The 144,179-nt window shown below is 45.8% G+C and overlaps 2 protein-coding genes and 1 long non-coding RNA gene across 3 annotated transcripts; 2 read left to right on the forward strand and 1 right to left on the reverse strand.

The window, feature by feature from the left end:
• The first annotated feature begins 1,316 nt into the window (after positions 1–1,316).
• On the forward strand, positions 1,317–18,148 carry LOC135392729 (uncharacterized). Its single transcript, XM_064623453.1, has 6 exons — positions 1,317–1,391; positions 1,566–1,607; positions 8,963–9,004; positions 10,841–10,861; positions 17,115–17,177; positions 17,885–18,148. The coding sequence occupies exons 2-6, from the start codon at positions 1,575–1,577 to the stop codon at positions 18,029–18,031; spliced, it is 306 nt and encodes a 101-aa protein (XP_064479523.1). The 5' UTR covers positions 1,317–1,391; positions 1,566–1,574; the 3' UTR covers positions 18,032–18,148.
• An 11,979-nt stretch (positions 18,149–30,127) lies between these two features.
• On the forward strand, positions 30,128–81,025 carry LOC135391117 (pyrokinin-1 receptor-like). Its single transcript, XM_064621216.1, has 2 exons — positions 30,128–31,053; positions 79,014–81,025. Exons 1-2 carry the CDS (start codon positions 30,246–30,248, stop codon positions 79,535–79,537), a joined length of 1,332 nt encoding a protein of 443 aa, XP_064477286.1. The 5' UTR covers positions 30,128–30,245; the 3' UTR covers positions 79,538–81,025.
• Positions 81,026–139,208: 58,183 nt separating this feature from the next.
• On the reverse strand, positions 139,209–140,885 carry LOC135392730 (uncharacterized). Its single transcript, XR_010422201.1, has 2 exons — positions 140,414–140,885; positions 139,209–139,462 (listed from the first exon to the last, which is right to left on the reverse strand). It is a non-coding gene; the product is annotated as an uncharacterized LOC135392730 (long non-coding RNA).
• Between the last annotated feature and the right edge of the window lie 3,294 nt (positions 140,886–144,179).

Below are 144,179 nucleotides of genomic sequence, written 5' to 3' on the forward strand. Positions count from 1 at the left end.
ACTCCTTCCTGCTGTCCTCTCTCAATCTGTCCACGTCTGTACGCCGGTCATAGCCACAGTTGCTTCGCGGTGCTAACACGAGACCTAAAAAAAAAACGCGAAGAAACATCGACGCGTTTGTGACCATGTTACTCAACCAACACGCTTTACATCTTCTCGCACTTCTGTAGAGAAGTGCTGCTACACTGCTACAAGTACTGCTACACTCTTAAAAATGAACTTCACCGCATAGCACGCTCCTAGCCAACCATCACCTCGAATGATATCGTTGTCTGCCCTGATTTGTTGAAAACGAGAGGCGTACGCCTTTTTTGTGACACTTATGCTGTTCATAATTGTCACAGAAAAGGCGTACGCCCCCCGTTTTCAACAAATCAGAGCAGATAACGATATCATTCGAGACGATGGTTGGCTAGGAACGTGCTATGCGGTGAAGTTCATTTATAAGAGTGTAGGGAAGTTGAACAGAGCTTTGAAGAGTACGTGATGAAACCGCTTAGAGTAAAACAAGTGGGTCCTCGAAGAGCGATGGGAGCGGTGGAATTCAGCTTCGCAGTCGCCTGGGGCCATAGGAGACACAAAGGGGCGAGAGGGACTGCCACTTGCGCCAGTGCCGTGGCGCATTTACCACCGTCGGTAGAACGCGGCCGGCACGGGTACCCCCACAAGTACGACTTTGAAGTCTGACCTAGAGCAGTTGCCCCGTCTGTTCGCGCACGAAAGCGCGTCACCGGGAGTCTATTCACCCTTTCACTGTTTAAAAACAGAAGTGAGAGGACACAACCGGAAGTTGTCTAGGGTTCCCGGCGTCAGCAGCTGCATGTGGCGCCAAGCACTGTCGCTCATTTCAGTTAAACCCTATCACTATTTGTAAACAGTGAAAGGGTGAATATAGCCAGCCCCATCTCAATGTTCGTCACCCTGCCGAGGAGACTTTCCCGCGAGCGCTGGTACGTATTTAACGGTATCACGTTATTTATCTTCAGCGTACTTTTGACACCACTCGTGACTACTTTGATCAATTTTTTTCTTTGTCGCAACAAATTGAACTCTCACATTCGCCAAGTGAACGTAACGGTTCTTTCTTTTTTGTCGTCTAATGTTTTAGATTTTTGAACACTAGCGAATGTTAGTATATCTGAAGCACTTTACGAAAACGATACGATAGAGGAAGCCGTGAAATCAAGGGCCAACAACGTGACGTCAGCCACTTCAGAGAAGTCCGGCGATTGGCTCATCATGTTTTGTGAACACATATCGCAAACACCACCTTCAGATCTGCTAAGACTACTGTCTTGATCTAACCGCAGATGTCCGTGGGCAGGAGGGCTCTGGTTGGCGTACTCTGGCTTCCTGTCTTTGGAGCGTTCTTGGTTGGAACCCTCAACCAGGTATTTCCAACGGGCTTCCTATATGCATTTGCTCTATGCCATCCTGCAGAAGTGCGCCGATAACGCAGTGTAATATATCTCATCTCCACATTTCTTTCTCAATCTCTTTTTTCTTTCTTTCTCAATCAATCAATCAATCAACTTGTCTGATCTCCTGAATTTCTTCCGGTTTAGAACGTGAGAATGTGCATGCTGTCTCAAGCTTCATCTCTTCAGGTAAGATGTTGTAGAAATATTGTGCTCGAGTGTCGCGATTTTTTGTTCAATAACTTCTTCCTTTCTCGTGTGTGTGTGTGTGTGTGTGGGGGGGGGGGGTGACGTGGGGATTCGAGCGGTCTGCCTGCCTAGTGGCTTAGTGGCCTGCCGTGTGGCTTAGAAGGTATGTACACGACCGTAGGCTCTAAGAGAAGACAAGACTAAATTGAGGAACAATACTATGTAGCTTCTATTTCCGAAGACAGCAGTTATTCCCCATTTTTGTCCTCTGACCAAGAAATTTACTCTCGAACACCCGGCTACCCACATATTGTCCATAAACGTCACATACATTTTCATGCATTGAGTCTGGAAAGAGACGGATGACTGTGGCAACGCATCTGCTCCACAAAAGAACTAAAATCGGAGTGTATTTGCATGGCGTTTATTCCCGCCGTGGTTTATTCCCATCAAGAGCTCCGACTGGAACGCCTTTCGGTTCACCCTTGAGTTGGCCTTCAGAGGCCAGCAGCTAGAGCATCTTCCTCCTTTGCTGAAGTCGTAACCGATGCGGTGACTCGCACCACAACGGCGCGCCGTGTCCCCATCGCCTTCTCAGCTATTGATGCAGAGTATGAACGGTTGCGTGCTATTCGTCGTCGGGCTGAACGGAAAGCTCGTCGTTCCGGTCTCCCGTGTCACATCGCTGAAGCACGACGCATTCAGAAGGCCATACAGAGACACCTGGCCACCCTTGCAAGAAACTGCTGGCGGCGCTTTGCGAGCTCTTTGTCTCCGCGGACGCCACTTTCCAGAATATGGAGCATACTCAGGGCACTCTCCACACCTGTTGCTCAACGGCGCCCTTTCCAAGCGCTCGCGCTAGCAACCTCACGCTCGGAAATCGGCGTTGCAAACGAATACTGTGCCCGTCTAACGACAGCTTCGATGTCGCAGGGATCGTCAGCTCGTTCCATTCCGGTCGTCCTGGAATCCTCGCAGGAGCAATGTCTGGATGTTCCGTTCTCCTTCGTGGAGTTGGAGGCTGCCCTAAGGAAATCACCCCCTCACACCTCTCCTGTGCCTGACTGTATTACGTACAAGGCCATCCAAAATCTACCCCTCCATGGCCGATACGCACTCCTTAGGCTCTAAAATAATTGTTGGCGGGATGGTGTTTTCCCAGCAGAATGGAAGAATGCAATGATAGTGCCGCTCCTGAAGCCAGGCAAGTCTCCACACGCCATTGATGTCTTCCGCCCAATTGCCCTCACCAGCTGTGTCGGGAAAATTATGGAACGGATGGTATACGCACGATTGAACTGGTATTTTGAGAGCACCCGATTCTTTCCTGAAGCTATGGCTGGTTTCCGGCAAGCGCGGTCCGCGATTGACAATGTCATCGATCTCGTCTCCTCCATCCAGCAAGCAAAGTCTGATGGGCTCCTAACGGCCGCTGTCTTTCTGGATGTAGCGAAAGCATACGACAGTGTTTTCCATAATGTTGTAGTCGCGTCGCTTCAAGAAGCTGGTGTGGGCGGCTGTACCCTTGCCTGGTTGCAAGCCTTCCTCTCTGACAGGTCTCTGTTCGTACGCACAGCAGATGGTGACAGTGCCAACTACTTTGTGCATCATGCAGTTCCACAGGGGAGCGTCCTCAGCCCGCTCCTGTTTAATGTCATCCTGGCACATCTCCCTTCTCTTCTGCCCAAGCACCCATGTCACGATTTATGCCGCTGACATTTGCATCTGTACCGCTGCAGCGCGCGGTGATGCCATTCAGCGTCGTCTGCAACATGCCTTAGACCTTCTTGTGGCGCATCTTGCTGACAGTGGGTTGTCTGTCTCGCCGGCTAAGACAGTAGCGATGGCATTCACGCGCAGCTCCTTCATCAAGTACCCCCTACTGCTAGCTGGCTCTAGACTGAACTACGTCTCGCATTATCGGTATCTAGGCATCATCATTGATAGGGGACTGACATGGTCGCGGCAGATCAACTCCCTTTCTGCTAGCGCCCGCGTCTACTGTAATGTGCTCCGGCACCTCTGTGGATCCACATGGGGCCCGTCCTGCGCTGACCTCCATCGTGTGCAGTGCTTCCCTGTTGCTTGGCTTGCTTGGTGTTATGCGCTATAGCCTGCCTGTCCTTTATGGGATCTCCAACACTCACGAGCGGGAGCTGCCAATATTCAAGCCAGAAGCCTCCGTCTCTGTTTGGGAGTGCCAAAGACAACGGAACCCTTGTCTGTTTTGGCGGAGGCACGCGAGCCGTCGATGCTTATTATTCGCGATAGTGTCGCCTTACACGCGTACACACGTTATCTTCCCCGCCATCCAGCCCATTACCTCTGTGACATTGCGCAACGTTATCCCGCATATGCATTCGGTCAAGCTATTTGCCCATTAAGAAGCAACATCCCCTCAACCTCCGCCCGGACCTCCTTTGCGCCACCCATGTGGACACTTCACTACCCCACTGTACAAGCGTCAATTCCGGGCCTTAGGAAAAAGAAGGTTGTGCCAACAGTTGTGGCCTGCCAACTGACCTTGTTCCACATCTACAGTCACCACCGGCATCGAACCCAAATATACACCGATGCTTCAGTTTCTCTAGTTGGGTTGTCTGCTGCTTTCTGCATCCCAGAAGATGGAGCTGAGCACGACTTCAAGCTCCCTCTTATGTCACCTGCTGAGGCCGAGGCATTCGGACTACTGGCCGCTTTGAGACATGTCTCCTCGTGTGCGCCCAGGGCCTGGTCGATCCTCACCGACAGTAAAGTGGCCCTGGAGGCGCTGGCCTCTTACTCTGCCGCAGTCATCAGTGACACCTACACCACGATCATCTCCCTGCACTCTGAACTTGTACCACTGGGACACGAAGTGGTGTTCCAATGGATTCCGAGCTGTGTCGGAATTTCAGGCAATGATCGTGCTGACGCTCTTGCTGGCAAGCCCACGACACTGAGCAACCAACTGTCTTTCCCCTTGCGTACTCTATGTGCCAGCTGAAAATCCGCCGCTTCAGTGCCAACCGCACATAGCTCTTTCAGCAAGAAGCTATACGAACCAATGCCTTCCTTAAATCCATTGACCCTTTAATGGCATATGCTGTGCCTGGCGGCATCCCGCGCATCGAGGAATCGTTGCTCCATCGGCTGCGGCTGAATGTGGCACGAACTCCTGTCCTCCTATTTAAGATGAATCAGCACCCATCACCTCTTTGCCCAACGTGCAACGTAAAAGCCGATGTGCCACACATCGTCATTGCCTGCCGGCGGTACGAAGATCACCGATCGAGTCTCCGGCGCCGCCTTGGTCATCTAGGCGACCGAGAGCTTTCCCTCGCGGTGCTACTTGGCCCTACCCAGCACGCTGAGGTCACGTCTGCACTGACAGGATTCCTTCGGGAATCTAAACTCCTGGGCATTCTCTGATGCGTCCTATGGCCAACGATTAGTGAAGGAGCTCTTTCCTCTGTTTTTTTTTCATAATTTTCTGTGTCCCAGCTGTTTGTGCCGCCTTTTGTTTGCTTGAAAGCTTTAGGGAATAGCAAGCACACACCGTGGCTAACCTTTCCCTTCTCTTTTTTTAAACTTTGCATTAAACATATCCCCCCCCCCCCGCCGTGGTGAAACACCCCATCTCATCGTCAACATCTATTATTGTTGATATTATTCCTCATGCAGCGAACTGTAAACCGGTACCCATTCAGTTATCGAACCAGTTCGCCGATTCATCATAAGTGCATTTGTTGTTGTTGTCGTTGAACCAGTTAATCTGACGTGAAAGCTACAGTATTGTAGTTGGCCGTTATAGAATACATGATACTGATGTTAGGGGGCGTTTCACCGTTCAAGATAACACAGTATGAAGGGAACGTGTACAGTTTACCTAGGAGGGTGTATTAGCCTTGGAACTGTGCAGTTTATGCTTATGAAGGTATGGAAAACAAGCAACATTTTCTCAAAATAATTTTCCGAACGAGCACTTTCTAGCCATTACTACTGGCATTATAATTAACTCTTTGCCTCAGCGTTTGAAAAATCTTTATAAATGAAAATATTGATTGAGTGACTGACTGACCGCACAATCAATCAATCAATCAATCAATCAATCAATCAATCAATCAATCAATCAATATATATATATATATATATATATATATATATATTGTTTCAAACGCTGAGGTACAAGAGTTAATAGTAATGACCATTAATGACCAGGTACTCTTTCAAAAAATTATTATCAGGAAATCTTGTTTGTTTTCCGTACTGGTCAGTTGCCAGTTGTCGGTTACCGAAATATTACATACCAGCTGCCGTGGATCACTTGTTCTTTTTTACTGTGAAACTTTAATGGCAGTTAAAAACGATAGCGAATGATAGCTGAACACACTGTAGAGGATGGTACACGTGAACAACAACAACATCAGATAAATAAGATGAGCGAGCAGGTTTCTGGGAAGACGTGAACACACACACACGCACATGCACACACACTTATGCGTGCTTGTAAAAGCACCACGCCGCGGAAAAAGTTATACCTACTCCCTAATTATTTATTATTTTCACTTTGTATGTGTTAGTTTAAACATAACCGTGCTCCTAACATTCGTTTCTCCTTTGCAGTCACGTCGTATTATTTATCATTTCAAATGAATACACACGCACAAACACACACACACACATAAATGGAATGATGATGTGGTGAGTCATTCTCCGCCGTTATGGCGGTACACTGCCCCATTGCGCTTGTGGATGGGATGAGAAAGTGATGATATATATATATATATATATTTATTTATTTCATCACACAAGTGATTAGGAGCAGAGGCTAAAAAGTCACAGGAGACTTGACAAGGCCTCTACCCCCTACAGCAGCACATTAAATAATCACAATGTATGCAACACTATGCACAATGGTAAACGAGTACAAAAATGTCACTCAGTCATCAATAATAGAGATCAGCTTCGAACCTTACTCATGATGATGGAAAGGTGTCCTATTAGAGTTCGTCCATTAATCCAGTGCTAGAGAGGAACTCAGCAACAACTCGTAGGCCTTGCATCAGATGTGAGGTGTCCGGCCATGGCCCGAGAATTTTGGCTAAGTCGAACTGGCGTTGATCGACGCGTTGGAGAGCAGATTCCATGAGGGCGCGCTCGCGCTCGTACTGTCCGCAGACCACGAGGACGTGATGGAGGACACCGCGCACACCACATCTGGAACAGAGGCTGGACGCGCCGACACCGAGGAGGTGTTTGAAAGCTGGTGTAAAAGCCACATTAAGTCTCGTGCGGTGGAATACTGTGGTAAAGGAACGCGGCATTCGGCGGGGGAGAGTAAGGGACAATGTGGGGTCAACGGAGTAAAGCAGAGAGTGGGTGGTGATGTCACGTTGCCATTGAGACTGCATCATGGGGCCAGTGAGGCTTGAGACGAGGTAACGGCGATCCCCCCCGAGACAACATGATGGGGACACGGCCGGTGTACTGGTGCGCGCCTGTGGCTGTTCGATCTGCGTCCTCGTTTCCGCTGATGCCCACATGGCTCGGGATCCACTGGAAGATGATAGAGTGGCCCTGTGCGCTTGCTTTCTTGTATACTTGTAGAATTTCAATGACCACAGGACTGAAGAAGCCGCGAAATGGATACAGTGCTCATGCGACATCGATATTTTCAATCGATACGCCAGTTCCGAATTGTATACACTGCAAAGGCATACAAAGCGGTACGATTGATCGATATGCAAAATCCACTCCAAACACGGAGTCTTAAGGGGTAAGTCTGTGTAATGTTGAGCTCAAACGTCGACTCGCTTCGTATACAATAAAGAGTTGAATATTTTTCTCACACCAATTCTCTTCTCTAAGATCGAAATGAATTCTTTATTTCTTTTTTCCAATCAGTCAACCAGACACTAAAAAAAAAAAAAAAAGTCTACATTTGCTATTACGAATATGTATAAGAAGTGGTTGCCTCTGTGACTATGTATGTAAGGGATCGTTGCACTGACTGCATCTTTAATGAGAACCGTTAGAAAGAGACAGAAATATGCAAAATGCATCACAAATGTAATACAAAATGTAAGAATAAACGTAATACAAATCTTGTTAAGTTTGAACGCACATATGAACCAGGGTCCTCTAATGACGTCGACATCATTAGAGACTGGCTGGTTGCAATTCCCTCAAACTCGTAATCGTACGACTGAAAAACTGGGGGTACTATTAGAGACTGTCGCCGACCCGCTTCGAATGATAGATGTACCATGTTGTCTGATATGCGGCAAAAACGACAAATGGAATGTGCTTGCACGTGTCGTATATCTGCAGACATGTACAAGATACCATAAAAATTTATTTGAAATACGATACTGAATACTAAATGGAGAACATACAGTGTTTGGAAAAGGAAGTAATTAAGCCAGAGTAGTAATATTTAACATACTTGTCTGGAACTGAAAATATTGGTCTGGAACCACTCATAAAATCTACTTCACGCAATCTCATGCAAAGTACTTGCTCGCCTCCTTACGTAATCGCCTGTCCAAAACCAAATGGACAGGCGACGTCTTGAATCACTCGCTCCTCGCGCGAATCGACTCCAACTGCATCTACTACCTTCTTCTTCTTCTTCATATGGGTTCCATAGAAGATGGTCCCGTCCCGTCAACGTCCCGTTCGCAGCAGCATTCCTTCATAAGAAAGGTGTCGTTGGATCGCCGGACTGCTCAACTTGCGGAACTGTGGAGAACACGGAGCACTTGCTGGTCACTTACCGACGCTTCGACTCTAGTCGGCAAACATTGAAGAACTCCCTTGCAAAACTTTACAACCGACCTTTTAGTGTTGAGAGGGTACTGGGGAGCTGGCCAAGGCACCACCACAAACCTTGCGATGTGTGCCCTGGCGAACTACCTCAAGGACTTCACCTTTATAGGAAATAATATTTTAAATCGTCAGTGCTTTCCATTCATTTATTTCTATTTCTATTCTATTCTATTCTATGGTCTGGAAATTCACTTTTATTTTTTCACTTTACTTTTCACTTTTTATTTAAGCACAGCTATTATTATTTTATACACCGACGTCAACGCAGAAGTCGACGTGCACATATGGCGAGAACAAATGCGCATCCACGCAACGTAATAGCCTGGCATAACATGTTTTCGTTCCTTAACTTTCCTCTATCAAGCATAAAAAAGTCACCTCACGAGAAGTCATGGTACTGTCTCTCGAGTAGTTTGCCGGTGACGTGGCGTCGTCTGCGTATGAATGCTGTGCCATAGCCATGGCTATGCCATCCCGAACGCGTCATTAGTTTAGATAGCGACTTTAGCGTCTGCTTACGTGCATGCATGTTTTCTTTTCAGAGTCAGTGCATCCTTTGTAATCAGCAAAAGTACAACGCTGCGGTAAGTCAATAGGGCACTGAACAATTCCTCAATGAGCGGAAGTCATCCCCATATCATCGTCATCATGTATTTCTCTCTCTCCTCCACTAACACCTCCACTTTTTTCTTTTTCAATCAATCAATGAACCAATCCTCCTCGCAGAATGAAAGATGTCGTTACTTTGACGCCAACAGATGGCAGCACTCTTCGTAGCATTATTGGTCCGCACATTCACCCATGATGACCATCATGGTCATCGTTCACTATCACATCAGGAAGAAAGATGTGATGTTTAATGAGTTTCTAAAAAATGAAGTATTCGGAAGGTTTCCCGGTTAACCCCGCGTGATCAGCTTCAGGCAAAGCATCAAACCGATTTTTTTTTCCAGTTCGGTTCAGGTTCGGGTCCAGGAGGACACACATTGGTTCCGAACCAGTTCATTGCACGAGGTATATGCCCTAAAATAAACGGTAGGAAAGTTCCGAAAGCTTTATTTCTCTTCGCACGTCCTAGCTGGCCCAAAGCTGTGACAAGAAGGCTTGTCCACAGGAAAACGAAACTATAGAGCACGGTTGTCCGACGTTGTCTCCAGCGATGCGGGCGTCCAGCTATGCATTTCCGCTTGTATTGGAGACACGGGTTGCAAAAAAAATGTCGCATGTACCGGTCACTTTTGGAACAGGTTGGGTAAGATGAAAAACGGGCAGTCTCGAACTCTCGATGCTTTGAAACCGGTTTTGAAACGGTAACCGAAATTTTCTAAATCGGTTCGGTTCCGGTTCAGCTCCAAGATGGCGACGGCCTTTTCGGTTCCGGTTCCGGCTCGGTTTGATGTTCTGGCTTCAGGTGCTCCGCCTATTATAATTACGTCGCCACTTCCGCCGGTCGTAATGTGGAAAAAGTCCTTACATGGTCACCAGCTTTGTATATGTGTTCTTTATTGCTTCGTTCTTCGAGTAATATCGGCAGCAATACATAGCTCGTATATTGCAACGTAATTAATTTCGGTTCACCCAAGCTTAGATTAAATTAGTCTAAGTACACCAAGTTACAAGTTACCATCGAAACTCTTTTCGAATCTTCATGCAGAGTAGCAGCTTCTAACATTTTGTGAACAACCTCTCTGCATAATCTTCTTTATGTATCCCCCATCCTCCACAAGCGCTCGACGCGGCGGATAAAGTGCTACGTGCTTAAATTTATACCTAGGACTTGGCACTCATTAACAGTTCGTTCTCTCTGCGATATCCGTTAACGATGTCTTTTTTTTTAATACGTATAATAATACGCTAGCGTCTTTGATTTGCACCAGGCTGAATGTTCGACCAATTATTAATCGAAACAGTCCTGTGAGGATGCAGTTTCGAAACCGATGTGACTTCACGGAAGATTCGGGACGCCCACCTTAATTACGCGCCTAATGGCACTGAATTGTAAGTCTATATCACGTTAGTGTAGTCTCTATCTTCCATGTAAATAGCCGTGACCGTAGCGCAAATTCGATATGAAGCGAACGTGGAAGCGGTGCCTCATTATAACGAATTAAGGAACGTACACTTTTTGAGACGTACATCAGGTTTCGTAAAAGTTCGTGGGGTCGCAACTGTGAACGCGTGACAGGGCGTTATTCGCGCGCTTGCATCACAATGGATCTTATATTTCTTGTGGCCTTCTTTGCTAACGGGCCGTGCAATATTGGATTGCGATAATTCGAACTCGTTACAGCCACGTTATAACGAATTTGTACTTCCTGCAGTCACTTTATAAGTGCATGATTCGCGACAGTTGATTTTCAGTATAAGGGACAGTTGGCATTTTCGTGCGTATGATCTTTCTTTTTCTTTTTTTTTTGCAGGTGAATGGCTGTACAAGACAAGTAAGTAGGAGCATACTGCTTTTAAGATTACGTACACGTACAAAATCAATGAATCAATCAATCAATCAATCAATCAATCAATCAATCAATCAATCAATCAATCAATCAATCAATCAATCAATCAATCAATCAATCAATCAATCAATCAATCAATCAATCAATCAATCAATCAATCAATCAATCAATCAATCAATCAATCAATCAATCAGAGTTTATTGTTAATCAAACGAAATACAAACAACGTACACAATCGACTACCAACAGTAGCAAACTCCTCAGTGACTTTATACACTCGAGAAAATACTTACCGAAGACCCCCTTCCGTCGCTGTATGAAGCATCTCAAGTCTTCAAGTGCGTTATCAGGGTAGGTCAAGACTGCGCATTCCCCCTTTCTCCGTTCGTGGGAAGTCGTGCGCTAATTGGTTAGGCTTCAAATGATGGGGAAACTAATTTGAGGTGGATCGTGTGCATTCCCACATGATAGCAGCATTGGTCACGAAAGGAGACCAAGCTAATGTTAAGGTAGGTGTTTGACGAGTTGCTCGATCACGTGGCCAGTCACGTGGTCTCTCTTCTGTTCACCTCCTCTCATGCGCAGAAACACACTGTCGTCGCGTATTACTTCCTGAAACGTGGAAGTTGAGCGATTTGCTCGGCATGCTACGTTCTTTTAGTTCGTTCAAAACTAGTCCAAAGAGTACTGTATACTTGAACCTTCAGTACATTCTACTGCTAGGGCCTAGTTGCCTCGGCACGTAAAGCCGGGAGCCATTCGAGGGTGTACTGCGTACACAAGGAAATTGTTTGCATTGACGCATTGTTTACGCTGCGCACGCATAAAACGCTAATCCACGTCCTGCGCATGCAGAGTGTTCACCCGCTATTTCCTTGCATACTCACAGCGATTGCGCACGCAGTACTAAAGCTCTCTCTAGAGATTTTTAGTTGTAGCGCACGCAAGAAAAATAGCGTGTACGAACTGCGCACGTGCTAAACCCAAAGCAACGTTTGGCTCATGCAAAGTGTGCATCCGCTATTTCCTCACGTGTGCAATCCTTCTGCGTAGGCAACGAAAGAGCAGGCGCACACTTCGCGTACGCCGAACGTTGCGTTGCCTTCAACGGGGGCGCAGTGTGAGCACGACACGAGAAAATTCTTGCGTACGCTACAACTACAACTATCTATTGTCAGCTTCCACGTGTTTAATTTGTTCTGAATGACTGATATGCCAGTAGCAGTTTCTGCTATATTAATCCGTTCCGAGCACTGCATGTATGGTAAACGAGACACTTCATACTCTCGTACCCGGCTGCACTCATCGCAACGTCCACAACTCGTTACATACGAATTACGCAACTGCAAGACACTCATTCACTGAAGCCACGTGCTGGACAAACCGTCATCCTGCAAACAATGGAACGATTCCACAATCTCGATTATATCCCGTACATGAACGGCCTTCCGGCTTCCTGCATGAAAGCTGAAAACGCGACCGCTATTACTGGACTGCGACAGTTACAAACACGTTTTCATGCGGTCCGTGAAAGAAAGGGGCAGATTTATGGATATTTCGATGAATGGGGAAGCTTTCCAACCGACGTGTATTTCCTGCGTTGCGTGAGCAAGTTAAGGCCATGTAATGCAAGATAAAAGATTGGCGCAGTTTTTGTCTTTTTATTGCGTTTTTGAGCATGGAGATGTATTGGCATCAAAGTGGAAGACCGACCACAGGGGCTGGCTCCGGACTGGCGGACTCGTCAGTATGGCGAGTTCTAGTGCATCGTTCGCAATCACCTCTGCGTACGTGAGGGATAGCGTTGGTGGTTCTGCGGACGCGCAAACCATAAAGAGAGCTTCGCGCAGTGCGCAGAACCACCACGCTATCCCTTACGTACGCAAAGGCGATAGCGCATACGATGCACTAAAACTCTCGAATGTCTATAGCTGCCGCTGATTAGAAAGCCAGCGCAATTTTTTTTTTAAGTTCTGTGTTAGCGCCGCGAAGCACCTGGGGCTAAAGACTGCTTTACAGTCCGACGCAAAGTTTCATCAGTCACCGCCGCGTTCCGCACCGCCCGTCAGAGTTCGTCACGCCACGCCTCCGTCGTCACTTGATCATAATCATAGTCCGAAGCGATAGAGCGAGGTGACGGAACGATATCACTTGATGCATTCTTACCACTTTATTTATCAACACGTCCCCCGCGCCTTCCAACTCTTCTTGCATTCGTCGATTGATGAGACGGAACATCGTTTGCTTAAACAGCGACATAGGATAATGACCGTACTGACAAAGCAGTTGAAGGGGGACACAGAGTGCACGGCTCTGAAGATCGCATTTTTTTTTTCTGCACTTGTTCTTTTTTCCTTTTAATCTCTGTCATCCACTCGGCGTGTTTCGTGCAGACTCTGATAATATTCGCGGCTTCGAACGACAAGCGCAGTGCAGTGTAGTCGAAGCTACCGCCGGCCGACGCCAGAAGTAGAGACGTGGTCTACTCGTTCGACGACGACTGGCGCAGTCGCGCGCCGCCGTCCCGTCACGTTTCGCTTCATACCGCAGAACTATATAAACTGAACGACGGCCGCTGGCGTCGCGCAGCGGTCCGTCGGGCGTCGTTCCGCCCCGTTCCGTCGGACTGTAACCCGACCTTTAGTCAGCGTAATAAGCGACAGATAAAAAAAAAAAAAAAAAAAAACTGCGCAAGTACTGACAGTTGAGTTTCAGGGTGAAAAGATACGTTCCTAAATAGCGACCACCATGCAATACAGGGCCGACAAAAAGAAAAGAAGAAATATTATCGACCTCAAAGGAAAGCCTCGCCTATGTCCAACACTGAATGAAACATTCTGTAACAGCTGTGTCGAGTGGACGCGATATCTCATTTCAGTGGGCCACAACTGTCTAGAAGGCCTTCTGCCTAGAAGGCCTCTGGCTGTTGGCAGGTACCGAACAAAAAATAAACTCACTTATCACTTATCACTTACAACTCCGACTGATTCCAGCGTGAAAAGCAGGAGGGGCTAATCCCCACTGGCGACTCCCGGTTCCTAAAACGTGGAACGGATGACTTCAGACCTACATTTATTTCTTCGACTGAGCTGGCTCTGTTGTGTACACTTACTAAGCCCCGTCCGGCAGAAATCTGCAGCGCAGATCGACTTGGAACGAAAAAACAATTGCCCCTGTGTGCGCTAGGGTGAGTTGGAGTTGGACGGACTAAAAATAATACGGAGAGGTTGAACTTGTGACTTCGCGAGGGTGACTTCGTTTTCCACATTTGCACTTTCCACATGCGTCATACGTAGGATACACTCACGTGCACTCAAACAACAACAAAAAGTAAGTTTAGTCCTTTTGTGAACTAAATACATTGCTACAACCTTTAGTCCTTTCAAGACTGAATGAATGAAAGTTTATATGCAAATCTTAAGGTTTATTTGCAGTGCTAGGAAGTAAATTTCTGGGTTAAAGGACTAAAGCGGGAAGTAATTGCAATCTGGGGGATTAGAAGCTATAATTAATACCCAAATTACTTCTTTTTTTCTTGGAGTGCATGCTTACAACCCTTTGTTTGGTACGGTGCTTGATTTCAAAAGAAAAGAACCCTGTATAAAGCACCTCTCAGCCCAGCTAAAAGGTACTTGCATACAAGGTATAATATGAAACTCGGATCCTGAAGTTGACTGAGAACGAGAGTAGCTCGTTGCAAAAAAGTAAGAAGACGTCCTTTGTAATGTGCAATAAATGTGTTACAATTTGACGTTCCTGTTTCGTATACTGCACCTGTGCCATCGAGAAGGGCGCAGTTCGTGTCAGAGCAAAAGAAGTGTGAATTCCCCAAACTTCATTCGGTAAGCGAATGTCATTTTCGTGTAATGACATTATGTATATTTCCCGTCTGGCAGCGGACGAAAAACATTCAGTTTCCCATGTGACAAGGGTATTACTTAGGCACGAAAACATCTCGGAACAAAAAAAGGCCGTCGCATTAAATATAAATTCAGTGGTGAGACGCACGCAACAGTATATGTGGGTTCGACCACCCAGGCCGTGATTGATTGGCCATTTGTCCTGTCGTCTGCGTTAACGAGAAATCGAGTGGCATCCAGGGGCTCCGCATCGGTGGTGCATCTTGTGTCAGTTCTTTTGTTCTTTTTGTCCACGTCTGTGGACAAATGTAGAGAGGCCAGCAGGAAGGAGTGGGGGATAGGGGGGTTTAGTCTGCGTCCCGGGCCGACTTTAGGGGGAACTGTGCCGACATACGTCTGGAAAGTCTTCCGGAAAACCCAGGGAAAACCTCAGACAGCACAGCCGGTGACGGTAATCGAACCCGTGTCACCTGCCAGTCTCGGCGGGTGTATACCTCGAAATAAAGTGATCGAAATCCCCGCTGCAAAATAAACTACTCGAAATCAACGTTATTTGACTATAAAATGCACAGTCGCGCACGGGTAACTGTCAACAGCGAACTTAGACTAACCTGGACAGAAAAATGCGAACACCAAACTTGGACTAACCTAATGATAAACTAACCAACGTGTTGTTCCGTATAGTAGCTGTCCCGCTAAGCCTAACGGCCGCTAAAACTTGGCTTTCGTTCGCTAAAACGACTTGGACAGACATCGAAAACCAGTGAATTTTGGGTGGTTAAATAGTGATACCGTGTTTTGAAACACGGCATATACCATCTTGCGAAGCAATATCGTGCATTCTCCTCGATTTTCCTTCTTTCAAGAACGGGAATTTCCAGATCGGGGATTTCGCAACCGGGAATATCGAGGTCCACCCGTCTATAGGCGTGGAAGGTGATAATCCTAACCACTATGCCGCTTGTATAGTGGTGGTGCTAATGAAAGAGCATGTCGTTGTCGACCTCACAGAGGCGGGCAACGTTACTATTGACGCTCCATGGGAATATGCGTTCTGGGCCGACTTCTAAGGGAACTGTGCCGGCATATGTCTGACAGCGTCCGAGGAAAACCCAGGAAAAACCACAGACGGCACAACCGGCACAGGACAGCCGGTACCGGGGTTCGAACGCGGGTACCTCCCACTCTCGTCTCGACGTGAAGTGGCCAGCACGCTAACCGCTCAGCCCCGCGAGCTGGTAACCACTATGCCACGTGAGCTATACGTTGTCCTCCATAACTATGTTGACGAATGGCAGGAGAGTATGCAGGGAACAACAATTGGCAGTATAGTTGAATTGGCAATTTACAACAATTGGCCTTGCTGCGATCAAGATCGCGGCTCTGATCCCGGCCGAGGACGGTTAGCAACATTGGGGAGTTTGGGCGGACTCACCTTACGTGTAAATATTCTCCCAATTAACAGATACATGACGGTGATGATTTGATGACAATAATGCTTAATGCGTCGCCGCAGGTGATTGAGGCGTATGCTACTGATCTCTAATACTACTAGTACAGATGCCAGTGGTGAATGGAGGAAAGCTGATACTTGCACGTGATAGACAACCGACAGGTACAGAAATATGCACAAGACGAAAACCTCAAACACAGCAAACCTTATTGGGCACTGTTCCGATTATTCCCCTAAAAACTGGCGGAATGGGGTAAAAATGGGAAGCACTATTACCACATTACCCCTAATGGTAATTTCAAGCTATGTTCTTAGCAGTCTATACAGTACCTGTCGCATTCAACAGGGAATTAACGAATGCTCGAAGCATGTAACAAACACTGAGCAAAGGTAGTCGTGGTGGCTTTCTTAGATCGCGTAGAAATCTTGAAATATGCTAAGGAAACTTTGATCTCGTACCGACGTCAACGGCAAACGGCTCAAGTAGGAAAAATGCCGATGGAATGACGACACAAAAAACCGCGGCATTCATCCATCAGGACAGAAGCGGTTCTTTAATGTCTCGGACTACTTTTGCGTGTATTGACGCTGTTGACAGATATGGTTATACGAGGAATTCGGATGAGTAATGTGCCTCTGTCTGTCCGGAAAGACCCTGAGGTACTCCACATTCTCTTTCCGTCTTATACTTTTGCCAAGAAGCTTTTAGCTCTACCCTGGCCCACCTGTTTTATAAATGGCCTTTCTAGAAACTGCTCTCCACCTTTTCTTTACGGTCTGGAATCGGTCTCCTTTGACTTTTGCGACTTGGACACCTGACAGGTGGCGCCACTTTATTTTCGAGAGTCTCAACGCTTTGGCTGGAGAAAGAAGCGTTATGTGTGGTCGGCTTTTGAAAGTGACTGGGGTGACACTTGCGTTTCAGAACTCACTTCCTTCAAACATCACGCAAGAAGAAGCGTTCTGCATCTTGGCTGCCTGCATCGATGTGAGTGTCTCAAAAAAATATACTGCACTGCATCCCATTGCACTAGTACACGGCAGGGTTGCTTTACTGGTGTGACACTGCATGCTATGCGCGGAAGCACGCAATGTCCTCAGCACTCTGCCAGCATATATGAGGCTTCGTGGTCTGTGTAAAGTGCTCCACCTGTTGCGCGCACACGGGACTGTAAAGTAGACATCTCCAATTTTTGCATTTTATAGCGCCCCTTTAATAGAAGTGCTCCGTCGTGACCCAAGCAGCATGGACTTTCAGACACTGTATGTTTCATTTGCTTAACTATATCAATATTAACCTGACACCAATACCTATTTCTTCACACTTACTCTGCTGACTTCCTTCTGCTGTTTCCACCCATTTTCCCCATTCTTATCACTTCACCTTACACGCTCACGTATATACTTCACAAATATTCACAAAGATTTACCTTCATCTTTTCCTTAGGCTGCAGTGATATCGCGGAACATAAAACACCATAAGCTGCTCCATACGCATGACAAACTGTCGCACTTGTCACTCCTTTTATATATATATATATCTTTCTTCCTGCGTTCTACCAATGTAGTATGTTTGACGTGACAGACGCTACACACTCCATTCTCTTCGTCTTTCCTGTCTTATAATATAACCGCGAACAATGGGTGCCACATTTGACTTATTCCTTGGCTTGGCTTGACTTACGGCGCTCCCAGAACCCCAGGCAAAGTCCGGTGGTGCTTGGAAAGAGGAAACGGAGTGGCGGACAAGAGGAAGCCAACGTGGTCGACGAGTACTTCACTAATGTCCTCTTCGAAGACTACGAGGATGACGTCGACGACCTTGGAAATGGAGACGTCTAGTGTTTGCTAGCAGAGGAATACGGGTTTATCCGTGTATGCCCACGAGCGACATCCCCAAGGAATATTCCAGTGGAAGAAAAAACTAACAAACAAAAACTGCTCGTGGGACGGTGGGGAGTGGCGGTCTACGTACATAGCAGACGACACTATCGGCCCTGTCGTCTGCTACGGAATATCTGAGTCGCGGGATGTTCCCCATGGTTAGAAGAGCACGAAAATGCATGAAGTTGAGTGCTCGCGTTTACGTGGCATCAGAAAGGTATGACAATATAGCAGAAGTTAGGCAGTTTGGTCCCTGCTGATCCGATGTTTATCCATGCTGATGCGACTACGAAAACAGGGACGGACGAACGACCTTGTTTCTGTCCGTCCGTCCCTGTTTTCGTCGTCGCATCAGCACGGAGGAAAGCTATGACGCTTTGCGCATCTTCCGCTGGAGCATTCTGTGGAATGTCGCTCGTGTGGGGGAATATGGGGTGTCGACATCATTTGATGGTTATGTGCAACACCCGCATACCTATGTTTATTTTTGTTTAGTCATCTCGATCGTGTGTAGTTTCACAAGAAAACATAGCTTGAGACATGTTCCTCAAACTTATAGAGGTACGGCGAGCTCCTGTGTGAGTGACTGTTAGAACAGTGACGATGTAATATTTCAACTTGGATGGCTCCTTTTTGTTTCGCGTTATGTACACTCTCTGAGTCCTATTTGCCCTGTTCGTCTGATGTGAAACATCAGCCAACTACCAGCGTCGTGCACGAAACTACTAGCTACTACTGCTACCTACTAACTACTAGCTAGCTAGCTAAACTACAAGACTACGTAGCAACAAATGATGCTACACCATCTATCTTTATGTGATCCATCACGTTGTACATGTAAGCAGTTCCGATACCATAACATCACGACATCTACCATGCCATCTCGACTGTTAATGTTCCTCATTTAATATTAACCACTTTTTTTTGTGCGCGCTGGTAACATGTCCATGTTTTTGACATCCTGTGACATCACTGTGACATCAATCAATAAAACTCAATACTACGTTTAGTCACGAGAGAAGCAGCATGAGTAGCTGGTCACAACACTGTTATTTTTACTTCAGTAAATGATAGAGTTATGCACAGCCGCGCATTATAGAAAGGGAATGAGAAAAAGAAGTGGAAGAAGAAAAGGAAAATGCAGCCTTCTTTGAAAAACGTGCATTCTAATCACGTCTAACGCCAACTCCAGCGCACTGCTATGAGGTGATCCCTTACAGAAAGAATAAAAATGACAAGCTATGAAGAATGTGGAGCTCCCTTTTGCTTTCATCGTCGTTGAAGACAGCGTAAACGACAGATTTCTCCCCGTCCGAAAGAGGCGCTCATCAGTCTTCAAAGCTGCACGAAGATCCGCACACAGCGTTGTACGCACTCCTGACGTCTTGGGGGTTACTTTTACCCATATATCCACTTTAAGTTTTCATGGGACGACGCAAAGAAAAAGAGCATTCGCTGGCTGTTTCGGAAGACAGAGTGAGCAGCAAGTGAAAAGGGTGATTTTAGCTGGTCTCGCTGTCCGTTGGCGAGAGGCACGGGTACGAGAACTACGAGTAGCTGATATACAGTGATGAACAGATAATATTCAGTGAATGAAAATGATTATTTTATACAGGGTGTTTGACGAAAAATAAACCAAAGTTTAAAAAAAATGGTTCATCGCACACCAAAAAGAGCGACTTCATAGTGTTACCAGTGGTGTGAGGATACTCAAGCTATTTTCTGTTTTGTAATTAATTAAGAGAAATTAATTAGTCAGCACCCCCAGCACCCATAGCGTGCGTCGTCTGCTAGCGTAGACACGGAAGTCGACCCATTTCCCATGATTCTTAGAAAGTACCGGTCACCTATTTGCGCGGTAGATATGCGTTAGCATTAGCTAACATCGTAGCGTAGTTTGGGAGTTTTAGAGCTGTTTCGCCTAGGATTCCAATTACCAATCCAACCCAAACTAACCCAACCCGGGTTGGGTTGGGTTGGGTTGGATTGGATTGGCCACATTGGGTTCGGTTGGGTTGGGTCGGGTTCCCGACCCAACCCAACCCGACGGAACCCAATGTCGAGGCCTCAGACAGAGACTCGTCGACGGTCAATTTTTTCCGACATGGGGGTTCTAATGCTAACGCATTAAAAATTGGGACTTGCTGGTCTACATTCATGGGTTTCTAGCTTCTGACAGATCATCAAGTGCTATCAAAATGAAAGCAGGGATGTCCAGTTGGTGTCATAAATCCAAATGCACCGCACGAGCATTGACATGCTATGACAAGGTTAAGCATGAGAGGTCAGTCCTGTTTCCGTAAGGAAATATCCAACACCTTTGATGCCAGACTGTAAATTATTTGACCGAAGTAATGCTCTTATTAATCTCAAAGAAGTTGCTGTGACCTTGCTGTAACATCGGCACAGGCTTTCATCATATTATGCTGGGTTGAAAAGCCCAACTTTCTTTCTAGCCCACCACAGTCGTGGTGTCAATTGTGGTCCTTTTCGCTCAAGTGTATTGGGATGGATTGAAGTTAAAAATGATATATTTAGAGATGCTATAGAAGACTTTCATTGAAATTCAATACCAGTGCAGACAACGCTTGCGAAGTGCGCGTTAGCTCCCTGCTTGCTTCTCACTCTTTAACAAAGAAAATAAAATAGAATAGAAGAAATGCACGTTTCAGTTTACCTACAAACAAGAGCATAGGTCTAACTTCTAAAGTATATACCGAAGAATGGTTACCTTCGGCCATCGGCAAAGAGTAATTACGAGTCCCGTCACAATGGGTTGCGGAAGCCTTCCCATTGCCTTTTTTTTTTTACAGTTCTAATATTTATTTTGTATCCTCCCATTCTTAATTGTATTGAGGACAAGGCTGTCTCTTTTGGGTATTAGAAACCTTTTTCCTTCTATACAAGTCGGGGGATGGGGGGGGGGGGGGTATATGTTTATTAAGAAAAAAAAAAAAAGAAAGGAAAGGTCTGGGTTCGACATATATTCCGGTTGATACCGATAATTACCAAGACGGAACACACTTTAGCCATTTCGGCACTGAGCAACTAATTTAACTGCAAATTTTATGCAAGGCTCGAACGCACGCCACTGCCTACGAAAATCAGTGCACCTGGTCACTTGAAGCTTCCAAAGAGTCCAGCATTGGCAAAGACGCTTTCAATTGCTCAGTCACACCGCCATTCAAAAGAATGGGAATATGGTAAGAGACGATACGAACGTCACAGGCAATGCTGGAACCTCCTCAAGGGACACAATGCTTTCACGTCGAGAATCCAATCAGCTTCTCACAGAAGCAGAAGTCAATTCTCGCTGGAACGGTGCAGGATGACGCCAGAGTAGTAGAGAGTTTTCCAATATAGTGCACCTTGCATGCATTGCTAAGGGGAGAATTGATTCTGCGTGAACGCAAATATAACTTCTCGCGTGGGGCAGTGTACCGCCATAACGGCGATGAATGACCCACCACATCATCATCCCATTTATGTGTGTGCGACTTCGTCTTCCGGCAGAAGGTTAACATTGCTTCATTGCTTCATAACAATGCTTCAGACAAGAGTTCATGTAAAGATACGTGTATTAGACGATGTTAGCTTATTAACAACAGCAGCAGCAATAAGTGAATGAATAGTGATAATGACATGGGATCGTTCCCCGTTGTTGTCGCAGGAGCCTACTCCACTTCAAAGAGGTTAATGTGAGAAGATGAATTAAAAGGGGAGCACAAAGAGAGATGACAGGTCTCAGATTTATAGTTCTCGGAGGAGACCGATAGCTTGAAGGAAGCCGAAGAGGGAGCGAAAATCCCGGCACTGATGCGCAGGAGTGCTCCATATGGGTCAAGGGCTTTGGACAAGCTGAATGGTCTGTTGTCCGTGAGCTCAAGTTCAAGCTAAAGAAGTTCAAAGTTCTCTGTTGAGGAGTGCGTACAGAAACACGAGTGATAGACGGAACTGGGAGGGTAATCCTTGGAAGCAAGGCCAGAGGCTGGGAAAAATTGCTCGTCGTAATGCTTCGTGATAAAGCTAGTCTGGTTTGAGCTGATTCGAGTATTTTATAGTGTCCGTCGAAATGAGGGCCCCAAGCAACGGAAGCGTACTCCAAAACTGGGTGTACCAGGGTCTTCTATGCTATAAAAGCTCAGTGTCTACACCAGACAATTTCAGACCATGTGCACGCGTTACGTAGCCAATCTTCTTGAAAGCTTGAGAGGCAAAAAGGAAAAAAACTTCCTGGGAATGGAACGGGACACACTTTAATTCAGAGGAAATGTGCCTGTGTGAGTCGTGGCGTGCGACGGGCTAAGGGGGGCATACCTCTCTCAATACGTGACCGCCAATGTGCTGCTCAGAATAGTGCACTTTGTAATCTTCGTGATTACGCCATCATGTCATAACGCCATCATTTCAAGAAGGCCATCATTCTACTTTTGCGTTATCATCGTCGTCACACTCTTCGACGTCATGTCATCCCTTGTGACAAAGAGAAAGATAGGACCAACGAGACGGAGAGGGAACTGGGAGATAAACCGGCAGCCATATTTGAAGCCACCCTAGATGGCGCCATGTTGACTTCACCTTGCCTCGTTTGCAAATGGCGGACATTAGGGACTCATGCGGTGAGCGTCCTTGCGCGCGTATTCTTCGAAATTCCGTGGCATTTATTGGAACCGTAATGCCGCCGCCAATTTAAGGAACAGGCTCTATAGCGTATTCAGCTGTAGTTGTTTTCGTACCCCATCTCATCGTCATCATTTATTGTTGTTGTTGTTGTCGTGTTTTCGTGCAGAAAAAAATTGCACCGGCTCGAGTGTGCATCTCCCACTGCCGCTTCAACCCAACGTGCGTCGCGCACTCGCGTTTCATTGGTCCTTCGGTTTGCTCTTCGTTCGTTTTTGCCCACGACCTACTAGATTATAACGACCACGTCACAATCAGAAAACCCTATGAGGAGCCTGTCCGCACGATCCGCCAGGGGCGCTACTGATCGGCACAACACGATTGGACGATGGAAATTTGAATTCTGAACGCGCAGAAGCGTGTGTACGACTACCGTAGCAGACGACAGCGATAGCCCCTATGGCCCCTATGAAAACGCGTAGAATGATGATGATAATCAACCTCAGAATGAAACATCTGTGGAACGTCCACCGCTTGTACAGAAATACTAAGGTAAGCTGAAGTACAAAGTATTGTAGAAGTTGAGGAAGCAATAACTGGGACGATCAGAAGCGCCACCGCTACCTTCCAAAAATGCGGCGCATAGAAGGGGTGCGCCTGACATGGTCGTTATAATCTAGTAGGTTGTGTTTTTGCCTTGAACGAAGCAGTGCGAGAGGTCTCCTTGAAGCTTCAAAGTTCAAGGGGGAAACGCCGGGCGGTTGCGCTCTCTATGTATCTCTATCTCGTTGGGTGGGACAAGCAAGATCGAAATAGGAAAGGGAAGATAAGCTAGATAACATTTTTGGGGAGGGTTTGTTACTCCACCCAATAGGTCACCGGTAATTTCGCGCGGAAATGACGTCAGTGTCCTCGCTTCCGTGTCAAGCGCCTCACAGATTCCCATAGGCGAGGTGCTTCGTGATCGCTGCGTGTTTAAAATTGGTTCCCAGTCGCTTCTGAAGCAGTATGGGTGGCTGTTGCGCTGTTGTGAGGGGCTGACTATTCCCTTCAGGACTACAATGCCAGGTATTGGCACAGCGACGGTAATGCTGCATACTTCTCCTACATATGAATGTATGGAATAATATAAAACCCACTGGCAACATAAAAAACGAATTTTTGACATTTTGATTCGAACACATGTTTTAATTTCAGCTGCAGCTGAAAATCGCTGCTTACACGCACGTGACGCACGCTTGAAGTTTGCTTGTTGCAGTCGTTATACTCAACGTTACATTACGTGCCTGCTTACCGTCGGTAAATTAGTTTATGTACACACACAGAAAAACACAGTCTATTAGTCAGGTTCTGACAGTCTCGCTTTACCGCGTTCCAAAGATGTTTCTAGAGCCAGGCACATCCACCATCCACCACCAGCACCGTCGTCTGCAGCGTCGCTCTGCGTCGTCTGCTAGCGTATAGACACAGAAGTGGACCCTTTTCCCCATGATTCTTAGTAAGTACCGATCACCTAATAGGTGATCGGTACATTGGTAAATGAGACCCAGAGCAAAGGCGGAAATCCCACATTGTCCAGGAAGGTCAGAAATTGATTTTAAGGCAGAGCATTCGTAGGCTTGGATTTGACTGGGTGGGCTCTGAAGTGGGGTAGGGTCCTGTGGCTACCACGGGGAAACATCCCATGTCATCGTCACTTGTCCTTCATTTATTGTTGTTGTCGTTGTTGGATTTGACTATGGATTTTTTTATTTGATTTTGGACTTGGATTGAATTTGGATTGACCAATTAATTTTGTCTTAATTATAGAGCGAGAGCCCTAGAAAAATATAGGAAGACAGTCTTTAGGATAAGTGAAGCACAGAAAGAAAAAAAAAAGAGGAAAAAGGGGCACCTCGTTTGAGGGAACTCTGTGCAGGTTCGACGGTACGTAACGTTACGTTACGTTTGAGACACACTTTCTTTGTTCCTTGCTTCAGACCTTGATCTCTTGCTGAGACAGAGACAATGCCACAGTTGTTTCGAAACTTTGTTGCTCGAAAAATGCGCACCACAAAGAAAGATTATATTATTAAAAAAGGTATATAAAAGTGGCGACCGCTATAAAACAGCGTTACAAAAAATATTTCAAACCAAAAATCCGGGGACTCCAGCGATGGAACAGTGAGAACATAGCTTCGCTCCCAGTTCCCGCCATGACAAATGACACGCTGTCAGCGCGAAAGTGCCAGAGAAATCTGACCGCGCTGCGGTTGAGAAAACTGTTGCTAGGTCCCCGAGAGGGCGGAAACTTCATACTTCTTGCTAACGTTCCATTGTTCCGTTATTTTCGACCTGAACAAAAAGGAAAAAAGAAAGGGAATTATGGACTCTAAAAAGCACATCGCGGAATTCGAGATGGTAGTTATCAGGGCTACCGCGAGAATAAAGATATCGCAAAAGACTTTGTCTGGCAACGCCTAGCTCCTCCAAAAAATCCAAATAAAAAAAAATCCTCCTGTACCGAGATTTCATCGAAGCCCACGAGGGAGCTCAACCAGCGATGTGTTTCCTTCAACCAAGTTGTCTGCAAACGTCTCAACGTGGCTGAGCATGTCCGCTGTTTGTTGATGCTGGTCGGAAAAGTACGTTTTGCTCTGTATGAAGCGCTGTCCTTTAACGAAATGTAGACATCACAGCGGCTTGCGAAAATTACATATTGTCTATTTTGCTGACAACGCAAATGTGCGCAAATGAAGCCAGATTTTAGGTCACCAGAAGCCAACGGGCGACGTTTCATGAGACCATGGTAAGATTGAAGAGGTCGTATCTGAGTCGTGCGTTCGTATCGTCCGTCTGTGTGGGAGGACCTCGATATTCCCGCTTGCGAAATCCCGATCTCGAAACAAGGAAAATCAAGGAGAATCAAGGAGAATGCTCGATTGCTTCGTAAGATGTTCTATGCAGTGTTTTAAAAACACAACATCACTATTTAACCGCACAAATTCACGGGTTTTCGATTTCTGTCCAAGTCGTTTTAGCGAACGAAAACCACATTTTAGCAGCCGTTTAGGCTTAGCAGGGCGGACACGATGGAGCAGTATGTTGGTTAGTTTATTATTAGGTTAGTCCAAGTTCAGTGTTTGCAATTTTACGTCGAGGTTAGTCTAAGTTTGCCATTGGCGCTGTTACCCGCGCGCGACTGCGCATTTTATAGTCAGATAACACTTACTTAGTGGTTTGTTTTGCAACGGGGATTTCGATCACTTTATTTCGAGGTACATCCGTCTGTGTGTCCAGGCTCAGACTTTTATATTAGGGAGTCCTATATTCTAGTTGGTTGTGTAGAGAGTAAAAAAACACACTCTCGCTCTTGTACGATCTGCGTCCACAAAGTTACCAAGTCATTCGTAACACTTAAAAACGAAAGTTACGGAAGAAATCACTGTGCAGATTGTCATTGATATGCGATAGCATTTAAGAGCTCATCGCTGGCATTCTCCGCCGATGGACAGTAGAGGACTGTGAAGTCTCAAGTAGCTCACGTACTTGGGCACCAGTATCTTGTCCATGCTCCTGACGAAGACACAATCTATAACACATCCCGTACGGGTTGTGGTCATTTATCGTCACAGACCAGTCGAAGCTTTCCTTCGTAAAGTCCGCGAACCAGTTGTTCTGGGGCGCCCTTAACGTCCATACTGAAGTCTCCCATGGCAAGCATGGGCACATTGTGTTCCTTCAATTTTTCTACGAAAGTGTTGCTTGCAGAGTAATTGAAGAGTTTAAGGAACTCCTTGAGCTTGCTTTTAGGAGATACCGGCGTAGTGTATACAACAACAACAACAAATAAGTTAATGATAATGAATGGGGAAATTCGCCACGTAAGGTGCGGCCCACTACCCCAATGCACAATGGGGCAGGATGAGATGTGTCCTGATGATGAGGTGATGAACGATGGTAAATAGGGTCGATAGTCAGTGGAGTCAGTAAGACATCAGAACGGTAGGCAAAACCACAGCGCACAAAAGAACACACACAGCACACAGGTACGCAGGCAGATCATAGGGTAGAGAGAGACCAGTGTCCCGGAGAAAAATCTGGAATACTCAAGAACTCCTTGAGCTTGCTTTTAGGAGATACCGGCGTAGTGTATACAACAACAACAACAAATAAGTTAATGATAATGAATGGGGAAATTCGCCACGTAAGGTGCGGCCCACTACCCCAATGCACAATGGGGCAGGATGAGATGTGTCCTGATGATGAGGTGATGAACGATGGTAAATAGGGTCGATAGTCAGTGGAGTCAGTAAGACATCAGAACGGTAGGCAAAACCACAGCGCACAAAAGAACACACACAGCACACAGGTACGCAGGCAGATCATAGGGTAGAGAGAGACCAGTGTCCCGGAGAAAAATCTGGAATACTCAAGAACTCCTTGAGCTTGCTTTTAGGAGATACCGGCGTAGTGTATACAACAACAACAACAAATAAGTTAATGATAATGAATGGGGAAATTCGCCACGTAAGGTGCGGCCCACTACCCCAATGCACAATGGGGCAGGATGAGATGTGTCCTGATGATGAGGTGATGAACGATGGTAAATAGGGTCGATAGTCAGTGGAGTCAGTAAGACATCAGAACGGTAGGCAAAACCACAGCGCACAAAAGAACACACACAGCACACAGGTACGCAGGCAGATCATAGGGTAGAGAGAGACCAGTGTCCCGGAGAAAAATCTGGAATACTCAAGAACTTGGCGATGGTCAATCTGGTTAGAGCAAGGGCCGAGAATGGTTGCCAATGTGAATGGTGCTGCCGTGATCGACTGCAGGCGACACTGTAGGAGGGGAGCTGCTCTTTGGGAGGTATACAGATGGCGTAGTGTATACAGCACGATGAGGGTTGAGGGCATCCATGTATAGTCCACTTGTGCACGCATAGGTGGGGTAACTTCGCTAATCTTACTGGCGGTTACCGTTGTACAGAGAGCATCCCAATGAAGGCTACTGAGGGATGTTCGTGTGTTTTCTGCGGTGGGTAGTCCACGACTACCCTATTCCCAGATCAGGAGGGTCTGCACAACCCTCCCCCTCCTGTACCACCACCACATTTCCCCCCTTTTTTTTCACCCTTCCCTCTACTCCCTTGCCTGGCTGCACTGAACCGCCGCCCACGTGCAGGCTAACCGCACCTCCCTCGAACATCATTCCCGCGTCTCTACAACGCATACGTCACCAACTTCGTCTGAAGCGGCTAGGGCGCGTTCTACTTTATTGTCTACTTTGAGTGTGACTGTCTTGGTTGCTAAGATGGTTTCGTCATTTCTCGAGTAGGCGGCGGCACTGGTGTTTCGGTCGTCTTCTCTCCTCGTAATGGAAACGCGTCACAAGCCTTCCAATGTCGCGGCAGGTTGGTCCAGGTCTCCGAGAGTGCGAGGACGTTGCAGTTGGCCAGTACCAGGTAAGTCGCTATGTCCGCAACATGTACATTGCGGTTCTGCGTGGTCCTCCATGCTTGTACGAGTTCTCCTTGGCCCACTGCACCATCTTTTCGGAAATATCGAAATTAGTAATAGTTCTTGTTAGTCTAGTGTGCGGCGCCCTTGTGTCGTAGATGAAGTTGGTGCTGTTGAGTTCTCTGTTGTCCTCTGTTCTCTGTTGTCCTCTGTCTGCTTTGTGCAATGCTGCTGTTGTGAATGGGCCAGTCCTTCAGCTTCGTTTTGTCTCTTCATTTGCTCTCTGCTTCGTGCTGTTGGCACTGCCGCATTTAAGGGCTTCGCCCCTTCGTAACTGCGAGGGAGATTTTCCACGTTTCGTCGCCACGTTTGTTATCGCCCTGGAACATTTCGGCGTTATCACAACACACGTGAAGCAGCAACCAATGGGTGCAGGTCTTACGCGGCGACATACCCTGCCTCAAGAAAACGCGGTGGGTTCGCTCATAAATGTTATCGCATTTAATCATGAAAGGGAAAGAGGCGATTGGTTTTTGTTGTGGAAGTTTGCACCAGACCCCCGCATGAACACGACGATGCTTTTTCGTCATTTTCGATCGAATACCCTCCGTTCCTTCAATGGAAGTTTCCCTTGAAACTACGTCGATGGTATTTTCGTTGTATGTCGGTCATCTCGGCAACTATTTCCTCGCTTTATGGGAACACATAATGGTATCGCATCAACCATTCTTCCGAAGTCTTATATCCGTTCTGCGAGGAGAAGCAGCGAAGCAGAAGAGAGAGAGAGAGAAAAAAACACAAATCAGGGAGACCTTGGGAAAAGCTGCGTTGTCTGCAGTTATGGAGCACAGATAAGAAACGATGGTAACAGATGCAGAAAGACAAGTAACTGGAGAACAAAGAGTTAAAGGCGATGCTCGCCTTGGTTAATGGCTAGGCAGTGATTGACGAATGCATTTTTCTTTCTTTGTCTTTGCTTTGCTTTGTGGGTGTATTCGTCATGAGAGGGTAAGGATTATTGATAGTCCTGTCAGACTTTTGTTCTCTTCTGGTGTTGGAACAGACGGCCCCGTATCTTCGGAAAGTTATGTTATCTGGAGAACATGGACGTTCACGGGTTGGTCAAGCATATCACGTGCCGCTGGTTTTGAACCATGCGTGTGGAGCGATAAGATTTGTGTGGCGCCTGTTCGGCTTGGCGCATATATAGTTATAGTTATGGTTTATCGACAGGAGAGTCTTCCTTTGATGCTATTAGGGGCTGGTGTGATTCAGCAAAGCGAGGGGGCAGCGAACCGTAAGAACCTTGATATCATTGCGAAAATGATATGGTTAGCTTCTCGTGTTCATTATAGTAGGTGCCGTGATCGGTGTAAGCAGAGACACCCTATGTAAGCCGTGATCCATGTTTGGGACACTTTGGAGAGGACAAGATGCGAGTTGGATAGAGAAAGGTGTAACCTAAAACACTCGTCAAAAGTGAGTAGTACAATGCCAGCAACTTTGTGGCACGGCACAAATTGCTGAGGTACAAAACTTTGTCGGTGAGGTACGGTACAAAAACTTTGTTCGTGCGAGGGACGTTAAATAAAGGGTACCTCGTGCTGAGATTTCAGTGATCTTTGTGAAAGGTGTATAGGTACAGGGCCCCACCCTTCCGTGCACATCACCTAATGGTCTACATGACCTGCTATATCGTCACCATTCCAGCATCATTTAACACCTCCGCCTCCTTCCTACCATCTTTCCACCCTCGACAACCACACCACACTTCTCCGATCACATCTACCCACACGCACACCTCATCCCAACAAAGTTGACACTTTCTTTTCGTCCCCTTTTCTTCTCTACGCTCCCCATTCTTCCCTCTTTCCTCTCGCTTTTACCCTCCCGATTCCCCTTCCCACGCACTCCGCTTCTTCGATTGGCTGTACCACCACTTCTCTCCCCCTGTCCATTCCCCAAACCGCCAAGGCGAGAGAGCGCTTCGGAAAAGTCACTGGCGCCTCGCACTCCGTCAGTAGCGGATCATGCTTAACTTGGTCAAAACTTTTGCAATGGCGCTAGGCTTACTATCAACCTGAGTTCCTGAACAACTGACTGCCACGATGGAACGCGAGAATGGATACAACTCTTCCGTGCCCCACCAGCACTTCTCCACCAATCACACGCCGCAGTATCTCCCGGATACCAGCGAACCTCTCACCACCGTGGTGACCATGACCATAGTGTACGCTCTGATTCTCGTCACGGGCGTTACCGGAAACGTGTGCACTTGTATCGTCATCGCGCGGAATCGCTACATGCATACCGCCACCAACTTTTACCTCTTTAGCCTAGCCATTTCCGACCTGTTACTTCTACTTCTTGGATTACCTCAAGAAACCTACCAACTCTGGAGGAAGTACCCGTACGTCTTCGGCGAAGCATTCTGCATCATCCGCGGCATGACGTCCGAGATGTCGACGAACGCTTCGATACTGACGATAACCGCGTTTACCGTTGAACGGTACGTGGCGATATGCCACCCTCTGAAAGCTCACACCATGTCGCAGCTACCGCGCGCCATTCGTTCCATAGTCGGAATATGGATCGTAGCGGGAACGTTTGCGCTACCGTTAGCGCTACAGTTCGGCATAGTGTACGAGGCCGGCGAGAACGGTGTGCCGATACCGGAGACGGCGGAGTGCATGTTGAAGCACCCCGTGGAGCACGCGTTTACGGTGTCGACGGTGTTGTTCTTTGTGTTGCCCATCAGTGTCATATCGGTGTTGTATGTGTTGATCGGCATTCAACTGAGGAGATCGTCGGCGCCGAGGGACAGGTCGCCGGAGATAAACGGTAGTGCGAGAGGGAATAAAGGGTCTTTGAGGTATACCGGTGGAGGATCTAAGCGTGCCGTGGTCAAAATGTTAGGTGAGTATTGATAATGCGATTGATAAGTAATGACTTTAGTTGATATTAGACGAATAGCTGCAGGGTGTATCGTTAAATATGAAACAGTCTTCAACATGTGAAGTTGGAGAGTAGATGATACGTATATGTACGAAATGCGAATGACAGAAATGAGTTTCTGATTGATTTATGTATTTATCGTAATTAGAGCTTGCATGTTGCTTAAAGAAATCATCTTGCGTGGTGGCACAGCGGGAAATTATTACAATAGGCATTGCGATCGTAGTTTAGAATCTGGTTATATACTTAAAAGTGTCATTTTTCGACGTGTTTCTTCTTAACTGTCCTCTGACATCCGTGAACTGTCTCTGTGGTGTGGTGTCGGACAGATTATTCCCGGCAAGGCATTACTCGAAAAGAAAACAAACCTTCCGTCGATTAACTGCATCGAATAATTGATTAGGTAACCGAATCTGATTGATGACGGGAGAGCATCGTGTGGTGCGGTGATACAAAGGATGACTTTGAAAGGAAAGCGTTTGACGAACAAAAGCTCGCTTTGTCTCTTTACTTTATCTGCCAAGGTCACTCTCGTCATAACTGAGCTGAGGATGATGATGGTGTTGACAGACGAAAACGCTATCTTGTCGATGCTTTTCAGCCTTCTGCTGAACACTGACAAGCAAGTGGTCTAAAAGGCAGTGGACTTTCCGCACGATTTTTACGCCTAATGCTTCATTCCGCCTCTCTAGGCTCCGTTTATGAAGGAAAAGCGTGGTACCTATGGCACGTTTCTGGAAGCAGTAGGACCGAGCTTTCTCTTAAGCTTAAAGAGCGGAACCAGCTGTTCTTAAAGGAACACTGTCATCTTTCCTTTCTCACCCGCAGTTTCAATGCTAGAGTACACACAGATACCACAAATTCCCTGTTCTCTAATTTAATATTTCACACAATGAATTCTGTTTTACGATGTTAAGCTGAAAGTTTCTGCACATTGTATGGGACAGTGAAAAACGAGGAATTCCGCACAACGTGCGTTGCTCGTTAAATTGCTACCAACACAGAGAATCGTTCAGAAAGGTTGCTTCTCCGCATGGTTAGTATTGATGCAGTGAAGTGACATTTAAAGGCAGCGCTTGGGACAGTTAATGATGGTCATGGCTCTATGTTGTGAGAAAACCATGACTATGAAATCACGGAACGGTGCCTCGCTCCCCATAGGTATGATTTAGAATTATGATGAACTCTGCGTGTTTGTCGAGATGCGTCTTATTTTATACTTTAAAAGTTGAAGAATGTAGAGGGTTGGGTCAAGGTCCACTTGGAAGAAGTAACAGCAAAAATATATAAAACACTGAAGCTTTAAAAGCGATAAAAACCCCCGTGCCGGGAAACAAATAAAAGGACGACACAACACACAGCACAGACTGACGAACAAACACCGAACCGAACAGCCCAATTTTTAACAATTTTCGATGCGTCTAATTTTCCTGCGGGTATTTGTTGGGGCATCCGCATAACCTTACGCTACTACATGCATACCCTTTCCCACTAACTACACTTGAGATATATTCCTTTAGAAGTCTACCCTCAATAGGCAAGATTACCTATTTTATGCAGTTCGGAATTTCGACCTCCCAGTAAAAAATAAAACAAAAATAAAAAGGAACATTAATGTAAGAGTGTAATAATGCAGTCGAGATCGCTCGTCACTCGCCTGAGATAGTACCATCGAAAGTAACATACGCGTTCATTTCAAGGTTTACGTCATCTAGATTCCTTTCTGCACGACGACGATAATAATGCGAACAATTGGCATGTAATTAATGAACTCTCTTAACACGGGAGGCAACATGCAACACATCAAATATGAAACGAGTTTCCCCGAATGACATTCCCCGGAGGCGTACGCCTCTTTGTGACACTTACGCACTTACGTTAACTGTCACAAAAAGGTGTACTCCCCGCACTTGCCACGAACCCGGAGTGACAAAGGTGTCACTCTGTGCAATAGGTGTGGCAGAGCTGTTTTTTTTAACAGCAAGTTGAGTCAAAATGCTTTAGATTGACCAATGAGTTCGCGACCAAGGATGTGCATATAAGTTCACATCGGAGTGCATTGTATTCGTGCCACGGATTCTTACCGTGAGGGTGTTTCGGTAACCATGTAAAGGGAATATCATAAAAACGCATCACGAAGGAAGCTGGAGGGGCAGTCTACCTCGCATCGGTCCTTGACGGAGAAATGAGCTCGGTCCAGCAATTGCATTTATTTCTTACGTGTAAATCTACTACAGTTACCATTACGCTTCGCATTTTTTTTTCCAGCTGCTACCATTCCACTAGGTAGCGTATTTTCGTGGTAGTTTGGGGTAAGTCCAAAATACGCTTCCTGATTCTCGCAAGAAAACTTGAGGCAAAAATGGGAAAAGTCCAGCATATAAGATAAGTATTTAAATGATAGGTGAATAAGATAAGTATTTAAAGAGATTAAAACATTCAAATAATTGATTTTACTACAAAACAAGCTTTCGGATGGAGTCCTGCCTTCTTTAGCTGCGATAAAGCAATCAAGGAATCCTCGCACCTGATGAAGGACAGACTCCGTCCGAAAGCTTGTTTTTTAGTAAAATAAAAATAAATCATTTGAATGTTTCAATCTCTTTAAATAGTTATCCCAAGAAAACTTCCTTTCTTTGGCACATTCCAGAGTTCGATACAGGAAATTAAATTTCGTCCAATTAAGGTTTCATAAAATTACTTCTAGTGCACGGCAACAATTCCCTACCCATAAGTGACGCTGAGCGCATATATTTTTTTTTTTCGTATCGTGCTTCGCTTATTACAGATTCTTGACGATGTTACTACAACACCCACCACGTATGATGCCCTCAAAAAGTGATTAGCAAGGACAACGTAAAAAGAAAAAAAAAGAAAGAAAGAAGAAACGCAAAAGCGTACGGACCACTCCACATTCACAGCGCACACAAGCTCTTCACAGTGTGCTATCAATTTCAGCCTGAGTGATGCATCAAAGAGAAGCAGTCGCGAGAACAGCCGACGCCACTTGGGCATTAATTCTCGGTGTCGTCTGCATTTACATAGATTGGCTAAGGAAGCGTGCAGGGACGTAATTGCCCAAACATCGCTGTGGCTCTCTGGGCGCTGTAGTTCCACGATTTCTAAACTAGTCCCAAGTCCGGGACACTTGCTTCCAACTAACTTGCCACTCCCGCGGAACTATACTGATTGATCGGCAAAGAGGCGGCAGATTAGAGGGAATGTCTAATTATGTACTCCGGGAAGCGTGCATTTTGAGCAGAGAGCTTATAGGAAAATACCAAGCTATAGAACAAGATCTTGAAGCCACGGTAGTATGCGTTGCATTAATTAATGTGAATGAATAATGTGTGCCATGCCACGATCTTCATGGCTTCTTCGATAGGTTGGAACCCGTAACCTTGGAATCGGTAAGCGGACATGCTAAAACCGAGTTTCAAAAAATTACAGGACGGTTACGACTCGTGTAACGCAAAATTCAGCGCAACTGTGCGTGTGGTGAAATGAGGCCGGTTTAAAGTGTGTAGACAAATTTTTCTAGGCGTGATGAGTATCGATTTGTGGTCGCTGAAATGGTTGGCGAGGTGAGTGGTGTCCTGTACGAGGGGGCTGTTCTGGAACACCAAGTCTTTGCATGAGCCATGGCTAGTTGCGGGTTGGCGGATGTCGGTGCACAGCTGAAGGTCCAGTTGTTCGGACATATCACCTAGGAAAATGGTGTTCTTGGCCAGTGAAACGTCCACGTTGAAGTCTCCTACGACGAGAAGCTTGTGCGTGCAGTAAGGCGCGAGTACGTACACGACAAAAATCGCGGATGCGTTCCGGCGCGGCGCAAAGCGAGAAGTAGCGCACAGCCACCACGAAACCTGTGGGAACCTGCACGGCACAAATTTCTCCGTCTCCGACGTCGTCTCCAAGAAGGGTGACTTCAAGTGGTGTATCCAGTACTCCGACACGCAGGTAAATGGCAACTCCGGCCGCTCGGTTGCCCTTGCCACTGCGAGACGCCCCGCAGCAGCACTTGAAGCCGTCAACTCGTATTGGTCTCTCCGTCTTCGTCCACGTCTCGGAAAGACACAGAAGTGATGTCTTACAGAGGACATAGTCGTGTGCAACGTCTTCTGCGTGGAGCTGTACGAAGCGTACATTTAGGGCTGCGAGTGTCAACGAGTGGGGCTCGTCTAGTTGTTCCACGCACTGCGTAGTGATGGTGCGTAGGCGGTGCTTTTGCAGTCTGCGAAATTCGTCCGCCAACGTTCTGTCGATATTCGCCTTTCCGTGGTAGAAGTCATTGCCAGTTCACTCAGCTATCTCACTTTCCATCGACAGTGGTCGTAAACTGGCTAGATTCTTCTCCTTACCCAAGCAGCACAATGTACTGAAAGTCGAGTGCAATAGGGGTGGCCTGTATGTGTCGTATCAGTTTTCTTTAGTTTCACAAGTCTGTTCAAGGCCTTCCACCTACCCGTCCACCCCTATTGCACCCGACTTTCAGTACATTGTGCTGCTTGGGTGAGCGCACATGCGATAAGAATTTTGGGCGGACATGCAAATGTTGACGACGCCGACGCGATCTCGAGAAAGTCTCCATGCACTGACGCTGTAAAAGCCGTTTCACCGAGCCTGGCAGCTTTTGAGGTATGCATGACACCCTAGATCTGAGATACGTGATCAGATCGTACTTAATTGGACCATTCTTTCGCTCTGGACGCGAAATTTTGGAGGTCAGGTTCATTGAGCGTTGTTCCGATAAAGTTCATCAAAGGTTGGTGAACTTGGCCCTGTCCGAGGTCGGCTCTGTATCTGGGGGGGTTTCCAGACTGGAGTCGAGTTGTAACGCCGTCCGTGTTAGTCCTTGTCTTCAGTGCCTATACCAAGACGCTCTCTACACATTCTGGCACTCCAGTGATACTTGAGATGATTTCGCGTGATATCGAAGTCGCATCGTACAGGCAAACAAAAGTACCTTATGGAAGCACCTGCGCTGGGTAGCGTTCCCTTCCCGTTAATAAAAGAAACATTTCCTCGCGATACGAAGCGCTCTTTGAGGCGCAAGCTCGGGTCACGTGATATGATAAAGGAATTATGGCGGCCCGTAGGGCTCTCAGCGTGAATCACTTCATATTATCCCCCGCTCTTGCACGCGTAGCTCATACTTAGCACCCAGGAAGGCGAAGCACGCACGCACACATAGAGATCCAGCAGATTGAGGGCTTCTTGTGGGTAATTAATAACCTTCGGTTGCGGTGTATGAAAGCGGGTCTTCATCTCTTCCTTTTCCCTCACCTCTGTGCGTCCTCGAAGAAATGCGAAAATAGTAATTTCGACAGAGGTTCCAGGCAGGATCCAGTGAATACTATGTTAAGGAGGCACTGGCGATTTAGAGAGAGAGAGTTTCATGTGGAAAGAGCAAAAGAAATACTACACAGGGTAGCGACCTATAAAAGTGGACCTGTTCCTATCATTATGTTGTCTAATGTCTGCAAGTTTTTTGTTTGTTTGTTAGCGCCGCGAAGCAACTGTGGCTATGAGCGGTGTACAGACGTGAATAGATGGAGAGAGGACAGCAGGGTGGTTAGCGTGCATCTTGGGCCGACTTCAGGGGGATCTGTGCCGACATTCGTCTAGAAAGTCTGCAAGAAAACCCGGGGAAAACTTCAGATAGTACAGCTGGTGGTAGGATTCGAACGCACCACCTCCCAGTCGTTGTCTACACGTAATGGGGTTCAGTACTGGTAAATTTCAGAGTGACTGAGCATAGCAATAAGGAGCTAAAATGTAAAATGTACGAATCCGGCAGCCAAAACAATCCAAATGGTGTTCTGCATGAGCAGGCGCTTCAATGTTTTGCGTCTATAGGAAGGACCGCCTCAACTGCTCTTCGCAATAACGCCCATTTTCATCGTTAATTGGTTGATTGGGAGATGTGAGACCCGACAAAGTTTTGGCTGCCGGATTTGTACATCTTGCATTAGTACCCTGTACTGGGTTGCTCAATCGTTTTGAAATTTACCAGTGTAGAATCACCTTCAGAGCTTTTTATGATGACAATACAATGCTCCAACAGCGTTCACTAATAGACATCTCACTGTTTACAAACAAATGACATCAGGTGGTATACTACAACAGCACCGCCAACTTGGTAGACTGGAACTGATATTAGAGTAAAGAATCAATAAGTAACAAGAAGGCCACACTAAGCTACGGTAGTCTCTACATTAATAATTTTGTGTCGTTTCTTAAATATTATTAGTCGTATGGCCTTATTCAGATACAGCTCGGATACACTTTGATAAGTCGTTGCCCTCTATCTATGTATGCATATAGAGGAGAAAGAGAGAGAGGGAGGTAGAAAAGGGACCTGCGTTTGAATGCAGTGACGTAACATATCAAAACACCAATCGCGAACGAGTATTACATACTGAAGCACTTCTTCTTTTAGTACCCCTGCAAGACTGGCACGTTTAATGCTCGCGTACATTTAAGGCGCTTGCACCATTCTCACACGGTGTTAAACATATTTCGGCACAGTTCCCTCAGAAGTCGGCCCAGGACGCACATTCCCCCCAGAGCGTTAGTCGTCACGTTGGCCACGTTTGTGAGGCCGACAACGGCGTGCCCTTTCACCAGCACCACCGCATAATTTGCTCAACATTTAAAACTTTAAAATGTTAAGGCCACAAACAAAAAGAGTAAGGTCATGTCCGATGGCATAGATAGTGCAAGAAAAAGTACCCGTACAAGTACAAGTACAAGAACTTCGAAGAGAAACGGAGATACAAAAGGAACGGAGTTTCCAAAATCCGTAACCTCCAAATTGCCTGTACTCCCAGTCCAGAAAAAGAACAGCCTCTGTTCAGAATACCGGCGGATGTCGCCCTGAGGATCTTCCCTTAACATCAACTCCCACGTTGGTTCTTTGTACTCGCAGTTCTGCGAGTCGAGGAGCAAGCACTAATAAGGGCACCTGCCAACTACACCCATGCACTCCAACTTTTCGTTTCTCGCGTCGTATGGGAATAGGCACGACAGGGCTAAGGACCACTTCCATTAGCGAGCATTCAACGCATGTAACATAGAGTCATACTAACGTAATGCGTATCAGACTATGCATCAGTGAATACGTTTCTTTTTCTTGTTTATGAAACCGTACAGGAACCGGAAATACATTTCTCCACGAATGGTCTTGACGTAGATGACGTTTCTGGTCGGTATGGCTGCTAGATAGGAAGGAGCAATGTCAGTAAATATAGTGGGGGGGGGGGGGGGTTGACTCTGCTAACCAACGAATAGGAAAAGGGAGATATTGGAGAGCTCGAGTGCTGGGAGCGCCCTCTTGCACAGGAAGCTGGCGCAGTTCCGTTTTCTCTTGCTACTATCACTATACGCTTCGCATATAACGAAGCGATAGTGTACAGTGGCAGAGACGGTTTGTCTCATGTGCATTATGCAGTCGCGTTCCAGGTTTTCCTTCGACATACCATCCGCCTGTCCACAGACACTATACCTTGTTCAAGCAAAACAGGGTGTTTAATTTTGTGCTTCACAGAATTTTTATAAACAAAAAGCTACGAGAACAGCACGGATGTCGTTTTTGCAATTGAGTTATATGGCCAGGCGGACATGATATCGAAGAAAGTACGCAACTACAAGATGACTAATTACCTAAAATTCATCAATTGTCTCTTTAATTAGGGTATTTCGGGCGCAAGCGAGATAGAAGAATCACAAACTTCCCTCGTTGAAGGTCATTCCACGATTAACAAATCCTGAAACACGCGCGTCAGTTAAAATATACATATCCGAATGTTTATATGCAAATGAGTCGAAACCGCGGCGACTGGGAACGCAGGGAGCACAGCGCTCGTTTCACGTCAGAGGGCCACGTGATTTGGAGCGATGGAGATGATTGGAGTAGGTGCCGATCTCCTGGTCAGATAAACCGCTTTCCGGTCTAGATAGGCCTCCGTCGGTGTAGATGAAGAGCTCATGAGGGGTGCTTAGTTGGGTTTCGGCTCATTTGCATACCGAAATTCAGTGATGGCGGCAACAACAATAGATGATGACGATGAGATGGGGAGTTTCACCGCGGTGGTGCGGTCCCCTACCCCATTGCAGGTGGAACATTATATGAACATGATGAAGGAAGGATGAAAATACGAGAACGAATTAAAGCGTCTGGAGCAATCCAGTGGACGACAGGAAATCCATGAACAGGTGAAGAACCCGACGATGGAGCACAGGATCTTCATAGGGGTCAATGAGTGCAGCTAAATTGAGCGGCCTCTTGCCGATACGGGCAAGCTCATCACACAGTATCCGCTTTGCGATCCGTAGAGTGCACATTCCATAAGAATGTGCTGGGTGGTCCCCACGAAACCGCAGACCTGTGGAACAGAGGCTTGTGTCACAGCATCTGATAATGCACTTTAGTTGTGGGGTTAAAGCCGCATTGAGGCGGAGTCTACGCAGGAGGGAGTTAAAATGGCGTTAAAATGGCGTATTATTGGCGTGATAAATGGGCAGGGAGAGAAAACGACAAATTTGGGTCTACCGAATACATGAGAGATTGAGCCGTGATGTCCCGGCGCCATTGCTACAGAGCAAATGATTGAAACCACGCAGTTGGTAGGGTCCTTCTGTGACCTCTCGACAGCACAATGGGCACGGCTCTCGGGGACTCATGGGCAGCCGTTGCTACTCTGTCAGCCTGCTTATTGCCTCTTAAACCGCAGTGACCAGGAATCCACTGCAGGGATATATGATGACCTTCGTCATGTACACGCTGAACTTGGTGGAGAATGTCAACTACGATGGAGGCTAGCTACCAGACTTGTACACGTTACTAAAAAAAAGTAATTGATTAGCGTTACCCTGTACGAAAAAGTAATTTTTTTACCGTTACAAATTACTCGCCAGAAAAAGTAATAAAGTAACGTCCAGAAAAGTAACGCGTTACTTTGCCAATTACTTTCGATATCTGAGGGAAAAAGTACAAACAGAATTGTCTGAACGCCGTCGTGTATAACCGCGAGCATTGCAAGCTGCAAGGCACCGAGAAATTGCATGAGTTAAAGCTCAAAGCTGACCGAAATTTTGCTTGAGGGAGGCACAGCAGGCATTTGAACAAGATTTTTGTTTTCTGACCTTTCTCTTCACCGTTCTCAACAAGCCAGATAGCTCGGCAACGGCGACAAGTCATTGCAAATCGTCGACATCGTTGTGACATCGACAGTATTCCCTACAAGACGGAGAGCAGCTCATGAACGTACAAGACTCGCAATAGGTTATCAAGGTCCAGAGTTCTGTATTCTTTGTGCATCTCGCATACTGAGAGAAGACAAAAGAGTTCCAACGGTGACTCCCACAAATGACTCATCCGGTTCATGGTAAAACCTACATTCCAACCTACTGTATGCAGGGCGTATTACGGAAAGATAGTCGACATGAGTAGGGAGAGGACTGTGCACTTAAAAATACATTGCACGTGCGGAACACTGTGGCAATTGACTTCCGGTAAGAAATTGTTTCAGAAAAATCCTAAATATAAGACGGCTGTCTTGGAATTTACAGAACGCAGTTGGTTTTGTCTTCCCGAACAATGTGGATTCTTTAGTCTGAGAGTAATCGATTACTTGGTAATTGATGACTGAAAATTGTAATTGAATTACTCAGAAAATTACTTGGCAAGAAAAAAAAAGTAATCGATTACGGTACAAATTACTCAAACAAATAATCGATTACTATAAATAACTTGTACGTATTTGGAGTATTGTATTTAAACTACTGTATTTTAAATACAATTTGCGGTATTTTGGTACTCTACTCGATACTTTTTGTTTTATGTATTTGTACTCTATTTAAAATACATTTTATGGTATTTTCTACTCAATACTCTGATTACCTGTTTTGGATCTCCCTCTCAAATTTTTCTGTGTCTCGTCTTTCCATTATCTTGCTTGTTAAGTGGAAATTTCCTGAGTCCCTCGGACTTGACCCGGACATTGGCCCTTTTTGCAAGTCTGCATTTAGAGATATTGCCCCGTGTCTACTAATCCTTGGCGAGAGAGGGTTCTATTATGTGTGCCCTGACGCGGTGAAGCCGAATTCTGACCTCGCCGAGCAGGGACCTGCTAGAAGTTTGCTTTGTTCTGGGTAAAGTATACTTAGTGGAGTTATGTGGTATCTCTTTGTCATCTTTTTGGGACTTGTGTTTAGATGACTCCTAGCGGCGGCTTGCGTAGTGCGGGGGTTTAGGTGACTCATGTCACATAGCGGCAGACTTGTGCCCGTTACTCGAAAAAAGTAATTGATTACCGTTACCGTTACTTGTACAGAAAAAGTAATTGATTACCGTTACCAATTACAGGACTTCAAATGTAATTGAGTAACGAGTAGAAAAGTAACGCGTTACTCCGGTCGTTACTGTTTCCTGTGTGGTCGTTACTGTTTCCTGTTTACTGTTACTGTGTCCGGTCGTTAACGTGTCCCTTGTTTGAGAGCAGCGAAGTTGAATACATTTACGTATCTGCGAGGCAAGCGCGTGCGAAGTGGCGCCTCTTTTGTGGACGGGACACGAAGAAAAGAAAACGGAGCCCTCGAGCGCGTTTGTGAGTGAAGGTGTTCCTCGATTTGCGTCGTACTCGTGCGATAGTGCTTGCTGGCGAGGAAGCTTGCTGGCGTGGTGAAGCAGCAACAGGCATTCGGATGGGACGCGATCGCACAAACCCAGTAAGAAAGTACTTCACGTATGACATCACAACAAACATGTCCGTCTGTATCATGCGCTTCAAGTAAAAGAGAATGTCTATTTGAACAGGCAGTCACCTACAGGAACCAAGAGCCACCGATTTCACATCTGCCTATTACCGTATTTTAACGCGTATTAGCCGCGGCTTATGCGCGATTTATTTTTTTCGCGGACGCTCTGCGGCTTATCCGTGGATGCGGCTTATCTGGTGACTATTTTTCCCTGGTGCTTTCCCCATACCCCGGGTTAAACGAAAGGGCCGACAGTGCCTCATGTTTTTCGGAACAGGACCGCCCTGCCAGTGCACGAACAATACCGAACAGGGGCGGGTCCACTCCACATTCGAGTGGACTAACCCGTCAATCCACGAAAAACACGCAACAAGGGCACAATCCGATCTTAGTAGAACACTAGAACTGACCTCCTTTGTTATACATCATGCCGACACCGGAATGTGGACAGGGCTTATGGCCTTCCCCACGGTCTCCTTTGTCGGCAGACCCACAGGAAGGGTTCAATACACCTGTCATCGGGATAAAACGTGGTCAGCTAAACGTCAGTTCTCATTTGACTATAGCAGCAGCATTCGTGGACACGGGCACGGCAGTTAGAGGTGAGGCATGGCTCCAACGCTGAGGCACAGCCACGACAGCGGCTTCAAACTAAAAGTCGTCGACTTCGCGCACAAGTGCGTGAACAGGGCAGCTGGCAGGGAGTACGGCGCTGACGAGCGTTGAGCGTCTCTGTTGATTTTGTATGTGCATCACTGGTTTAGCGCACAAAGCAGTCGCGTCGTATTACCCGCGGCTTATCTGCGAGTGCGGCTTATCTGCAAAAACATTTTCAAAATGTATCTAAAAACGAGTCCTGCGGCTTATCTGCGGTGCGGCTAATACGCGTGAAAATACGGTAATATCGAATACCACGTATGCGGACTAAACGGATTTACATTTTGCAACATTGATTTTTTTTTTCTGGGCATGAATATGCCCACCAGAAGCGGAACCGGTTAAAACCGGTATGAATCGTTATTTTTTTGCTCCGGAGCAGAACGGTACCGGACCGTTTATGATAGAACCGAAACGAAAACCGGAACGAAAAACGTTTCGGTTCGACACCCGGCCCACGAAGCCCCATGGTTGCCACACATTGCAGAGCTGCCCGCGAATCGGTGTAGACCTCCCAGACACGCGGAGGGACCTGGGATATCTGCTGCAGAAAGAGTAGAATGGCATATAGCTCCGCCGATATTGATGACGTACGATGTGAGAGACGATGTCCACGTGAGACTGCATCAGATGCACTCTAAGAAAAAAAGGAGTACTTTTACTCCTTTTGGGGACTAAATGCATTGCCACAAAAAATAGTCCCTTTCAGGAGCAAATGCACGGGAGTAAATGAATGTCACACAGTGGAGACCGCATTTCAGGCGCTGTTGTAAGAGTCCCAGGTACATAATTGGTGTGCATGCATGAAAATACTTTGAAGCAAACCGTCAACCGAGTGATATAAACTCTTGTGCCATACTAGGGCACAATTTGCGAAGAAAGAAGAGCTAACTGTTTCTTACTCTGTGTGGCTGAAAAGTTGCTACGTTGTCTGAGTTATACAGCCTTATGTCGTTCCGATTAACAAAGGGCACATATTTACGTAGACTGTTGCATTCAAGAGACCATTCTCGAAGTTTAGTGACAATTTGCAGTCCTGGGGAGTAAACGTCGGGACTAAATATCGGGTTAGGGGACTAAAATGGGGAGTAATTGCAGACTAGGGGAGTAGAAGCTGCAATTACTCCCCGTTTTACTCCTTTTTTTCTTAGAGTGTGGGATCAGCGATGGATATTTCACGGCACGCGCTCTTTTCTGGATTTTTAAGCTCCTTGCTGCGAAATGTAATTAGGGTCTAACTTTTTTGTGTGTTAAAACCGATTTCTCCCGAAGTTCGGATTACACCCGATTTATCCCCCAATTCCAATAACGTATCACGTTGTGTCACGTCTCACGTACACAAATTAGTTAGCAACTTGTACACATGTAAGATGTAAGTATTATTTGAGTTGATCAATACACTATTTGAAACACATTTCGGATGCTACAACATGCGGTGCCTGTCACTATAAATCGCGAGGGATGCTTGTGTGACCAATATATGAACTGCGGGCAGCTTGCTTGACAGAAAAAAAAAAGAAAAGAAAAGGAAAAGAAAAACGATAACACCCGAATATTAGCCGATTTCTCCCCGAATTACATATATAATGAAGAGCACTCGATGTTCCCCCCTGAATCCCGTAAAGACACTTAACCCGAAAATGTCAGACCCTATATAGATTGCGTCGACACGCTCACGGAACAAGTGTAGACAGCGTAGTGATAATCTGGTAGTGATTCCAAATCTGCTCTGCAGTAACTTACATCTCCGAGAACTTACAGCTGTATGGCCCCTGCAATCAGTGCCATCATTGCATAGAGACGCTACGGACGTTGGACACGACATAATCTTCCAGTGTATACCGGGACACTGCAACATAGCTGGGCATGGCACCGCCGATGCTGTGGCGCGTAGATCACACGAGAAACGTTCTGCTCGACCTACGTATACCTGTACTTCACTTTTTCTGAGGCTAGCGCATGCTGACCCTCGGTATCAACAACTCGGAGGCGAGGCTCGGTCATCCCCTCTGCAATGGGTTGTCCTACGGTAGGTTGTCCCTTACCCTACTGCCACTTATTATTCCGAGACCATTCACTACGCTGTTCCACTGGCATCGCCTGAATGTGTCCTACACCGTGATTTCACCAGAAATTCACTGCTGGGGGGGGGGGGGGGGGGTGCCGAGCTTTCAAGGGGAGTGGGAGGGGGTGCTTGGTGAAGGTTCCACTTACGGAATTTTTCATAGACACGGAAAGAATCGTGGCACAATGGTGACATATCTGCACAGCTTTCCCGTTTTATTTGTACATGTTATTACATTAGAACACAGTACAGTAGAATACAGATTCATTATGAACGGCATTTCAACAATAATATGCATAATCACACGACCGGCAAAGAAAAAAGCCTAGCACATTGTCTCACGAAGCTCAATGAACACCTAGCAACCAACCGTGAAAACCTTAGACGAAAAGAGCAGAATAATCGCTTGATTGAGTTGGGCGCAAATGGTTCTTGATGATCCACATTGAGTTTGCGTGCCCGCACGCATTTTTGCTCGTATATGCGCGGAATATATGCATTGAACAGTCACTTTCAAATGATTTTGGAGAAATGCATGGTACGATCATCCATGAATTCCGGATGATCATCCATGATCATCCGGCTGCATGAATGTGGTACAGCCAAAGTTTGACCGTACAGGATGTAATTCGCTGCGCCGGACTCACTACCAGAACGTGTTGGTGGCCGAGCTGGGTGGGGTTACCTGAGAAATTTCAGGGGGGGGGGGTTGCAAAAATGCAGGGGGGTGTACACTCCCCCCCCCCCTGAGGGGGGTGTAGGGAAATCCCTGGACTCCTACAGCAGTCGACTACTAGACTTTGGAAAGATGACTTCTCCAACTGGCCGAACGTGTGTGTCCGTTGAGGACACAGTCAATATCTTGCTACCCTATATGGACGATGTCATCAGGACAGCAAGCAGGAATAGCAAGCCGACCTTCGGTCAGGCTGACCTTTCCGAAAGAAACGTATACCCCCCCCTCCCCCCTCATCGGCATCGATGACATCTCCGGGCAACTTTGGCCCGACTGGACAGCCCTTTTGACGTGACGAAGATCCTGGCTCCTGGCCTGGGCCGATCGAATATTTACAAGACCTGCAAGCCTTTTGTCTTCTCTTGCAGGCATGAAGTGTGGAGGTACACACACGCACACATAAATGGAATTATGTGTTGTTATGGTTATGATGTGGTGGGTTATGATGTGGTGGGCTACCGGTTATGATGTGGTGGGATCATTCACCGCCACGGAGGTAACAACAACAACAACAATAGATGCTGATGATGAGATGGTAACGACGAGGAGGTAACCATGAATGTAACCACGGGGTTCCCATGTCAAGCACTTTTCCATATTATATTTACTTTCTTTCCTCTTTCGGTTGCGAGAACCGACGTCTGCCTGACCTCTTGATAAGCGCTGCACTCTCCATTTTGTTTTTTTCCCCACCAAATCAATAAAAAAACATCGAGCTTGGTCTAGTCTCTTGTACGTCGAGGTGAGCGCGGGTGCGGGTATACCCGCAATGCGTCCGTAGGTTAGTTTTAGCGTTTTAGGTTAGTTAAGCGTCCCTGGCGTCCGTAGGTTATTTTAGAGGCTGCGGGCAGTGTGGGTTTACCCGCACCACACGCACCCACTAAACTATTATCATTAACCTATTATCACCCGAACTTTCTAATTCATTGATTTTAAAAGAAAAAAAAAGGTGTTAGTCCCAAGCCACTCGGGACTGGTTGTTCCTGGCTACCGGCTAATTAATTTGGGCATTCCACGGTTTTCATTGAGAAAAACACCCACAAAAGTAAACTTTCTCGCATATTTCATGGTCCTTTGACCTTTCACCAGAGCACATTTGGCTTTTACTTAGATAGCTGACAAGTTCGGCATCGAATGTTAAGCGAAACAGCACGCCCTCGTGGAAATTCCTCTCGTTTCTTTCAAATCAACTCTATCCGGCAATACACCAGCTAGACATCTCATAATAACGCGGACAGAAACCCCGAGGCACGGTCTCCTTCACCAGCTAACGTGCGCCTTGTCCCTCTTTCATAATATCGCGATTATCAGATTAGACTACAGCTGATACGATATCAGTCATTTTCCCACGCAGACTCTAAAACGGAACTTCACTGCATGACACCCGTATAACTAACCGTCATTATGAATGATATCGTTCTGTTTGGGGATTCTTTTTCATAATCAATCAACCAAACAATCGTTTCGCAGTTTCCAGTGACGCCTGTGACGTCTGTGTGGCTGGATCTTCCGCTCCGATGCCAATACATGAGTGACGCTGACAATACAAAGCTTGGTGACAATACAAAGTGACGCTGCGGGTAAAGTGCGGGTTTACCGCACTGCGTTCGTGGGTAATGCGGTTGCGGTGGCACATCTGCGGGTAGCTCTCTTACTTGATGACAATACACGGGTGGGGTGCGGGTACGATTTTACTTAGCCGCACTCAGATCTACTTATACGTATTATCGTCCTCCTTCAATGATTTTGAGTCGGACGAAACCTATATACCTGCTTCTTTCCGAGGCTGAAAGATTCCCTGTCCCCATCAACGCCATCATCCGGCGGATTTCCCCCACCTTTTCGTTCCCCTTTTCGACATAAGGGCTGAACAAAAGCGTGATGAAAAGTGTGTTCTTCATGAAGCAGAATAAAACGCGAAACAAAAGACGCGAGAAACGAGAAGGATACAAAAGAAGGTTGTAAGACGGCGGATAATAAAAGGGTGTTCAGAATCACGGCGTGGCCCTTTGATTTGATGCGGCCTTCAATTTCCCCTGTTGCGGCGGCCTGGGTGACGTTTAGTGCTCCAACTTCCTCCAGCCGTTTCAGGTCGCAAAACGAGATTGGGTAGGAGGCAGTACGCTCTTGATCGAGATGCTCTAAGGGGTGCGAAGTGTCTTGCGTGTTGCTGGGACGGAAGGACTGCGGCTGTAAAGTCTCCTCTCGTGTCGGTACGTGTTGTGTTTCCAGGATGGGATGTGCCTCGGCAGGAAACCCGAACGTGACCTAAAAAATAAAATATGCTGTGAGAGCAACTGAAAGGATTGATAATGAGACACGAAAGGAAAAATAAATAAAATAAATAAGGTATACGTTGTTATCGTTATTATTATTATTATTTATTATCGTGGCTTCGTTAATCAAATGTTGCGTACGGTAGGCTGAGCACGTAGTGTGTAGATGTATGAGCATGTAGGTTTTCCAATCCAATTCACCCGATCCAATCCAATCCGATCCGATCCGATCCGAAAGAGCGCGTATCAGCGTAATATGGTCGAACAAGGAACATTAAACCGACTATGGCTTGCTCGCTAAGGAATTGAGACCTTTTCACATTATTGCGTGCTTCAAAGTCGCCGACATCAGTCATCTCAGCCGCCTCACTTGTCTCTAATGTTGTAATGTTGTCTCTACGCTTTTGCTCTCATATCATAGCTACGCTATTACTCTCATAATCCAATTCGTAGCGCACACACATTTGTCAACCCAATTTACAGACTCCACACACAGAATCGTGAGCTGTCCAACTTATTAGTGTATCTTATATCCTGTGTTTGTACCCCTTTTCACGAATGAAGCCTATACCCACCTCCTGGTGGCACTACACGCCAATAGTTCTTACGTATTACTACACGCCGAAAACACATCCATGACATAGAATGTGTTTTCGCCTTTTCGGTCACTAACGGCCCCTACATCCCGTTCTCATTGCCCGAGGAAGTTATTCAAGTCCATTGCTCGGAACCGCTCCTTCAAATACATCCTGAATTCTTTAGCTACAAGGAAGATCACAATGCGACTCCTCCATATCAGGTTTGCGTCCAGTGGACAGCACCCACTGTCTTCTGGGGCCCTTTGCGACTTCAGACATTAAGAAGCGTAAGGGTAACCATATCTCGTGGCCCCTAGGGGGCAGTCTCTCGACGCGTTGCTTGGCGGGTTGCAACAAAGTACTTTGAGTATTTCGCAGGAGGGACTGTTGTTTGAAATAAGATAATTTTTTACGTCGTTTTTAATTTTGGAGTCACTGAGCAAAGACACGTTCAGGCGCCGAAAACTGGAGCCAGAGCGAAAATTATTCAGGCCAGATATAGATAACAGGACACCAACATGATCCGCGAGATCTCCAGCAGGTCGCGTCACACAGCTGTATATGAAACCCGACAAGCCTGGCGAGACTTAAAATCTGCCCAAGCAGCACAATGTACTGAAAGTCGAGTGCAATGAGGGTGGACGGTATGTGTCTTATCAATGTTCCTTAGTTTCAAGAGTCTGTTCAAGGTCTTCTAGCTACCCGTCCACCCCTATTGCACTCGATTTTCAGTACATTGTGCTGCTTGGGTGTCCATTCGGCTGTGGCGGCCCAGTGAATCAACCCAGGTGAATTCATAAGCATTCTCGTTGACATGTGACCAAGCGTCAATAAAGCCAATGGAATTTACTAAGCGTTCAAGTTATTTATTTGCTTGCCTGCCGTGCTGTCGGTCTATCGTGCAGTTGAAGTCGCCCGCAAAGAGTAAATTTTGGTTACCATAAAAAAAAAAAAGGGTAAATTGTGCGAAAGAAATCGGAGCGCTCGCTGCGACGGGTAAGGGCGTAAAGATTAACAATGCGAAACCCGCTATTTCCGTACTCCAATTCCACCACCACAGCCCTATCTTCGGTGTCTGTGTCGAGCCATCGGACGGTACCCCGGAATGACGGGAACACTAAAATACCCGTACCTGCCCTATGTGGCGAGCCAGGACTGAAGAAAGCTCTGGGCCCATGTAATCCTCAAGAGACTTGATCGCGCGCCCAGGAATGCAACCAGTCTCTTGAAGAAGGAGAATGTCAACACCTGCCAACTTTGCCCATATCGACAACCTCCACCTGCTTGGCCTCCCTGCTAAACCCCCGGACGTTTAAGGTAGCAAGACTGAACAGAGACATTAAAAAGAAGGGAAATGAAGCGAACTTAACACTAGGACACATCGTCGATTTGAGACTCATCGTGCATCTGGGAGCTGCCGGAGGACACGCGCATACGTTTAGCGACAGAAGCGGAAAAATCCCTATCACCCGTATGCACTATATTAGGGTCCTCATCAATCACCAAGCGCTCGGAGTCTGAGGACGCAACACTGTCGTCCTCGACACCGATAGCTTCGGTAATCTGGGAGTTACACCCTGCCACTACACTGTCACCAACAACAGGACTCGCGTGCTCAACTGAAGCAGCATCTCTTGTATCAAGAGCACCGCCACTGACTACCACCAGCTGCAACACTTAACAGTACTGGTAACGGTGCTAACAGCAGTGACACCGACAACGGTGTGACCGGCATCCGCACCGTCACCACTAACTGCATCTCCACTAACATTATCACTGCCACCACTAACAGCGAGAGGCTCTTCCGCCACACTAACGGTATCGTGAGCAACTCCCGTTGGACATATACCAGCTCAGCCGTGGCAGATCGTCTATGAGCGCCTGCACGGGGGAGGAAGGGGTTGGTAGCACCCCCCCCCCCCACACACACACCAGAAACACGGGATGCCCATGTCGTAGCCGAACATTCGGATACAGCGTGATCCCCACCACAGCGCTTACACAGAGCATCGCACCTCTCATGCCCAAAATCACCACAGCCGAGCACACACCGGGATCGCGCAGTCGTTTTTGAAGTGGCCCTCTGCGCCACACCGCATACAAACTCGTTTTATACCTCCATAGTTGACGGTCAAACGCTTACCACGCACACTTATGAAGTTCGGAACTGGGGTCCGCATTTCCATAAGGGCGCGCAGGTTACCCGTTTCAATACCCACTAGCTCCTTCTGAGGGAACGTCTCGCGAACTACCTTGGTGACAGGACCGGTACTCAGTGAGAACGGACTTCATCGCCACATCAGGGATGCCGTCTGGAACCGAGATGACTGAAACTGTGACCAAGTTGGACTCCAGTGAGACCAACTCGGTCACGTTGTTCTTCGCGAGCCCAGGGACTTCAGCTTCTCAGCACCAGACCTGGACTTAACAATCAAGTCGCATGCTCCACCACCAATGTGACGCATGCTTTTCCCGATTTTCCTGACCTTCTTCACAATAGGAAGTAGAAAGCCCACCCGCGACACAGCCGAAGGCAGTGTCACGGTAGCGGAAAACGCTAAAGGCCTACTTGCCATAGAACTAGGTGGCGAAAAACGCCGAAAAACGGTGCGCCATACTCGCCTCACATAGTGAGGCAACCACACAAAGAAATCAGCACACAGAAAGACAAGAAGTCACTCACCAGTAAAATGGAACGAAGCTGAACCTGCCGATGCCGATTAGAAATCTTTCATTCCTTCCTTAGAAATCGAAAGCATCGCGCGCATCTTGGGTATTGTCAAAAAGCAGGAGAGAGCTACCTATAGAGGTAGTCGCATCGGTGTGTGTATTGTCATTCAAGCAGGCGAACTACCTATAGAGGTTGTATTGTTGAATCTATGAGATGAGCCACAGAAGATTCCTACGCCTTCTAACCATTTAACCATTTAGCCCGCTTGTTATCCATATATTGCCTATTCCTATCCTTGAGTCAACAATTGAGTCACGTTCTAAAACATTGCCCCTTTGCTACAATCCCACAAGCTAACTTTACGTTACAGTCCTACAAGCTAGATCCATCGAGGCGTATCCATGTTTGCGACACAATGTTTGTGAAAGACATCAAGGCGGTGACAACGAGGCTAACAGTATCTATGGTTAATCGTCGTTCATAGTTGACGGTGAGCCGGCAAGTGTCTCCGTCATGGTGACTATATACTGTCTGCCTAGACAACACACCCTGTTCCAGGATTCGAACATGCTATGTCAACAACAACAACAATGCGTTGCCCACCTCTGTGAGGCCGACAACGGCGAGCCCTTTCATCACCACCACCACCACCAACAACAACAACAACAACTTTATTTTGATCATGATGATTGGGATGTTTCATCGCCAGAGGCGATACTGTACCGCATTGCCTGTGGGAACTTGATAAAAATAGAATGATGAGCCTCACTGTGAGGACCGAAGTCGTACACCTCGCATCAGGGTTAACTTGAACGCCATTCTGGCCTGCGCTCCCTGGTGGTGCATTTTGGTAAACTATTTCCACGTTATGGAGGCGTTTTCTGCTAGGCGCTGGCAGGGTGGTTCTCTTCCCGCCTCGCAGGCTGGAGCGGTGTTCTAGTTCACTTTGACGCGAACCGTACGTTGTAAAACAACAACAACAAGAACAACAAAAAAGTTAGTAGTTCTTTTTGGACAGAGCCTACGTTGGTGGGCTGGATTTGACCATGGACCCGATAATTCCTTCTTGTGAGAGGGCGAGAGTCTAGTTATACTTTAGAGACACGCCAGCGGCACGCTCGTTGGTGGTAGACAAGGTCGTGCTGAAAACTGGGAGGTGGTGGGTTCGAATCCTACCACAGGCTGTATGTGCTGTCTGAGGTTTTCCCTGGGTTTTCCGAAGACTTTCCAGAGGAATGTCGTCACAGTTCCCCCTGAAGTCGGTACAGGACGCATAATAACACCCCTGCTCCCCACTCCTTCCTGTTGTCCTCTCTGCATCTGTCCACAGCTGTACGCCGCTCCTAGCCACAGTTGCTTCGCGGCTCTAACACAATTTTTTTTTTAAATTTAGAGACACTTTAAGAGTGGCCCTGAAAGGTTGGGAATGGAACCTGGGTCAGTCAGTGTTGTCGGCTATTCCTACCGAGTGATCTGTATCGTAAAGGGTGCTTTATAGAAACTACAGCCATTTAGTTGTCAGCGAGTCACTTCATTTAAGATACGCCTTGAATAATAGAGAGAGAGAGAGAAAAATGGAGACGTAGGGCCGCTCCGGTGAAGCCAGCTGCTCGGAGCAGCCTGAAGCAGTGTTCAAAGCTATTCGGAGCTCCGGATCTGTTCGGAGCTAGTTCGGCCTGGAGCAGCACGGAGCTATGTTCTGGAGCAGCCTGCTCCAGAACATTTAGTGGATGCTCAATCAGGACGCTAATCGCTCTCTTGAGGTATCGTGAGCCTTTAAAGGAGGCCGAGAACGTTTTTGAGAAAAGTTGAGCCTCCGATCGTGAGAAAGACGGCCGCATCACCTGTTGAATATTATGGAGTTTATTGGTTCGTAAGCACTCTACGTGAACCGGATACGACAAAAAAAAAGGTCGATCCATTGATGGATCTGACCTAAATGCGTTAGCATTAAAACTTGAAAACCCTTTTGGAACTCACCTCCACAACGCTACACAACTCTTCAACGACCCTTCCCAAACGCTACACAACGTTTCACACGACCCTACACAACGCTAGCACAAGACAGCATACGCAGGCAAACGAACCTTTCGGGCTTGCTCCTATTCAGCTTGGAGGCGCCGTTGGCTGCACCTGCCACTGCCGTCACGCCGGCGCCGCGTCGGGCGGGATATCCACGTGCCCTCTCCTCCTCTTTCCTCGAAGCGCCTCTCTCTGCTTTCGTGGCTACAGACACAACACGCTGCGATTCTTGCCCAACGAGGACTCTAGTGCTTACGCATTAAAATGATGTTGTTAAATCAGGAAACGTACTTGATCAAATCAGATCAATCAAGGCAACGCGATATGAACCACTTCACTGGAATAAAGTCAATGGGTTCTCACGTTTTCGGAACCGTTATCATGAACACCTTCGAATCGGTCTAACACAACTGACTAATGGTTCTCCAGTGGTCAATTCACATTGTGCATGTCGATATCAATGACTGCATCTGCAATTCAGTGCCGTCGGTGGTAGCCAAGGTCGTGCTGAAGACTGGGAGGGGGTGGGTTCGAATCCTACCACCGGCTGTGCTGTCTGAGGTTTTCCCTGGGTTTTCCGGCAGACTTTCCAGACGAATGCTGACACAGTTCCCCCTGAACTCGGCCCAGGACGCATACTAATCCCCTGTCTCCCACTCGTTCCTGCTGTCCTCTCTCCATCCAGCTGTACGCTGCTTATAGCCACAGTTGCTTCGCGGCGCTAACGCGAAATAAAAAAAAAAGCGTATCGTATCGTAGATTGCTCTCTTACCGCTGTAATTGCGCATTCATTGGTGGTGACTGACGGTCAAACTAAAATCTTTTTGTTGGTTACCTAGTAATTAGCAATCATTACATACGTCACTCAATTTTTATAATTTGTGTCTACTTGATCATATTTATAATTCAACTTTATCTTATATGTTGTATGTTATATCATGTATTTATATTTCATTTATCGTGCATTTAACTTATATGTTATATCATGTATGGTGTATGGATTCACTGGTCTACGGGTGTACTCTTTATGATCTAATGTACGCACCATGGAGGACCCTTTATACCATTGGTTCTCCCCTGGGTCCTCTACATGTATACAAATGTCCCTGTGCAGTTTAATTCCACGTGACAATGAAATTAACAATTCACAATAGTATCCACAATATAAGAAGTACATGAATGATGATGGGATGAGGTGTTTCAGCGCAACACTTGCGATACTATACCTCAGCGCACGTGGGTTAATATATGAGGGCGATGGCGATGAAAAAGATGAGACATACATACACACGCACGCACACACACGTTTAAAGAGGGCGTCGTAACTGTCGGTGTTAGCAGTTCATGCGGTTGGTCACATAATACACACGCGATATAGAATTCTATACGTACGGCACCCAAAAATTATGAATACTTTGGTAATTTAGTCTTGCAGAACAGTAATACCGCAAGTAATAAGTCGTACTTAGGAGAAGTCAGTACGCTACCAGATGCGGTTCACGCGTTCGTTTGGATGCCAGATGGATGTCCTATGGATGTTTGAGTTGTCTCGCGACGTAAGACCACGAATTATCAATTATCGTTTGGATGCTTTAATTAATGGATATTTTATGGCAGTCTGAAAATTGCTAGCCGAGATGCACAGGAGCGGTACGATCGCTATGAGAGCGCATTAGAGAAACTGATTTATTTTTCCCAAAAAAAGCTCGTTTCCATCGAGCGAAGTAACGACCGAACAGTGAAATTACGTAACGGCAACAGAAGGCATTCTACGAGCTCAGTTACGAAACGCAGGATCATGTCGAAAAACAAGGTGACGAGAATTAAAGCCTTCCTATGGCCCACTAACGTCGACAGCTGTTTAGGTCCGCAACGACTGGAGAGAGAGAGAGAGAGAGAGAGTGAGAGTGCGGGAGCCAGAGGTCGGCAGATGGCCCTATCAAGCTACCGCATTTAACTGCGTTTGGCAGAATGCCCAAGATGCAGCCCATTTTCATTTTATATATTGTATTTATATGCAATAAGGCAATCAATATTTATAGACTCATTTTGGCATTAGGTGTGCAGCACTGACATTACCAGATAATTGTGGTTGTTGCTGGGCTTTCTTTGTTTGTTTGCTTATCTGTTTTGTTTATCTTTATCGCAAATAAATACAGACCTATCTGGACTGCAAGGGCAACCGCTGTCGAACAGTCCATCGACAAGATGACACAACAGACATTATCACCAAAGGTCTTGTGAGGGAAAAGGAAAAGGCCTGAGGACTTTCCCCGCGTTTTTTGGACGTGTTTTCTCTTTTTAAAAACCATGAAGTGCTCGATGGTAGTAGTTAGTATGAATCATGGCTCTCAGAGCATGGGCAATGCTTCTAAAACTAGGTTAACAAAAAGTCGTGGTGCTTTTTTTTTTAATTTGTGCGTATTGATGCCCGTGTTCCACCTATTAAAATACTAAAACTACTAAAAATGCTAAAACAGTGTGATACGATGTCGGTTCACGCATGGTAGTGCCATGTCATGTCCTCGTTAGTACTAATCGAGACATTCCTGTACATGAGAAGCAAGTGACACCTCGAGACTTCTGTGGAGAAGTCCAAACGATGCCAAAAAATGAAACGGCACGACGTATGCGGCCTGCTACACAAATCTGCTCCAAAGACTGATTCTCGGAGGTTAGCATTTTCCCAGTACACAAATACTGGGAGAAGAACAAAAATCTCTACTACGTGCATACTGATAGATAGCTTGAAGCTTACCCCTTCTGGAAATTAGATTGCCGTTTCACATGTATCATTCTTCCATGTATGATTTTTGACATACACGAGGGGTGTTCAAGTCAAACCGGGACTTTCTGTCTCCTGAGTGTACAAATGGCTCGCGCCGCTTCTTTTTCGTCATTTTCACACGCGACAGGCCTACGCATTCACCAAGTGGTGGTCGAAAGTTTGTGCAAAACAGAAGACACGTGCTGGACAAGAGGGCCGACAACGACGTGAGCGCGCACATCGAACAGCGAATTGTCATGAAGTTTCTCGTGAATGAAGGCGCAAAGTCATCTGAAATTCACAGAATACTTCAGGCTCAGTATGGCCACGATACACTTAGCCGCAGCGAAGCGTTTGAGTGGTGCAAACGGTTCCGAGGCGGCCGTACATCAGTGCAGGACGATCCCGGCCGGGGCTGCTCAGAGCCCAGTGTCAGAGTTCCTGAGAACATCCAACTTGTGGAGTGCCTGATCCTCAAGGATCGACATATAACATGTCTAGAACTGGGTCGAAAGACGGACCTTTCTGTGGGAACGTTGAACAATGTCATTCATGAACACCTCCAGTTTCGGAATGTTAGTGCCCGTTGGGTCCCGAGGCAGCTCTCCGTGTTTGACCGACAGAGAAGACTGGAAATCTCCCAAGAGCTAAGGTACCGTTTCGACACTGAAGGATAGCCGTTCCTTGATTGGATCATCACGTGCAATGAAACGTGGGTGCACCATTTTACTCCTGAGTCTAAACGCGCATCAAAACAGAAGAAGCATCCGGACTCGCCAGCTCCCAAGAAGTTCCGAAGCACCCCGTCTGCGGGTAAGGTCATGGCCACGGTTTTCTGGGACGAGGCTGGCGTTGTTCATGTTGATTTTCTGGCCAGTGGTACCACCATCAATAGTGCATATTACTGCCAGGTTCTCAGGGATGTGCATAAGGCGCTGAAGCAAAAGGGGCCGGGCCCCATCACCAAAGGAGTCCTCGTCCTATACTGGACAATGCACGCCCGCATATCGCGCAGCTAACGACACGCACTTTATAGGAACTTGGCTGGGAGTTGCCGCCACATCCCCCTTACAGTCCAGACCTCGCCCCCAGCGATTTCCATCTCTTCGAGCCACTGAAGGCATTCCTTGGGGGCCGCCACTTCAGCTGCGACGACGAGGTCAAGAATGCGGTCCGATCATGGCTGCTACGCGCCAGTAAGGATTTCTACGCTGCTGGCATCCAAGCCCTCGTGAAACGCTGGGACAAGTGCATTAGTGCAGCTGGAGATTACGTTGAAAAATAAAACTAATTTCTCGCCTGTAAGTTCATATTACTTTTGCGAAAAATGAAAAGTCTCGGTTTGACTTGAACACCCCTCGTACAATCAATTTTTCGGTTACACGCCGTTTTAGTCTTGATGGTTTTATATTTGTTTGCTTGTTTCGAATTTTAATATTGTGAAGTGACTTTCCAGGATTTCTACATTGCCCAAGTGGGAAGTGGAGCAAATAATTTAGCGAATTCCCGCGATGAGCGATCTTTGCATCGATAGCATGATTGAGGTCCCTCACATGCCCTTGATCTTACTGGAACATAATTAAGGGCACCAGGGAAGGATACAAGTAGGCCTTTATGATCAGAAATTGATTATAATCAATTTCATCCAATCAACCAATTTCAGCCAATCAATTTCAATCAACCCAGGTTATCTATAGATACCCTTGCAACAATGATTCATTACGGATTATCACCCGATAACAAAATATAAGACGAATAAGCATACTGCGGTAACACATTATCTGGGAACCAGCTTTGAGAAATACAAGTGGTTTGCGCTTATTGAAGAAGGCTAACGTATATTCCGTTTGTGAACTTAGGGAACATACCTACACACCGAGAGCTCCACCATGTCGATTCTTTCATCGCATGAAAGACTTCCTTCTGACTGATTCTAATTGATTGATTGTGAGAAAAAAAATGGGGATGTTAGTCCCAAACTACTCGCATTTTCCTTTCTTCATTTTCATCAATAGCACCTGGATAGTTCTTAAGGCTTAAACGAAAAAAGAAAAGCCAGAAAACAAGGAAACACGCAATACAATAAATGCGAAGTTTCATCAGAAACATTGATAGGAGTTGCGGGCCTCACACTAGTGAAGCCTACTTTTCTGCATTTTATTTTTTCTTAAAATCAAATCAAATCAAATCAAATCAAATCAAATCAAATCAAATCAAATCAAATCAAATCAAATCAAATCAAATCAAATCAAATCAAATCAAATCAAATCAAATCAAATCAAATCAAATCAAATCAAATCAAATCAAATCAAATCAAATCAAATCAAATCAAATCAAATCAATCAATCAATCAATCAATTAACATTGATTTTTCTTCCTTTGTATTTTCTTATGCGCATCGTATTCTAACTTTTTGTACTCTTAGCGTGATATAAATATAGCGCCCCCTCTTTATTATCTTTAAGGAACGAAGCTGCCCACACATATTTGCACGTATAGCTACTTCCTGGTCTGCTTCTCCATCCTTCATGTGTACGTGTATATATTTCGGCACATTTTTTTTATGCGCCTTACTAAACTGCGCGCCATAAAATTTTTGGAAAGCCTATACGAACTGTCCGCCATTTTGGCCTGACCTCAAAAAACTGCTTCTCGCTACTGGTTATGCCCTCAAGAGTCGTTTCTCCCCGGTCGTATACGACCGGCCCGTGGAGGCTGCCAGGCTGTAATAAAATACCGTGGCAATAATAAAAATAATAATAATAATTGCAGTAAATAGGGCGACAACGACGCTGACGCGACGTCATAAACGCAGCGCGACGTTAATAAAAATGCCCCTGAAGTGGAAAGTAACGCGAGACTTCTATAGTGTTCATTCGTCTAACATGGGCAAAGGAAAGAGAAAAAGAAAGGAAAAAGAAACAGTAAAACCACATAAATATCGGTGGATATAACGCGGGGCTGTTGTACCCAAACTTGAATGGTCCCGGTTGCACTGTTGGCGACTGAAGCTCAGGCGTTACCGCTTCGAACCGGTTATGGTACAGATACTTATCACCAGAGCGCGGATCTTCAGGCAAATGCCTTTTTGTTGGGGGCAACGTCGAGATAGTGCCTTACAATGTTCTTTTTTTTTTTTATTCCGTGTCAGAGCGCGAAGCAACTGTAGCTATGAGCGGCGTACGGATGTGGACAGATGGAGAGAGGACAGCAGGAAGGAGTGGGGGACAGAGGAGTTCGTATGCGTCCTGGGCCGACTTCAGGAGGAACTGTGCCCACATTCGTCCGAAATGTCTTCGGAAAACCCAGGGAAAACCTCAGACAGCACAGCCGGTGGTAGGATTCGAACCCACGACCTTGGCTATTGCCAACGAGCGGGACACCTCAACCCGCTCGGCTATGCCGCTGGTGGGCCTTACAATGTTCTAATCCGGAATCAGGTCGAAAAGTTCGTTGCAAACGCATATCGTTCGTGCCCCGTTTTTTCCTGTTTCAACTTTTTGTGCCTGTCTCATCAATAAATGCCTAAACGGACACTTCTACTTTTTTTTTCAAAGCCAAAATTTCAAAAAAGGACCGACCAGGCCCTATCTTCTCTTCGAAGCCGCCTGACAGGATCGATGGAGTGGATAGCATTGTTTTGCCAACGCGTCCATGCTGTTCATTAACTCAACAGTGAAGAACGAACTGGTTGTGATATTCACGACAGCTTCTTACATGACTGCTGGGTCGCACCTTGCCGTCCTATTCCAACATGACTTACATGACTAACGTGATCATGTGGGGTAGTTGATACATATTAGCTACGAAAGACACGCACGACAGACTTCACCTCAGGGCATATATTGAGAAGTTACCCGTCAAAAAGAACTCGTTACGAGTTAAGTTACCGTGTGAAAAATGTAACTAAGTTAATAACAAAGTTCTACAGCCTGAAACGTAACTCGCAGTTACTGAGTGACTTATAAAAAAACGAAGGAGTCACTTCCAACTTACTCGCCTACTTAACAGTTTTATAGGAAGAAAACTGGGTGTTAAAAATGACTTCTGTGCTACTTTAAGGACACGCAGAGGAGGAGTGCGTCCCAGCGAGCTGAGGGAAGACCTATTCGAGTTCCGTACGTCCACGGGCTCGGGCACACAATTTTTATAAAACCTTGGAACAAGATATGGCGTACCAGTTGTATTTACAGCCCCGATAAAACTCGTCTCCCTCCTCTCGAAAGTGCACCAGGACTGTGCAAAGAAAGGGTGTGACGTTAACCACAAGAACAAATACGTTCACTGCAAGGAGGCTGTGGTTTACAACATTCCGCTATCCTGCAGCAGGACATATGTTGGACAGACTGGTATAGATGCATGAACGACAGCCTTCGCGAACACGCCGGCTTAGTGAAGATCACCACACCCGCTGGACGCTTGGGAATGCATTGTAAAACCTGTGGGTGCTCTCCAAGGTTTCAGAGCACTGCACTACTATAGATGCAATGTTAGCAAGACAAAGTACGCGTGAGATAGTCGAGGCCGGCATCATATCTAATCGTGGCAAGGACGTCTGCGTGAGTCAGCCTTCAATTGACTTATCGCCACAAGAGATTAGTTACGTGTGCGACACGAGCTGTTAGACCGCCCAAAAGATGATAACTAAGAAGCCAGATTTTTCTGCCACCTCCTCTTGCGTTTTCTTTCCCTTTTTGTCGTATTAAAATTGTGTCGGCTGTTAGTAATCAGATGTAGCGTGAAGTCTGTCGCCCTCGTCTCTGGCTGCGTTTCTTTTGGAGCTAATATGACCTACGTCGCATGCTTTGCGCACAGGCTTTACGAGATCAGAAATGATTAGACTATTTATACCTGCAGTGAAGGAGACCGGGTTTCCTCAAGTGCGGCGGAACATCCCACTACATCATGATCACTTATTTGTTGTTGTTTCCTCAAGTGCCCCTTAAAGAAGCCTGACATTGGTGTACCACTCCCAGACCGTTATTACCCAATGGGATATATGCATGGCTGGAAGCAGGACGGTTCTTTGTTTCGCTGCCCAACGTATCGCCAGTAGTTTCTCAATGTGGACGAGGCTGCTCTCGTTAGAAATGCCACAGGCGGCTTTCTCCAGAAAGACAGTGGAAGCTGATATCCGCTTTCTTAGCGCACGCTTCACTGAGTATGCTCTTGGATAGCATAAAGCAGCTGCAGCGACTAGACAACACTGTCTACGGCGTCTTCAAAGTGATGTAAAGCGTGATATGTCGAGCACTTGAGGTCGTCCCACAAACTATATGTGGTGCAGAAAGTGTGCAACGAGTAAACAACGTCCTGGAAAGAGATCATTTTTCGAGAAAATACGCGCCTTTCTGAGCCTTTCATACTGCTTTTTACGTGCAAAAAACACAGTTTTTAGTGCCTAAAAATCTGCTCTCTACTTATCACTAAAGACGCCACCACCATAATCACCGTGCACATGAACATCCCCATCATCACTTGATAGGAGCATGCATATTGATTGTGATGTGGAGTCGCAATGTAGGACCCGTCCTCTCCCTTTCCCTCTCGATTTCTCCTCTCTTTTTCTCGGCGCTAGAACATAACAAAACTCAAAATGTTTAATTTATTTTACTTTATCTCGTATTTATTTCGTTCAATTCGGTTTGTTTTGTTGGACATTCTATTTTTTGGATTCACGACAGCCAAATGCGGAGACACACGACGAATCATAGTCCGGCGCCTTCTCGCTTATCTGGGCTACCCAGAGCTTTCCCTCTCGGTCTACTTGGCCCTATTGAACATGCTGAGGTCACAACTGCGCTCCTACGGTTCCCTCTGGCCGCTGGGCTCCTGGGCATTTTGGGATGTCTCCCTGCAGTGCCCGCATGAACAGCGACTAGAGCAGTCTTCGTTTTTTTTAGGGAATAGCAAACCCCTCCTATGGCTAACCTTTCCCTTTTGGCTTTCTTTTTGTCATTAAACACCTCCCCCCCCACCTCAACGCGCTGTAATTTTCCATCTTTCATAATTTGTTTTCATAAAACAACGCAATTTTTTTACAGTCACGTTATTATCAGGGAATGATGCGACTGGTCTCTTGTGCGGTAGCAGTGATAACCACCACCACCACCATTTTTTATGCCAAGGTTAGAATACTGTACTCTTCATCGTTCTGTACGTAATCATGTGTTCCACTTTGAGTATATAGAACGCCATATATGCGATGCTATTTGTGTATAATTTTAGTAAATGACCCGCGTCACTTCTTTTAACTATACGCCTATATAGATAGGCAAACGAGCCGACACGAGCGCCACTTAGGGACAAACACAACACATAGAGCCTCCGGGAGCCTAAGGGACAAAAAGTCAACGAGTAATTCACGAAAAAGCCAATGAGAGCGAGCGCCACGGGTTGAACCCGAACCCTCCTTGTTACTGGTCAGGGATGCTATATCCTTACGCCACATAGGCTTTTCCCCCTTGCTTTGAAGCTTTATTTACATGCATTTACATATTATACATACTAATTTTTACATATATTCATTTACATGTATTTACATATTTTACATATTCATCTGTTAAACGGGAAACTGCACGCCACTATCTGCGTCTACGTGCCCATCATAACCGTCACACTCTGATTCGCAAGCTTCACGCTAGACGAAACGCGACGGTTCATGCTGCTGTGACGTCATTCAGACCTCATATCCCCAAATTCATAGTCGACCAGACGGCACCCAAAATGCCTCCATGGACGTTGCCATCGCCGCCTGTCACTGTCTCCATCCCCGGCCTCAAGAACAACAAAAAGAACTATCCTGATTTTATTCTTAGGCAACTTACCCTTGACTTCATCGAGGCTCAATACCGCAACAGTACCGCTGTATACACGGATGGATCGTCGACCAGGGACACTTCATCTTCAGCCTTTGCCATTCCATCAGAGTCTGTTACACGTGGGTGTCGTCTATCTCACCGTACCTCATCGACATCCGCTGAACTTTATGCTATCTTGTTGTTCTTGACATATGCGGAAGACTGTGAACCGCGGCACTGGGTAATTTACACAGACTCCAAAGCAGCTCTCCTGTGCATTAAAAACATGGGCATCTGCGGTTCCCTTGCCTCAGTGGTGATAGACATCCTGTGCGCCCTGAAGTCCCTACAAGATCGCTCCCACTACGTTGCCTTTCAGTGGGTTCCAGGGCATTGCGGAATAACTGGGAACCACGAGGCCGACGATGCCGCTGCTGCTGCACACCAACAACGACCTTCTATGCCTATTATACTCTCGAGAGGAGACAGAAGATCCCTCCTCAGGCATTTGTCCGATTCCTGGTCTACCCTACAGTGGCAACACGACATTCCGACTATGTCCTCTTTGGGAAATGTAGACCCAACGCTGTCATACCAGCTGCCTGCAAAGCTTCCTCGTCCTCTGAAGTCACTCATCCACAGGCTACGTCTGAATGTGGCCTTCACTCCGTCCTATCGATACCTGCTAGGCTTTGAGGCTAGCCCTATGTGCAACGAGCGTGGCGTACTTGCCAACGTTGAGTACATACTTCTCCGCTGCCGGACCTATGTCAACGAGAGGCGTACACTGCAGTCACAGCTTGCCACCCTTGGCTGCCGCCCCTTCAACTCGTCGACCATCCTCGGCCCTTGGGACACCGCGGCCGACTCCAGGGCGGCCTTACGTCACGTGGTTGACTTCTTTGAGGCGACAGGCCTAAAGGACTCATTATGACCCCAGCAGCGCCCTCGAACATTTCCACCATCACGATCACGTCCAGCGTCGTCATCGCCACTTCGATCATTCCCGTCATCTCTCATCGTCATCACTCATCTTTGTCACCACTCATATTAGACCCCTAGCTATGGGGTAGCGTTCCACTCCTAGAGTGGAAAACCTCCCCACTTCTTCATCACAATATATACGTTGTTGTTAAACGTAAAATATGTGATTACATCACATGGTCACTCATTGGCTTTGTCGTGAATCACTTGTTGACTACGTCTACATGTACGTCGTTGAACATGAAGCGGGAGGACACTAGGTTGGTTGGTTTTAAGGAAAGAATAAAATGGAGATTTTGGCCTCACTAATGTGAGGCCCGTCACTCCACATCACTTGGATGCAAACTCCTTGAATGATGATACCAATGAAGGTGAGCAGGAGGATGGCGATGGGGGAGGACACTACATGGAAATCCACATTCGTGCACGCATGCATCCACAAGTACGCTGTGACAGGATGTAGTGCAATGCGAACGACCCGCAGACTCGGAGAGCTCTGCTTGTGGACATAGTGGGGCAATTCACTGTGCAAAGAAACCTAGTAGGAAAAAAAAAAAAGTAGTTCGCGGCACTTTGGACGGGAACGCCGCCCGCCTTTAGTTCGTACACCATGGCTGTGTGAAGTGCGACGCCAGCTGCACAGCTACTAACAAGTACGCTTCAGGATGGCGGAGTTCGAAAGAGCTCGAGAGCTCTCTGTCGGTGTTTCTCGGCCAGCTAATGCTGAGGACGGTGCCCGGTTGAAGAACACTTTCCGTGTGTGTTTTTTCTTCAATTACCTTCGCTGAATCTCTGAACTTTCTACTTTTAGACTTTGTCGGTGTTGTTCCTCCCGTGGTTCGTTTTTCTTGAACTATACGCAGTGGAATGCAGTAAAAGTAAGCTGGGGAACGAATGAACAGCTACATTTCCTTGATTTTGAAGAGAAAGTGAAACATAGATAGAGAGAAGTGGGTAAGACGGGGCTATCTATATGTCTCTGTTTTATTATCTCCTCAAAACTCAATAAAACGTCGACGTTTATTCGTTTTACTTGCTTATCTTCGAAACAATCAGGTTCTGCTAAACGAAATTTTGCATATTACATCAACGCGGAACTCACAGTGGAATACAACTTCAATCCAAAAACCAGTCCACGGATCCGGCCTGTCACATTAGGGAATCGCATTGTTTGAAGTGAGCAGAAAGGAACTGAAAAAGAGAAAGAAACGAAGCAAGAGGTGGAAAAAGTAGAAACAATACACTGTTCTGATCGCATCTGTACCCCCGGAATACTCCAGCGGAAGATGCGAAAGACGTCATATCCTTCTGCTGCCACGTAACTACGATGCGTTCAACGTCTTTTCGTACACTGCTAACCATGGGGGATAAGATATTTCGTAGCAGACGACACGAAAAGACGGCGTCGTCTGCTAAGATTGCAGGACGCCACCCCCGATGCGCCGTGCGAAGTTTCAATATGAAAAGCGGCGGAACTTATGCCCCGGGCTCAATTTTATGCTTTTTCTTCTACTAGAATATTCCGCGGGGATGTCGCCCGTGTGAATACACGGTATGTGCGATAGAAGCGTGTTCCTGCTGGCGCCTAACCACTTTCGGTTCCAGTATATGCTTGTGTCAGATGAACGCATCCAGTGTGTTCCGTACTACGCCCTTAATATGGAGCGGCTTTATGTCTGTGATCGATCGCATAATACACGTGAGACACGGGAGGACATCGTATATGGCCGTCTCCTCGAGGACAAGAAGAAACGCCACTCTATCAAACCTGATACTCTCATCGAGCATTCTTGCGTGTAACTGAAGAGCGTTTTGCTTGGTCCGGATCATGAATCATGTTCTGACATGGCTGAGATTTTTTTTTTAACTTTATGCTCGTTGTTCTCTTTTTTGGGGTATCATTTTGCACGAAACAGTTGTCAGATACAGTGATATTGTAAACAGATCGGCCTTTCTCGAAGTGTGAAGAGAACGGATATGCTCGATAAAAGAAGACAGACGGGTTCTGTCGAACTTATTCTTCGAATCCTCATGAAATAAGTGTTGGGTATAGAATGAAAAATATGGCGATGTTAGTTTCGACGGGTCTAATCTGGATACTCCAACATCTGTAGACTAGGAAACTATACCGACTACAAAGCAAACATCAAAACACACACACACACAAAAGAAAGAAGAAAAAAACATGAGAAAATCCAGAGTAGAGGACAAATGGAACATTATTGAGGCCATGAAATAACAAAAAAGAAAGAAAAAGAAAGAAGAACAATGTATATACAGAGAGAGGTATACACAATTTGATAAAGATATTTTTCAGCAGTTCTCACAACACCAGTGAAATATTATGCTGCAGTATTAAAAATAAGGCCACGTCCTCAATGGTGCGGGCAAAATGAATATAAAGCAACGAAGTTTTCTATGTTCATTCTGCACCGGCTTTCACGTAGCAGTCCAAGAAATGTAGACTGCTGAATGAAATCTAGAAAATCAAGCTAAAAAAAGAAAAAAAGAACATAGAGAGGTTCATTGTTTTGTGTTGATTGTACCTGTAACATTAACTTAAAGAACCTCAAAAATTAAACCAACGCATGAGTTTTCCAGATATATTAATATCTTGGTGATCATTGCGACAATGGCGATCATTTACGCGCAACAGTTTATGGCGAGCGAACGCCTCACTAATAATAATAATAATAATAATAATAATAATAATAATAATAATAATAATAATAATAATAATAATAATAATAATAACAACTTTATTTTTGTTCAGGTGCCCCAAAACAACCACTAGGGCCTTCTTAAATGTTTAACACATTTACGATGATTTCGAATAGGAGCAGCATTGGATTGAAACACAATGTCATTAAAACTTACGCCGTATCCCCTTGCCAAGCTGGCTAATACTATGCCAGGTTAACACAGCTCCACCGTTTGGCGTAAAACTTTCTGTACGCACATATCACATCTAAACGGACGCTACAAAAATAGGCTTTAAAAACAAATGAGATGGCGGCACAGATCCATAATGAAAAACGACACCCTGATTTATTGATTAATCAGTTGATTGTTCGAAAAGGAAAAATATGGAGGTGTGGGTCACTCTTGTGCTTTCCTCTAGTGGCCTGTAAAGGATACTTTTCCTACTACACGAGTGCTTTAGGTAAAGACCACTTGCCGAGTACCGACACCAGCCGAAAGTCTGCAGAACTATAGTTACGTTAACAACGAGAATTTCAGTTTACTTTCCTTTTATTTTACTTTGTGGTTACATGTCTCTTCCTGGCGAAGTCCTTCGGCAACAGCTTCACAACTTAGATAAATTTAAGTAAACCGTACATCAACTGCAACCACGACGCGCTCCGCAGTTGCAAAGTATTGATGGTAATCGTATCATTAGCTTTGACAGAGCGAGTGGGGTCTCACTGTGCGTGAACAGGAGTCTCAGTCGCAGTTGGAAATACGCATGGGACCGTTAGCCTGAATACACGAACCAGTCATCCAATTAACGTGAATTCTCTACTCTAACGTATTCACCGGTCAAATGCGAAACCTATGTTACTGTCCGGGTGTCTTTTTTATCTGCGGAACAACGTGTTTGCGGTCAACACGGCACGGCCTCGTTCAGTGAGACGAGGGCAAACATTCACTTTCCCCACATTAACTGTTAACTTCATTATGTAAGAGTGAATCTCTTTCTTTCTGAACGAGGGCTTGGTACGTTGACTGCGGACATGTTGTTCCGTGTATAAATACCGTTTACACCATAATTTTTAGAAAAGAATATGTTTTTTTAAATAGATTCTTGAGGCACGTTAGGTGGACACTATTCATTTGTTCCACTCATGTGTTCTTCCGTCCTGTTCAATCCCCATGATGTTTTGTAAAATACTTTGTAAAGAAAACATCGAGACAGAAAATACGGTACCCGAAAGTTACACTTCTTCTTCCTTTGGCTCTAGAAAGAGCTACAACAAATTACATGTGAAGGATTTGCAGTGAGATACGTAACGGCCTTATCACCTAGTCTTTGCGACGTCGGCTTTCAATAAGTTGTACTGAGCTTGGACTTCATTAATGCAGGCAGAAAAATAAACGCACTGCAAACTTTTTGGAAGAGCGAAATCTCTGAACAATGTGCAAAAGAAAGAACAAAGTGGAGCCAGAAGACAAAAAGATCGAATCGAAGATTACGATAAGATAAGAATTTTCGTTTGTTATCCGCAACCTGCATTCGTCTTCGAAGAGCCCAATCAACGTTTAATCAACATATTTGACGACACCGACATACTAAGCTACAGTCTTCTTTTCCCTTTTTCGCTCTCTCTATTTTTTTTTTTTTTTCATATAACTCTGTTAGCGACATACACTGTTGTGATTGGACGTCGACCTCTTCGGCCAATGGGAAGACTTCGTCAACATGAGTGTGCCGCATAATTTCAGTTCATCAATGCTCCGTGCTAAGCGTATACTCCATCGAGGAATAAAAACGCAGAAAATACATAAGGGATTAAGTAAGGCAGGAGAGTAAAAGAGTCAAAATGGTGGTCGATTGTGCTAAGATTGAGGGCCATTGCGACAAAACGTCCTGTTTCGCAAAAGAAAGAAAAAATGTATTAACGAAGCAACGAGAAAGGGGGGGGATGAAGTTCCCTACGTGGTTATTCTCGTATCGATTGCTTTACTTTTTTTACGTTCTTTTTGTTTTGTTTTTAGTCAGTGGTGCCCTTCTCAAGCTGTCTTTTTCTTCTAAAAGGGGAAAACACGATAGACACGCTTGGCAGTACGGAACGCGGTTTAAGCAGGACGTGGTACGGGAAGAAGAAATATATATATATATATATAGGTATTGGATTGGAGAGACAATGAGATTTAACAGGCAAGAAAACTATCCGAAATAGCGAGACGTGTTGGCAAGCCGTTGATAGAGGCACAATTCCAATTCCGTATCTGTCAGAAACAACCGCCATCTCACGGTTGGCGACTGACACATATGTACCAGTATAGATATAAGAGAGCATATAGTAGGCCGTTGATGACGTCACCGTGAAGTCATCGTACCAATGGCAGCGTGCCTGGCTGGAAATCCTGCTTGTTAATTGGGTGCGGTATAGATACAGTTCTCCGAAGACCACGTTATTCACGTTCCACTAACGTTCTCTACATTTGCTTCGACGGTTATATGCGGCTTGTTGAAACACTCCGTTGTTGACTTGCGGTTAAATCTTTCTCTTTCGAGTTATTTTCAGGCATAGGCTAAAATATTATTGCACCGTGATCGCAGTTTTGTTTTCTTTTTTTCTTTCTATTTCTATTTCTATTCATGAAAATAAATGGGTATTCAATTGAAGCCATACTGTGCGTGACAAATGATTGACACCTATTTTGACGCGCAACGACTTTGTATAATATATATCAAAGAGTGATATTAAACGGTAGGAGCAACTTATTTATTTACACATGGTAACGAGACTTTCGTGCACGATACTGCTCTTCTTCAAGTTACAAAAATATGAGTATAATACAGTAATATATTATATAATATAGTATAATATATCTATAAGTTTAACTGGGTTGAGGTGTATTGGAGCTAGGTGGCTGCCCTAAGGGCGCCTGCAGCTCCAGTTCATACGCGTTAAAATATAATAATTGGCAGTGATGGAATTTAGAAGCGGTCTTTTATACCGCTGTCTTTTAAGAAAGCGCAGAGTGTTTTCAGTGCTTTGGATTGTTGTTGCTTTGTGGGCTATCTTCCGGCAATCTTGCAAAAGGAGAAATGTCTGTTGTCCAGTGCCGCTAAAGTCTGTTGGAGTTGTCTGGCTTGGCTATATGTCTGGCTTGGCTTGGCCAAATCTGGCTTGGCTATATTCTGGGCAGTGCATGATTATGTGGTGTGTATCCTCTGGGACTTTGCATCGCTTGCGAAGGTTTGAGTCGCAGAGCCTTAGCTGGTGCCTTGTAGTTCCTGTGCACAGCGCTCCAAGTCGTGTGCGATGTATGGCTGTTTTGACTGGTACATCCCCGGAAATTAATGCGCAGACAGAGCTGCAAAGGAAGCCGTTAGCAAAAGTAGGACATCTGCAATCCGTGTCATTTACAAGAGGACTGATAGAAATCGGTAAACGGAAACCAATCGCTGCAACCTCTAGACACAATATCAGTAAGTAAGTCAGGTTTTGTCTGACTGATAGTTTTGGGGCCCACCGTGTTTTTACCCGACCTCCTCGTGACTCTGAAGTAACTTCGTACCTTTTTCTACATTTTTGTCAATGTTTCAGCGACATATGAGAGATGTGATTCTCCTACGCGGAGTGGTGTCCACTTTGGTGGAGCCAACCTCTCCATTTTATCCCCCCATACACTTTCATCTTCATTTCGAGACAAGTCAACTCCTACAGGTCAACTACACTCTTAAAAATGAACTTCACCGCTTAGCACGCAACTAGCCAACCATCACCTCGAATGATATCGTTATCTGCCAGGATTTGTTGAAAACGGGAGCCGTACGCCTTTTCTGTGACACTTATGCTGTTCATAATTATCACAGAAAAGGCGTACGCCTCCCGTTTTCAACAAATCAGGGCAGATAGCCATATCATTCGAGGTGATGGTTGGCTAGGAGCGTGCTATGCGGTGTAGTTCATTTTTAAGAGTGTACGCCCACAAATCTAAAGACGTCTCTGATTGGCTTAGCCGGTCGCGTGACGCTTCCGAGTCAAATCGTAGTGCACCAATCGTAGCGCTTCAAACTGTTGCTAGTGCATTGATCATGTTGGGAAAACACTCTTTGAAGACGAAATTTTTATAGCACATTTTATATTCTTCAATCAGACACGTAAAATACTCACGTTAGCAAAACACGTGAACCTGCATGCTTCCTCGTCCGCCTGGCACCCACCGTCTTATCGCATGCACAACTGTCAATGGGCGAACCACATTCTCCGCTGGCGGATGTATACATCTGTGACTGTAGCGCTTATGTTGCCTCGGGGTATAGCACACGTGGCAGCCTGACTCAAGTGCGGCCAGCTTTGTATACCTGACATCAAATGGAACAGCGTAAAACTGTGCTGTTCAAAACAAGACGGTCTTCATCCTCCTCAACCGCGGAACAGACGGCAGTTTTTGGACGTCTGGCTTTCGTTATGTTTACAGCGAAGCCTCCGGGTAGCACTTAATAGTGACAACTTGAGCCTCTTATTACTGACAACTTGAGCCCTACGTGCTCATGACTTCACTCTCGATGTACGCTGCAGGCAGTCACGTTCTGTATTCGCTTTAAGTGCTTCACTAGGATAACTTGTGTTTCAACTTGCTCCCACGTAAAAAAAAAAAGAAAGAAAGAAGAAGAAGAAAAAGGAAAAAAATGAAAAACAGAAGGGGAAAAAGAAGAAGAGAACATTTGATTTAACAAGGCAAGTGTGAACATAACAGGAGCTGGCAAGCCAGCTGGTGTTGACTTGATGTTAACATTGCCTTGAGTTTTAGGGAAAACACAGGACGAGAAAAACACACGACAGACTCACGAAGTATGCGAGACTCACGTGAGTCTGTAGTGTGTTCTTCTCGTCCTGTGATTTTTTCCTCAAACTCAAAGTAATGTTAACATCAAGGAAAGTGTGTTTGTCTTCGCTGTGCGAAGTGTCGTATTCGCGTTTGCCTTTTTTTTTTTGGGGGGGGGGGGGGAATCCCTGTCACGCACCTAACGACACTGGAGGCGATCACGGCACTTCCCGTTTCGTGTGATTTAGGTGAAACAGCGACCTTCTGCCAATGATTATTAATATGGCGATACTAAATTCCACAGCGTGTCGTTTATCGGGAGTGTTTAAAATATCTTCCTGCATAAAACTAGCCATGCTGATGACACGGGACAACGATCGTGATACAAATAGCGCTCACGCAACTATAAATTCTATATAAAAAGAATATGCCAGCATCATTTTGTTTCGATACGTGAAATCGCACAAAAAAAAAAAGAAAAAGAAAAAAACGGCGCCACGAAGAGGCTACAAAAAAAAAAAAAAAACACTTTAAGCATTCTCCAGCCTTTCATGCTATAGCACGTGATACGCTGGAATGGCCCCTGTCTGGGCCATTCCAGCGAATCAGGCTTCTGTCGAAGCCATTCGGAACATTCAGTGTGAAAATATTGCGCGTGTTTTCATCCCATTTACCCTGATGTCCTAATGCGTTCTTTACGGTCATTAGACATTTTAAATGAGTTTGTAATGTGTTTCTCGTGTTCTTAAAGAAGCCCCAAAAACCAATCGAAGAAAGAAGACATACCCGAAGTATATGGGGGACCAGTGAGCGTAAAGTTAGATGGGCCCATTTGAATGTTTTGAATCAGATAAACGTAAAGTCGTAAATTTGATTGCTTGCGTTATCTTTGATTGCTTTCAATTGCGGTTCCTTTCCCCAGATATTCCATGCTTAACAGGCTAACTTCATATCGTATACGCGATAGCGCGAGTATATACAATGACCTGCCCAGTGAGGGGGGTCGAACTATCTATATAATGTATTTGGCGTGTCGATAAAACACCGTACCGTGTTGGTCACAGACAAAATGAAGTAAACCGTACGTTTATTATTATTTTTTTGGGTGTGCAGACAGCACGCATTCGCAGCCCAATATGCAACAACAACAACAACAACAACAAAATGACTGTCTTTGGGCTTTATGAGGTCATAGTTGGAATTAAATTTTTGGTAACGTGGGATACACCGTGGTTGGGAAGCCGAAGGGCGATACGACGACAATACTCTCGAACGAAGGCTAGACCCTGTTTCCATTTTTCAAGTACTTGAAGTCTGCGTGCAGATATTGCGTGTTTTGAATCCATTGGTCGTATTCTTATGTTTACTGTTACTGTTATCTAGCTACCTGTCTGTTATAACTTTGGATATATTTTTCAAACGAAACACCAAAAGGAGTTCGCTCTCGCCGTGTGTCACCGGCACGATGTCCATTCGCGAAGGTGTCCTTTGCAGCTGTAAAGAACCCGTAATGGAAAGGAATCCAAACGTGCCGGGGTATCAGGGGTACTAGTCGCGGTACCTTATCCCGTACAAAGCAACAAAAAGACAAAAAAAAACGAAACTACCAAATCTGTTGTTGTTGTTGTTGTTGAAATGACCAAACCACTCTCTTTCTGTCACAAATTTGTTGTTCGACATTTTAAAGTATTCCAGAATTTGCGCGTAGCATGTTTCGCTCATACGTTGCAATCCAACCGCCCGACTCCGACTCCGCAGATTCCTTTGCCAAGTAAGAATACACGACCTATTGGATGACATAAGACTTAATGGCGTTAAGTGTTATCGAAAGACGACAGGCTGGTAAAACAAATGGTCGCCGTACAAATGACTGATGATGGGGATGTCCGACAAATGTCCGAGGTATATAGACGGCTTTCGAACATCATTTTATCATCAATCATAAAGCGGGCGTTCGACGGCGTTATATCGGACAGGACGATCTGGCTGTCATTGTACCCTGGTATACTTCTGAGCGGTCTTATTTTGAGATAGCGCTACATGATATAGCACCGGAGGGATCAAAATAAAAGAAGTAAAATAAAGAACTGGGGTGAAGGGAGGAGAAATAAATGAACTGTGGCTTTGTCGGCTATACGAGTGGCGTAGTACTGAATTTTCAGATCGTCGTTCGTATCGGTCTAAATTTGTACCTGGGATTTCTTTCATTTTTGACAGAGGCGGGGAAAAATACGCTGTTCTATTACAGACAGGTAACCCTTTCTCGGCGAATGCCGAAGTTGCGAGTTAACGTGTTGCTGGGTCAACATTCGAGAGGGTACTGCGCTCATATTGAACACGGGGAATACTTTTAACCCTAAGAGAAGTGTGTTTCAACTATGCAATACCTAATTTCTTAGTTCCCGGTTAATTCGAAGCAAACATAACAGATGCAATGTTTGTGGGAGAGGGCCATTGGAATTGTAATTTGTAACGTGATCCTATTCATGGTAAAAGGATAGCTCGTGAGGTCGTCATCCTTGCAGCGTCTGTAATATGAATACACTCTAGCAATATTTTTTCAGCCGATCTCGTATAGGTGCAGGGCGGTCAGTTATGTCCGGCTGTGTCCACTCTTGCGTATTATCAGGTACACATCTATGGAATCCGGCCACTGCAGCCTGCCCCTAATGTATACATCAAAGTATCACGCTTTTCTCTTTTATACAATCTACTCAGAATTGCCTGACTTAAAACATACATTATCACATGTTCCGAGAGTGCTTTCGAACAAATGATGCGTGCGAGTCAAAACGGCCCAGAATGTTTGGAACAGAACACAATCTTCACCAAGTAACCATGTTAATACGCCTTATACACCTCGTGAAGTAAGCATTCTTTCTTTTTTTTTTTACTACAAAAGGGAGTTTGTCAGAATAGCCGTTGATGCCATTCCTTCGTGGTTCCCCCTATATACGTGTGCTTAAATAACCAAGCCCTATACGGAATTACTATGGGCATGTTCCGGGGCACAGTGGTATTGCAGGAAATGAGACAGCGGATGCTGCTGCTGTCGCTGCCCACGGTAATGATGGATGTAACTCGCACACCCGTACTGATGAGAACTTGTCCCAACGGCCGCTTGCTGCAGATAAATTGTCGCAGCATCGTCTATCTGTGGCAGCTGCAAATTACTCCCTTAGAGTCGTAGACCCCGCTAAGGAGTTTTCCGTCCCTGGTGGTGTCAGCAGGTCACGAGCATCTTTACTGCATTGGCTATATACGTCTAAATGTTGTTAAAATACTCCGCTTCAGATGTACAAGATTAGTGGAAAAAGTAACTCCCTGAATTGTCTCACCTGTAGAACGCTTGTGGACACTGAGCACGCGTCCTCTTCCACTGTCCTAGCCGCGAAGGACAACGGTCCTGTTTGTGTTTGTCCATATACAGGCAAGTTTACAGCAAGTCCTTTGAGTTTGCGAATGCTGCTTGGTCTCTGGGCCTATTCATCCTTACCGCGTTTGACCATCGAAGCTCTTGGACATTTTCTTACGGACACAGGACTAACCTTTCGTCTTCAACCGTATCACATCATGCAATGCTGGTGCGGTGGGTGAATCGCACCAAGTGGACACCGCTGTTTTCATTTCGATAGCACGTGGATCGTTTGCTATCAGCTAGCCATGAATGCAGAGTAGAAAGTTTTGTGTGACCAACTTCTCTGCGTGGCCTTTCTTACATCACCCCTCCAGCGCACGATTTCGATTGTGCTAGAAAGTATTGTCCTGTGGTTTCAGTCTCCGTTGACATCGTATTTTGTGCATCCAACAATACTTCCCAGGTCGCCGCCTATTAAGGTGTGCAGAGTGGTCGGTAAATATACACGCATAGCTCCACCACCATTACTTAGTACTTACGGCGCACAAAAAGTAACAAAATCAAAGGAGAACTGTCTAAGCAACGGTACTCATACAGGACAATAGACACACTGTTACCGGGCCACTCTTTTAACGTAACACGATTCTGCGAAGTTCGTATAGAATTACCATCGGTGTCGCGCCGAGTTAAGGACTGTTACGTAAGTCCATATCCACTTTCATGATCCGATTTCACCGACAACGGTCGTCGAAATCTCTGTATGTGTCCGGCTATAAGCTTAGCTAACTGGCAGTATACGATGAGTTGCCATATATGAGGGTTTCAGAGGAACTAGATTTCGACAAAAACATCGGATTCCCGGTCGAGCCATCTCCAATATCATGTTTTTGGTGCTTAGTAACTGCATGTTGCTGATATTGACTGACACATCTCTCTGGATCTGCTGGCGTTGAACGTCGAACGCTGAGCACTCTTGCGTGTTACATGTTTTAATAAGGTGTCGAGTAGGATGCCTCTTTACTAGCTCCCTCTGGCACAGAGGGAGCTACAGTATTCAGGCACCCTATAGTGTCGAGTTGTTTCTTCTTTCTTTTAGCGTTTTCAGCAGTAGAAGAAATATGGAGGTTCTACCCAGCACACTCTCTTCCGATCCATTCGTTTGAGAGCTCTCCATCCAAGCAATTTTTTTATTGCTGTAGGATGTGATACGATGTGAGATAGAGGAAGAAAAAATTGAGTTATTGCTGTGGGAACTTATATAGTTTAGCTTTACTTTCCAAGTAGACGCATACAGAGTCGCTCACTTAGAGGCAAAGAAAATACAGATTGTGTAATAAAATAAAATTACAAATGGCGGGTATATGCGAATCACATCAGAGTTGCTTCCTTTGAGACTGAGTGCGGGTCACTGAACTGGACATTCATTTTCTTGTTTCCGCTCTTTGCTCTCATCTTTTCCTCGTGCCCAGTGCTGCCCTCATAGCTCTTCCTTCCACGCTAACGCAATAAATCACGAGGCAAACGACTAAATCCGGCGCAAAATTGCCGCACGGTTACAAATCCGGGAACGAGATTAGCTCTTTTCTCGACAATCCGGGACGCGCAGTCGCAATTTCCGTCTTCCTTCGATAAAAAAAAGGGGGAAAATACGCAGAAAAGTATATTAAAAAAGTAATGCAAAGCAACAATTTGGAACGCTGGCGGGAGATATACTTGTACGGTGAAATGTCAAGCACCAGCATCACAGAACAAAGCGCTGTGCGTCAAACACTCGGTTAAAATTACGAGTGAATAGGGGGAACCGGCGCAGTGGTATAATACGACCAAAATGCAAATCCCCCCCCCCCCCCCACGTCGAGAAGCTCTCGGTAATCTCTACTGAATTATTCATGAGTAGGAATAGCCGGTGTGGTGTTTTCGAAGTCGCTGCCAGATGCGCTATACAAAGTGAAACATGCGGAGCCCCCTTGAAAAATACGCTTACAATTAAGACTGCAGTGACATTCTGGAGACGTGCCCAGTCGTATGTGCGAGGTGTTATCGGATCTTCTGTCACTGATATTCGCACAAAGAAATCCCGCTGCTTTGACTTTTTGTTTTGGATTTTCGGGATGAACTTCTTTACGTTTCACATCGGAGTTGTTTCTAAGTTACAGTGCGCGCCGGACACTCTTTGGATGTTGCCTGCATGTTGCCTGTTGTGTGTTGTTAGTGCAGAAACTGCGACGGGGGAGAATATGTAAAGGGGAACGCGCGAAGACGTTGGTTAGTACAGACGAGGTTTGACCACGTGGTATTTTTGAGTTGTCGTTTGTCTGACGGCGGACATCCGTATTACTCCGCCTTTAATGAGGTGCAGTAATAATGACAACAACTATTATTTTATGATGATGATGATGATTGTGGAGTTTCATCGCAAGGGGGCGATACCCTACCCCATTGCTGGGAATGTGGGAAATTTTCATAATGAGTCGCCTTACGGTGTCCGAAAAGATCAGAAGCTGAGCAATAATATATATTTTGGGTGTCCATTCTTTAATGTTGATGGTTCTTTCTATTAACCATAGATGAAGCTTGGAAAGAGCGACGCCCCTTTCACCGTTTAACTTTATTGGGAGGGGGGGGGGGGAGACATGTTCAGGAAGACGATGCTTCACTGCAAGTCGTATTGTAGTTGGGGCAGATTTGAATATGAGATACTTGACGAAGATGTGTTTGTTGCTTCTCCACTATATATATATATATAAATTTAGTGAAAAATAAATTTGTTTCTCAACGTGCTATCTATAGTAGATATGGAAAACTGGAAAACTCCTGTAATGATTATGCCAATGAAGAGGAGGAGAAGAAGGAGAAGGGGAGGGCGAAATAACATTGTCTTTGTGCTTTTTTCGTGCTGGGCAAAGTCAATCTCCTCTATAGCACTGCTGGGCTATACCTAGTACGGTTACCGGTCCCAATTCTTTTATTGGTGGAATTCAAGGAATGGGATGGGGTTGCCGAGCCAATTCTAGGAGTGGGAATTGACCGTACCTTTCCATTCCGAGGGACTGAACGGAATGGGATTATCACAAATCTTCATTCCTCGGAATGGAATTGGAATGGAATGGGTGATCCCATGCCGCAGCCCTGGGATATGTCGCGCAGTAGTTATCAGATTGGCACACACATGGGTGTGGTTAACGTTGGAACGAAAGCGTCCACTAGCGGAGATAGTGGCCTTACGAGGATTAATGCTGTGAAAGCTTCATTAGGTCCAGCGTAGAGGCAGCCGAAAGATAGGGATTATTAGAGCGATGACAGCGCTCGCAACGATGGCTTTCTTCTCTCTGTCTCTCTCTGTGTGTTTATTTCCACGCCCTTTTTCTTTTTTTTACATTCAGCTGCATAGCTCCTGTGCAAACAGGCGGGCGAAAAAAGGAACTGACAAAAAGAGAAGCGCTCGCTAACTACGTGGAAAGCGAGATATAGCATTCTTTTAGAAGGCCGAAACGAAATGTGTAAAAACTGCCGTCGCTTTCTGTGTAGCTTTGTCGAAAGGTTCATGGTTTAGTCAAATTTATGCACCATCAAACATTTTCATCAGTCTGCTATTATTCCGCTCTGTTTACTTGGGAATGAATGTAAAGAACCATTGCCGAGAGTTTTTTTCTTCTTCTTCTTTTTGCAAATGTAACTCGCTTCATAAACGTATGGTGGGTGGGTTTCCCTTTATTGCGGTTAAGGAGTACTACAGCGATGTTACGTAGTCATGTGCCACTGCGGGAAAAAAATAAAAAGCCTCTGTTCTCGTCTCTTTTACGAATCTATTTTTGTAAGAAAATAAGCCAAAGCCCCTTGTATTACCATTATGCTAAGACATGAGTGAGTTTTCTTCTTTTTCTGACAGCGCACATTCTTTGAGGACCTCGCGATAGTGTGGGATAAAACCACACGATCTTCAGATATGCATCAGTCAGTTAGGCATTGAATCTGAAGTATGGGAGCAAATAAAACCGAAACGGGAACGAAAAATAGGTCCGTTAGCCTTCCCTGGTTGCCATACTTCTCACTACACATAATTTGTGTTTCGTTACGTCGAAGAAACGTAGCACATAGTAGCAGCATGCAAGCTAGCTGGTGTAATTGCGACGATGGTATAGTACCTCCTTGAGTTTGAGGAACTTAGAACAAGGACGAAATGGACGAGGGAACAGCGTCCATCTTCCCTGTATTCACGGAGCGAAATCCTTACGGAATATTCCAATGGGAGAAAGCGCAAAAAGCTTCTCATGGTGCAGAAGTTCCGTCGCGTATTACGTTAAGCATTCGCACGGTGCCGGAATATCGGGATCGGCGTACTGCAAGCTTAGCAGACGACGCCATCAAGCCTTGTCGTCTGCTACGCGATATCTTAAGGCTGAACCGCAGGATATTCTCCACGGTTAGCAGTGCAAGAAAAGAGATGACCTTGAGCGCTCGCGCTCAGGTGGCAGCAGAAAGCGATGACGTTGTTGCCATCTTCTGTTGGAGTATTCTGGAGAATATCGATCGCGTGAATGAATACACGGTTCGTCCTTGTTTCTCAAACTGAAGGAGATGCTACTGCCGTCGCGAAGAAACGTATTTGGGAAGATTTGCTTTGCCTCTAAACAATCAGCTTTCAAGTACGCACATCTCTAACATGTTCCGATCTTCCACTGACTAACCCTCTGACGTCACTAACCCTGCTCTTCCTCTTTTCTCTCTTTCCTTCTCCATCAGTGGCTGTGGTGGTCTCCTTCTTCATCTGCTGGACCCCTTTCCATGCTCAACGCCTCATCGCTACCTACGCGGAGCAGACCGCAACCATGCAGCTCATCTTCACCATTCTCACCTACATTTCTGGTGTCACCTACTACCTAAGTGCAACCATGAATCCCATCCTTTACCAAGTGATGTCCGTCAAGTTTCGCCAAGCGTTCGCGGACACCTTCGGTCACTGTTGGGTCGGCGCCAGCAGGCGCCAAAAGGCAACCCTGGACATCACGTTTACGAGCTTTTACAATCACCACAATTCTTCGTCACTGTGTTCGTCCTCTTCGAGAATGAATCGGAGGAAGAGCATCAGCACGCAGAACTTGGCACAGCCCAAGTTAGACGCTGAAGGGAACGGCAAAAGGGCCAGCTTTCGATGCAGACGGCTCTCTGCATCCTGCACGGACATTTGTATAGAAGGACTTGCGAATGAGCAGCCGCATCAAGAGCAGAACTTGTGTTCAGTGAATCCGAATTCGGCGGAGCTTTGATGTAGTGGTACATGACAGACCTCCTCGATGCTCCCCCCCTTGTTTTTTTCCTTCTTCTTCGTTTTTCTGCCGACGAAGTGATGCGGTTCAGCGTGATTCAGGGAAATAAAAACTGGATTTCTTCATGCGAGACTTCTTTGACTGAGCCTTTTAAGGAGACAAGTTTATTTAACGTTTCCCTAATTCTCTTTCTCTCTCTCAGCGTGTGATGCGGTGAAGTTCATTTTTAAGAGTGTACGTTGAAGGAGTATATACCCACGTATTGTCTGTCTCAATTTCTCTCTCCCTCTCTTTTTCCGTTAGCTATAAAAGGCTGTCAAGGTGCTCATCCCAGTAAGATTCGTAGCTTTCGAGGTGTTTCCACGCCCTTCTGAGCATACACTGCCACTGCTTTTGTAGCACTTCCGCTTTTATCAAACTGCCGCTTATATCGAATATTATTTCCGGTTCCGTTCACTTCGTTATAACGACTCCTTACAGTATTTGACTACCGAAATTCTAAAAGAAAAGTTGAGTTTTAACTCGGCACGTCCTTTCGAGCCATTCACGCAGAAAAAGAGATCCGCACATATGGATAAGTTTTAGAGTGCGCACGGAGCTCAAACTGAAAGTGGAAAAGACATGTCACAAAGCGATTTTTGGACGATGACGACGAGAGAGCTCTCCTCTGACGTACACCAGATGGCGCAACGCGGTTCTTTCTCGCTGCTTTCTTTCAATCTCTCTCTACCTTCACAGTGGCGCCCTTTCAGTGTTGGGTTTCGTCGAAATTGTAACAGGAAACAGAGCTGCATACAGAGTGACCATTTGCCCGGCTATTCCTGCCGGCTGCACGGCGCTGTCAATGTTGTCGCCACTCCTTTGTATCTCGTATTTCGTTTGTGCCAACTGCTTTATATGCTTGCTACGCCCGTGAGGTAAATATTTAAGTGGATCACACACACTTTGTAACTCGTTTTTCTTGGTTGGAAGATGGCAGTAAGGCGGTATTTTCTTTTTTTAAATTATAACAAAGCGCGCGAGTGGATCACTCGAATTCAAGTCGAGCGCTTTTATTTGGATCCTGGCATTTTGGACCGTAACTGTGCCATGTCATAAATATTACGCGATACAGTTACAATCGCACGATTTCTTTTTGTAACTTTGCTTTGTGGCAAGTTTGTTCGTGAACTTTGGAGGGGTATATGTTTAGTAAAACAAAAAAAGAAAAGTCACTGAAACGCAAAGTCGACTTGCCATTTCATTAAAAAATATCTCGCTGGTAGTTCGTAATTTATTTAGACTTAGTGCTCACTAATGTGAACCAAGAATTCAAAGGCTATTGATAAGTTCTGTGAGTATAAGATCCGAAGTGCACTACTGTTTTTCTTTTTTTTTACTACACTCAATTGTATAGGGGTTTCTGTATAGTGCCAAGTACGTTATTAAAGAAAGGAGTTCGGGTAACTACATCCTTTCACTGCTGTTGGAATCTGCGTGCACTCTGATCCCTGAATCATACTTACCGCATCACTTCTTTCTTGTCACATTTAATGCTCAACACCTAAAGCACCATTCTATGTCGTGTGCTGTCCTATACTGTTAAACAACTAGCTCAAGGCAACATTACAGGGCAGGTTCTAAGTGCACCGACTCTGCATTTTTGTACCCACTGTCGTCAGCGCCTGTTACGCACGTTTGAATTGTTACACGCTTTGTAATTGCTTATATGAAAACTTGACTCAATTTACGAGCTACTGAGGCGAAAATGTGCGTTATATCGAACTGTAGTCATCCTCTCGAAGTAGCACCAGCATTCGAAACCGAATACCAGCAGAATTTGCCGAACCAACATGATCCGAAGTTAAACTCGTAGATTCAACAACAACAGCAACTACTACTACTACATGAATGACGATGACAGAGGTACTATAGGAATTATAGTACCCTTAGAGCCTCGCCCTGCAAACCAAGCATTCTACAGGTTTTGAAACTTGCGGTACCATCCTTATGAGTTTCGAAGCCTGTTGTAAAATACTGGAAAGAGCTTGCTTCAACTGTGAATACTTGACAGTGATATTTTGGGGGAAAAAAAGATACAGCACTGTCGTAGGGTTTATAGCAGGTTGTGGTAACGTCATTATCGTTGTACATGTATTTAAAGTCGACATTTCATGACTCATTCGCCCGTGCACTCGTTGAATTCAGTCGCTATCACTCGATTTCAACGCTGTGATGTATACTCTGTGAACTACCACTAATTAGCAGTTGTAGAGAAAAACGCCCAGTATTTCCAATGCCGAGCTTCTCAATTCTCGGTTTTCCTCCCGTATTTAAAGGCTCCTTGCTGAGTTTGACAGTATTCTTCTATTAAAATAGAGCCTCCGTTATACTGACTCATTACGCAAAGCAAAGATGCCTGCAGTTACAACGCATTAGTAGAGGAAAAAGCGACGATATCGATGACGTAAACACCTCTAGTCTATTGACTTGTTAATCTTCCTCATGCTATACAAACATGCGGGTCTTTGAGCGATAAATCAGTACTAAACTGAAGAGCTGCAGCCTCACAGGTGTACCTCCGCCAGCTGGGAATGTAGTCCGGACGTTGGGAAGGTGGGGCATATACGAGAAGGCCAGGAAGACGGGGAAGCGAATTCCCGTATGTTTTGTTAAAGCGCTTACTTTACGTGTTTGCTTTAAAAGCATGCACATATGCTCTAAGCACGTCGTCTCCTACACGAGTTTTCGCAACACGATCATTGTGCGAGCTGTTTGTAGCACGTAGACGGACTACGTTGTTACTCGGAGCCGTAATGCGCCCGCCTAAGCCAATCACAGACTTCTTTAGAATTGTGGGCGGAGTTGACCTGTAGCAGTTGACCTGTCTCGAAGTATAGATCTGTACTGTTCAAAACCAAGACAGCTACTTCCATCTTTTCATTTTGCTAATGTCTCCTGTTGCTTGCATTCCTACAAGAGCTACCAATCAAGTTTCTGTTTAAGAAATACCATATGGTACTATACTGTGTCCTCTACTAAATCACCCTGCTGTGCAGGCCGTGAGATCTCTGGAGCACTTACAGTTCAACATTAAAACCTATACAGTGTTCTGATGTAATATAAAACATTCGTCAAATATAAAGAATTTTTAACTATAGCCTCTGGCATTTTTACTTTGTTATAAGCTACTACACATTTTTGGCAAGAGACCTCATGATACATGTATACAGGGTGTTTCAGTTAAATCCCCGGGCTAAATAATTCGCGAACCGGTGCACCAATCGAATAACTTTCTTTTTTACAAGTATCTGTCCAATACCGCCTACAAGATGCGCACCGCGTGAATGAGCGGGAGGTGCTCATTATTTAAATAAAAATGCAAATGAGTTTCGTAAAAAAGCGTAACTTCTAAAGCAGGGCGCTGTCGGTATTAAAATGGGTACTACCCCTTTTGGGACCTTCAGTGGACACCTTTCAGAGAAAAATCTGCCACCGAAGCGGGTCATTTGTTGCAGTAATTAATTGGTTTCGGTTTAAGTATTTTTGTCGCGGCTGGTCGCGGCGAAGCGCAAAAGGACGTAATTCATTGGTGTAATTCATTGGTGTAATTCATTGGTGTAAGGACGTAATTTATTGATGGATAAGGGAGTGAAAGAGCGTCTTTTTGCGCTTCGCCGCGACCAGCCGCGATTTTTCTCTGAAAGGTGTCCACTGAAGGTCCCAAAAGGGGTAGTACCCATTTTAATACCGACAGCGCCCTGCTTTAGAAGTTACGCTTTTTTACGAAACTCATTTGCATTTTTATTTAAATAATGAGCGCCTCCCGCTCATTCACGCGGTGCGCATCTTGTAGGCGGTATTGGACAGATACTTGTAAAAAAGAAAGTTATTCGATTGGTGCACCGGTTCGCGAATTATTTAGCCCGGGGATTTAACTGAAACACCCTGTATAGTCGTGTTCATCCTAAGAACTACACTTTTAAGCTCCGCCCTAGGCGTGTTCCCATTGGCTGCTATGGCTAACCGCATCACACTACGTCTCGGCAAGTAGTGCGCCGGCACCGACACTATGGATGGGTGGATGAATGGATACTGTGGCTTTTCCCTTTGGAGCGGGTGGTAGCTTGCGCCACCTAGCCTAGAATTGACACGTTACTGAGACTGAAATTACTTCAGATGATCAGAACTATTCACACTGCCGGTGTTTGCATTGGAAACAACTACATTGTTCCTATGCCACCAATCATTTAGTCGGCCCTTCGTATTTTGTACTGCTTTGCAGTTAACTTCGCCCCTATCGTTTCGGAAACCCAGTGCTTCCCATAAGGTCACATAAACCTGCGTCGGCTGCATACCTTTGCATGGCAATATGACATGCTTCGCAGTTTCCTCCTCTGGTCCACATTTACCGCAATATTTTATCTGAGACATCTGTATAGATTGGGACATGAGTTTTCGTTCATCCCTGTCCTTGCCTCAAACAGCAGCGCGCCTCTCCAGCTGGCTGCTCGCCACCTAGCGGACCCCAGCAGAAGCATTGGATGAATGATAGTAACAGCAGACCACAAGTATATTTGACCAGAAACTGCCGCAACTTCCCCTCGTGTGCAATAGAGTTTCCCGGCTTACAGAACTCAAACAGCAACAGCACTGCTCAATTCCGCAGTGCAAAACTACTGCGGATAAGAATATTCCATGCCGAGAAGGGGAAGAGGAAAAGGTACTATCAAAGGAGCGGAGTGAACGAAAACAACGAAGGCAGCAGGAAACCACGCGCGAGTTATGTTATGTGTACAATTTTTGAAGCGTGGTGGTGGTGGTGATGTTGAAAGGGCTTGCCGTTGTCGGCCTCACGTATGTGGGCAACGTCACGACTCGTCCTGGGCCGACTTCAAGGGGAACTGTGCCGACATATGTCTGAAAGCATATTTTTGAAGCGTGTCTCGTGGAAGAAGGCATGAAGCCGGGCCAATCATTCTTTTCTCCGCCATCTTGAGGACGACGCGAGCGCCTCTATAGGTAGTTGGAGAGGCGACGACAGACGCCACCTGGTAGCGCTGCAATGAGTGCCTCAATAACCTGGTTAACCTCTGCCTGGTGTAACGGTGACATGCAGGCTGTTGAACAGGGCTCATCTGTGAACGGCTGTGCATGTCCATGTGCTTGGACATGGTTAAGGCTGTCTGTAGATGCATCCTGGTCGGAATGTTCTGCAGCAGGAGTGAACTGTTCTGCGTAGCTTCTGTCCTTTGGCGTCTTTCTCTGCTTGGGCACAGCTGCAGAAGAATAAGTAACACTGTGATATGATATATACAGGGTGTCCCAGCTAACTGCAAACATATTTTTAAAAAATATGTATGACACTTTTTCCAAGATGAAATCAATTGCAATATAGCATATGCTGAAGGGCACTCCTTAGGAGGGCATTAGCAAAGTCCAAAGGCAATGTCTTAATTAACTTTCATTAATTAACTTTTTAATTATAAAAGCTACGAAATTGTCCCAATGAGAACATCTGTTTCTTTCGGTCACCTGATATCGTAGCCGTTTTCAGAACAAAAATCCGTTCGATAGATCGCCCGCAAAAAATTCGTGAAGGAACGGCATTTTTTTCTTTATTTTGTTCACTGCGCTTCTTAGAAGACGCGTCTTTCCTTCCCCCCCAATGTGAGAGGGAGAAAGATCACACTATCGCCTCTCGCGTCCTGGAAAAAGATTAAAAGGAAAGAGAAAATGCAACCCAAGATAAGGCCAGTTCCGATAGAGTCACCCGATACATTTGCTTTTGTTTTGTTTCCGCATGTTAAAGCTCATCTTCGACGCATGAGGCGGCACTGTGCTCCTTCCCCCTCTCACGTTGGGGATGAAGGAAATACGCGTCTCCGACGATGCGCAATGAACAAAATAAAGAAAACAATGGCGTTCCTTCACGAATTTTTTGCGGGCGATCTATCGAACGGATTTTTGTTCTGAGAACGGCTACGATATCAGGTGACCGAAAGGAACAGATGTTCTCATTGGGACAACTTCGTAGCTTTTATAATTAAAAAGTTAATTAATGAAAGTTAATTAAGACATTGCCTTTGGACTTTGCTAATGCCCTCCTAAGGAGTGCCCTTCAGCATATGCTATATTGCAATTGATTTCATCTTGGAAAAAGTGTCATATATATTTTTTAAAAATATGTTTGCAGTTAGCTGGGACACCTTGTATGTACTTGATACCAGTTCCCATGCATTTGTGCAGATATGTGCACTTTGCACATATACTTCACACTGTTACTTATATGACTCATTGCTTAGTCATGGTAACAGAGAGCAGATTGCTGTGGCTCCGAAGTAGTCCACATTGCATTTTGTAAGAGTGAGCTATCAGGCATAACTCTATTTGAAAAACCATATATAGCATGTAACAGGGAGATCCGTGACACCACCGATAAATACTGGGCGACTTACGGCGAAAGATGAACAGCGTCGGCACTGCATTCGCTTTGAGCTTTTACCAAACGTCTACTCTGTTGTGCTCGTAGCAGGTCTCTTCAAACGTGTGCCTGCGGGACAATAACACATTTTTTGTGAGTGCATACAGTCCAAGAGCGAAATTTCTCAGCTGTGCCATTCATTAACACAATTCATTCGACAGGCGAGGACCGAGCGATCGAGGTAAGTACAGGCGAGCAAGAAAGACCGCGTTAAACAGCTGCTGAATTTGCGTTTTCAAATCCATGTAATACGTGCACGCTCTGGAGATACATTGTTACCGCTTGAAAAGCAAGTCAAGTGGACTATAAGTGGCTGTACTTTAGTAACGATGCCGCGGCGGACGGATAGGCGTGGAATTAGCGTTTGGCAATTTTGGCACGTTGTCATTGTTGCCAGACGATACGGGCGAGTGATCGGCGATCGGCTATGTATCGCATAGTCGTCCGCTATCCGATACAGTCGCATGAGACGCGTTTTGGGTATGGCGAGGCTAATAGTCGTCTTCTATTGGATGTAGTACTATGAGAAGCGTTTTGGGTGTAGGGTTGCGTAAGATGGTTTTGCTTAATGGAACTTTTTATGTTGATGGATGGAAATAATAAAATGCTACAAATTAAAACAAAAAGCAACACCTGAATGTGGAGAGAGTGCATCTTTTCCCAGGTTAGGTATTGCACATGTTGAAGAGTGGGTCCATGTAGAACGTGCATCCGGCGTGACTGAGGTTAGGTTTGGCTAGGTGATTACGTATTGCACATGTCGAAGAGTGGGTCCACGTAGAATGAGCATTCGGCATGACTGAGGTTAGGTTAGGCGAGGTGATTACGTATTGCACATGTCGAAGAGTGGGGCCCATGTACAATGTGCATCCGATGTGACTGAGGTTAGGTGAATACATATTCCATGTGTCGAGAGGGCTGACGTAGACTGTGCATCCGACGAGACCGAGGTTAGGTTAGGTCAAGTGAATGCGTATTCCATGTGCCGAGAGGGCTGATGTAGACTGTGTATCCGACGTGACCGAGGTTAGGTTAGGTCAAGTGAATGTGTATTCCATGTATCGAGAGGGCTGATGTAGACTGTGCATCCGACGTGACCGAGGTTAGGTTAGGTCAAGTGAATGCGTATTCCATGTGTCGAGAGGGCTGATGTAGACTGTGCATCCGACGTAACTGAGGTTAGGTTGGGCCAGGTGAATACGTATTCCATGTGTCGAGAGGGCTGACGTAGACTGTGCATCTGACGTGACTGAGGTTAGGTTAGGTCCAGGTGAATGCGTATTCCATGTGTCGAGAGGGCTGATGTAGACTGTGCATCCGACGTGACCGAGGTTAGGTTAGGTCAAGTGAATGCGTATCCCATGTGTCGAGAGGGCTGATGTAGGCTGTGCATCCGACGTGACCGAGGTTAGGTTAGGTCAAGTGAATGCGTATTCCATGTGTCGAGAGGGCCGATGTAGACTGTGCATCCGACGTGACCGAGGTTAGGTTAGGTCAAGTGAATGCGTATTCCATGTGTCGAGAGGGCTGATGTAGACTGTGCATCCGACGTGACCGAGGTTAGGTTAGGTCAAGTGAATGCGTATTCCATGTGTCGAGAGGGCTGATGTAGACTGTGTATCCGACGTGACCGAGGTTAGGTTAGGTCAAGTGAATGCGTATTCCATGTGTCGAGAGGGCTGATGTAGACTGTGCATCCGATGTGACCGAGGTTAGGTTAGGTCAAGTGAATGCGTATTCCATGTGTCGAGAGGGCTGATGTAGACTGTGCATCCGACGTGACCGAGGTTAGGTTAGGTCAAGTGAATGCGTATTCCATGTGTCGAGAGGGCTGATGTAGACTGTGTAGCCGACGTGACCGAGGTTAGGTTAGGTCAAGTGAATGCGTATTCCATGTGTCGAGAGGGCTGATGTAGGCTGTGCATCCGACGTGACCGAGGTTAGGTTAGGTCAAGTGAATGCGTATTCCATGTGTCGAGAGGGCTGATGTAGACTGTGTATCCGACGTGACCGAGGTTAGGTTAGGTCAAGTGAATGCGTATTCCATGTGTCGAGAGGGCCGATGTAGACTGTGCATCCGACGTGACCGAGGTTAGGTTAGGTCAAGTGAATGCGTATTCCATGTGTCGAGAGGGCTGATGTAGACTGTGCATCCGACGTGACCGAGGTTAGGTTAGGTCAAGTGAATGCGTATTCCATGTGTCGAGAGGGCTGATGTAGACTGTGTATCCGACGTGACCGAGGTTAGGTTAGGTCAAGTGAATGCGTATTCCATGTGTCGAGAGGGCTGATGTAGACTGTGCATCCGATGTGACCGAGGTTAGGTTAGGTCAAGTGAATGCGTATTCCATGTGTCGAGAGGGCTGATGTAGACTGTGCATCCGACGTGACCGAGGTTAGGTTAGGTCAAGTGAATGCGTATTCCATGTGTCGAGAGGGCTGATGTAGACTGTGTAGCCGACGTGACCGAGGTTAGGTTAGGTCAAGTGAATGCGTATTCCATGTGTCGAGAGGGCTGATGTAGGCTGTGCATCCGACGTGACCGAGGTTAGGTTAGGTCAAGTGAATGCGTATTCCATGTGTCGAGAGGGCTGATGTAGACTGTGTATCCGACGTGACCGAGGTTAGGTTAGGTCAAGTGAATGCGTATTCCATGTGTCGAGAGGGCCGATGTAGACTGTGCATCCGACGTGACCGAGGTTAGGTTAGGTCAAGTGAATGCGTATTCCATGTGTCGAGAGGGCTGATGTAGACTGTGCATCCGACGTAACTGAGGTTAGGTTGGGTTGGGCCAGGTGAATGCGTATTCCATGTGTCGAGAGGGCTGACGTAGACTGTGCATCTGACGTGACTGAGGTTAGGTTAGGTCCAGGTGAATACGTATTCCATGTGTCGAGAGGGCTGACGTAGACTGTGCATCTGACGTGACTGAGGTTAGGTTAGGTCCAGGTGAATCCGTATTCCATGTGTTGAGAGGGCTGACGTAGACTGTGCATCTGACGTGACCTAGGTTAGGTTAGGTCAAGTGAATGCGTATTCCATGTGTCGAGAGGGCTGATGTAGACTGTGCATCCGACGTGACCGAGGTTAGGTTAGGTCAAGTGAATGCGTATTCCATGTGTCGAGAGGGCTGATGTAGACTGTGCATCCGACGTGACCGAGGTTAGGTTAGGTCAAGTGAATGTGTATTCCATGTGTCGAGAGGGCTGATGTAGACTGTGCATCCGACGTAACTGAGGTTAGGTTGGGCCAGGTGAATACGTATTCCATGTGTCGAGACGGCTGACGTAGACTGTGCATCTGACGTGACTGAGGTTAGGTCAGGGCAGGTGAATACGTATTCCATGTGTCGAGAGGGCTGACGTAGACTGCCTCTGACGTGACTGAGGTTATAACCTCAGTCACGTACTAATATTCACCTCAAGTTAGTACTAGTCAAGTACTAATATTCACCTGACCTAACATATAGGTTAGGTCAGGTGAATGTTAGTACTGGTTCTGGTGCAAGTCTTACGTTAGCCCTACGCGAGTTACGTCTCACAGGGCCTAGCGTGAAGAGGTTCATTTTTCGCACTCGTTTCGAAAGTTCGTGTTTCAAAACTGCCGCTCATGTGTCGTCTGCTATGTTGTTTGTACATTTTTAGCTTTTTGCCTGCCAAATTTTTGCGTTGTTTGCAATACGTTTATTAATTACGTTCGTAATACCCAAAAAAAGGCTGTAAAATATAAGGATTCCGTTTCGCATTTCTATCAGTTTCCGTGTTCATTGTTAGTGGCGCTGAAGTAGTGGGATCGTGGTAGAATATAGATAGCCGGATTGCTCCGTTTTGAAAAAGTAATTTTCGTAAAACATATTTTAAAAAGTGCATATTTTTAACATACTTTGGTTCGTAAATTCGGACATTGTCTTCAAATAGTTGAGATGCAGCGCATATTTGGCTTTTCTTGTTTTTTCTGTTCGAAAAGGCCGCGGCATCGTTGCTAAAGTATATCCCTATAAGTACACACGCTGCACACTTACGCTACTATTATTCGGTTGTAATGCTGAGTGTAATGCACAAGGTACACAGTCGGACAACGTATTGTTGTTGACCGTCCGTCTTAACATCTCCCTTGTAACAAAGGCTCGCGCCAACCATCCGTTCCGCCTGTCCGTTGGTTGCGGGAAGATGACGTGATGTGTCTAATACCGCTGCGCTGACAAAAGACTGTCATCTCCAGTGACGTAAAAGGCGTACCGTTATCTGTCACGATGATTCGTGGAATGCCAGAAATCGCGAAGGTGGGACGCAAGATCTCCGTCAGTGCGAACGATGTCGTCCATCGCATAGGGCAAACCTCGAACCATTTAGAATAAGCGTCGACGACAACCAGGTAAGACCGCCCATCTACAGGACCCGCAAAGTCCATGTGCACCGTGTCCCAAGGCACTTGACTGCGCTGCCACAGAGGAGCAGGAGTAAGCCTCGGCATTGAAGAGTTGAGTTGACACTGTCTGCAGCGTTTAACCGCCATTTCAATTTGGTAATCGATGTTTGCCCACCACATATGGCTGCGCGCGCATCTTTTCATTGCTGTCATGCCAACGTGGTTGGCGTGAAGCAGCTTTAACGCTGAAGCTCTTGCCGCCTCCGGTGTGACAACCATAGATCCCCAGAGTACGCAGCCCTTGTGTGTCGATAGCTTTTGCTTCCTGTTACGATAGGCTGCAAGGGACTGGTGTGACCAGTCAATATGTTCTCCTGACTGTGTCCTCGAAGAGAAGCGAGTACCGTATCCGTCTTCGTGTACTGGCTTATCTTCGCTGCGGTAAGTGGCAATGCTGAATGAGCTCCAATCATCAGGATGTCACTCGGAGGCTCCAGTTCGTGGGAAGTGGAAGGTGACTAAGCGCATCTGCATTTGCGTGGTTAATTCCTGGGCGATACTGCAGGTCATAGTCGTACGCGGCGAGGGTTAAAACCAACGAGTCATCATCGGAGAGAGAATGGCTGGCATAGACTTCGACCGCCCAAAAATGCCTAGAACGGGCTTTTGATCTGTGAAGATTAGAACCTTGCGCCCTGCAGTGTAACGATGAAAGTGCACGATGGCAAAAATAATCGCAAGTCCTTCCTTATCGAGGTGTGAGTAATCGCGCTAACTGGGACCAAGAGTGCGAGAAGCGAAGGCAGTCGGGGGCCTCTCTTCCGGCGTCGTTTGGCTGTGTTAACACAACTCCCAGGCCGTATGGGGAAGCGTCACATCAGAGGAGAAATGGCCTGTCTTCGTCGAAATGAGCAGGTATTGGATTGCTCACCAGAAGGTCCGTTAAAGACCCGGAAGGCGTGCTCCTGTCTTCATTCCCTCTTCTCATAAGCATAAGTGCATAATGGCACAAAATAGGCTCCTCCTCCCGGTTTCAACAAATCTAGAGCGAGAACCTTGTCATTCGGGGTGATGGTTGGCTAGGAGCATGCTATGTGGTGAAGTTCATTTTTAAGAGTGTGGGTCTGCCGGGAAGCTATAAAGCTTCCCGCAATCTCTCCAACCAGATTTGAAAACTGCGGAACACAGCGTCCAGGCATGGTGACCAAGGTGGACTGTGGGCACGAGAATGGCGGCTTCCGAGATCGATGACGGCGTTTGCTTACTAGCTCACCATAGTTTGCTTCCGCAAAAGGTGACTCCACCCTACACAGAGGGCGCTTGTATTGAGGCACCCTACTGCAATGAATTTCTCCGGCCTAGTAACACTAACACTGTTAGGGTTCGTGCACTACATCTCGTGCCGTTCTTAGGTTGAACCACGGGCACGCTGTCTGTCTTCAGATTGGATTGGATTGGATGAAAGAAGGCTATGAAGTTGGTGGTTCTACAAATGTTAAACTGACTGCTCAGGAGCACTTAAAGCTGACAGCTTGGAATTTTGAGAAGGCTAATGAACAATTGAGGAAGCCTCTTCGTTTCCACCAACATTTTATAGGACAAGTTCGCAACAAGGACAAGGCAAAGTTCGCTACGTAATCTAAGTGAAATAAACATGTCTTGCAGGGGCGTTTGACCACAAACAACTCTCCTGCAAGCCCCCTCCCTCGAAATGAACGTATTTCCAGAGTTATGCGTACTCTGTCCCGATAACCAGGAACCTACCGACACCCTCGGGGACGAGACTCTCGTCATCAGCTCGCGTCGCGTGACGTTTCTGTGACGTTCTCGCCAGGATGGTCACGTGTCAGCGTCCTCTCCCACACATCCCCCGCATGTATTCTCTGCAGCGAGATTGACCGAAGCCTGGCGCCGAGGGAACGCCCTCGTGTCGTCACAATGTCGTCACACTGACGTAGCGCATGTAGATATCTGCCCGGGAATTTTGCAATGATCCATAATGCCGATAATGAATTATGCAACTCAGGTGAGTGGAAAGTCAAGCAGGGGTTTGATAAATCAGAAAATGCACTGTTCTTGGAATCTAGAGAAGAAAGAGGGAGAGGGAAAACGTAGATTATTTGCCTCATAAATGCTGAACGACGCAACGAATCACTCCCGTTCCTTTTGTGTTGGTCTCAAGGTAACGGCACCTTTCATTCTGCGAGAAGAAATTTTTGCGTTTTGGCGCCCCTTACCGTGTATTCACACGTACGACATCCTCACGGAAGATTTTAGTGAAGAAAAAAAAAAAAGCGAAAACACTGCTCACGGGGCCAAAGTTCCGTCCCGTGTTATGTTGAGCATTCACACGCTGCCGGAATATCGGGAGTGGAGTGCTACGCACTTAGCAGACGACACTTAGCAGATGACACCGTCAGCGTCTTTTCCTGTCGTCTGCAACGGAATATCTTGTGGCTGTGTCGCAGGACATTCCCCACGGTTAGCAGTTTACGTGAAGACACGACATTGAACGCTCGCGCTCACGTGACGCAAGAAAGCTATGACGTTTTTCGCATCTTCCGCTGTTGTATTCCTGAGAATGCCGGTCGTGAATGCACGGTTAGGTTAACCATTCTGGTACACATCATTACACAAAACGCGAACAAACATGGCCCGAGAAAGCCTTTTCATATCCTTTCCCAGATTCCCGATATAAAGCTTCATTAAGCATCGGGTGCAGCTTTTTGCTCCGTCTGCTTCCTCACTATGGTGGAATCATTTCCGGCACCAATAAAATGTGATTTGATTATCCGCGCGCGGACATCATGTTTATTCCACAACATCGCCGCTCGCGAGCTAGGAGTGCTTCCCTGCAACGCACTTTTGTCGGGACACATTCATGAAAGTTTGCTTGCTGTTGCATCCTGCCTTACCAATACGGGTGCTGTCGTTTGTGCTTTTGTGTTTTCCTTCACGCTGGTTCAGCCTCGCGCTAACTTCACTCCTCCCTTTGTGATGCAAATTTCGGGCAGTACATCGTTAACTTTTTGTAAATTTAATCTCTCGGGGGTCCTCTCTTTTCATAATTACCGTGGCTATACAAATTTAGTTTCAGACTTTAATCCCGGTTGGCTGCAGGCATCGGAGAGATTAATTGCTGTGAGTGTGAATACATTGATCGAGTGCAGCCAGAAATCCCGTGTGTAGTCCGGAAACCGCCATGGGCTGTGGAAATATCAAAAGCAATAAATAAAATAAAATAATAATAATAATAAAATAAAAATAAAAATCAGATATTGTATTACGGAACTTCCTGCGAATTACGTACAAAATTCTGAACACAGGCATAGTCAGATAGTGTTGAAGGTAGAAATAGTTTCGGTGGAGCACGTAATGTACACTTTTGTGAAATCTTTCAATGCCGTGCGGTGTTTTTTCTTTTTTTAGCTGCACCACATTTTTTACCACCGTTACCACTTATGCTGCTCATAATTGTCACAAAAAAGGCGTACGCCTCCCGTTTTCAACAAATCAGGGCAGATAACGATATTATTCGATATTATGGTTGGCTAGGAGCGTGCTATGCGGTGAAGTTCATTTTTAAGAGTGTGGCCTACAGCACGGCGGGCCGGTGATAGTGAACGTACACAAAAACTGCCTCTGATTTTGAGGGACCGCGTGGCCGGGCTGAGTGGCGTAGCGGCAACTTTCTCAACTGTCTTTAATATGACACAGAACTCGCTCTCCAGACGATACATGGATGTCGTTGGCTACACTCTTAAAAATGAACTTCACCGCATAGCACGCTCCTAGCCAACCACCATCCCGAATGACAACGTTCTCGCCCTAGATTTGTTGAAAACGGGAGGAGGAGCCTATTTTGTGCCATTATGCACGGCACAAAATAGGCTCCTCCTCTCGTTTTCAACAAATCAGGGGCGAGAACGTTGTCATTCGGGATGGTGGTTGGCTAGGAGCGTGCTATGTGGTGAAGTTCATTTTTAAGAGTGTACGATCCTATCGTCTGGAACCCGAAGGAAATACGCAGTAGAATAGACAATATCGACTGTATTACGGCCAACGGCAGGAGGCTATGCACTTCGGAATAAACTAAACGTGAACAAGTTTACAGGAGGACGCGCTCCTAATGATGCGCTGATGACACTCACCAGATTCCCGAGGTCCACTTGTAGGTTGACCGCAATTCTCAACTGTGCTCGAAGATGGTCATCAGACAGGTCTCAGCTCAGTCTTGTTGACATTCGTCATTGAAAAGAACTGCTCGCATACGTACGTGCTTCCAAACATCGACAGAGCACAGTTGACGTCAGTCATCTGGCAGGGAAACGATTTCCCGTGTACATATTTGTAGAACTCGGGAGCGCCGACTTCGTCAAACTTTTGTCGCAGTGTGGAATTGCACTGGAGATCTATTAGATCCATTTGGAGCTCGGGTTCAACGTCTTCTGGAAGAACTGGAAAGGGGTAGGCGAACAGTTAAAACATCACCTCGAGGATCTCAAAGTCATGAAAGCTCGACATGAACTCACGCTGCAGCACCGACGCTGCCCACGAGTATGTGCGAAGCGTTTCCTCATTCCTGCAGTCAACGGCTTTTAAACAAAGAAAGTGGAAGAGATCCTTCGACGTTGGCTGTTTCTCTCAAAGTTCCAACTTTCTCACAAAACCTTTGACGCTGTGATTAAGCGAGCTTTCCCCTGCAGGCCCATATTCAGAATGTTCAGGTGGTTACTGATCTCGACGAGAAACGGCAGGTCACGCAACCATTCGGGATCGGCCATTTCAGGTCATTCTTCCCCCTTGTTGCGAAGAAATCCATTGATTTCATCTCGAAGACCGAACAAACGTTGTAGTACTTTCCCCCTGATGAGCTGCCATCTGACCTCTGACTGATAAGGCAGGTCTTTGTACATGGCATCCGAGTTTTGAAGGAAATCGGCAAACAGACGATGATTCAAGCCTCTCGACTGAATGAGGTTAACGGTCTTGACAACAACGTCCATGACGTGCTTAAACTTAACTACGTGGCAGCACAATACCTCTTGATGTAGGATACAGTGAATTGCTGGAGGGTTCGTGGGCACGCCTTCCTCTGCAAGCGTTCTTTAAGACAGGCTACCAGACCTAGATTGCGACCAACCATTGAAGGAGCTCCATCAGCCGCTACTGACGCGAGATTCTCCCACTTAAGACCTGCTGCTTCGATGCTGCCTTTTACCGCGCTCCACAGGTCACTCTCCGTCGTTGTCCCTTTCAGAGGAAGCAGATCAAACAGTTCCTCCTTTATGTCCAAATTGTGCGTGACACCGCGGATGAACACCACGCACTGAGCAATATCATTTATGTCTGTGGATTCGTCAAGTGCTGAGGAATATGCACAAAAATTCTTCGAATTATCGCGCAACAGCATTTCCAAATCTGCACCCATGTCCTCAACCCGCCTAGCGACAGTATTTGCAGGAAGGCTAATCTTCTCAAAAGAATCTTTTGGGGTTGGGCACACAATTTCAGCTGCACGAATGAGACAGTTCTTGATAAAAGGACCTTCTGTGAAGGGTACTGACACTTTTGCGATCAACTGCGACAGGGCGAAGCTTTTGCTTCAACGGCGACCTCGCTTTCTCTTTTAATCTTACGAAAAATGCCATTTTGTCTTGTGGCTGCCAATTTTAGCCGCATCACCTGTTCTTCACGGATCTTTCCAGTTTCGTGGCCGTGTACCGGCTTTGTGACGCGCTTCCTAATGACGTCATAGATTGTACTCTTTCGGAACAGCAACGTTTTTTTTTTTTTGGCACAAGTGACATTCCGGGGCATTGTTTATATCCGCGAACAGGTACTTCACCGCCCAATGCTCTTGGAAGGTACGCTTCTCCTCCTCTACCGTCCTCTTCAGATGTGGCTTCGAGCAGGCCATACTCCCTGCGCTTTTTTGTAGTCGGTCGCAAAGACATAGAAACACTGGAGAGCGCAAAACGCCGTCCACCGGAGGCCTGATAGTTCGACAAGTGATTATGGAAGAGAGGCTTTGACGCCTACGAATTCCGAAAATATAGGACGACCTTCGACCGCTCGGTCCTTCCGAGGAAGCGCTGGGTGGCCGCGGCAGAGCTCCAGTGTATTGTAGTGAAGAGAGCTCCCGTGTGAAGTGTATTATTTTAAGTGGGTCTCTGAATGTTGTGATTCGACGTTATCCAAGAATTAAAGGGCTTTCCGTAGGCCCACGATTGCCCATAGCATCTACTAGCTTGTTTTCCCTCTCTCTCACTGCGATTAAGTTTTCTTGTTTTTCCCCTTTCCTTTTGTTTTCTCGCTCTCTCTTTCGTTGCGGGAGACCTGCGGGCCGCATGTTGGGGGAGCCCCTGATAATAGTGTCTTCATGGACCGGGAAGACGACGCAGGTGTCACGAATTGCGTGTCTGGATCTATCCTGTGTGGTGTTGACCTTCTTGCTTTCTTATATTACTGCGTTGTGAGTTTAGTCAATTGTGTCAGAAGAATCTGCAGAAATTTGCAAATTATGGAGCCGTTGTCTGTAACCCGCAAACAAGCCAGTTGGCTTAAGCAGGCGTTGAAGAAATGTACATCTATGACAAGAATAAAGATTATCACTATTAATATTACTGTGCCACTAAACCAAAGCTGCATGCACATTCTCTTTTGAGAGAGCAGAGGTGAGAGCGGAGAGCATTAACTGGGCACAGGTATTAACATAGTTCTCCTTCCAATGGCGAGCATAACAGCCCAACTATGCATCTACAAAAGTAATGCAGGTAGACGTTGGCAACATGTCCCTGAGGTTGGGGGAAGGTTTTGTCTTTTGTGCCAAGCTCAGAGACATGTTGCCAACGTCAAGTATATATACACCAGCTCGCTTGCATTTCACTTTTATGTTCAACATAATACAGGTAGGGCCTACTACTATGATAGAGGCCTGGCCGTGCGCGAAGGCAGGATGCATGTAGGCCCGTGAATACGGGTATACCAGAATACAGGACACCAGAAAATTCAACCTTCCACAATATGGTGTACACACAGACGAAAACGGGAAGACAGGAAATACACAGGATTATCACAGTGTCTTATTATCTACTTGATGGTCGTCGGGGCAGCATCGCTTGCGGTGTTGTTTCCGGGAAGATTTTTTCTAAAGATCTACTTGATGACAATACGCATCTGCTTGTTGAGATAGTTATATGGGAGCCAGTCCTTGACTGGTCTTCCGCCTCGATGCCAATACACAGATGACAATACGCATCTGCAGCGGTGGTTCGACGCCGGTCACAAAGACTGGCTCCCTTTAAAGGCACTCTAAAATGCAAAAACAACTTCACTTCAAAATGCGTTACACTATGTTAATTTCGTACTTGTTATCATAATTCAAAACTTTGATTCCGTTACGGAGCTAGTCTGTTTCTTGCTTCGGCGCGGGTCGTTTCAGCTCGAGCATCGGTGTTTTTAGCCAATGCTGCGCCTTCTCCCTCTCCCCTCCTTCTTCTCTCCTCTCCCTTGGGTGCACCGAGCCGCCACTTCAGAGCAGGCTGACCGCACCTTCCCCCTACATCACCCCCCCCACACACACACACACACACCATGAAGCAGTGCCTGTGAAAAACATAGTGCGCGTTGCGATGCGGACTGGCGTCGCTGTGCGAAGGACGTGAAGATAAATATTGTCAGTGAAACATTCACGAGAACTGCTGTGGGCTGCAATTCAGTGAATCGGTATTCAAAAATGCAGTAGTGCGCATCATGCCGCGCATATACGGAACACTACGATCGGGCCCGTTCCAAATCTACACGGCCACGACAGCTATGCGCGCGCTTCTCCTGCCGTCTCATGCCGCCAATCTTTGCAGACTCCGTAATGGATCTGGGGGCTTAATCGCTTCATCGTCGTTACGGTCGTTACAAGCTAACGAGTGGCGGGAAATTCAAAAAGGTGGGCACGTGATACATTGCGCGTGACGTGTACCACGCCCTTCACGTATCGCGGGAAGAGCGCCGTGCACGTGTTTTTTCACGTGCCCACCGTTTTAATTTTCCCGCCCGCCTTTTTATTTTCCTGCCACTCGTTAGCTTGTAACGACCGTAACGACGATGAAGCGATTAAGCCCCCTGGTGTCTTACATACCAGATAACAACGCTCCAAAGGGAGATTGCTTTTTGTACATGCCATACCATACGAACAATCCTGAAACTCAGGAAGAGTCGCTACGGGGGGCAGTACAGTCCTAGTGGGCTTACTAGAACTAGAAGTATGAACATGTGTATTGTCACCAAGCAGGAGAGCTACCTATGGAGGTAGTCCCCTTTGGACAGTCGCTAACTTCACGTAGAACGTACTAGAACTTCGCGTTCGAACTATGAACGTGTGTGTATTGTCATCAAGTAGAAGAGCTACCTATTGAGGTAGTCCCCTATGAACCTATGTATTGTTATCAAGTATGCGAACTATACCTATGGAGGAAAATCCCCTTTGCATTAGTAAGCATTAGGGTAATCCCCTGTCATTAGTGATCGCTGAAATATACTTCCAAATTTGGATTCGTCGATGTCGGTTGGCCTTTGTGGCCCAAAATGTTTGGAGCGTTGCTATCTTCCAAGCAGTGAAAGCCAGGCTGCGTGCACGCATCATCCCTGAGCAGTCATTGTACGGGCTTGAGAGTGCTCTCGCCGCTGGCTTACCTCGACTCGGCTCTGTGATCACGATCAAGGTAAGTGGCGCATCAAGCTCTAGTAAGCACACTTAGGGTGTAAAATTTCCGGAAAATTTGGGCCTCGAAAAAAAAAATCAGGTTGTTTTCGTGTTGTTTTCGAAAATTTGAAAAAAAAAAAAATGAAGCAACCAATCATACTGATACTGGAGTGATTTTGTCCGAACTTTTGCGGCTTCTTTCACGCCGTTTTGGATGGTAAAGACAAACTGTTGTACCCGCTGTTACCAAAAGTAAGTAACGGAATACGGCAACCTGCTATTCCACGGAAAGCTATCGCAATACTAGCGTCGCTGCGTATTTCAAAAAGTAGAGCTGTACCTCTGCTGCTACCGCGTACAAGTAACGCAAATACTTCCCGCTATTTCTCCGCCCAGGCATCTCATTGCCCAGTGTACATAACGACTGCGCATACTATTTATGGAGACGAATGTCGGCACAGTTCCCCCCTGAAGTCGGCCCAGGACCCATACTAACTCCCCCCCCCCGTTTCCCACTCCTTCCCGCTGTCCTGTCTCCATCTGTATACATCTGTGCGCCGCTTATAACCACCACAGTTGCTTCGCGGCGCTAACCCGGAATAAATAAATAAAATATAAAGAAATAAAAACTATACGATTTATGGTCCTCGAAATAGAGAGCATGCAGCATGAGATGGACCACAAATTGCAGTTGATCGAGATGTATTACTTGATGTTCTTCTTCAACTGTGCATTCTTTGCATATCCCCATGCGCATCGAAGACATAATTTAATCAACACTCTGTACACATGTATTCCATACTGCATGTATTGAGTAATTTCTCGAACAAAAACTGTTGTTCTTCAAGAGAACTATCAGTTCGATGTATCCCGCGAGCCCAGTCTCAATGCAGTAACCGGCATGCTGAATTTTCCCTGTGTCTGCCAGTGAAGTGAGCTACATCTTGTGAGTACGATTAAAAAGAAAAAAAAATAAGGAAAAAGAGCGAGGCTAGCACGCAGAAGTAGACAAACGCAACAGAGCCTCCAGATCCCGTCCTGCAACTGGCAGGCTTTTTCCCCGAGTGCTTCATTTCACCCTTGTCTATACTTTCTAAACTGCAGCTGGTTTGGTTCTGTTCAGTGGTCATTATTTCTACATGCACAAATCGCGAAAAAAAATAATTCCGCCTACCTAAACTACCTTGGATGATGACGACGAGATTTCGAATAAAAAAAATAGGAGAAATGAAAGGAGTGTTAGAGCTGACAAGGCGACGACCGCATGTCGAAAATCGCATGGTCTAGGTAAGAGTAAACAAGACTTAGACGCAGAGAGAGAAAGAGAAAATGAAAGAATAGTGATCTATCGTCTCCAAAGGAAAGGAAAGTCGACACAGTAAAGATAAGTCGCTCGGCTTGGGTGGTTCAGACGACAAAGGTCGACTGAACTCCGCCGTGTAAACCGCGTTCAGTCGACTTATTGACGGAGGAAGAAAAAGAAGAATAGCTGGCGGCGCAGATTTCCACGCAGCACGTGCAAAGGACTACAAGTATCGGCTGTGTAATTATGAAAAGAATGCCGTGCGGAAAGGCTGCAAAAGTATTTGAGAAATAAAAGGATTCGCGCGATGACACACTTGTGCGCAACGTATCTAAATTAAATTTCAATGTCGCAGTTCAAAGATTACGGTGGCGCTGCAGTCGAGGATCAGTCGACTGAATCCTGCAGCGGTCTATGGCGCCTTAGTCGACAGTTATGTAAGCCGCCAGTGAATCTTAACGATCAGTCGACCGAGGCCTTCAGGCGACATATTCGTAATTGTAAACGCAGCTAATAAATGTGATAGAGGGCAACACTTAAAATAGACTCTTTTAAAATGTGTAGCCATATATAACAGCGTGTTCTGATCCTTGCAGAACATCTGAATATGAACACGGTGGAAATTGATGTTCTGAGGCTGGAACACAGTACAAAGGACGAACACACAAAGCCTCAATTGCCTAAGAACAATGAATGAATTCCTTCTTTCTTCAATCTAAACATGAATTCCCCTAATTGAAATAAAACATTACTTATGTAAGCACAAAAAAAAAAAAAAAAAAAACACGTCACGTCACGTTATACCTGATGTGAGAAAGCCATGTAATGAAGATAATCTAAACGTTGCTGTCCATTTAGGAGGTTTTGAGAGGCAATGCTTGCGTACTGAAGGCCTGAATGAAAGAAAAGTTGACTAAAGACGAGGGAAGGTAGCCTATTTTTCTAATCTTAATTTGAAATGTTATTCGTGCTGCTTGTATGCGCACACAAGTGACGTTTTATGAGTAAAACACAGTCTTTATGAGGCAATATTCCCCGATAAAAAGCTGCGAGGGCAACTGCCCCATGGTGCAGTTGCCCTCGACAATAAGAGCGACTATGTGCTAAAAAGCCCAGTAGAACTACATCAATGTTTGCTGTTGCCTTCGTGGGCGACACTAGACTTTTTTTTCGATAGAGCCCACAGCGCGCATCCCGGATTAGACAAGCTTCCATGTGCTGTTGGCATATTGCACCAAAGCCCAAGTGTTTTCTTCTTTTTTTAGGTCGTTAGGCTTAGCTGCTTAGACTCCACTGGACTTAGGAATGTTGACGAGCGGTTATCTTTCTTTCTGAGGAAACGTTTTATTTGGATTTGAACCACACGTGCTGTCGACCACAATTACAAACTGAAAATTGTTTCCGGTCGGAAACAACAACAACAACATGAATGGCGATGAGATAAGGTGTCAGTCGGAAAGTTGCACGCATGTGTCGATCAGATTAGGTGTATAATGTATAACAAACGCAAACACGTTCGGAGAACAAATATTATTATACCTATATACAGGGTGTTTCACGAAAAATGAGGCAAAGCTTTAAAAAAAAAGAAAGAAAGTGCTATCGCACACCAAAAGAACGGACTGCATAGTGTCACCAGTGGTGTGACGATACTCAGACTATTTTTGTTTTGTAATTAATTAGTCAATTCCGTGAAATTAATTCGTCAGTTTTTTTTTTAATTTGAAGGATTAAAGTAAAAAAAAAACTCAATGAGAACGTTGTAGCGGGCGATACAACGGCACGATACCCGTTGATTGCATTTTCGTACTTCTGACGGATCCTTTATTTATTTGCATTAATTTTTTTCGGGATCCAAAGACGAACTTTCTGGGGAGAGGGAAGTAACGTTGGGTAGACGAGCGGTCTGCCTGCCTATATGCTGGCGGCATGTTGGTCGGCGGAGTGGGAAAAGGGAAGGAGGGAAAGGGGAGAACAGTTATATTAGTTGCTGGTATAGGCAGCATGTGTTCCTACAGCCGCCCTTCAGGGTGGACGACCTTGGAATAGACAATCAGAATAGACAATCTCCTCGAGTTCTGGCGTGCTGCAGCCTGCGTCTTGCATCCGATGTGGGCAGTCCATAATAACGTGCTCCTCCGTTTCTTTTTTTTTTTTTTTTTTGCCCGCAGTGTAGCCGTCCAGGACTCGGGGTACGTCCGAGCTTGAAGACGTGGGCGCGTGTGTAGGCACTGCGAGAACGGATGCGGAGGAGGAGGGAATCCTCGGCCCTGCTTGGCCCTGCTGGGACTTTCTGCCCAGATGAGCTTGAGCGAGGGGATGCAGTATGTGGTAGCACGTATTCCTGCGTGTTTGTGTCTACACTGGCACCTGTGTAAATGTGCGTGGCTTGACTATGGTTGTTGTGGAGGCACATCGCTGCGAGGCGTTGGACAACCGTGTCAGAAAGCTGACTTTACTTCTTGACACCAGCTAAGCATAGTTCGCCACTGATTTCAGTATATGTCGAGGGAGGTTCTTTGCGAGGCATTGCACCCAGGCAGCACAATGTACTAAAAGTCGAGTGCAATAGGGGTGGACGGGTAGGTGGAAGGCCTTGAACAGACTCATGAAGCTAAAGAACATTGATAAGACACATACCGTCTAGCCCTATTGCACTCGACTTTCAGTACATTGTGCTGCTTGGGCAGGGGTGTGTGGGCACCACCTCTGTGAATGTGCGGATAGTGGCCACAAAGCGGGAGTGTGTGCGACTCTGTACCCTGGCGATGAGGGATTTACCAGTGACGGTCTTGTGGAGTCGCGTGAGCTGCCTGAGGAGATGTTGAGTGACCAGCGGGAGAAGGGACAGGGCTGGGGCCTCCGCGTACACAGCCACGTTTCGTGGTGCAAAGACTGGGATGCCGAGGGCATTCCTTAATCCCTTTCTATGGAGCTACTCCAAGCCTTATAGTGCGGATGCGCTCGAGCGAGCGAATGGGAGTCCATAAAGTATCTTTGCTACGGTCGTGGCCTGGTAAATGGCTAGCATTGTGCATTGTGGGCATCCAGATGTGGGGCCTCCCAGCCGTCGAACAAGGTTCTTTGACGACAGACATTTAGTTTTTATGTCTTTCGTGAGTGTCGCCCACGACAGGCGGCTGTCGATCACAAGGCCGAGGTGCCGGTGCGTCTTCACCCAGGACAAGGGTATTACATTTAGGGAAAGCAGGAGCAAATGAGACCAGTCTTTCCCAGGCCCCAGGAGCATAAAGAATGTTTTGTCTTGAGAAAGTCGCAGCCCGCGTGCGCTAACATAGTCATCAACCGCAGTAATGCTGTCTCGGATAGCTTGTCTGAGCTGACCGGGTTTTTTTCCTGATGCCTACAAGCATAAGTCGTATGCGTAAACAGAAATGTTCAGCTCCGGCATTGACCTCGTTAAGGATCTGAGAGGACAAGATTAAAAAGAAGGGGGCTTAGCACGCATCCCTGAGGTAATCAAAAATTCTGGCGTCTGGGTAAGCTGAGCGTCGTTCCGAGGCGCACCTATACGGTCACTGAGGAAGCCATGAATGAAAACGGCGGGCCTCCCTCCAATGTTGGCTGAATCGATGGCCTGCATCACCATGTTGTTGACACCGTGTCAAAGGCGCGTACGACGTCCAAGTAAACCGCTGCGGTTCTCTTTTCGCACTTTGTGGCATAGTCCACGTCGGGAGATGAAAGCTAATAGTGCGTCAGCATCACTTTTGTGTGTTCTGAATCCGGTCATTTGGTCTGGAAGGATCGCTTTGGCTTCTAGGTACCATGACAGTCGCCTGACAGTCGCCATGACATGCGCTCTGTGAGTTTGGCGATGCATGAGATAACGTTCGTTTTTGCAAAAAAAAAAAGAAAAAAATCGACGCGGGACCTGTCGCAGAGGCGCTCCTCGAGTGTCTGCGAAAAAAAAAAAAAAAAGAAAAGAAAAGATCCGTTAGAGGTACAAAGTTGCAATCGACGGGTTTGGTGTCGTTGTGTCGCCCGGTACAACTCTCTCATTGACATTTCGGCTCCAATTCTTATAATTAAAAACTTACCAATTAATTTTGCTGAATTCATTCATTAATGACAAAACAAAAATAGCACGAGTATCCTCACACCACTGGCAACAGTAAGCAGTCCGTCTTTTTTGGTAGGCGATGAACCATTTTCTGAAACTTTGACTCATTTTTCGTGAAACACCTTGTATATATACTAGACTAGAAACACGCAAAACTAGTATCGGGACAGGAACACCGACAAGGTGCTACGTTGAATTTTGCCTATCGTTTCGGTTTTTAAAAGCAGTTGCTTGGTCACGCGGGCGGCGACGTATCTCAGTGTACGTACCACAGTGGTACGCACACACAGGACACAAACTGGACCCCTTTTTTGTCAGTTGGAAACCACAACGTGAACAATATTAATGTCTAATGGGAGCTGCGCGACAAAAGCAACTACCCGAATACACGGAAATAAGACTCGATGGCGCCCTGTGAGTTGACATCAAATGACGGGCCATCTATGGATTAATCGCCGATCGAATTCCGCTAGATGGCTCTCGGATATAGCTGTAGAGCAGTGGTGCAGAGGAGCATCAAGAACAAAGAAGAACAGGGACAAATAGCTAGACCCAACTTGACGTTCATTAAATATTTATACGTTTCTTACAATGGACGCAAAATTTTACGGGAGGAGCTTCCAAAGTAAACTCATTAAAAGGTATGAACGAGCTAAGCCTGATCTTATGAGAATGTGACAGGCATTGTGCAGGCAATGTATTCGTGCGTAATATCTAGCATGATTGTGCATAATATCTATCGTACATACATACATAATACATTTAGAATATCCCATGCACGTAATTATAGTTTGTTTTTTTGTTTGTAAGAAGAAATAAAAGAGAGGAGAAATTGAACTCGCCTCCGGACGTGTTCTGCTACATAAATCCCCCCCCCCAAAAAAAAAAAATGAAAGAGAGAAAAACCTACTACTTTACTACTTTTCAACTGCTCTGCTCGCAAGTTCACTATTCACAAGTTCGATATTCACTATTCACATGTTCACTATAAGTCCACTGTTCACACTTATCCAAAGTTCATGCAAAGAGAAGCATATAGAAGGATATATCCAGCCCCACGGCTCTGAACAAATTTCACAAGTGCCGCCAAGGCAGCATCCCTCGCCGCAACTATAGTCTTGCACATAATGTACATATAGGTCCGTACATACATATGTATTGCAATGTACGCGTGTACTGCAATGCACGTAGCGCAGAGCTGATGTGGGCACGTTCAGCATATTATATATATCAATCGCTGAATAAAGTACGACATACATAATCATAACGTGCGCTAAAATATGATTGGTATTTACGTCGCAAGAGAACTAGGATCACGAACGACGCCACAGAGGTCGATTCCCGGGTTACTTTTGCCAAAATAAAAGTTCTTTCAAGGGACAGTGGGAGCTGTCAGCTGATTTCGAGATTACATTTGCATTCCACTGTAAGTTTCGTATAGATACAAAATTGTGTCCAGCGTGGCGTTGGAGTTTTTTTAAGATAAACAAGACACACGAACGGCACGTTCGCTTCTGGTTCCGGTTTCGCTTAACTTGCAGACGACACAAGGATGTGACACCGAAACAGAGGTGATTGAGAGCTGTTCTTAAGGGCTGCGCGAATATTCGAATTATCCGCATACCGAAGCGAATAATTCTATATTCGATTAGAGTTTGGAATCGAATATGGAATTCTATGTTCGAGAGAGAGAGAGAGAGAAATACATGATGACGATGATATGGGGATGACTTCCGCTCATTGAGCAGAACGCTACCCCATTGCTATTGGGGAAAAATGAGAGGATGGTGATGAGGATGATGCTGACGACGCTGACAGGGTTTTAGAGACAGTCGATCAGGCCGGTAGTTTGCAGGAATTTGATGGAGGGTCGTAAGACGGACATCTGCTTTCGTGTGTCCCATGGTCCCAAAATGAGTCTGAGGTCAAGGGGTCGGCTGTCAATCCGCGCAAAGTCGTTTGCCAACAAGTGACGCTCCCTCCTATAAGTGGCACATGCGATGATCACATGGTCCGCGGTCGTTGGCACTCCACACTCCGGGCACAAGGGACTACTGGCACGCCCTATCTGGTAACGGTAGTACGGCGTAAAGGCAACATTCAGCCGTAAGCGATGTAGGAGGGACTTAATGACGCGAGGTAAAGATGTCGGTAAGCGACACGAGAATGTTGGGTCCACAATTCCCAGTATGGTACTGACTGGGACATCCCGACGCCATTGTTCGACGGATGAGGAGGCAGCCCAGTCACGAAGAAGGGACCGTCTGTCCCCCCTTGGGAGAACAATAGGGACACACTTGCCCTGGTAGTCAGCGGCCGCTGCCGCAGCGTCGGCATCGTGGTTGAGATGCCGCAATGACCCGGAATCAATTGAAAAGCCATGGTGTGGCCCTGGGCAGTTATGGACTTCGGTAGGCGTAGAATGTTTATCACAAGTGTAGCCAGTGAGCCGCGGATACCTGAGGTTTTCAGGCATCGAAGAGCTGACTTGGAGTCCGTACAGACTACCCATCGCCGGGGATCGCAGGTGGCTGCATATTGTAAAAACAGCAGGATTCCGTACAGCTCGGCTGAGGTCGAAGAGGTGCGATGGGACAACCGGCAGCCCCGGGTGAGCGGCATCGAGGGTATCACAAAAGATGAGGATGACGAAGTTTTTGTTGAGAAGCCATCTGTGAAGACCGTGCAGAACCCGTCATATGCGGTGCCGATGAAATCCATAGTCAGTTGCTGTAGTACGAGGTCGGGGTAGCTCCTTTTGTTGTCCCTGATCCCTGGGACAGAGGCGGTGACGCTTGGCGACGGAAGTGTCCACGGAGCCGTGCTTTCAGCGGCGGTGCTGATCACGAATTTCGGAACGCGGGATTTGAATGACATTATACATCCGTGGATCGGCGACGTTTCTTCCAAACCGAATATTATTCCGTACTTGTGCCGAAAACGTACCGCGAGAGGGCGTAAAACTAAGTGAGCGGTACTTCATATTCTCATCCGTATGTACATATCGCGTATACATACCGTGCGCATATTGATCTCCGCATATGCGCTGCCTATGTATACGGTCCGGTTAAGCGGCTATTCGCTTCGTATTCGATTCGCTTTGCTATATTATCTTCGTATTTGCTGTGACTCTATACATATATATCTACTCGCTTTGAGCTCGCTTCGGTCGTAAGATGACTATTCGCACAGGCCTACTGTTATCAGCGTAATCAATTTTGTCCTGAAACTGCGGTTTGATTGCTTGGCACGAGAAAAAAAAAAGAAAGGAAGCTTTTGTTAATGAAATCACGGCAGCGCAATGGCTTGCTGCAAAAGTAAATTATAATTTATTTATTTATGGCGAACACTTCAAAAGACGCCTTAGGGGTATAACATTGAGGGAGCGGAGAAGGGGGGGGGACCGGGGGGTGGAACTACAAAAAATAAGTATAAGAAAAACATAACAAGAGAGTATCATGCATTACATAAGTACTGAATACCAATGAATATAGCAATGTCACCGCGACGACAAGAGCTGTCAGCAGTGGCTATATACCAGCAGCTCTGGAAGGCCATTCCAGTCGTCTGTTGAGTAATTGGTAGGGAATTTAATTTGAGTATTTTCCACTGTGATTTTAAGAAAACACGTGAGAAGCAGCTGTGCAAAGCAAGCTGTGAGAAACATTTCAGTTCTGATTGAACCGCACAGTGCATTACAGCTTTGCACACTGTACGCCGCTCGAGGTAGTAACATTGTAGGTTATTATCGCTTATCAAATGTAAATTATCTTAGAAGAATAGTATGCGCAATCGAATTACACCTATATATGTGTACTTGTTGAGGCCGCCTATCGGTGCAATTATTCCCCCCTTTCTCACCGACGCAGTTGGTTATTTATTTCCCCTTCGCAAACGAATCGCCTCACCCGAATCGCCTCGCGTGGAGTAGGGCAGTTTGTGAAATGGTCCCTGACGCACAAAAGCGGTTGCCTATTAATCGTCTCTTTCGGCTAATGGGGTGAAACTTTTAGTTCTTCCGGGACTTAGTTGTGAGAGCCGCTCTTCGTCTAATGCCATAATTAACTTTTACTAACAGCTGCGGCTCTAACAGGACTACTCCTCCCACCAGAGGAAAAGAAAGAGAGGAAATGTTTGTTGTTCCGCGAAAAGGGGAGGCGGATTCCAATACTACTCTTGATTTTTTTAAATGTTATATTGACACAAAATGTTACGTCTGCCTGGTCGTCGGTGTGGCTGACACTTCCGAAATTTCGCGTAGCGTTTCGCCGTGACGGTTTGGTGCAGGGTTAAATGAATTAAATTAACGTAATTAATTGATTTTGATTAGTCATTTCATTAGTAAGAGGAAATAATCGTCTAAATTAAGTTAAAAGTAGCTGAACTAAATTCTACGCAAAGCTGTAGGAAGCTGTCCTCTCTGACCTCTCCCAACGGAGTAAGCCTTCAATTTTTTATTTTTTATGTTTCGATGATCGAATATGTTAATGAAGACTGAACGTATCGGAGGCAAAGTACAAGAGTTGAGGAATGACTACATTAGATTAGATTAGAATAAAATATATGAAGATGTTAGTTTCAACGGCGTCAGGTCTAGCTACCCCATACACTTGTAGACTGAGAAAATACACTGACTATGAGAAACAGAGAAAAGAAAAAGAAGTTATGGTGTAATGAATCACTGAGCGTGCCTATTGGTACAGGCAGGCAGGGCTAGTTCAGCAAACTATCCAGTGTGCGCATCTGTGAAATACACGGAACACATCCTTATGCATTGCATAAGATATGCATCCCAAAGAGCTACATTGAAGTCTGCTCAGACCGCTTGGACAATAGAACCTTCGATATAGTCAAGACGATGGGTGAATGTAACCCAAGAAAAGAGATGCGGGGCTATCAGCACTTGTCAACTTTATAGTGAGCAGTGCTATCGAATCTGTATTTTAGGACCGCTGTCTAGGCATGTGTCGTCAAGTTCCTCGTTCATGTTAGTTTCTTGCAATTCATTTCATGCACGCATGCATGTGTGCACATACAGTTCGGTGACCGGGAGGGGTGAAGTTTTCCTCTTTTTATATTTCCATCTTTTCATTTTTATTTCCTGTGGCGTTCATTCATTTTGGGGTTCTTTGTGGGAGTAGTAGAATTCGTTAGGTGACGAATTCAATTTCTCCCCTTTATATATATATATATATATATATATATGCAAAATGTAACGAAGGGACTCAGAAGCTTTAAGGAATTCGTACGAGACTACAATTCGTCACATTTAAAAAATGATAAAACTCGACTATGGGGAAATTGACTACATTGGAGTCAACGTTTCGACGACAGCGTATATATACACACACACACATATATATATATATATATATATATATTCGGAACGATGCGCAGCTACCCAGGGCCGACGAGCCGCAAACACGGCGAAACACGTGTCCTCTGGTGCTGCCGCATCGTTCCATGAGTATCTGTTTCTCTGCGTGCAGCCATAGAAGCCATGTTAATCTGTAAGTTTGAATTTCAAACACGTCTAGTATCATTTATTTGTTTCTTTAATGGCTTTTTTTCCTGCATTATAATTCACTGGCTTGCACTGTGGCATTGAGGAGTGCTCAGTCACCCTCCCAGGTGTATATCGCTCGCTGAGTGACCCCTGGTTTGCCAATTCGGAACGATGCGCAGCTACCCAGGGCCGACGAGCCGCAAACACGGCGAAACACGTGTCCTCTGGTGCTGCCGCATCGTTCCATCAGTATCTATATATATATATATATATATATATATATATATATATATATATATATATGTTTGTTTGTAAGTCAAACGTCGCCATGCCTTGACATACAAACATATGCTATTCGTGCAGCCAAAGAGCTCCGGCTATTTTTCCCTAGTATATATATGTATATATGCAACTCAATTCAAGGAAAAAGAAGTTGGGAAATCTCAGATAAAAGAATCAGGTCAGAGAGAGAGAGTGGGAGAGAGAGAAAAATCATTCTGAAGAAATCTCACTACATAAAAGGAAATTAAATGTTTTTTTTTCTTTTTTGTCAAATGTGTCTTGTTCATTAAATATAAAGTGTGACCCCATTATTTGTCTGAAAAGATATTTGTCACGCGAAAGGCATAACACCCCATCCACTTCCCAACGCATACTCTACGATACTTTCTATTTTCTAATTTGTTTCAATCCACGTTTTGTCGATTTTAACGTGCGGATACCGTATTCTCTTCTCTCGTGATACTCAGCTATCCCGCCTGCTATACTATTGCCCTACGATATTCACGGTCGCGGCCAAGACTGGTTCATTCGCCCTCTGTCCTCACATATTTACATCATTTTTTCTCATAAGTTCGTGAGCATAATTGGTTTCCGAGTACCAGGTTCAACGACGCCCCGTCACAGTGCGGCCACGACGAAGACACTTCAATGTGTTCTCAAACTCGCGAGAAAAGTATTTTTAAAAGGCTGCGACAGAACATCCTGGAATGTTATTCCACGGTTCCGTCTCGTGTAATACAAGTCGTGCTATGAAATTAAGAGAAAAATAATAATAATTGAATCTTGAAACACTCTTAGTTATATTCTTCATGATTTTCATCCGCAATTTTCTTTTCTGCGAATCTGGCGGTCGCAACTTTTTTCCCTCCCTCGTTCTTATTCCCCCTTTCCAGAAATGGACGACGCGAAATCTCATCAGAGTGCTGTCAGCGAAATCGGACGAGCAAATTAGAAAAGAAGCGTGGTGGGCTTGTCCTCTACATCTATTATTTAATGGGGACATCCTATGCCCTTTCAGGGAAACGGCGACGATTCAATATTTTATTTTGAAGAGTTGTAGGTAATGCGTTTCGCAACAGGAGGTCTACACGTAGAATATATGCTTCAAAGCGTTAGGAGAAGCGCGCTTTGCTAGACGTGCGTATACCAACAGCAAGTCGGCTTCACCTCATGCTCCCAACCATAAGCGAAATCGCCCTTACGGGACTTGCATACAAAGAGCAAGTCGGTTTCACCTCACGCTTCAGAGCGTGAGAAGAAGTACGCTTTACAGGATTGGCATACAAACAGCAACTCGGCTTCACCTTACGCTTCAAAACGTATTGTGAAGCGCGCTTTATTAGACTGACACACCGACAGCAAGTCGGCTTCACCTCACGTCTTTAAGCGTAGGGCGGTACATCTCACGTAGAACAGTAATGTGTAAGTATTCGGCGATACAGATTCACAACAGAAAGAAGACGGTAGAGAGCATCTAAATTTTAATGAGTTAATGTCACGAGACTTTCCTGCAGAAGGCTGCACTTCTTCAGGTATAACATCAAGTTACGAACATCCAGAATATACAAGACATGTTATAGGGTTTTTATTTTTATGTTTGGATGAGCCCTCACTCTCTACACTACAGCATGTCTTATATATTCTGAATGTTCGTAACTTGACGTTAGACCTGAAGAAGTGCAGCCTTCTGCACGAAAGTCTTGTCTCGTTAAACTACACTCTTAAAAATGAACTTCAGCGCATAGCACGCTTCTAGCCAACCATAATCTCGAACGATATCGTTATCTGCCCTGATTTGTTGAAAACGGGGGCGTACGCCGTTTTTGTGGCACTTATGCTGTTCACAATTGTCACAAAAAAGGCGTACGCCTCCCGTTTTCAACTAATCAGGGCAGATAACGATATCATTCGAGATAATGGTTGGCTAGGAGCGTACTATGCGGTGAAGTTCATTTTTAAGAGTGCAGATGCTCTCAACCGTATTCTTTCTGTTGGTCACCTCCCACAGGACAGACACAGAAAAATGAAATAGGCTTCTCTTCATTCTTGGAAGCCGTTAGGTCAAGCCCCTTCTACAGAGCTCTCATGCAATCAGAAAGTAGGCTTCGCCTCGTGCTTGAAAGCGTTAGGTAAAGCTGACTTGCTGAATGGCGAGGCCAACGGAGAGAATGCCGCATATTTTATCGTAAATTGCCCCGGAACGTAATTATATGCAAGTTGAGAGAACAGTCTCAGTCGCACATCCTTAATCTCACTCAATCAGCAATACATTTTAGTCATCTTAATCTGAACTGCCAGGAACATTTTGATTATTAGACCTACCGAGGCCAAAATGGGAAACTGTCACAACGAATGAAGTAAACCACCGCTCACAGAAATAAGCAACGCGAGACACCTCGTTGAGCACTCACCTTTCACCGTTACTGAGTAGTAGCAGCCACACATTTGTCGAACTACAATCTCTATATTTGCCTTTAAATATTCATCGATCCACCCAACTTCCGATCGAGGATTCGCGGATTCGCAGAGCGTTGTTACCCCCAATGTTTGCTCTCGAAATACTCCGCGTCTGAATACACATTAACCCGCAAACCCCGTGAAAACGGTCGCCTCTTAGGCGTCGGTGTAAAGGCTTGACGGTCGATCTCCTAAGTTAATCAGCGCAAAAGCCAGCGTGACGGAAAGTGTCTTCTGGGCATTGCAAAATAGAAAGGACCAATGTACGTCGTTTGCGACAGGCTGCCACTGAAAAACTGCTTTTGGGCAACATGCCAGTAATGCGGGAGCGAGTAGCGAATTGGCCGTGCTCGTGCCCTGCCTATAGTATCAAGCGATCAATACGGTCCTGGTAAGGGCTTTTGGTTTATGGGTAATCTGTTCCAATCCAATCCAATGCAATCTGCTCCATCACGAGAGTATTGGCCGCGCCCCCTTTCACATCTGTATATTCTCTCCCCGTTCCTCCTCAGTACCCTTACACATGGACCCGGAGAGGAGGGGGGGGGGGGATTAGGCCTTTCGGTGGTGGTGTTCTGAGACGTCGTCAATACAGGCATTGTATTTCCAAAAATATATAATTTCATGTTGGCACACTAGGCGAACGAACGACAATAAAGTCGTTGAGCTCGGCAAAAATCGTTAACGCTACCTACCGCCAGCTAAGTACAAAAACACAACTCTGTCTTTCGGATAAGACTGATTATTCTGAAAGTTGATGCACACGTAGCGCAGCGCAGTTTTGTTGCTTACAGAAGTTTATTTTTTGTTGACAAAAAAAGAAAGAAAGAAAAACTAATAAGGAAATCTTGATTGCACACAAGATCTTGAAAGAGGAAATTACGTTAGTAGATTTACTGGCCCCAAACTGTCACAGAGCATAAATTATCTGTGTAGGATATTCCTGCCAAGTTCATCGTCTGTTCCATTGGACAAAATCGGAAGCCTGTTCCGCCTTCCCTGCAAGAAAAGTTCGCTTGAAGTATTTGAAGATCGATCAATGTTCGATCTTAGAAGGCAATATTTCGTCTCTGTTGAGATTATGTGTGCTTCGTAAGGAGGGCGACTGAAACCCCTTCATTACCGCACGCGATAAAACTCCTTCTCAGAATGACCTTCAAACCAATCTTGGTAGCGGAGAAAGGGGAAACAAAAAATAAAGAAAGAACGAAGGTTGTCTGCTTTCCGTTTCCGCAGCTGCACGGTTCATTTGCTGTGTGGTAGTGATTAGCTCCGCGCGTGTGCGCCGTTAAGGTATACCGAATTTTCTTGTCTTTGGACTTATGAGTTGGGTCATTTTTCAGCAGTTGCTTTCCTCATCATTTTAGAAAGAGCACTAACGAGTTGTATTAATGGGCCTGTAAAAAAAAAATTGTGGATTTGTAAATTGTATGTACGAATAAATGAAACCCGCTGCAGTGAAATGCGAATTCTCCAGGAGTAATACGGGTGATGTAGTGCCCTCGGGCCTTTGAGGTTATGTTAAATAAATAAATATACTGTCGGTACAGATAAACACTTATAGAAAACGATCCATTCGATCGATATTTCCCAGTGGGCGGCGCTGTTTTCCAGTCGCAATTTTTTAACACATTAAATCGTAAAATCGGCGTAGTTGTAACCGTGTCTCTCAAGTGTAACGCAACGAATTAATTTGTTCGCAGGGATCGAAAGACAAAAATTTTCGTACATGTGAAATACGTTATTCACCTCGCACCAAAATATTTGATGTCAACTTGAAAATGCTCTGATATTATCACAGCTGAGGAAAGCATCGCTTATGGCACAATGGCAGCTTGCAATGTCAAAATGTAGTCATTTCCTTTCTTTTTTCTTTTACTCACAAATGCAAGTTGTCGTTCAGTTAATCAAATCCAACAAACACGCCTAAGGTATGGGTCTTGACAACTTCGCGTTCAGCGAACCCAATTTACTCATTACACCTTCCGTGGCATCATGACCAGCGGTCCTCTACTGCACGCCCCTATCCTCCCGACGTGAACGGCTCAAGCTGGGCTAATCCAGATTATCGAGGGATTCTCTTCCCACTTGTCTTTCCCTACTAAAGCCATGCAAGATCTTGGACCGATAGAGCTGAGAGCCGCCTGCGATCTTTTTCCTTGGCACTGATGACGTTATCGAGGGTCTCCTGCCGAAGACACAAAGATGCCATTGATCCACGTGTCTTTTTTACGTCCTTGCATCAGGCCGTAGGGAAATCAGGGGATCAGGGGGCAGCACAGCCAAATTGGCTCGCTTTTGTTCGCGTGTGCCGCTCGCTATTGGTCGGTTCAGCCTACAGCATCGCGCTTGGCTTGACTTGTGGCCGATCATCAGGGCCTATACCCTTCTCATCTGTGCCTTTAGGGTTCGATATCCTGTTTAGAGCCGCGCTGTGCTGGGAAGTCCCACGCTTGGGGGGAACTTGTACTTTTTCGGTGGAGCTCATCGCGTATTCTTTTGGAGAAAAGTTTAGAGGAGTATTTACTTAGAATGAAAAAAAGAAAAGAAAGAGTGAGGGAAAAGCAGGAGAGACTGCTTTACTGATTTGTTGTGTATCCACGAATCTCTCTCGTAGTACATTCTCCCTCCGTGGTTTAGTTTCCACCACATCCACCATGATTTTTCCTCGTGCGGGCCTTGAAGAAGAGAGAGAGAAAAAAAGTTTGGAAAAGGTATTAGCGTATACGCAGGTGAACGTATTCATGTAAATAAGATTTCTTAGAGGTCAATTGATGATCAATGTTTAGTCAGTTTCTTTATAAATACTTAAGTATTCTCCATTTAAGTACGCCTTAGTAATTGCATCACATCCTACTATTACAGCAAATACTGAAGTTTAAAATTATGCCCAATTGTATGCTGTCGTTAATTTGCAGTCTCGCGCTCAGTAAATGAGGGTTGTGTTAGCAATGTCGTGCAGCGACAGTGGCTACTGTGAAATGCTGCTGACAACTTTTTAAAGCTTTTCTAGCGTTTATAATTCTTCAACTACGTTATTCCTTCTTCACAACGCCTACGGGACAGAATAAGGTAGCTTTCCCAATTGACTTACATTGTTTGTTCAGATACATCTCCGAAGATATACACCTCCGAAATAAAGCACTTCGTCGGGAGACGAAAGTTGGTTTCACTGCCATGCACCACTTTTATGCAGTCAAAGCACGCTTTACAGTTGAAATCAACTTGACTCGCTAAACTTACGCAGCTTACACGTTAGCCCCGTCGAAGCTTGCGGCTACATCAGTCGTTCCTTCACTTCGTAGTCCAATGTTGACTTTTTCGATTAAATTAGTACCTAAACCAAGCCTACTATCAAATTAGATTGTCAACGTTTACCCAGCTTTCAACTTCGACGAACTTCTTTCTACTTAACGAATCGCCAGATGGAATAAACTGCGCATAAGCGTCGTGGTCGGACCGTACTTGCGCTAAATCGGGTTAAATTCGCCTCTCCCTGTGGAAGCCTTTAAGCCATCTTCCGGAGCTTCCTTAACTCCCTGCAAAGTGGTCGAGGGAAAGACAAATCAATTATTGCGGATGCGTGACTTGAGTCTGAGAGCGTTTTTGAGTTCGTACAGCGATAATGAGTTGGAAGATATAAATATATTCTACCCTTGTACCGATCATTATCATTGCGTAAAACGTCGGAAGTGTTCTGCCTGGGACGTACTTGGAACAGACGCAGAATATTCCGTTCAGGTAACATAAAACAGTGAAAGGAAGGAGCCCAGGAAAGGAGAACATTTCGCCCAATCAAAGATAGCTCCCGTGGCATAGTGGTTAGGATGATCGCTTTCCGCGCCGTGGCTGGGAGGTGACACGAGTTCGAATCCTGGTGCCGGCTGTGCTGTCTGAGGTTTTTCCTGGGTTTTCCGAAGACTTTCCAGACCAGTGTCGGCACAGTTCCCCCCATGGAGTCGGCCCACGACGCATACTAACGCCTCTGTCCCCCACTCCTCCCTGCTGTCATCTCTCGATCGGTCCACGTCTGTACGCCGCTCATAACCACAGTTTCTTCGCGGCGCCTAACACGAAATTAATAATAATAATTTTAAAAAAGCACAGTCGTGTTGTCTGTATAGCGGGTGAGAGCACGGACCAGGTTTCTGTTATACCATCTGTTACCTTTGGAGAGTCAAATATGTGGTGGTGTTCGCTAAAGTTACATGTATTCACCAGTGTTGAGGATTTGAAATCTCGGATTTGATTGAAATCCACAAAAGAGACTGCTAGATTTTATTTGGATTTCATTGGCGGCTTCATTATGAACAGGATTTGAATTGAAACACATTTTTGCTTGGGGATTTGGATTTGAATTGAATCACGTTTTTTCTCAAAGATTTCGATTTGGATTTACATGATTTGCCATGAAATTCAGCCTATATATGCTTGAGCGATGCGCATGCTAGCGCGACCGTGGTCGCTTGCCGTTTACCGTGGCTGCCTCTGCTATAATTTGTAATGTAATGCTGGCAGTAAATCCGATACACTTCAATATTCGGCAAATAGGCCACTGAAAAAACTCGGCGACTCTCCATAGAATAAAAGGTTGTGCTTTGGTGGCACTGCCCGAACACTGCTTTGCAGTGCTGTATCGTTATGCTGCCCCCCCCCCCCCGCTCTCCCGTCACTTTATTTCACGCATTCGCTCGTACATACTGCACAACAAGAAATGTATCATGTGGCAGGTGTACCGTACTAAGACCAGCGACAAGGAAGTAATAAGCAGGGCGTTTCCCGCAGCATATTATTCGTCCTGCGATCAAGTTCCCATTTCTTTTTGACGCAGTTCATGTTCATTGAGCTCCACTGAAATATATGCCTCCCATATGTTTCGCCCCATTTTCATAACGCAACTAGTTCTTTACGCAACTGTTAGGAATTCGTATTAGTAGTTAGGTATTCTGTGTAAAAATCCGAGCTTCGGAAACTGCGGTCGATTCTGAAGCCATTCCACAGCTGTTCAGCAGTGTTCAGCAGTTCTTCCGGATTTTTTGACGGATTTGAAAAATCCGGATTTAAAAAAGATTTGATTTGGTGTGCTGAAAACAAATCCTGAATTAATGTGATTTGATTTGCTCGAATAAATTTAAATCCTGACTTGATTTGGATTTGATTTAGCGCCTTCTGCACACTGCGGATTTGATTTAAATCCGATTTGTTTCCTCAAATCCCCAACACTGATATTCAGGAATTCCGAAACGAATCTTTAATATCACTGGGAGCTTTATCAGACATCATGAGCACAGACATTCCACGGCACTGTTTACATATAGCTATACACTCTTTGCAATTATTCGCGGGATTATGTGAGGTAAGTATACATATACAGGGAGCTACGTACACACGTCTTTAGGCATGATGCAAATGTGCACATGAATGACGACACATGTGTAGGTGATACACAGTCACCCTTATGCAGCTAAGCAAAAAATGCGAAAAATCGAAATCTTATACTTGAAGGTGCACTGAAACGCAAATAAAAGTTAAAACCAGACCGGCTTCCAAAAGTCGCCAAATTAAACTAAAACTAAATGACTACAGCGAATATTTTCTTACGGCTATTACAGTTCTAATGACTTTCCTCCTGCTGAGGATTGGAAATAAAGGGCTTGACTTCTCGTTATGCTCACAGATGATAATTTCAATCAGAATCTTCTCCGCAACGTCAGTTCGCGGCACGCACTCATTCCTCGAGCTCTTTTCGAAACGTGGGCGTATCGTATTCATCGCCTACTACGTCACTAAAAGTTGTTTCTGCTTCGCTAGACTGTGCTTTATTTCTTTTTATTTTTTTAAAAATCAGAAACGCTACATCTCTTTTCCAGTTATGTATACTTACAGAAACATTTGCGTAGGATGCTTTCCAATCTGATTAATTAGGCACTCTGTCGCACATGTCATGCGTAACCGTTGTAGACGCATGATTATTCCACCGCAAAACGCGTCATCCGTAACCGATTAAATAATAGCAAAAATTGCTTATTTGTCCAACCAAATCGTTGCGCACCAGCGCCCTCTCCCTCCAGCGTCATCCGTTAGAGTGCATGATGACGCTGGATAAAACGTGCTCTAAGCCTGTGCTTTTGTGCTCTAAGCCTGTACCAATCATGTAATATGTGAAGGAAGCTAATGCATTTTCGTGCTGTGGATGAGAGGATGAGTTTGGGAGTGATGTACTAAGCGATTTAACTGTGTAAACGGGGAATATTATTGCTGTTGTTAATATTCATACATATATATTGCAGGTCAGGTAAATAGGACGCATCACAGTGTGATGCAACTTTTCCAATCGCACGTTTTATTATTTTTTTAGCAATACTGCGAGTCCGTCTCTGGCCCAAGCTGGTGTCGTTACAGTAACCAAACGCAAAGCACAACAATACACAACTCGCGATGACGTTAAAAAAAAAGAAAAAGGAAAAGGCGAAACATATTACAAAATACGCAAAACGAGGCCTATGTGAGCAAGGCATGAATGGCATTAGCAAATTCTATTACAGAATCAATGGATATCATATTAGACGGCAACCTGTTCCACCCTTCAATAGTTCGGCAAAAGAAAGAATATTGACACGTATCCCACGATACACAATAAAGAAGGAATGTTCTGTTGTTGGAAGTCTTGCCGACTGGCGGACGGGTGGGGAAAGGTGCGTTCTGGAATCGATACCGAGGCGGTTATTACAAATTAAGTAATAAAAAAAATCAACCTCTGCATTTTTCTAGTGACCCGCAATGACTCTAGGTGTGTCCGCTGCAACAATGTCGAAGCTGGGTCTGAATATTTGAGTAAATGAATCTAGCGGATAATCTTTGAACACGTTCGAGCGTGTTTAATAGGAGCTATATTTACACTGTGCATGCACATGCACTGGAAGCACCCCCACTCACTGGCATTCCTCCACCACTGAAGCACTCACACTTTATTCGCAGACTAAATTTTTGTACATGAAAGAACTGATGTTCTGAGGCTGGAACAATATAGAAGGGACAAACACATACAAAGCCTCAATTTGCCTAGGAAATTAACGATGAAAGATGAAAGTCACTGAAAAGGCTAGCCAGCTGTAGGACTCGAACCCACATCTTCTGGATTGCCGGTCCAGGGATCTACCAATTTAGCTAAGCTAACACTTTTTTTTTCTTTTCCACCTTTTATTAACAAAACACACAAGTACACACAAGTACAGGTACGTCACACGGTTGCAACGCCGTGGGCCATTACAAAACGTCTAAAGAGAAAAAGGAACACCTTTTGAATTTGTACATAACGATTTTACAAGTACGTAAGGGCATCAGACAATGTTTCTAACCAATCTGGCAGCTCTAAACATCGCATAAGGCACAGCTTAAGTTGAGATATTTCTATCTTAAAGTATTTCATAGGAGGCATTAACGGTTCTTCGTTCCTGTCAGCCATACGAAGTTTCCACAGACAGTACAAGGCTATAAGTATGACAACATCGTACCTCACTGTTTCCCTCGGGTGTAATGGGAGAAACCGTATGGTGTGTGGGTTAAGCCGAAGTCGAGTTTTGAAAGCTAAGCTAACACGCCTATTCAGGGACTTCCAGGGTGCGTCATCTGAAGGGACAAACCAGCCACTCTCTCTCACTCATCCTCCTTTCATTCTTACATTTTTGCTCACTCATACACACATTCGTACGACGAGGGTTCGAGTGGGCTCGAGTCCTACAGCTGGCTAACCTTTTCAGTGACTTTCATCTTTCATCGTAAATTTCTTAGGCAAATTGAGGCTTTGTATGTGTTTGTCCCTTCTATGTTGTTCCAGCCTCAGAGCATCAGTTCTTTCATGTTCAACAGTTGCCGCCTGCGTCGATCCCGTCGTATGAATGTGTGTATGAGCGAGCAAAAATGTAAGGGTGAAAGGAGGATGAGTGAGAGAGAGTGGCTGGTTTGTCCCTTCAGATGACGCACCCTGGAAGTCGCTGAATAGGCGTGTTCAGCTTAGCTCATTTGGTAGAACCCTGGACCGGCAATCCAGAAGATGTGGGTTCGAGTCCTACAGCTGGCTAATCTTTTCAGTGACTTTCATCGTAAATTTTTGTAGTCACGATTTGCGAAGAGCTAGTCAGTATAGCTCCTTATTACCGTGGCGGTTTGATGCAGCCTTCCACGTACTACTGCTTCTTCCGTTTAAGTATATGGCGCGTGAAAGAGGAAAGAGGGGCGAGCCATGGAGGATGAGTGCTTTATCTCTCCACGTAAAAGTTTAATGGGTGAAGCCGTTAACAACTTTTAAGGGGGAGGGGGCAATATTTACGATGCGCCTCGCCAAAGCAGTCGCTACTTTCTACCAAGAAAATTCATCTGAGAAAAAAGCAGCAAACTGAACTCAAATGAGGACTAACCTATGTACCCTAGAAAGTAGAGTACAGGTAGAATCGGAACATACGTCCAACCCCTCAACTTTCAAGTCGTAAAAAAAAAAAAAACAGAAAACACGCAAGAAAAAATTTTTGTACGCAAACAATATATATATATGTATATATATATGCAGCGTTTTTTTATAAGTTACACGTTTTTACACGCGACGAAAAGGAATGCGCCATAGAGAACACCAAAGCTACACGGCACAAGCGACACGTGCACTAGATAAGCATAAGGGGGAAATTGAGATGGCGGCGTCCACCGCGCATTGTTGCTCGGCTGTTAGGTTCTCTGCCGGCGATCGATACATAAGACTGTGGCAAGACTCTTTCCGATACATGTCTGCAAAAAAGAAGAAAAAAAAAGAAGAAGAAGAGAGAAAGAAAGTCCTATATTTCAATCTAGGTATATGACAATTAATAATATTTGCGAGGAAGGCGTAAGTAATAATATAATAATAATAATAATAATTTTTTATTCCTTGTCAATCAAATCAAAATACAAAGCAGGCCCGCCTAAGCCGAAGGGCTTACTTTTTAGCCCGCTTGTACGCTTGTGGCTATAGGGCTTGTGACGCTGGGCCTGGAGGCAGTCAACAGCAAGACAACCGAACACAACTTAGCTAGAAAAAGCAAACCAAATACAGCTACATAGTACACTAATTAGGCACAATAATATAATTGACGCAGTGACCTTTTCAAATCTGACTTGGACTGGATCGTTAAAAACTGAGAAGGAAGACCATTAAAAACTCGAGGGATATAACATACTCTGCGAAACAGCCCATACCTAGTGAAAGAGAATGGTACAACAAAATTAGATACTTTTGTTCTCATTGAACGGTTCGCCGTGACAGGTATTTTGAAGGAAGATTCCCAAAAGTGATTTAGTACAATGGTGGATTTAAAAAAAAATATCAAAAGATGCAAAAGACAGATCACGAAAAAGGTCCCCAGAATGCCCCATTCAGCAATTTTTATAAGCAACACTTTTGAGACAGCTTCTAAGAATGTTGTTAACCTTAATTTTCCAAGTTTCACTACAATGTGCGAACAATGTTTACCGAGAGCACCTAGCATTGACCCACGAACTCTCGAAGGCGGAGAAAAAAGTACGCAGGACGTTTGCCGCAGACACTTACATACATATGTTATATTGATCTGTGGAGATAATTTTCGGAATAATTCTAAGACTGCTTAGCCGACTTGCCGCGCAGCCGACTCGCGCGGGAAGCTACTTCCTACACTCTTAAAAAAAGGGGTGTACTTTAACTCCTTTCCTTGCCACATATATGACTCCCTTTTGGAGAGTACAATTACGCTCAAAAAATGAGTCTCCTCATTCCCTTTAGGTATTGGGGTTACGGTCTAACCCCCTACTGGAGAGCAGAGGTCGGCATTTTGACTCACGATCACTCACGATCACAATTATCTGATAAGGCGTATCGACCTCACACTCACTTTGAACTCAGGTGAAGGTCGATATCGCGCCCTGTATCTCGCATCCGCGATCACGATATTTTGAGCAGCTTAATATTGCCAGATCATCGACAACGACGTTGCCAGGCGGGTCTCACACGAGTTATTATGAATGATCGCACTTTCACGGCCACGAAATCAAGAACCAACAACACACGCAATATTGATTGCGCCATATATTAGTGCACTCACGAGATAATGTGAAGTATCTCACACACAGACATGTACAGCCGAGTTACTTGATAACAAAACTTGTTTGTAGCGACCTTGATCGAGACTGATGGTGGTGATAGCGAAAGGGCTTGCCGTTGTCGGCCTCACGTATGTGGGCAACGTCACGACTGACGCCCTGGGGAAATACGCGTCCTGGGCCGACTTCTAGGGGAACTGTGCCGACATATGTCTGAAAGCGTCTGAGTTTTCCTCAGATCGAGACTGAATGTCATGCAGGGGCGCCGTTTGACTGAGCGTATCTCTTCATAATGCGTATGTTTGATGGAGGATGAATCATACACGGTTATGGTTTTGAACTTTGATAAACGGATTGGGAGCACAATAAATATTCCCCATTGTTTTGTTTTGTTTTTGATATATTTTTAAAAGTCTTAATACGTGACGCCAATTATAGCTGCGAGAGCGACGAGCAAATTAAAATTTTGCGCATAATGCAAAACTCTCTATAGCCCGTACTCCAAAGGACAAAAGCACGGTGGAGCAATTAGAGACGTCTTTGCCGCCTAGATAGCTTCAGTGGCTGCTGGTTCTCGGTAATCAGTGAAAAGCACCAATAAAAGTAGGCAGCGGTCGATGGAAATGATTTATTCACCGTTGATCACCGGACAGAGCGCATTAAATAAATCAATTTTAATTCCATTGGCGTCATGTTGAACTACAATGAACACAACAAATGGAATCATCCCGAATAAAAGAAGTAACCAAGCATTGTATCTCGCTTGTCACAGTCCACAAGTTAAAATTACTCCTGTTTGATAACGAAGCGCGCCAGATCTTCAACTTGTCGTTACCCCATAACGCGCGCTACCATAGCGTCACTACGAACAGAGATTCGCCACGAGCCCTTGCGCGAGCCTACACACCCGGTTTGGAGCGCGCGAACTTTAAATATAACGACAACAATCGCTACATCGTCGTGCTACGGTGATCAGACCGTGTCAGGTAGCTATGCCACCTTTAGCCTATATAGGTTCCTAGCTACGCGTGTAGCAAAACAAACAAACAAACGTGAAAGTTGATGATTGGGGCGACTGGATCAGAGCGTTCGAAGTGTGCATTTGACGTTCCTGCTACACTTCACGCCTACTTTCTTCCCATTTAAAATATGGCCATCAAATGTCACTGATGGGGGGTAGGCGAAGTACTCACGCAGCAACTAATCAATAAAACTGAATGCACGGGTGACATGGGCGATTTGGCCAAATCAACGCGCATACGCACCAGTGTCAGCCCAAAATCACCTGCTCAAAAACTTGTTTTGCATAACAGTGAGTATGTGGCAGGCGCGGTTGCAACATAGACGCACAGGTTCCCATTTATGTACCACACAATTACAGCATTTACTCCTGACTCTGACCGGCAAAAATAGAAATGAAAATGTCTTTATGCAAAACGCCCCGAAAGCAAGTGCGTCTGTGTAGATGCACTTTGAGCATCAAGGTCAGACCGATGTAGAAAAAAACTGCGACCTCGCGACAAAATGAGTGCGGACGCACACGATAATGGTTGTGAAGGGAACTCATTTCGTTCGGAGCCCTACAGTGGTTCCCGTTAGTACCGCTGTGTGACATCCCAGCATGAGTGCACTAAGCAAGTACACGACACCTCGCTGCAGCGTGAGCGCGATCACAATAATCGCGTTGCCATGTCGACGTGATAGCAGATTATTGCATAGGTGCTGCCATGCTGAGTGAGACGAGTGGGACTCACACACTCGATACGATCGGCGATCGTGATTGTGTGTATCGTGAGTTATCGCGCTCATGTGTTTTTTTGCCGAGGTCTGCTGGAGAGTAATATTACTCTCCGGCAGGGAGAAAGGTTTATGCTACTCCCTTGAGGGAGTGAGGAGACTCCTTTTTTGAGAGTGATTGTACTCTCCAAAAGGGAGTTATATACAGGGTGTCCCAGTAAACGTGTCATTGAATTCTAATAAAAAAAACTACGCCACCTAGAATCATTCGGACAACGGCATTTGTTCTTACTAGGTTTTTGCCACCTCATGATGGGCATACCATGTAACCTAAGTTTATTTATGTAAATTTTGGCGAACTGAAGTCAGAAATTTGCCAAGTAAAGGTCACTTTTTTACCCCACCAATGTGAAGAGCGTGCCGAATTTACTCAAATTAATGATAATTGACAGGTATCGTATCGAAAAAAATAGCCAAAAATCATGCTCTACGAAGCTCGCGGAGGATAGCGCGCGACGAATTTTTCAGCGAAATGATTGTCAGTCCGACGAAAGGAAACCCAGCCCACACCGGCATGGTAGACAGAGATAACGCAGACATAGCTTATCGCGTCCGGCTTCGGCTGAGACGATACCTGCCCTCTCCCACTTTCAGGAACTGCCACTCTTTCTACTATCACTCTGTGGGCTGGGTTTCCAACCTCCTTTCGTCGGACTGAGAGCGATTGCGCTCAAAAAGTCCTCGCGCGTTATACTCAAGTACCCCGAGAAGCACGATGTTCGGCTATGTTTCCAGATAAGATAGACCCTTAATCAATTTGAGTAAATTCGGCACGCTCTTCATGTTGGTGGGGTAGAAAAGTGACCTTTACTTTGCAAATTTCCGAGTTCACTTCGCAAAAATTTACATAATTAAACTTAGGTTACATGACATGCACATCAGGAGGTGGCAAAAACCCAGTAAGAACATATGCCGTTGACTGCATGATTCTAGGTGGCGTAGTTTTTTTATTATAATTTAATGACACGTTTTCTGGGACACCCTTATGTGGCAAGAAAAAGGAGTTAAAGTACACCCTTTTTCTGAGAGTGTACGACGTTGCAAAGAAAGCGAGAAGCGAAGGAGTTGGAAGTGAAATGTCAGACTTGGGCACCGGCAGAACGGAAAAGAGGGGGACGATAACGATAATAACGACGGTGGCGATAACGACCGCTCGTCCGACTAGAAACACATGAATCCGATAAAGGAGCCGCCAGAAGGGAAACGATTTGTCTTCTCGAAATCTTTAAGGCAAGGAAAACAAAAACGTCTTGGCTTTAAACCGTGTCATCTTATCCGGTCCCCAGTTCTACGCAATCGAATGCCGTTTTTTCTTCTTCTTTTTTTTTTTTTTTTTTTTTGTCGGTTGCGCTTGGCAGGGTACGAAGCAGCGCTGTTGGCAACCTTTTATTTTCCTTTGCGCCCTGTCGCGTATCTGTGCTTGATTCCGAAAACATTTGCGCGCCTGCGATACCATTTGCATTTGACTCGTATTATGCTTTTCGTTTATTGCTTGGGATGGAGTTGTTCGCACGAAGAAATCTTTGATGAAAGTGAGAGAACGCGTTTGCATAACCGCCTCGCCGCTTCGCAGCCTTCAACGTTTCCCAAAACATGCAGCGACGTTCAAACACGCATTTTCATGAGCCTGGGAGGATAGACGAACCAGAACTTTAATTAGCCAGCGCCCCGCGTTTTTAGAAACGGACAAGCGTTCGCTCGAAGGGTTGTGAAGAGGGTGATGTGCTCATATCGTTGCGAGACGGTTATGACAATGAACGTGACGACATTGCTGTCTGAGTCCGTGGATATATCTCGCCCACGTGTGGAACGTGTAGTATGTGCTCAAATTTGAGACGCAGCACGAATAACCTAACGCCGCTCTCGAAAGAAAACGTATTCAAGTAAATTGTACCGTATGCCATCGAATCACTGCGGTCCTCGATTGTGTTCGAACTCCTAACTTTGGTGGGTCCCTTCGACTGGACATACTTCTCGGTCGCTCCATTCACTTGAAAGATTGAAAGAGTGAAGAGAAAAGGGTGAAGGGTGCTCCCCTGGAGATTCTAGACCCTCGTTCATTAGACTTAGAGGAAGCTGAGGACGCGATATGAGCTGGGGCGATGAGGAATAAGAGCCCTGGTAAAGTTTCTTGTGGCCCCCCTTTCACATATTAACAGTTGTCTCTTTCTTCTTATACATACAGATAGAGACCTACGTACTAATTTACTTTCACATGCAAGTGATTCGGAGTGGCATGCTTTTTCGGTTGTAGGAGCAACTATGTCCACAGAGTCACTAGTCCACACCTTACCTTTCTTTACCTTGAGCCGAGTGAGTGAAAGACAACCGCTATACAACAGATAAATAGAGGAAGAAAGAGAACACGGGAGTATGAGTTATTCACCTCAGACTAAATGGAAATGCAAAAATATTGAAGACAGCGACAGGGTTCAGATCAGGGCTCGCTTTAGAATGGGGTCTTCTCTAACCTATACGTCGAATACATTAGTCTAGTGATAGTTTCTGTTGGTGCCTTATTTTGTACTCTTGTTTTGGTCTTGTCCTGTTGTGTCTTGTCTTACAACTTTTTCTATGGCATGCAATGAAATAATGAAATAATTTGATAATGAAAATAATGAAAAATAATGAAAATAGATTTACATTTTCGCTTAGATAAACTTGATCAACAAGATTTCTGAAGTACCAAACATGCAACTAACATTATTCCTGTTGTTGGAGGAAAATTTAATATAACATGGTAATGCATACAAGTGTGAATAGGACATTATTCCTTCTCAGAATGCGTACACTATGATATGAAGATCTGAAAAACACGATGCAAACTCGAGGCAAACGGTCGCAAGGGGAAACATCCCGAAACTAATTAACACCGCACTGTAATTGCACTTATTCTCTTTCGTACGTTCCTCACATTATTCAACTCCCATGGCGATCGTATACGGAGAACACATTTTTTTTTAGAATATCAAAGCCCCCTTCCCTGGGCCTCTACGGCAGATAACATTAGCCCCGGGATTATGCTGTTCTTTTAGAGTATGTATGGTATATAGACACGTTCCTTCATGTGGGCAACTTTCTGGAAGTGCGGTTTCCTCGAACGATATGTGCCGCTTTAATATTGTTAGTGAAGAGGGAGGCATGCGCGGTTACCAAATAGCGTTTTCTTTGATGTTTGCCGTCTTCTAAGCATTCTGTGTCCTCTAATAGTAGGAGGAACCTCGCACAGCATTGGACATAGGCCAGCTTTTCTCAGGCGCATCTATCAGTTCGTGTTGTTGTACCGCCATCTCTCCTAACAAGGAATGTTCCAAAGGAATGTTCTTCAATGCAGTTATGTTACCCGTCTCATTCACTCAGGAGTATTAAAGAACCGGTTCAACGGAGCACAAAAGAAATCGCGCATGCGCCACGCAACACCAACACCACTAAGAACCTCGAAACTCCAGCGGAAGATGCGCAAAACGTGATAGCTTTTTGCTCCTATGTGCGTAAACACGTTCATGTTCAACGTCACGTCATTTCGTGCTGTTCTAACTTTCTTTATTTCTGCTTCTTTATTTTGTTTTTCCATTTAGTACGGAGGACATTTACCCACAGCTCGCAGACGACAGTTGCTGCTCATGCAGCCGACGGTGGCTCGACTTCATCGTTACGACCGCTGAGAGCACGTTCGTTATTGGCTACGGCCGTTAAAAGCACGCTCCTAATTGGCTGACTCTTAGCTGTTACGTGACGTCGACGAGTAAGCAGGCTTTCTGTATCTGTAGGTGGTATTGCTCAGTCACGGTACCGTAGCAGACGACAGAACCGATGGTGTCGTCTGCAATACGCAACTCCCGACATTCCGGCGCCGTGAAAATGTTCAGCACAACATGCGGCGGATATTCCGCTTCGTGAGCAGCTTTCTGCTTTTTCTTCCATCAGGATATTCTGTGGGGGGTGTCGCTCCTGTGAATACACGGATAGGGCCATCTTCCGATCCCGATCTTCGGGCGTCCACACTCGTTTCGATACCAGTGTAAATCCTTCTTCTTCTCTGCTTCCCTCTCCACAGCTGTTAAGGATGAACCTACACGGGTATTGACGTTGGTGGGTCCTCTAACAGTATCGATTTAAAACGCTCTATCTTGGGTCTCCCGCGAATAAGAATTAATCATGTCGAAAAGTATGGTATCTTATTAAAGAAACAGCCCGGGTTCCGCAAAAGTTGGACCTTTTCCAGAGCGGAAAAGCGCCTCTAGCGGGAGGAGTCGGAAACACGGTTGGTGGCTCGCGCGACGCGCGGTGTCTGCACATTTGGTCGAACGCCGTGTGATTGGAGACGTCTGACCGAACTCCGTTTGGTCGAAAGCTGGTTGATCGACACCGTTTAATCGAAATACTTTTGTTCGAGGGGAGTTCAAGAGGAGTTCAGTGCGTTGTCCACATCTATTTTTCTGTAACTTTTGACGGTACTCTCTCTGAGCGTACGGAGCAGGCAACCAGCGTCATCTGCTTTCTTTCTTTCTTTTTTATCTTTTCTTTGCTTTTTCAGTTGAAGAGGGGGGACCACGGGTTATTTGCATATCTTTGTCTTTCACGAACAGCACAGTTGAATAGAACAGTGTGGAACAATCCAGCGTACCAGTAGGACACATCTTTAAGAAAATGGCCTCATGTTCAGCACAGCCGATAATCCGTGCTTCCTCTGGGCACCCTTCTCATTGCTGGCGGCATATTTAAAGGAAACAATCTGGAATGGGATAGCCATATATGCGCGAAATGTGTTCACGGGCAAGTGGATTACACACGGCGGATGTTTCTTCAGATAACGGCAAAGAAATGTGGAACAAGGTCCATGAGGGCCTAGTATACTTTTACAAGGCAGCAGTCGTACCAGGCACATTAAACATCCCTAGGGTTTCTGTACACAGAATGCGTAGGGTGTGTACCCTTTCAGCGGTACAAGAATGGCTTTTATGTGGTTGACGAGTAAAAACAACCCATGGGCCATGAAGCTGAAGATAAGAACCGCCCCTACACCGCAGTTTTGTCCACAGTTTGACGGCTGAACTTCACCACGACTGGCCCCGTCCCCCGGAAGTTATGGACCGCGACTTCACACTAATCGAGCTAAAGGCAGCGTTGAAGCTTGTGAACGCCGCCTCGTTCCCTGGGCCCGATAAAATCACCTATGCCGCCCTACGAAACCTTGACGGGCGGTCACTTCAAGCTCTCCTTCATGTCTATAATACGTCTTGGCAACAAGAATCTTTACCACATACATGGAAGGAGGCATTGGTTGTTCCCATCCTGAAACCAGGCAAGCCCCCAAATTCCCTATCCTCCTTTCGCCCGGTGAGCCTGACAAGCTGTATGGGGAAACTGATGGAGAGAATGGTTTTGCATCGCCTCGACTGGTGGCTTGAAAAACAACGTGCGTTCCCTCACGAAATGGCTGGATTTCGTCGCCACCGAAGCTCCATGGATCCAGTTCTCGACCTAGTCTCCACAGTTCAACATGCTTGAGCCCATCGACGGATCGTCCGATCGATCTTCCTCGACATCAAGCGCGCATATGATACCGTCTCGCACATTTGTGTGCTGCACGCCTTGCGCTCGTTTGGAGTATCCGGTCGGCTCTTCATCTGGCTCCAAGACTTCCTTACGGACCGAACTGTCGCTGTCCGTACGCCCCAAGGCCAAAGCCTTCAGCATCCTGTTCCTCAAGGAGTCCCCCAAGGAAGCATTCTCAGCCCGACACTCTTTAACGTGGTGATGGCCGGCCTACAATCAGTAATTCCTCGCAAAGTGTCGTTCTCCGTGTATGCAGATGACGTCGCCCTTTGGACAGGAAAATCACGCCCGGCTCTCCAGCGCCGCCTGCCAGCTCCCTTTAAACAATATCCATACGTACCTCACGCACCTCGGGATGGACCTTTCACCCGAAAAGTGTGTCGAGCTCCCTTTCACGCGTAAAGCTATGGCCAATTTCCCTCTTTGGCTTGGTTTAAAGAAGCTTGACCCGGTACGCTTTCACCGCTTCCTTGGCGTGGTAATCGACTCGGACTTGCGCTGGGCTCGGCACATTAAACATCTTGAAACTAAAGAGCAGCGATGGCACTCCGCAATTCAACATCTTTCTGGCTCAGGATGGGGCTGTGATGAGCGTTCCCTGCTCGCGGTTCACGCGGCATTGGTGAGGGCAACTGTGCTTTACAGCCTTCCTATTCTGCACAGGATATCAACAACTTCATTAAATACACTTCGGTCCCTGTTTGCTCGAAGCCTTCGTCGATGCCTCGGAGTTCCAAGAATGGCTGAAACACGGCAAGTACTGGCTGAAGCTGATGAGCTCCCGACTGAAGTTCTCCGTCAACGGGAAACGGCTCGGCACTACCTCCGTTTGCGTGCTCACATTCCCCGCCACCCGCTACTCAGGAAAATTCGATACCGCCCTGAAAGCGACTTCTATCGAGTAGCGCAGAGGACACGCCAGACTCTCACTGGCTTCATAACTAAGGACACTATACCGCCGGAAGCCCCCTGGTCTCTACCGGTACCGCCCACTTTTGTACGCCTCCCAAACCTTCTGGAAAGAAGAGATTAGGTCCCCCCTCAAGTCCTCCGAGCCCATTTTCATGATCTGGAAGACGCGAAGTTTTCTACGTTTACGGCAGCATATACTGATGGCGCATCCTGAAACAACAAGTCCGCCTCAGCCTTCGTCATTCCATCCGAAGGCGTCGTGCACGGAAGACGCCTCTCACATCCAACCTCCTCCACAGCTGCGGAACTCTATGCCATCCTTTTCTTTCTACAACACATCGCTGATTTTCCACCCCGGGAATGGGCAGTCTTTACAGACTCCAAATCTGCCCTTCAAGCAATTGAAAATTCCGGCATACGAGGCCCATCCGCACCCCTAGTCACAGACGTGCTAATGGCTTACCACACTATCTACGCCGCAGGCCACAGGCTAGTTCTCCAGTGGGTTCCAGCCCATTGTGGTGTCGTGGGGAACGAGCAGGCCGACAGCGCCGCAGAAGCAGCACTCTCGTATCGGAAACGGACCCGAATTGTTCTGCTGAGAGGAGACCGCCGTTCCATTCTGCGACGCCTAGTGACACCCCTGGCTTCCCGCCAACGGACAACCGACATTCTTCCCCCCTCTATGTTGAACAGAGTTGATCCCACGCTCGCTTTCCGCATGCCGCGAAACACCTCTCGTCAAGATGCTGCATTAATCCACCGAATGCGCCTCGATGTGGCCTTTACAGCTCAGTGGCGTTACCGCTTGAAACAAGTTGACTCTCCCACCTGCTGCCACTGTGGTGCTCTTGAGGATCTGGAGCACATTCTTCTTCATTGCCCTCACTACGAACCTTCCCGAACCACACTCTCCGAGCCTTTCGTCAACTGGACTCTCGCCCTTTCTCCCTATCGAAATTGCTTGGTCCCTGGCCCAATCCAGCCCAGCAACGCTCTGCGCTCAAAGCTCTTCTGACATTTCTGGACACCATCGGACTTCGATCGTTATTGTGAAGGGGCTCGTTATTTTATTCCCCCCATTCCATCCAGCAATGGGGTAGAGTATCGCCTGTGGCGATGAAACTCCCCACTCTCCATGGTCGAAAATAAAGTAGTTGTTGAAGATAAGAAGGCTAAAATAAGGCAGCTAAGAGCTACATGCACTTGTGCAACCAACGGCAGTGCATCGTTGAGGCATTTTTCGCACGGAATACGCGAACCAAGGGCGCCCCGGCCGTACTATTCTGACCACCGAGAGCCGCCAAAGATGACGGCGGCGGCTCAGCGCAGCTCGCGCATGCGTCGCACGTCCAACTGGAAAAGGTGCTGTATTTTATTATTTCCGTCGCTGATAAAGTGGTGCACAAGAAACTTGAGCAAAAACTCCAACATATTTTACGTAATGATGGAGGTATTAGGTGGATGTCTGATTACTTGTCTGATAAGGAAGAATTCGTGCACTTCGCTGGCTCCAGTTCTACACGAGCTCCGGTTAGCTCCGGAGTCCCACAGGGATCTGTGTTGGGACCAGCATTCTTTCTTCTCTATATGAACGATATCTGTGAATCGGTGTCGCACTTACCAGTATGTATCAGACTATACGCTGATGACTGTGTTGTTTATTGTCGAGTCAGTGATGAAAATGATCATATTATACTTGCACATGCTCTAGAGAAAATTAATGAATAGTGCGACATGTGGCAGATGTCAATCAATCCCCGAGAAAATCATTGTTATGTTAATGTTACTCAAAAGGAAACCTCTTATTCACAGTTACAGTCTCGGAAAAATTCCACTTAGGAGAGTTGAACAGGTTAAATACCTAGAGATAATCATTCAGTCAGATTTATCATGGAATCACGTTGTGAACAAGTCCAGTAAGGAACTGTGGTATTTAGGACGAAATTTAAGGTTCCTAACATGTGAAACGAAATTGAGTTTATATAAATTCCTTGTGCGGCCTGTACTCGACTATGGGTCTGTTATTTGACATCCCTTCACTAAAGAGGAATTATAACAAGTTAACGAGGGTTCACAATCAAGCACTGAGATTTGTGTTTAACAGTTACGGCACTTCTATTACAACAATACAGCAAAGAGGAAACTTGGGCAACATCCAAGACAGATTCAGGACGGAGAGACTCCAAGTTCTTGTACCAAATAATGCGTGGAATATATAACATCGACATAGATTCTTAAACACGGTTTCGCGAACTTCGTCCTACAGGAAGCTTTCATAGTACCCCTTTCCAAGAACCATTCGCACGCGTAGATTGTTTCAAGCATTCGTTTTTTCCACGCACTATTCGCGATTGGAATTCGTTGCCACAGGCCATACATAATGTAACAAAATTACAGCAGTTTGTAGACGGGATCATTTGAGTCTGACCAAATGTTTCACACTTTTCTATTTGTATGCATGTGCTTGCATGTGTGTCTATATTTAAAAAAAAATTCTGAGTACTATTTTAAGTGAAATGTTGTGTCCCGCCCTACTTGAACCCTTTGTGGGGTTTGTAGTATATCCAAATAAATAAATAAATTCAGACTTGCAGAATGCACATCTTGTGGTACAACGATGACACATCACTTGATTATTTCTATAAAAAAATATTTTAAACAAAAATCACGACTGAACCAAGACACACGTCACGTTCAATATCACTGCATTTATCTTCGCCACATCCCCATCATCCTAAAAAAGACAAAGAATTTGGATTACCCTGCATTGCACCTCTGCAATATTCAACGCGACGGTTTACCACAGAACGATATAGAGCCGCATAGAAGACGACGAGTTTCTTTTTACGATCCAACACCTTGTTTACAAGCTGGCCACTTTCTTTTGCAGTTCTTAATAACGGGGCACTGTTAGAATACCCTCGAACCCGTCGGACTCGCTTAACCGGGAACGCCTCATACAATAGTCTTCCTAATCAGTTCGCTTCCGACGTTCCAGGCGCTATTGTGTGCATGGAAGACCAAGATAAGACTAATAGGGACAGCAAGCCGAGGCACAACGAAGTAAAAGAGAGGATCGCGACGACAGAGAGGTTGCCCGTTTTAGCCCATAGGATCCCTGAAAAGAATATATTGCATTGGGTAGCTATGCAGGACGACGTTATTCCTGGTTCTAATAAAGGATGGGTAATTGTAGTAGAGGATGTTGAGAGAAAGAGGAGAAGAACGTAAATCTAACGGTACAGGTTGACGAGGGTGAATACGCAGAATGGCGTTGTGCTGTCGAGGATTATTCAGTGACTATATAAGGACATCAGCAAGCAGCACAACATCCTGGCCCAATATTGGACAGATATTGGCAATACTGGCCCAATATTGGACCGATATTGGCAATACTTTCCCAATATTACACCGATATTGGACCGATATTGGCAATACTGGCCCTATATTGGCCCAATATTGGGCAAAGATGTTCTGTCGTTTTTAGAGTCGTCTGCGCGAATACAACGGCAATCTACGGTCACTGTTCCTCCCATGCTGACGTTACGCACTATACTCGTCAGCAACATACACCGTTGGAGATAAGGAGTAGCAATAGTGCGCCAGGAGAAATACTCCAGCGCCACCACGCAGCGTGGTGGTGGTGGTGGTGGCGCGAAAACCGGCTTATTGTTTTTAGCCTCACTTATGTGGGCAGCGTAGTGTCGTGTAGCCATTCTTAACAGCCAATACGGAAGCAGAGTGAGTATGATTACATTATCTGGCGGAGGAGCGAGCGTGACCTCTCTGTGTCTAGCCATCCTATCTGCGACGCAGTAATATTTTGGGAGCCCACTGACTAGGTTTATTTCCTTCTTAAGTTGAACACGACTATAATCGTCTTCTTCTGTATGTTGGCGCCACTTGTGTGTGGTGAAATGAAAATGAAGCGCACACAGGAGAAAATGGCGGCTTTTGAGCAAGATGGCAATAGAAAATGCATAGAGTGAGAGAGTGAGATGTTGCTTGATTTTGAATTTTTCTTATACTGGTTCATAATGGTCGGAAAAAATTCAAACGAAACTTCAGACAAATGGCTACCAGTGTGCAAAGTTTGGGGTTGGCTAAACTCAGTCTTCTATTTTTATGACACGATCAAAATGTGCAACGTTTGCTAGACTAACCCTGTATGCCGCTCTCAGAGCATTTTTTTTATGAAAGAAACTACGAATAAAAAAAAACTTGTACATTCAATTTTTATTTTTATGGTGCGCATGAACAACCGTAGTCTGAATAATGGTGCACCGCATTATACTATACCTTATCATATTATAGGAAATTAGGAATTATACTAAGTCATGCACGTGATATACTGCAGCTTTCAACCTAATCGCTAGCAGCATTAACGATGTCAAGTTCTACCTCTGCAGCATATATTTTCACGTCGTCTTAGTGAAAATCCATTCCTCATCCTTCATCACGATTGCTTACGTACACAAATACGGGAATGTGGAGATGCAGTGCGCTGTTGATTTCATGGAACACAACAGCCGATGAGCGAAAAAAGATATGGACGTGTCAGTATTTCAAACTACTGTAACTCAGCCAAAGTACGAACATGGGACGTGCCCTCGATGCACGGCCTCGATGTTAGAGCACAAGGTTGCCAGCAGTGTTGAGGAAAAAACGTTGCGTAGCGCGAACAGGAAGGTGAAAATGCATTATTCTTCCAAGAAAGGCGTTTTCTTTGTATTCGTTGCTTGTCTTTAACGTCAGACATTGGCCATTTTTCAGGATTTCGGCTGCTTGCGTGCGTGCGTGCGTACGTGGGCGCAAGCTGGCGAAGAAGAAAATTGCGACGTATCGGTGGGCGTATAGGTAGCGGGTGCGATTGGGGATATATTTTGTAGAAAGGGCGGGAAGGAGGTTTACAATACCTTTATGACCACCATCATTCTTCTTTTTACCCCTCTGAGCATCGATGCACTTCGAAAATCACTGACTGAAACATGCGTAGGTTGCCCGCATTATTCTAAGACAGGAAATTGCTCATTACCTTGCTAAGGGGGGGGGGGGGGGGCACGTAGCAGACCGCTGACCTTTCGCAGTTCATTGTTTAAGTATATACAGTTGTTCTTGAATTATTTATTTTTGTTCTTTTCTAATCCCTCTAGCTAGCAGCTGAGAGACGCAGAAGGTAGTCTTCTATTTTTACTTAATTATTAGAAGAATTATGGTTCTTTTCAACAACTTCAGTAGTCATCATAGTATCGATATCTTTGCTCATACTCGAATGTTTCTGACCACACTTACAGAGGTTACTCAGGGCCGACTTATTTCATGATTATCAGCGTTTGCTCTTGTTGCTACTTATTTTTGTATGCCACAAACTCTGTGTATGCCTGAAAGTACTGTGTATGCTGCGTATATTGAATATTGTTGTTCGCCGTCTTTTGTTTCTATTTTTTTTTTCTTTCTTTGGCATCTTTTTTTTCTGGTTTGATTGTTCTTGGTGATTAAGAGTGCACTGTTATCCAGGCCTTTATCGGCTGTTCACAGGCACCTAAAAGTAAATAAATCGAAATTGAAATTGAATTGAAATTATCTAAACAAGTAAAAGTAGAAAACTACATTCTGTGTCTGTCGGCTGTTAGATAGATTAGAAAAGAACAAATTGGATAAATAATGGAAGAAATATTGTAAAACTGAAACATGAAAACAGACAAACAAAGGAGTAAAGTTCTAAAGGAGGAGTGCTAAGCCCTTCTTTACTACTTTGTTAATCTTTTTACCCGTGAGACCTGAGCTTGCCGCTGGTCATATTACAACACTTAGTTCGTTTTTTTCTGTGCTGTATTGTATATTTTTGTTATTATATGTTTATTGTGTCGTAGCTCCTGAGTCTTTTTATTTCGTGACCTTCAAAAAATCCTTGCTCAGTGTATAGGCATTGACGGGCTCAACATTCTGAAGTAGATGATGAAAAAGAGACGGAAAAAACTTACATAGATATCATTTGCTTTGTGGTCGCTCTCATAAGACATTAGGTACACACCATGGCTGTTTGAGCTCAGATATTACAATTTAAATATTTTCGCAAATTTTCGGTGACTGTGGCGCTCTGTTATCTTGTGAAGGGTGGACGGAGGTCTCTCTATAGAATTCCGTGATTTGTAGGGGGGATATTTTAAAGGAACTACACAAAATATTTTTACATTAATATCCAGCCCATTAGAGTTGAATGGCTGAGGAATCTTTTTCTCCTTCTTCTTCCTCTCAAAAGATGGCATGCTGGCTACGTAGTGCCGGAACACTAGCCCGCCATAGGAACACGCTGGAACGACTTCTTTCTCTTTCGTCCCGCAAGAAAAGCCTTTGATTTTTAATCTCTGTGCTATACGGAATATACCATATGCCAAAAAGTTTTGCACTTGGACTGATTCATATGGCTCCTAGATTATTTTTTTTTTTTGTGCTTCGATGAATTTGTGTGACACCAGGATTGATTTTTTTTTTTACCTGGGTTGTTTTACATGGCAGAGATTAGAAACATGGCAATTGGATGAAACAAATGGCATGAAACTAAATAAATTATGAATTGGGAACATAAATTGAACGACATAAACCAGTAGAACTTCATCTCTGCTGTCACTTTTACTCCTATACACAAACTGTATTTGGAGGAGAGCGCGTTGTGTAAAACATCACTCAATAGCCCCTTCAGCTCATGAAACTATAACAAGAAGGCTGCAAGTTTGCGGTAACAACGTTAAACTGTCCGGGCTCTCAGTGCAGAGATAATATAGACGTTCATTGTTAGTGGGCCCCCTTTGACCAAAGCGAACATTGCAGTGATCAGATTAACGGTCCTACGGGAACCGACCAGCGGCCAGCTTTGTCATCCAAGTTGCGAGGTCGAGACCCGCATTGTAGCAACTGAGCTCGATATTCACAACTAAAGTGCCTTAGATATCCGTTCTGACGGTAGAGAAGTTAAGAGACGTGTGCAGTATGCAGACGTCCCCAATGCAGTCTGCTCCATTCCAAATGGGTCCAAAATAGCCCTCCATACCAACGAATATAGGTACTTTCCCCGCAACGGTAAGCTGACATCTCAGCGATACCTTAATTTCATGGAACCATTTAGATCACGTGTTCTCGCCGTGTGGTTCGGAATGTATTCACAGACACACATTTATCCATCTCTACAATCGACGTTTAAGAGTAAGAAAGCGTACAATAGCGAGGTCATCCTGAAGACAGAGGCGGTACGTTCGAACAATACCAGCTGCGCTGTCTGAGGTTTTTCTTGGATTTTGATGTACATTTTCCAAACGGCCCAGGTTCCTATGAAGTCAGCCCTTGACGTATACCGACACCCTCCCCTTTGTCTTCCACTCATTCCTCCAGACCGTATATGTATACATTGTCTGTAATCACGGTTGAGTCGCTAAAAAAAGAGAAGAAAGAAAAGACAAAAAGATAGTAAGCAAACGAGCTGGTGGCAGATATCCATAACGAAAACCGGAGACTATAGAAAAATAAACAACAACTTTATTTGCGACCTTGGAGAATGGGGAGTTTCATCGCCACAGGCGATACTCTACCCCATTGCTGGATGGAATGGGGGGAATAAAATAACGAGCCCCTTCACAATAACGATCGAAGTCCGATGGTGTCCAGAAATGTCAGCGTTGCTGGGCTGGATTGGGCCAGGGACCAAGCAATTTCGATAGGGAGAAAGGGCGAGAGTCCAGCTGACGAAGAGACTCGGAGAGAGTTAATACAAGTATTTTTTTGCCCCTTAGTCTCGGGGTTTCGTTATGGAAAAAAAGATAACCTGAAATACTGCAATAGACGATTTTAAAAAGATGCGCGTGGCGCAAAACAGCATGGGAACTTTCAGGGACACTGCCCTGTCGTCTGCTTCGGTTATGGACAGTTTACCCCGGCTGACGATGCTGCTGTGCACACCGGGAATGTTGTTGTTCTTCTACCTCCGCCTCTGGCCGTCGAGAAATGTTCTAAGGCGCTCTAAGTTCCCATGACCCCTTGCGTGCCACAGGGTGCGATTGCTTTTCTAAAAAGGTCTATGTCTTTCAATATTACCTGAAGTGAATAGACGTAAAATAGAAGCAGACGACCACACTCAGTAAGCCATACAGGTGGCACGTTTAGTACGATGAGGAGGTATACACGCGTAGCTGCCAGGAAGTGTGCTCTCCACACGGGGATCAGCGTCGCCGTCGCCACATCGGATGACGACCGAACCTAGAGCGTGATATTCTGTGTGTCACGTGACGGCGCTGTGCTGGGACGCAGATCTGCTTCCGTGTGTCGCATCGGTGATTATCGTCGCACACATCGGGCTTGTGTTGCCTGTATACGGCGCACTGTTTACCGGCTCCTATTTGCGGGGTGCACAAGAGAAGTTACTGTAAACGACGTGGTAACAGTTCGCGCATACGTACCATGTACGCGTACATATCATATACACTACAAAAATACGAAGAAGGTAAAAACGTAATAGGGTTCCCATCGCACAGCCCCGTTTTCGTCCTGTTTTCGCTCGTTCATTGTAAATACAGGGTGATTTTTTTTTTATTCGATACAATTTTTTTGTATTAAAGAATGAGAGCAGAGCAGATGCGGTTTTATCAGGTGGGTCAAACCACATACGGTTAGGCGAACATTCTCTCTATGTATGTATAGACTGAAATGCATTCATTTCTTTCTATTAAGAAGTTTTCGGGGAAATGTAAGACAACAGAATTGGAACCAGTCATTGAAATCACCCTCATAATTACTGTGCACGTGCACATATACTCGTACTGTGTACCATTCACCAAATTTTGCTATGCAAATGATCCGAAACCGAAACCAAGCGCACCAAGAGCACAAGCAGCAGCAGCACTCTCAAATCTCAATTATAAAAAAAAATTGCCTCGAATTAAGAAAGACGGTCTGTATAACACTTTTCCTGTCAAATGTTACGCAACGTTAACAATAGACGACTTCAGTAAGTCCCAGTGAGCTTAGCTCCGCTTGGAACCTTGGGAACTTGCTTATCAGAGAGAAGGAGAAGGGCTCCAAACTGTTTCGAGTTCTCCTCTCTCGGCCCACCGTCCACCAAGTGTCAAGGTCAGCGAAAACGAAACGGGTCTGTTCTCTCTTCCGCGTGACAATAATCTCCCAGGACGCAACAGGTACGCAAGGAGCACTGGGATTTCCTGAAATCATCTATTATGAGTGTGTTGATTTGTCTTAAGCCCTCCTTCTCGTAATGACGCCAAGGCATATTATGTGTAAGGATACGAAGAACCGATTACCGCGCTCCCGTATTAACTTCATACCTTACCTACAACCTTGCAAATGCGACAGCACAATGGCACAACATCCATCGGAGTCACAGCCATTTCTCCCTTCAAACATGGGCGAATGAAGCATTGCAAGCACGAGTAACGTTTCTTCGTCTCCAGTAGTAACAGCCTCCTGTACACATTGTAATACTCGTTGGCGTCAGTGCTGACCACTACAAAGCTCAGGCCGAACATCAGGCCGTAAAATACGTAAGACGGTCCCATAACTTCTTTTAACCGATCCCAGCTGGTCTACTACGACGCAAGCTGTGTTCTTGTCGTGTTGCGACGATCCTCTCGCTTTGGGTGCTGTAACTTAGGTACGGGGGTAAGGTAAGGACGAGTTACTTCCTGAAAGTCAGACGTGTACCTGGCCCTTGTTCAACGCAGAGGACAAAACGTGGCTTCCAGTCGAAAGAAACTGTTTCCCCCAACAATAACGGTGATGGCGACAGCGATTGCGATCGCATACTGCTGCAGCGCCATCTAGGCTAGATGCCCTTTTCTCTGCTGATGTCGGTGGCCACTCTGTGCACTTACGCAAGTTGATGTTGACTAGAAGGAAGCTATCAGAGACTGTCGATCTCATTAGACAGGAGTGGAAACGCATCAGTGTTGGAGTGGTCAGTAAGAAGAGCAAGTTGCTCTTATCTTTGCTCCATGTAAAATACCCACAGTGTATTCACAGGAGCAACATCCGCAAGGAATTTTCAAGCAGAAGAAAAAGCCGCTCACGGCGCAGATGTTCCGCCGAGAGTTACGTTGTGCGTTAGTACACTGCCGGAATATCGGGAGTGGCGCACAGCGCACTTAGCAGACGATACCTGCGTCTTTTCCTGCCGTCTGCTACGGAATATCTTGTTTCTCCACAGCAGGGCATTCCCCACGGTTAGCAGCGCCTATGGTAACAAACCCTGGTCGCTCAAACGACGTGACGTAGTCATTAAGAGTCCACCAATCACCATCGTGTTCGGTGGCCGTAGCTATGGAGACGAGTCGCCGTCAGCCGCATGGGCAGCCACTGGTAGCCGCAGAAAGCCCGTGTTTGAAATCGTCTGCAGCGATTGGCTGAAGCAGACTACATTCCGACTACATATCTGTCTGTCTGTTTTGCCTGGATTTTCGGCACAGTTCCCTTAGAAGTCGGCCCAGGACGCACATTACCCGGGGCGTCAGTCGTGACGTTGCCCACATCTGTGAGGCCGACAACGGGGAGCCCTTGCACCACCACCACCACCACCACCACCACCGCCACCACCGCCCTGTATTTTCCTCATACCCTTTAAGACAAATGTCGGCACAGTTCGCCAGCTGTAGGACTCGAATCCACGTCTTCTGGATTGCCGGTCCAGGGCTCTACCAATTGAGCTAAGCTAACACAACTCCCCAACCACTTCCAAGGGTCAGTCATTTGAAGGTGACAAACACATCCACTCACTCACTCACTCACTCACTCACTCACTCAATCCACTTTCACTCTTACATGTTTTCTCACTCACGCACCCATTCATACGACGGGGAGACGCAAGCGGCACCTGTTGAACACTAAGGAAATTGATGTTCTGAGGCTGGAACACAGAAGAAAGGACAACACAACGCACAAGCCTCAAGTGCCTAAGAACAATGAAAGAAGGTGAAGGAAGACTGTGAAGTCGGCCCAGGACGCACGATACCCCCCGCGATACTCGTGGCGTTGCCCGCCTGAGCGTGGCAGGCTACGGCAAGCATTTCGATCACCACCACTACCACCACCATACGTTCACGTGGCGAAGGAGGAAGAGGACGCATTAAGCAGACCTTCTTTTTCTGGGCGCTGTCAATAGTTATGGAACAACAGAACCCATATTCGGCCGTCACCAAGCTCCAAAACGCAACTACTTCTACTCTACTACTCTGCTGTCGGTAGTGCGCGAAAACAGATGACGTTTAGCGCTCGCGTTCACTCGGCAGCAGAAAGCTATGACGTTTTCCTCGTCTTCTGCTGGGGCATTCTGAGCAATGTCGTTCGCGTGAATACGTACTTACTCTAATAATTCGTGACTTATGTGCGTCAGCTCTTCACCCACCTAATGTTAACCTGCGGTGAAATCCCCGCACAGGGCACATCGAACGTCCTTCTCGAAGGACAGCGTGTCTAAATAGACCTCTACCGAAGAAACGTTACCGTGACGTAATCATGACGTTGGTAGACATAGTGAAACCAAAACAGCGCAGGAGGAGAACACCGCCGTTTCACAGAGCCATATTCATCTTCACGAAAGTCACGGGTGGCTTCTTTGTATTAGTGGTACAAGCAAATGAGGTCACGTTTTTAGTCGTTTTCGTGTCTTCATTCGCGTTCCCAGTCCACCGCGGAAAGAAATGAAGGCTTCATACCATCTTCTGAAAGTCAGTGTCGTAATCCTGTGCGGAATGTGGTTTGTTATTGCGACTTTGTATAGAGTCACTAAATAGGGGTGCAGACTATCGCCGGGGCCGCCGTTCGGTGACCGCGGTGGGCCGATCGTGTCACGTGGTTTCTCCTTCCAATAACGCGCCGTCCATGTTGAGTCCTTCCTTGAGTCCTTCCTTGAGTCCTTCCAAAACAGGTTCCTAGAGTCACTGAATAAGCTTCGCTTCAGAGTATCGACACTGAGGTCCAAGGGAGAGTAGGACCGCCATCTTGTTTCGGCACCACACCGGTATCATCCCCATTTGAGGATCAAAGACGGCTAACATAATGCTCCCCGTGGGACAGAGAAGCGTGTATGATTGTTGTGCGATAACCCATGTATTGTCAACCAGAGCGTCCCGAGGATGTCAAGGTGAGCTCAAGGCCGCGAACTCGTGCTTGCAAACGAAAGGAACATTTCATGGCATCGTGCGCTAAAGTGCGCATTGCGCGTGCGTGTGGGTAGCGTGGCGCCGAAACAGGATGGCGCATGCTCGCTCTTGGAACTCAGTGTCGATACTCTGAAGCGTAGCTTATTTAGTGACTCTACCGGTTCCCACGGTTGCGAGCTGGCTCGACCGCGCTGTTCTCGGGCGAAAAAAGGGGAGATTCGCGTCGCATTGCTAGGAGACTTAGCCTCGCCGGATCCAAGATGGCGGGCTCGCTCGCCAGCGTGGCTCAGTGTCGCTACTCTGTTCCTATTTAGTGACTCTAGCTCTGTATAGAGACACCACGTGCACTCCAAGAAAAACTCGTGCCTTTCAGGCTCCTCCAGAAAATGGAAGAGCCCGGTAGCCATCTTTAGAAAGGGCTAAGGGCTGCCGATAGAATGGAGCAGAATAAGGCCATACAACTAATAATATGTAAAGGAAAAAAAAAAACTTACAATGTGATAAGCCACATTTAAAAGTGGCTTTCTTGTGACTTACTGATTTTTCGCTATAGTAGTTCCACTCTACCAGGTTGGCGGCGCTGTTGTTGTACCATCTGACGTCATTTGTTTGTAAAAAGGGATATAGGCCTGTTACTTGTAGCATACACCCGATACACCCAAGTTGCTGTCGCCCTCTTCCGGACCGGAACCAGCAACCTTGGGGTCAAGTACTTTCAAAAGGTGACACAACTATCGCAAACGGCGTCCTTGTTATGGCGTGCCGTCTATGAAGTAATACGGCGGATTTGGAAACAACGAGGCATCACGAATGCCAAGATACACATGGAAGTAGATCGCGCAGAGTTAATGCAACAATACCCTGTCCAGCCTTACGTCGGAACACTTGATATTCGAGCAAAATCGAGCTCAATTTCGAACCTTAAGGTTGCTGAAACAATAC

The sequence above is a fragment of the Ornithodoros turicata genome, chromosome 4 (genome assembly GCF_037126465.1).
Source record: "Ornithodoros turicata isolate Travis chromosome 4, ASM3712646v1, whole genome shotgun sequence".
Classification (NCBI taxonomy): domain Eukaryota; kingdom Metazoa; phylum Arthropoda; class Arachnida; order Ixodida; family Argasidae; genus Ornithodoros; species Ornithodoros turicata.

Excerpts from the sequence above, each read along its gene's own strand:
- LOC135391117 (XM_064621216.1), top strand. The coding sequence starts at position 30,246 with ATGGAACGCGAGAATGGATACAACTCTTCCGTGCCCCACCAGCACTTC. Across the intron at positions 31,054-79,013 it reads TGCCGTGGTCAAAATGTTAG|TGGCTGTGGTGGTCTCCTTC; the intron begins GTGAGTATTGAT and ends CTTCTCCATCAG.
- LOC135392729 (XM_064623453.1), top strand. The coding sequence starts at position 1,575 with ATGTGCATGCTGTCTCAAGCTTCATCTCTTCAG. Across the intron at positions 1,608-8,962 it reads CTCAAGCTTCATCTCTTCAG|AGTCAGTGCATCCTTTGTAA; the intron begins GTAAGATGTTGT and ends TTTTCTTTTCAG. Across the intron at positions 9,005-10,840 it reads AGCAAAAGTACAACGCTGCG|GTGAATGGCTGTACAAGACA; the intron begins GTAAGTCAATAG and ends TTTTTTTTGCAG.